We start from the raw sequence: 123,923 nt of genomic DNA, 5'->3' as shown, positions 1-123,923 counted from the left end.
ACACTCAAAATTATCAACATGACTGTTGTGCGATTTAGGTTAACTGTGGGATGAGTATGAAATATAGGGAGTGATTCTCCCAGCCCGCTGCATTGCCTTTGCCAGAAATTGGCGTAGACTATAAAATTTATTCAAATGGAATTTACATATACTTTATGTCTGATTAGTAGGACCAGGACTGAAATGTCTGAGAGTGAGAGGGAGTGACCCCTGGGCATTGCCAGCTTGGCAGTGGCAGCTTGGCCCCCAGCAATTGCCCAAGGGGCAAAGTGGCAATATCCGGAGGCATCTTTGCACTGCCCACTGGGCATCAGGCAGTGCCAGGATGATGGGGCCAGAATGAGGTTAAGCTTAATGGGGGGACAGGGCCTCTGGGGGTTGGGGGAGGGATCCTGTTGTGGTTGGTTGAGGGAGAGAAGCCAGTGATTGGGGCTGGCCATCAGGGTGGAGGGGGGGGGGGGGGTGGGGGGGTGCCGGCCTGCTGGGTGAGGTAACAAGGAATAGAGGGGTGGGGAGATCGGGACTGTGGGGGCTGGGTGTGAAGATCAGGTCTGCAGAGGGGCTGGCGGTGGGGAGGGAGATCAACACGGGCCTGGACATGTACAAGGGGCCAGTAAGTGGGCCTTGTGGGGAGCAGTAAGCCTGCGACGTGGGAGACACAAGGCTGACCATCGGGGTGGGAAGATGGGTTGGCCTGCCGGGAGATCATGCTTATGGGTGGTGGTAGGGGAGGGAATGGAGATCAGGATTGCATGGGGGGTGGGGGGAGATAGATCTGGGTGGGCCAGCGATCAGGCCTTGGGGGGAATGGGGGGGGGGAGCAGTAAGTCAGTGATGTGGGGGTCACAGGGCTAGCCAGCGATCAAGATAGCCAGCGATTGGGAGGTCAGCAGCATGGGGCTATTGGGCATGCACCCATCTTGGCACTGATAGATTAGCATATGCAAAGTGGTCCACTCAGCACTATGCTGCTGGCCTCTCCAATGTGAATGGACCCCACCCACTGATTTTCTGTGTGATTCACGCTAGGGCACTCTGTGATGCACAGAGTGTGGGAGAGTCATTTTCAAAATCCCACTGAAAAAACACTGAATTTTTTGGGGAGAATCACCCCCATATGCATTGGCCTAAGTTTCACCAATTTTTTTTCCCCAGGCAGCTTCTAATCTAGTATCTCTGCTTATCCATTTTAAAATGCTCTTATAAAGATCTGACAGTTATTGTAATAGAGAATTTCACTGCCAATGACTGGGAGCTAAGCATCCCTCTATTAGTGAATTGGGGCTGGACGAGGGCGATGGTACTGAAATCTTGCAGGAGTTCTCTCGCTTGTCCCCATAGTTTAATTTTATTTATTAGTGTCATAAGTAGGCGTTCATTAACACCGCAATGAAGTTACTGTGGAAATCCCCTCGTTGCCACACTCTTTCGGGGTACACTGAGGGAGAATTGAGCATGGCCAATCCATCTAACCAGCATATCTTTCAAATTGTGGGAGGAAACTGTGCGTGCAGGTTCCACACAGATAGTAAACCAAGCCAGGAATTGAACCCGGGTCCCTGGTGCTGTGAGACAGCAGTGCTAACCACTGTGCCATCGTGTTGCGGAAAGAAGGTGTAGAAATTCAGCCAAACACCCGTTTCCCGTCACCAACACCTTTTATTGTGCACCAATGGCAAAGGCCACACCCGAAGCTTCCAGTCAGGTAGTCTTCACGTTGGGACCTGCAAGTCCAGTTTGGGACTTAAAAACCTCCGCTGGCTGCTTCCCATTGGGTAAGCCTCTGTTCACTCTATCAGGCTGCTCTTACTCCATGAAGCTCATGGGTAGATACATTAATGATCCCCTGTAACAGAAAGTGTACAGAGAGAAAACAGCGATCAGTAAAAAAGGGGAACCATTGCAACCACCTACACTACATTCTGAAAAATCCTTCCAGCCATTTCTTAGTGAACTCATTGCACAATATTGGACATAAATGCCTAGAATCTTCTTCTAGCTGATTATCTGTTGTAATGTCGAAAGAAGTTTTACATAAAACATGCATATTCAAGAGTTTCCCCAAATCAGCTACTCATCAACTGCTGCCAATCAGGGAGAGAGGTTTGTGGTGTAGTGAGCTGACCCCTGTATGTAATGGAGTATGATGGTCTTCTCAGCCAATCAGCTGTTCACCCTGTACAACCAATCCAGAAGGTAAATTATATGGAATTGACTCACAGAAATGGGCTACTCAACCCAATTCTTGTTTGCTGGTGTTTATGCTCCACACATGCTTGCTGCTAACTTTGCTTATGGTGGCAGATCCTTTTATTCCTTTCACCGTCATGTATTTAATTAAATGAAATTTGCAACAATTACTTCATGTGGCAATACATTCCATAATCTTTGGATAAAGAGGTTTGTCCTGAATTTCCAATTGGATTTATTAGTGACCATTTTGTATTTATGTCTTCTAGTTTAGACTCCCACACAAATGCAAACATCTTCTCCAAGTCTATCCTATCAAACCCCTGTATAAATTTAAAAATGGCTAATGGATCATCCTGATACTTACCCCCGTGTCTGCATAGGTTTCCTCCAGGTGCTCTGGTTTCCTCCCACAGTCTGAAAGACGTGCTGGTTAGGTGCATTTGCCGTGCTAAATTCTCCCTCCGTGTACCCAAACAGGCACCGGAGTGTGGCAACTGTGGGATTGTCAAGATAACTTCATTGCAGTGTTAATGTAAGCCTACTTGTAGCTAATAAATAAACTTTACCTGTCCTGTCTTCTGCAATTTCACTCTGATTATCTTTAAGGTGGGAGGAATTTTTTAAAAACGTGTCAAAAGAATAGTGAGCTCAGCAAAAAAAATATTTTTGCATCCAAACTAGACAGTCGAGTGTGTCTTTCTGGCCCAGTCTCCTCCCTGCCCTGCCTCAAGCCGGGGAGAGAAATAAAGGAAGGAAATTGTGAATGTAGTGCAATCTCGAATAAAGAAAGCCTATTATACAGAAAATACTCAGCAAGCCAGGCAGCATCTCTGAGGAATGGAAAACATCAATGCGTGAGACTGACCCTGCAAGAAGGAATGTAACAAGACTTGAGGGAAAAATGATGGGGGAGTAGAGGGGACGGGAGCCATATTCACAAGAAAAAAATGATTGGGTGGAGGAGAGATATGCTGACTATCAGAACTAATAACACAATAAGCCCATTAGTGGGCATGGAGCAGTAATAAAGGAATATGTGGGAGTTTGCATAGTTGGCTAGAATGTGCTGCAAATTGGTAACAGTGTGGGTTCAAACCCAGTATTGGTTAATGGAGACACGCCTCTTCTCTCTGCCCCAAGCTTGCAGATTATTGGCCCTCACACCAAAATCAATAGTCTCTCCCCAAGAGATACTTATTGACCTTTGTTGACTGGCTAATGACTTATGGGATACAGAAAACACATGGATTGTTAACACAGATTAGCTAAATTACAAAGGAGGAACGTGGAAATCCAGCAACCATCTCCCGCTACATGCTCAACAAATGCCTTTCTTCTGCATCTGGTCCTGGAACCACTGCTTTGCTTAAGAACAAGCTGATGAAGGAAGAAATAGTGAGCAAAACCAGTGAATCATTGTAAAGAAGGGTTCGAGTTTATTGATTAGTGTCACAAGTAGGCTTACATTAACAATGCAATGAAGTTACTGTGAAAGTTGCCTAGTCACTACACTCTAGTGCCCTGAGGGGGAACATAGTATGGCCAATGCACTTAACTCCTTCCAATAACATTTGCAACCTGCAACAATTGGGTGTCACACGACTGGGTGTCATGAGATCTCCAGGATTAGGTCCAATCACAGTTCCCAAAACTAACCTAACAACCATTTTAGGTATTTGACATGGAATCCTTAATATGGTTCAGTCCATGAAAAATTATCAGTGATTCCAAGGTGAGAGTAAAAATGGTGCTTTATTTTCACAGTTCACATCATTTCTGGAAAATGTTCAAAGTTTACAATTATTGAAAGTTTATTTATTATTGTCACAAGTAGGCTTACGTTAACACTGCAATGAAGTTACTGTGAAGATCCCATAGTCACCACACTCTCGCACCTGTTTGGGTACATTGAGGGAGAATTTAGTACCTAACCAGCTCGTCTTTCAGACTGTTCCAAATGTCCCAAATCATTAATGAAAAAATTCATCAAATCTGATTGCTAAAAATGCGAGTTGCTAGTTTTTCATTACATTTATAGTATTCTTTTAGTACAGCACATTTTTATTAGATATTTATTTCATAGACCTTACTTTACATTTCCGTAACTTTTTAAAAAAAATCCTGAACTTAAATTTGGTATCAAATTGCAATTATTGCACCAGATGTTTGGATCAAATTTATACAAGGGTGGGGCAGTTGGGAGAGCTGTAGGGGAGCATGGTCTTTGGTAATGATGATAATGTGGACAGAGTCAGCAGCCCATTTTACACCCGGCACTGCTGCTTTTCAATACAAGAATAATTTTCCGCTTGACTATTTGTGAACAGATCTGCTGATAACATTCCCTCTTCAACATGAGCTCTGCCTCTTTTCAACAATTTATCTATTTAAAAAAATAATGTTGTCACCACTTTGAAGACTCTAGCTAACATTGACTGTCCATTTCTGTCACGATGCTCAGCAAGTTTACTTTGCTGTTGAAACTCGCTCAGGCAAACAGGATGATAAAAGGATGGTTTTGGCCTTTTTCCATCAGAAGAGTCATTGACCTAGAAGTGTTCTCTTTTTACAGATAGCCTTTTATCTGGTCTGGGGTTCTGTTGTGAACTCTCTCATAATTTGTCTATCACTACTTCCCAAGTTCTGGCAAGCCATTAACACTTCTGAGTAAGCAATCACAAGGTTCTTATCTTTGCTAACATGACAGCTATTTTACTGACTGAGGGATGGTTTACCTCAAACTGATCTTTAAGCAATGTCAGTGCTAAAGTCCTGACACGGCTTGCCACCACAATGTTCCTTCAATCTGCCCCCGTTGGCTAATCCATTTACAATGCATGTTGGTAACAGTGTGGGTTCAAACCCAGTACTGGTTAATGATGACATGCCTCTTCCCCCTGCCCCATGCTGACAGGAGTTTTCCTGGTCATGTGGTGTTGGCTTGAGGGGGAATTGGTAAAATATAGGCCGATGCTGGCCACACGATACATTCTCGCTGGCAGAGAACATTCCAGGAGCTCAGAAGTAGGCAGGCATTTAATATTGTTGGTGGTCTAATAAAGGCTCAATGGAGGAGGCCTTCCTGTGGTAGACTGAGAAGGGGGTGGGATAGTGACATTGGAATCAGAGGCTGTATGCCCCTACAAAATGGCCGCAAGCAGTGAAGGCTGTACATTCAGCCCAAACAAAATTACCAGGGAAATTCCCCCTCTGCTCTGAGGGGCTTTGCCATGATAATGTTTTATTTCCATCCACACTTCCGAGGATACCTCCATATTGAGGCAGCCTTGTGGTCCCCGCTGTGTTAACACCAACCACCCTCCTTGAAACCCACCCACCCTTCTCTGAGACTGATTTACCTTCAAGTGGCAGTTTCCAGCCCATTTTTTTTCCAAATCACATCTCAGTTTGTTAAAATTGCTCTTTAAATTTTCACTTGTGCTTTCTCAATGTCCTTTTCTACAACTACGCAAAATTCAATTAAATTACCATAAAGTAATAGAATGCTTGCAGCACAGTATGCAGCCATTTGGCCTGTGATGTCCGTGCCTGATCTCTGCAAGAGAATCTCACGCAGTCGCTGCCTGTTCCCGTGGCCCTGAAAATATTTTCTCTTCAGACAATTATCCAGTTCACTTCTGAAAGCCCCGATTGTGATCACTTCCACCAGAACATTCTTCTACAATACCCATTTTGCCTCCCTAAAATTAAGGCCAGAATTGTCCCATGTCTTGGTGGGATTCCTGACTGGCTTTTCTCCCCAATGCATTTTAGAAACTCTGCAGTCTCTGTGCCTTTTTAAAAGTAAAGTTTATTTATTAGTCACAAGTAGGCTTACGTTCACATTGAAATGAAGTTACTGTGAAAATCCGCTAAAGTTTTAACGACATTATTGCAATTGGAGTAGTTCAGATTTCCTATTACAACTGCCCTGTTGCTTCTGCATTTTTCTCTCAGCAGTTTGCCTACATATTTGTTCTTCCATCTGCATCAGGGTGTTTTATAGGAATGCAGTGCAGTCCAGCAGCGTGATTTCCCCACTTTTGTCCTTCAGTTTAGCCCACGTGGCCTCATTTGGTGATCCTTAAAGCAAGGCATCCCTACTCATATCTCTTATTGTTTCAGAACCACCTATTTTATTCCCCGCTCCAGCTCATCTTAAAAGCCTGTGAACCAGGAATGCTGAACTGCCATTCCTGCCATGTTTTAGGCCATGGCTATGGAATTCTGGTGGAATTTGAATTCAATAAAAATGATCTGGAATTAAGAATCCATTGATGACCATGAAACTGTTGCTAATGGTCAGAGAAACCCACCTGGTTCACAAATACCTTTTAGGGAAGGAAATCTTCTGTCTTTATCTGATCTGACCCACGTGTGACTCCAGAGCCACAGTAATGTGGTTGATTCTCAACTTAACTGCCCTTGGGCAACTAGGGATGGACAATAAATGCTGGCCAGTCACTGACGCCCATGTTCCATGAATGAGTAAAAAAATCATGCTTTCAAATGTCTTTTGCCATGAGGGATTTCTTATGTAAATACTGTGATTGTATTTCTTTGCTTCCTACCCCTTTTTTTGTCTCCTTGCCCCTGTCTGCTCGTATTTTATTAGGCCAGCATTGTCCAGTAGAAACTACTGACTAGCCACACATTTGGCAATGTTTTAGACATAGACATTGATCTTAATAGACAAACAGATTTTAGCGGAAGCCTTGCATAAAATACAAGGCTATTTGGTTAAATATACATGTAGTGTAGAACTTGTTATCACCAAATGTTGGAATCCGGGCACATTGGAGTGGAATTTGTTGTTTTTTTGCCTGGCAGTTGGAAAAATAATTTGTTCTGAATGTGAATGTTCATTTTATTTTAATCATCCATGGGCCATGGGCATTGCTGGCTGGCCAGAATTTATTGCCCATCCCTAAGTGCCTGAGGGCAGCTACGAGTCAACTGCATTGCTTGGCTCTGGAGTCACATGTAGGCCAGATGGCAAGCATGTAAGGATGGCAGATTTCCTTCCCTAAAGGGCATTAGTGAACCAGATGGTTTTTCTGACAATTTACAATGATTTAATGGTCTTCAGCAGATTCTTAATTCCAGATATTTTTTATTGAATTCAAATTCTACCACCTGCCATGGTGGGATTCGACCCCAGGTCTTCAAAACACCCAGCTCTAACAAAGCATCATCCAGGCTCAAAACACACCTCTATTCTCTCCCCACAGGTGCTGTCAGACCTGCCGAGATTTTCTAGCATTTTCTGTTTTTTGTTTCAGATTTCAGCATCCGCAGCCTTTTGCTTTGATCCCCAGAATATTAGTAGAGTTTCTTGTGTTGTCTGCCGCACAGTCTGTTTTAACCTTTATACGGTGGACTAATAAGATGGCTACATGTAGCCATCTTATTAGTACAGCAAATATTTATTTAAACCCACACAATCAATAATCACCCACCTAACCAACAGTAAGTTATCTTACAGAAAATACTAGAATTCAAATCCAAAACAAGACCTTGACTTAACTTTGCATGGCTGGCAAGTACGCAAGCAGACATTGGCCTTTATATGTGCATCAGTCTCGGTCATCCTCTGCATAGTCTGGTCTGGTCTGGTACTCTGACTCCGGTCTTCCTTCCTTCCTTCTTGGGTGTGGTGGCTGTCCTCACGCTGGTCGTTGCTGGCGACGGTCACCGTTATTGTAGCTCGTTCGTGGGGTCAGAGAGAGAGAGAAAGATTCCTGGTTGCGCAGCACCCTTTATACCCCGTTTGGTTTCACGCCCCTTTTGGCCATTGTCAATTAATCAATCAGGACTTGATCCCCCGATCAATAACAGTCCAATCAGGCGCTGCCATGCTGATCTCTGTGTGTGTCCCCAACGGCCATGCCTGTAGGTGCTGGAGGCACATAGGTCACATACCTCCCTCCCAAATAAGGGGTCACGGTGCCCTTATGTCTCGTACACAAACCAGTGTGACCGGAAAGTCTCTTTCATCCTGGAGATGACCCATATACTGTTTATTCACTCATCAGTGTTGCAGCCTGTTTGTCTCTATCTTTAAACTGCAGCGTGTCGCTTTAGTTCTTGCCCAATTGTCCCAGAGTGCTTTACAAATTGCCATTTTGGATGGCCCATTTGGCCACACTTGATTAGTTGCCTAGTGATAATACCACTAGGCCTTTTTGCCTGCCACACAAGACGAGCCTTCTTACTATTTTGAAACAGGATTGGATGTCATTTTGCTGTTGCCATGAGATTCCCTGTTAAATCTACTCGTTATTGATTGGGTTTGTCCAGAAGTGGTTATTCTGATTGGTAAGTTTACCGGTGGTGACATCTCACCTCTCTATGCAATGTTCCTGGTATTTCCATTAGGCTGGTTCTCCTGTGTTAGAGACCAATTTAACAACAAAACCAATAAACAACAATGAAGGAAGCAAAGCACACAAAACAATCAAAAACACCTGCACTCTTCTTTTGATCTTACCACTTTACAAAGAAATTTATAAGGAGGTTAAGGTACATATGCATGTGCCACTTGAATGAATAATTGGGCCACATTCTGAGTTTGCTAATCAAAAATGCAATTATCCACACCGGGATTCTTAATTAGCCATATGTGGCTAATACATTGGAGAACTCTGTTTGATCCAGAGGCAGACTATAACCGGTGCATCCTCAAGCAACACAATAAATGAGACAGAAAATCAAAATGCCCAACAACATGCTTTCCAACTAGAAATGCTTGGGAGAGAATCAGGACACAGGAGGATAGGGAGCTGAGACAGACTGAGGAAGCTGGGCTGACTTGACTTTACCTAGTGGCAATTTAAATATCCTTAGTCCACAAACAAGCTTCAAATTCTGAAGTATTTCCAATTTCATCCCTAAGTTTTAAGATATGGGAACTTTCTTCATGGGCTTTGAGAATTTGGCAGCTCAGTTAAAATGGTCAGCAGAGTTCCTGGTATAAAGGCAGTTAGTAGGAAAGGCCATTAGCTAATCTGGAGCTCCTGTAAAAAAGCCCACTCAGACTTTCCTGAAATTCAAGAGAGCCAGACAACGAGCATTTGATCCGAGCCCTTAGGAAGTTGATAGCACTCGCTGCTAGAGGAATTCAAAAGCTGCCTCCTATGCATTCTTAAAACTCACCTAGACTCAGCGACACAGCCATCATGCCTCATGACTATGAATTCACCCATAAATCTCTTAAACCAAAACAAATTTGAATCTACTGACCCTTACCAGCCGGAGAGATATAAAGAGGTAGTAGATGGAATAGTGATAGATTCAAGGGTGGCACAGTGGTAGCCCACTGCTGCCTCACAGTGCCAAGGACCTGGGTTCGATTCCCAGCTTGGGTCACTGTCTGTGTGGAGTTTGCACATTCTCCCTGTGTCTGCATGGGTTTTCTCCGGGTGCTCTAGTTTCCTCCCACAATCCAAAAGACGTGCCAGTTAGGTGCATTGGCCATGCTAAATTCTCCCTCAGTGTACCGAACAGGTGCAGGAGTGTGAAGACTAAGAGATTTTCACAGTAACTTCATTGCAGTGATAATGTAAGCCTATTTGTGACAATAGTAAATAAACTCAAAAGGAAAGGAGAGAAGACAGTTCCGATCAATCCCTAACTTGCAAGAAAAAGAACATGGAAGTCTGTTTCTTCCAATACAGAAAGCATGGACATCTCCAAGAAAACTATCAGTTCACCGAAAAGCCAGCAGAGTGATTTGTGGCAGAGCCATCCTCATTGCCTAGAAGGTACTGAGCTCAGGCTCAGATGGAGACAGTGTACCTGGCAAGGCCTCTTACACAAAGAGTATGTTGTAGTTTTGTATTAGAAGCTTCAAAAAAAGAGAAATAACCATTTGTTTTCAAACACTGTTCGTAGGAAAGGCAGCTGAGATGTTTCCCAAAAGCAGGACAAATACCACAGTGCTGGTAAAAGGGCTCACTGACTCATGTTTAAAGGTTCGCCAAGTAAACACTCACCTGCAGAGTAAGTAGATCACTGGTGTAGTGACAGCTAGTTTAGTTCTGGGCTTAACTACATTGGAAATGGACCTTTTGTTGGGAAATGACTTGGTGGGTACCAGGTACCATGCTCAGAGAGTCAAAGATCAAAGACAGTCCATGGAATATGGGGAAACAGAAAAGAACCGGAAGAATTCTGCTCAGTTTCCAAAAGAGCTGACCAAGGTTAAAAAGCATCAGAATGGATCCCCTAAAAGGTGTTAACATGGCTAATATACCTCAATAAACACCTTTGGATTGTGGGAGGAAACTGGAGCACCCGGAGGGAACCCACGCAGACACAGGGAGCACATACAAACTACACAGTGTAAGAGATCCAAGCCGGAAGTTGAAGTCAAGTCCTTGACGCTGTGAGCAGCAGTGCTCACCACTGTGCCACGTGCTGCCCTTGGCAAGCACAATGAGAAGTTGGTGGACATTAACACTGAGAACTAGGAGACAATCGCCGATGGCCATGAGCTCTGGGGGCTAAGATTTTAGAAGAGCATTGGAAGAGGTGATGAGAAGCATCAAGCTCAGCTGGCCAAGAGGAGCGGCCAGAGTAAACCTAGGCCAATGAATTCTGTGCCTTCTTGGTTCACAGTCTCCTGCCTCTGGTAAATGCTGCAGAATCTGCCTTGTCAGATTGTTTTGAAGTTTATTTATTCGTGTCACAAGTAGGCTTACATTAACACTGCAGTGAAATTACTGTGAAAATCCCCTAGTCGCCACACTCCAATGTCTGTTTGAGTATACTGAGTGAGAATTTAGCATTTACCAATTCACCTAACCAGCATGTCTTTTAGACTCTGGTTCCTGGGCCACACCACACGATGATTTACACAGCATTGACCATCTCGCTGCAAATCATTGTGTCACAGGATGGAAGGAGGTTACCAGTGATGAGGGATTTGAAGGGTGATCCAGAGATAAAACAGGCAAAAGGGAGCCATTTCATAATTCTTTCAAAGAGCCAGTATAGGGTTGAATAAATGGGAGGGGAACAAACTGAAAGAAGAGTGAGGTGAGAGGCAGAAAGAGTGAGAGAGAATAAAAATTCAGTGGAAGACACAGGATTTATTGGCCATGTTCAATTGACCCTATGTCAGGTGATCAGCAGAGTACAGGAATAGGGCCTGGATGGGATTGTGGTCAGTGCAGACTTGATGGGCCGAATGACCTCCTTCTACACTGTAGAGATTCTATGATTTTAGGTAGCAACCAGTTCACTGCAGAGAAAATCTTTTACATGCATCTTAAATGCATATAAAATGCAAAATATCATAACACTAGCATGCAACTGTCCTAAAACAATTAACATGCACATTTCAATGCTGCATTTGTCGTGTTGAAGACAGTACTTTCAGCCCACAAGTATTACACATATCATTCTTAATTACATAAATCTTAAAGGCGAAGGGTATATTTGGCAAATTAGCAAAGATGCCACAGATAAGCCTGAGACAGTGTAGATGGAAACTGTTTGACCTTTTCTCCTGTCTCGCATTATTGTCCGGGTCTCACCGCCATACAGGAGTGCACTGGGGATCCAGGCGTGATTAATTCACTGTTTGGTGTTCTCATTCAGGTTGCTGTTGTTCCACACACTCATACCAAGCTTGGACATATAACAACTGCAGCTTTTGCAATGTGCATGTTGATTTCAGGGAAGTGACAGATTGTGAAGGCAAGACATATGAAGTCATCAACAACTTTTAGCATCACATTGCATTGCGGCTGGGGAGAGATGTGGGATACTTTCCCTCCTTTGCTCACCTGACCCCAACAGGTGTTTTTGAGGTATATTTTAACTCCTTGAGTGCTGTAAGAGCAGACACAAAACAGACTCTCTTGTAAGTTTAAAACAAAAGAAAGAATGAACGTTTATTTCACACTAACCACAATGTAATCACAACAACATTCACTCCTCAGAATTATCAGATATACTCATTCCTCACTCACACACAAGAACAGGTGATTTCTAAATATGTAACATGCAATAATTTACTTAGTGTTAAAAAAGTTACTTCAAGGCTCACTTCTGAAGCATCCTCAGGTGGTAGCTGAAATGTCGCAGATTTGAAGGATTCTCTCTTGATGTACTGAAAAGAAATGAAAGTCAGAGGTTTCTGCTGATGAATTCACACTGGTTTACAACAGCAAACTTCTGGCTTTCTAGTTAAAAGTAACCGGTCTCATGTAATAAAGAACTATACTCTGGCAGGCAAAACAAGTAAGTCCTAATTCTCTGCCTAAAATGATTAAAGTTTGGCATCCCTTTAGTTTTCATATACCAGACTGACTTACTGGGCTACCTTTGTGGATGAATAAGGTACTGGCTCTCTTTCTAGTTAGTTTAAGTCATGTGATAACAGTATCAATGTATTCAATCATCCACACAATGGGTTGAAAGCCAATTAATTGACACTCCAATCCCCATTGTATGATGTCCCAACAACATCCTAGCCATGATTATCCTTGTAATGTCTTTATTTTAAATCCCATGGGGCAAGACACTAAAGCAGCTGTTGTTATTTTCATTCCCTTCCATTGAAATGGTGTGGGCTAGTCAATCAGTATCTGGGAAGGCTATTTGTAATTTTAGAAACTTCCCAGAAATATATTCAGACATGAAATAAGTCATCTGACATTCCTGAGTCCATTTCACGATGGTCTATATTCCATGTGGCTTTTTAAAAGTGGTGGCCAACTCAAGGTAAGCTTTAGGGGCATATGACGTGACTCCGACAATTGTCAGTGTTGGATAATGGCTGTATGGCAATATCCTGCACTATGACATTTGTCTTCCTGATGTTGAAGGTCAAACCTAATTCTTTATGGTAAGAGAGAGAGAGTCAGTCCATTCGCAGCTGAACGTGCTCCTGTGTATGAAATGCCAATGCAGCATCATCACCACAGAGCAACTCTCCGATGAGAACTTGGCACAAGGTTGAACAGTTTGTCCTCAACTCAGGTACATAAGTAGACAGCTCTGTAGATAAACTGAAGGCGTATGACAACAGGGGAAAGAACATGCCAAAGAGTGTTGGTGCTGGAACACAACCTTGTTTGATCCCACTGCAGTCTCAAAGGGTTAGGAACATAGGAATTAGGAGCAAAAGTAGGCAATTCACCTCATCGTGTCTGCTCCGCCATTCAATCAGATCATGGCTGATCTCTCATTGGTCTCAAATCCCCCTCCCTCTTGTTCTCCATATCCCTTTAAACCATTTTTTAATCAAAAATAAATCTATCTCCTTCTTGAAACCATTTAATGATTCAGACTCCACCGCACTATGGGGCAGCGAGTTCCACAAAGTCACCAGAGAAGTAGTTCCTCCTCATCTTAGTTTTAAATCTGCCACCTCTCCATCTATACTTGTGAACTCTGGTTCAAGATTGCCCCATAAGAGCAAACATTTGGCCTACGTTTATCAATCCCTTTTAGTACTTTATATCCCTCGGATCAGATTCCATCTCATCCTTCTAAACACCAGCAAGTGTAAGCCCAAACTGTATGGATCTCTCTTTAAACTCTAACATAGATTCCCAATGTTACTCCATCATAGTTGATCTTATCCATCAAGTAGTTATGGAAAGAGATTACATGAAGCAGCTTCAGGGGGTAGCCAATTTTCTTCAGCTTAAATAGACGGGTTTACATGGTCATTTTTTTTATTATCCATTTGTGGAACCTAGTGCATCACTGGCTGGCCAGCACTTATTGCCCATCCCTAGTTGCTCGAGACAGTTGAGAGTCAACCACTGTGGCTCTGGAGTCACATGTAGGCCAGACCAGGTAAGAACAGCAGATTTCCTTCCCCGAAGGATATTAGTGAGCCAGATGGGTTTTTCCGACAATTGACAATGGTTTCATGGTCGTCAGTAGATTCTTAATTCCAGATTTTTTTTATTATTATTGAATTTAAATTCCACCATCTGCTGTGGCGGGATTTGACTCCAGGTCGCCAGAATATCAGCTGAGTTTCTGGATTAATAGTCTAGCGTTAATACCACTAAGCCATCACCTCCTCTGAGAGGTCTCTATATATCACTTTCACTGATCTCTGAGATTAGTGAAGGCAATATATAGAGGGCTTCTCTATTCATGTCATTTCTCTTGTACAGCTGCTGGACTGAGAAAGAAGATCATGTCAGCTGTAAATCTTACTGTTCTGAAAACACACTGGGATTTGGGGTAGATGGGTTCAGCTAAGGTTTGTAATCTGACAAGAGAAACCCTGGCTAATATGTTTCCTACAACGCTCATCGGGTGATTTCTCAATTGTCACATGCATTCTGCATAACCTGGGACACCATCCCCTCCCACCAGCACACACTGCAGGAGTGCCAGTTTCTTGTGCTGATGGGTTCAACGCCTGGAGCTTTGCCAGTCTAGAAAGCCTCTGCAACCTCTCCAAATGCCTTAACATCCTCCTGGAGTTTGGTGTCCAGAATTGAACACAATTCTTACCAATGTTTTACAAAGATTCTGCATAACCTGCTGGCGTCCGGACTCTATTGACAAATCCAAGGACCCCATTTGTTTTTGTAGCAGTGTTCTCAACTTGTCTTGTGACTTTCAAAGAGGCACAAAATCCTCATATTTCACTGCTCCTACATCACCTTTCTCAGAAAGTACCACAGACTCCATATTGCCTTTCTTCCTGCTTCCTACCACCATCCATCACTTACATGCATTAAATTTCATCTTTTCTGAAGACTGTGACTTCCCTCCTCATTGTGAACTATATCTCAAAGTTAAAACTATGCCCAAGTTTAAAGCCCAGATATTATTATATATTGAAGAGCAGTGATCCTGACACCAGTCCATGGCTGGCACCATTGCAAACTTCTCCTGATTTGCACATTGACCATTCAGTCCTTCTCCCTGCTCCTTAACCATTCATAGGATGGGTACAGCAGTGAACGAGGCCATTCAGCCTTGTGCGTCCATGCTGACTCTCTGTATGAACAACTCACCTAACTCCAGTCCCCAGCCTGTTCCCCACAGCCCTGCATTTATTTTCAGTGGATTAGCCAATTCTCTTTTCAAGGCCTCGATTGAACCTTCCACTACCTCACTCTCTCAGGCAGTGCAGTCCAAGTCCTAACCACCCACTGTATAAAAATGTCTTCCTCATTTTGTTGTTGCTCCCTGTCCCAATCACCTTAAATCTGGATCTCAGTCATTCAGTCGATGGGTATGGTTTCTCCCTAGCTATGCTGGCCTGGCCCCTCAGAATTTTAAACCTCTATCAACCACTCTCTTAACCTTCTCCAATTTTTACCCACTCCTCCTCCCTTTCACCATCCTCGTGAATCTGTTCCATTGAATCCATAGAATCTCTAGAGTGCAGAAAGCCCATCTGCTCCGATCCCCAAGAAAGCATCTTACCCAGACCCAACCGCATCCCACCTTCCCACCCATCCCTGTAACCACATGTATTTACCATCTACTGTAGATTATACCAATTCCGGAGAATAGCATGCAGTGCTAAAAATCCATTTCGCACGCAGTGCCACACGGTTTGTGATTCTCTCGATCCCTTTCTAATGGCACAGTTAGCAAGTGTAAAGTAGCGTTGACATATTCATGGCCCATTCAAATCCCAGCACACAGAACTCACTGCCCTTTGGGTGCGGTACAACAACAGCAAGAAACCTGGCATGATGGCCACACTGGAGGAGGGGGGTCAGAGGTCACTGAAGCCCCCAGGTGATTGCAGACATGGCCAGTCACTGCACATCAGGCAGTGCCCACCTGATGTGGTTCTCCTGGCACCCCATCAGCTTGGTGGAGCCGGCTGTATACTGCCCATGTGTAAGGGGCAGTGTTGAAAGGGTGGTGCCTGAGAGAGGCCCATAATGGGAGGTTGGGGGTGGGGGGGGAAGTGTTCTGGCGAGGGTGAGGGTAGGAAAGTCATGCAGGGGTGGATCAATAAGCGGGTTTGATGGGGGCATGTCAGGGTCCTAATTAGCGGGGGAGGGGAGCATGTCGCAGGTTGGGCTGGGGGACACTTTAGGAGGGCCCCAAAGCCAGCAACCTGTGTCAAGGAGTGGGTGGAGGAACATGCCGCCAGTGAGGATGGGGTTGCGGATGTCCGTGGGGTGGGGGAGGGAGTCGCCCAGTACAATCTGAGATTGAGGTGTCCTTGCGCAACGATGCCCGAACACTCAGTTGCTGGGCTCACCAATGTGTTTAGGACACCCTCCCTTCCCCTCGCATCCTCTCAGTACCAGCATAAAGCTCCCGACTCTCTAAACAAGCAAGAGTGTAGGAGGATTGCGGTGCGGAGTGTGCCTGAGAGACTGGCACGGATCATTCCATTATTCTTGCTGTTATGACACTTTTTTGGGAGAATTCCACCCGTTGGAGCAAGCAGCACTAGTAAATTTCCTTTAATTAATGTTCAGTGTTATGCTGCCATCTTGTGGCATTCTTGTGTTTTACACTTTCAATTAAAGGTAGTCCAATTGTCACAGACTTTCCTGCCACAAAGACAGAAAATGCTGAAAAGTCTCAGCAGGTCCGACAGCGTCTGTGGAGAGAGAATAGATCGAACGTTTCGAGTCTGGATGACCCTTCAGACAGATGCAGACTGACATTTGGCAAAGAAAAGGAGCCATGATGTGGAGATACCGGCATTGGACTGGGGTAAGCACAGTGAGAAGTCTCACACCAGGTTAAAATCCAGCAGGTTTATTTGGTGGTAGAAGCCACTAGCTTTTGGAGCGCTGCTCCTTCATCAGGTAAGTGGGAGTTCTGTTCACAAACAGGGCATATAAAGACACAAACTCAATTTACAAAATAATGGTTGGAATGTGAGTCTTTACAGATAACCAAGTCTTAGTACAGACAATGTGAGTGGAGAGAGGGTTAAGCACAGGTTAAAGAGATGTGTATTGTCTCCAACCAGGACAGTTAGTGAGCATTTGCAAGCCCAGGCAAGTCATGGGGGTTACAGATAGTGTGACATGAACCAAGGTCCTGGTTGAGGCCATCCTCATGTGTGCGGAACTTGGCTATCAGTCTCTGCTCAGCGACTCTGTATTGTCATGTGTCATGAAGGCCGCCTTGGAGAATGCTTACTCAAAGATTAGAGGCCGAATGCCCATGATCGCTGAAGTGTTCCCAAATAGGAACAGAACAGTTTTGCCTGGCGATTGTCGAGCAGTGTTCATTCATCCATTGTCATAGCGTCTGCATGGTCTCCCCAATGTACCATGCCTCGGGACATCATTTCCTGCAGCAAATCAGGTAGACACTGTTGGTCGAGTTGCAAGTGTAAATACCGTGTATCTGATGGATGGTGTTCTCATGTGAGATGATGGCAACCATGTCGATGATCCGGCATGTCTTGCAGAGGTTGCTGTGGCAAGGTTGTGTGGTGTCATGATCACTCTTCTCCTGAAGGCTGGGTAGTTTGCTGCAGACAATGATCTGTTTGAGGTTGTGCGGTTGTTTGAAGACAAGAAGTGAGGGTGTGGGGATGGCTATTCTCATAAAAACTATGTTGAAAACCATGAAAAAGTTACAGCTCAGAACGAGACCATTCTGCCCACCTTGTCCACGTCAGCCTGAGGACATCCTGATGCCTTTACTAATCCCACCTTCCTGCATCCAATAATGTACCGGTATTGTTTCTTGAGCAGTCTACAGTGGTCCTTCTAGGACTCTTGGTAACTGTCTGTCTGCTGAGCAGTGTGCTTGCACACATGGATATCTTAAAATTGCATCGGGGTCAATGTGTATCATCAGATCTGGTTTGCCTGCCTAAATAAGGTGCCTGTCCATTTCCAGAATTAGTCAGAAATGATGATAAGTATATCAATGATTTTCATAGATATTCATAGAATCCCTACAGTGCAGAAGGAAGCCATTGGCTAATCAAGTCTGCATTGACCACAATCCCACCCAGACCCTATCCTCAAAACCCCACTTATTTACCCTACAAGCCCTGTATACTAAGAGGCAATTTAGCATGGTCAATCTACCTAACCTGCACACCTTTGGCATGTAGAAGGAAACTAGAGCACCCAGAGGAAACCCACGCAGACACAGGGAGAATGTGCGAACTCCACACACTCAGTGATCCAAGCCGGGAATTGAACCGGGTCCCTGGCGCTGTGAGGCAGCAATGCTAACCACCGTATCACCGTGCTGCCCATAATGCACTTCCCCCTCTATTCCTTCTGAAAGAAATCTTGAAAGTCAGACACCACATAATGTTTGATCAGACACCATTCAGCAGATGCCAGTTTCTTCAGGTGGCAAAAATATTTCATCAGGTATTTAACTGCTCAGCAAAGGTCAAACATCCCTCAGTAGGCTTTATCCTTCCTGACCTCCCTGCTGTCGTGCTGCATCTTCAGAGCTTGGTGACCAGGCCCCAATCCTGAAATTAAAAACTGCTTCGACTCAAAGGACAGTGAACAATTCCTTCAGATTACACTCTACATACAATGTTTCATATATATATTAAAAATGTTCTTTTAAAAGAAATGGCATTGCAGCGATATAACCAACCCTTCACTCACCTGATGAAGGAGCAACTCTCTGAAAGCTTGTGCTACCAAATAAATCTGTTGGACTTTAACCTGATGGTGTGAGACTTCTTACTGTGTCTACTCCAGTCCAAGGCCAGCAACTCCACATCACAGCAGTACATCAAGATTGAGTGAGATTCAGGTGAAGCAGTCACTAGATCAAGAGACAATTTTGCCAAAATGCGGGAGGGAACAAGTAAAGGAGACGGTGTGACGTTTGATGAAGAAGGATGAAAATGGAGGAGTGGGAGGTAGAGGAGAGGAAACACGAAAGGGAGGACATGGAAGGAAAGAGATTGAATGGATGGAGATGAAAAAAAGAAGGCAAAGAGGAAAGAGGTGAAGATGGGAAGAAGAGAAAGAAGAGACGGAAGAGGATGAGATGGGAAAGGAGGATGACAAAGGTGAGGGAGGACAGGACAGTAACAAGAATTAGGGAGGGTGAAAGCGGGTTGGGTGCAGGTGATGGGACCTAGTCAGCGGGGAGGCGAGGGTGGGAGCTGGCGGACAATGGGGAGACAGGCAGGGAGGTAGAGACTGGTTGAGGCCACCAAGACTGGAAGCACATCTTTGGGAAGTAAGGATGGTTGTAGGTTATGGGGTTCGGATACAGAGATGCACTAATTACTTAAATGGAGAATTCCACTACCCAATTTCCTCAAGTGCACAGCAGGTGCGGGGGTGAAAATTGACTGAGAAACTTGATCAATGGCCCAGGTAGTGCTTGTTGCAAGAAGTGGAGGTGCTAGGGATTGGGTAGAAAAATGCTGTCTTTGTGAGATGGTTGGTAAGCTTATGGAATGGGAAACATACAAAAAAAGTTTCATACTGGGGAGGATGGAAAGAACAAAACGGAATGGCTGAATGGAAATTTTGGCTTCTGTGTGGGAATTAGGCTGCAGGATTTTAAAATGCTTCAGAGAGAAGCATCCACTGGTATTGAGGAGCTGCTTTTCCACAGTGCTAAAATGGAACGGCAGAAAGGAGCACAGGAAGTTGCAAAGGGAAAGGCATACTGATCATAGAGAACTTTTTGGAGCTTGTCCAGAAAGGACACTGGACCCAGAATTGAGGCGTAACCCATCCACTTTTACAGGTCCCAGGTCCCTCTTATCCCATTACATGACAAAAAGCTATAGGAATCTGCAGGTTTCCTTTCTGTACCAGTTCTCCATCCATACATTAATTTATTTTGCTACTCCTTTATTCACTAGCATGTGGCGGTGGGAGTAATGCAGATATCAATACCTTCTCTTCTTAATTTTTCAGAGCTAGAGAAGACACAATGCAACACCGAGGATCTCAACAGGAATGTACTCTAAACAGGAAGCTCCAAGTGACTATTAAGGAGTAAAATGTTACTACAGTGGAATTAGTATGTTCAGTTAGAACTACCTCATCATCTTTTTATTTCCCCCTTTTCCATGAGTGTGTTGTGTGCTCAGATACATCAGCTATTCTACATCACCATCTAGTGGCCAGAGCCTAAAGTTATTAAAATTTATTTATTAGTGTCACAAGTAGGTTCACATTAACACTGCAGTGAAGTTACTGTGAAAATATCCTAGTCGCCACACAACAGCTTATAATTACATGTACAACAACAACCCAAAAGGATCATTTTGACATGGGCGATCATGTGAAAAAAGGGGGGTGACTAAATTGGTAGGCAATTTTACACTTCTCCCAATTTAGCTACAGTAATTTCAACAGTTGTTCCAGCATTAATAAAAATCCTTTATAGGTCATGTTGGAAGAAAGTGAATGCCTACCATTTGACAAATAAAAACAATGCAAAATGTATTTAATTTTTTTTCAAATCATAAGAAAATAAACACCCTTGGTCCCCAGTTTTATTTTATTTTACTTAGCGCCCATCTTAAATTGAAACATGAGGTGGCACAAATGGACGTAAATTAGTTGAAACAACAGGATATGGGGAATGTTGGGTGGAATTTCGGCATTTATTGATAATAAATTGATTTTGGTTAATTCATATCAAACAAAGCTTCCAACTTGAGGCTAGTTCACTGGGACAATGAGGCTGGACTTAGTCATCATGCACTGCCAGCCACACTGTCCACGTGAGTTCTCCTCACTCGGTGTGTGTTCCTGGGTTGAGCACCTATGGGCTTCTCAGCTGAAGGTGGTGATGGGATAAGAATGCGGCCATCCTGTTTCGCCACTGATGGTAACACCCCAACGGGGCTTCTTAAATTTGATGATAAAGTCCTCTTGCTTTCTGTGACGCAATGAGCATCTGTCCGGATGGAAGAAGAGACTGACTGCTGCCCAACAGGCACGTTATCAGCAGGTTCGGAATGCACCAGTGATTTCTGCGCTTCCTCTTGTAAAGAGAGTGATTCTTCGACACAAGTTCTATCACGTCTAGACTCAATTTCTCGTACACTGAATGTTCTTGGCACATCCTCCGCTAGATGTAGTTGAACTTTACTCTGGCCTTTCACCTTGGAGCATGGGCTAGGAGTACATGTGCTTTCTGGTGGGGGACCTCTTGCTGCGGCTCCTTCGTCATGGTGAGCAGGTCCCAATAAGCGCACAGCTCTTATAGAGGTCCTGGGTGCTGATCCAGCAAGTGCTCCAGAGTATCCTAGTTGACTTGAACAGTCCCTAGTTACATTTGCACTGGATCTGCCCACAGGTGATATATTGTGTTTGATCACTTTCTGTTCTAGATCTGCTTCAGACAGATCAACTGGTAGTTTTGAGTAGTGAATCTCTTCTGATGGGTTTGCAGCTGTGGTGTTCCATCTTGACACATTCCTATAGCAAATTAAAAAAATGTTTTAGGTAGAGTAATTGTACAGTAAAACTTTTCTATAATCAACATTTGGGAATGTCTTTCTTCAAAGCAAGTGATGCAAAATGTCAGGAGTGTGATGGAATTATCCCCACGTGCCTGGACGGTGCAGCTCCAACAACACTCAAGAAGCTTGACACTATCCAGGACAAAGCAGCCCACTTGTTTGGCACCACATCTACAAACATCTACTCCCTCCACCACTGATATTCAGTAGTGTGTACTATCTACAAGATGCACTTCAGCAATTCACCAAAGATCCTTAGACAGCACCTTCCAATCCTAAAACCACTCCCACCTAGAAGGACAAGGGCAACAGATAAATGGGAACACCACCACCTGCAAGTTCCCCTCCAACCCACTCATCATCCTGACCTGGAAATATCTCATCTATCCTTCGCAGTCACTGGGTCAAACTGCTGGAATCCACCCACCTAACAGTATTGTGGGTCAACCCACAGCACATGGACTGCAGCTCACTACTACCTCCTCAAAGGCAACTAGGGATGGGCAATAAATGCTGTCCAGCCAGCGATGCCCATATCCCACGAATGAATAAAAAGAAATAGATTTTTATGTGAATTGCCAGCTTTGTGAGAGACAATGCTGTGGTATAGTACACTCAACTCTAACACACAGCTCTGCAGCCTAGAACTTCAGTTACACATCTGCATTTACCAAGCTGCCATCATGAAAGCCAGTCCAGATCACCATCCCTTCAAGGGAAAGAAAATGGTCTCTCATTCTGGGGAGCTGTCCTCATGCACCTCTGAGCAATCACTTACAACATCGCCTTTTCCTGGGGTCTCCACTGTCACAGTTGTCAGTCTTTAATGGAATTTGTGTATCTGTATAATAAGGATAGGAGGAGGGCATTCAGCTGTGAGCCTGTTCCAACATTATATCTGACTGGCTGATCCACACCTCATCTCCATTTCCCCATCCTTGCGCCATATCGCTTTGATTCCTTTTCCTCACAAGGATCTACCCACATTGGACTTGAAATTTTCAATGGTTGCAGCATCCACAGACTTTACAGGAAGAGTGCTTCAGATTTCCACTATCCTTAGTGTGAATAAAGGGTTCCTGATTTCACTCCAAAATGGCCCAGACCTCATTTAGATCTTGCGGTCTTGTTCTGGATCCCCGGACCAGAGGAAACAGTTTCTCTGCAATCATCCTATTAAATCCTTCATTGTTTTCCATGCCTTGACTAGATCACTGGAAGAAAATCCAGACTAAGTTCATAGGTTCTGCTCTCAGAATTTTTCTCTTTATGGCCAAAGATTTGCAGGTTAGGTGGGTTGGCCATGGTAAATGTGTGGGGTTGTAGGGACAGGGTGAGGTATTGGGTAAAATGCTCTTTTGGACAGTCGGTGCAGAGGCTAGAGGCTTCTGCGCTGTAGGGATTCAATGGATATTATTCTGGTGAACCTGGTGCATTCAACCGTCTCCAAAATGAATACATTTTTCCTGATTTTCAGTAAACAATACTGAACTTTGAGCTACATGGAGTCTTGCCAAGTATCCACAACTGAATTATAACTTTGTAACTTCTGAATCCTATTCCTATGATACAGTCCAGTAGCGTCTTAATTACATTTTGTTCCTTTCCAGTGACCTTCAGTGATCTGTATTTCCCATGAACAAGAAAAGATCTTGATTTGTCTTTCTTAGGTCTAAAATGGAAGTTCTCACATGCTCCACATTGAATTCCGGTGTCGTAGCTTTTGCCTGCTCAATTAGTCTGTCTATGCCTCTTTGTAAATTCTTGGATTTTATCTAGAGAAATTACTGTGCCGCTCCAAACTTAGCACCTTTTACAAGCATAGAGTTACAGCTCTGTATTCCTTCATCTATTTTTAATATATTAGTGATAGGCCGAGGCCCAGGAGATCATCATTCAGCACATTCTGACAATCAGAGGATGAACTGTTTAGTCCTTACTCTTTATCTCCTGCCTCCCAGTCGCAATGTTACCTCCTATTCCATGTGATTTAGGACTCACTCATCACCTATTATGCAATACTTCATCAAATGCTTTCTGGCAGTCCATACAGGCAACACACCCTGACTTCCTCCTACCCTGCCAGCCAGTGACTTGCTCAAACTGAGAAGCATAACCCCACCCAAGGTAAGCAGTCCATTTAGTTAGCAGCTCATCCACTCCCTTCACCACCAGGGTATCATGGTTCAGGGTATATTCTCTACAGGGTGCATTGCACAAAGATATCAATGTTGCTTTAGCTGATCTTCATCAGTTGCATGGGGATTCTATCACCACCTTGAAGTTTACCTCCAAGTTACACACCAGCTTGACTTGGGCATCTAATATCATCTTTCTCTGTTCTGATGATGCAACGTTCCAGAACAGTACTTTTGATATCTCCTGTTTTTTTCCACAACCATGGATAATGACTCTCACGTGCCCCTCAATAGAATCAGTAGGAGCATCATGCATAGCTGACCCATTTCCTGCAATTCTGCTCTAACTCCTTTCCCTCCATCCCAGAACCATAATAAGGCTTGCTTGTCTTCACCTACCCACATCCAATGCATTATCCACCACCATTTCCATCACCTCCAGCTTGATACCACTACCAAACACATAGAATCATAGAATCCCTACAGAGCAGAAGGAGGTCATTGAGCCTGCACTGACAACAATCCCATCCACACCCTATCCCTGTAACCCCAAGCTTTTCCGTGCTAATTCCCCTGACACTAAGGAGCAATTTAGAATGGCCAATTACCTAATCCGCACATCTTTGGAGTGTGGGAGGAAACCGGAGCACCCAGAGGAAACCCACGCAGGCACAGGGAGAACATGCAAATTCTACACAGACGGTCACCCGAGGCCAGAATTGAACCCACGTCCCCGGCACTGTGAGGCAGCAGTGCTACCCATTGTACCACCCATCTTCCTCTCCCCTTCCTTGTCAGCATACCAAGAGGACAATTCCTTTTGTGATATCTTTCAGATTCCAGCATCAGCAGTGTTTTGCTCTTATCTGAACAAATCATTTGTTTCTTTATTACAATCATCACCGGTCCCTTTTCCTTTCGTATGGAGAAATCTTGTCAGTTAACCTCTTGTGCCCTCTAGCTTGTCTTTTGTTCTTCACCCCCATTACACCCCCTCACTTGCACAAAACCGATTACATTTCTACCCTCAGTTCTGATGAGAGGTCCGTGAAAAGTTAATTCTCTTTCTCTCTCCACTGCATGCTAGACCTGCTGTGTATTTACAGCTTTTTTTGTTTTTATTTATCTTTTCCATTGTTGCTAGATTGAAATCCTGAATTTGCCCTTCCAAAAGCTGTCAGAATATCTTCACCACTCATGCTGCAGCAACTGGAGAAAAAGGTACACCAGCACCTTCTCAGGGTACCTTGTCATGGGTAAGAAATGCCAGTGATGTCCAAATCCCAAGAATCAGTAGCTAAAAATTCAAGAAATCCAGAGCTCAATTTATTTATAAAATATTTAAGTATTCACATATAACTAGAAAGTCCTACATATGGTTTGGCATGGGGACAGCACAGTGGCACAGTGGTTAGCACTGCTGCCTCACAGCACCACAGACCTGGGTTCTATTCACGGCTTAGGTCACTGTTCCAAATCAGCACGTTCTCCCTGTGTCTGCTTGGGTTTATTCCTGGTGCTCCAGTTTCCTCCCACAGTCCAAAAGGCATGCTGGCTAGGTGCATTGCCTATGCTAAATTCTCCCTCAGTGTACCTGAATAGGTGCCAGAGTGTTGCAACTAGGGGATTTCCACAGCAACTTCATTGCAATGTGACAATAATAAAGAAAACTTTAAAAAGAATGTGGTAGAAAGCATCACCACAGAATTCCATAAACTGAACATGTACAGTGGCACAGTGGCACAGTGGTTAGCACTGTTGCCTCACAGAGCCAGGGACCTGGATTCAATTCCTGGCTTGGGTTACTGTCTGAGTGATGTCTGCACATACTCCCCGTGTCTGCATGGGTTTCCTCCAGGTGCTTCGATTTCCTCCCACAGTTTGAAAGACATGCTGGTTAGGTGCAATGGCTATGCTGAATTCTCCCTCAGTGTAACCCAAACAGGGGTCTGAGTGTGGCGACTAGAGGATTTTCACAGCAACTTGACTGCAGTGATGAAGTAAGTCTACTAACGAATAATAAAAGACAGCAAAAGTGTGAGTGCAAATCTTAGCTTTGTTTCTGTGAAGTGGGGAGCAAGATAAAGTTGGGACAATGCCTAATTGTGAGACATTTTATTCCATTCATTACTGCCTGGCTGAACATCAATGCTGAAGAACACCCAAGATCAGTTCATCTGTATCCCCTTAACCTCGCGATTCAGGCAGTGTAATGAGAGCAATGCAGGGACTAAAAGAAAAACAAAACAAAAAGGCTTCATACTTTCATGTGAACTCACCAAGTTATTTCTCATGCACGTGCTCACTTTATGATTATAATATACAAGACATCAGATTTTGTTCAATGTTGGCGTTCCCACTGACTCAGAACATTGTGATAAGCACATAATCTGTACTTCAGTGTAACGCGGACGGAATACTATACAATCAGAGCTGCTCGAACACAGTCTGCAAACCTAAGCAAATGTTTTTTCTTAAATTGATCAATTCCAACTTCTTCTGCAGCCACAGCACTTTCTCATATCCACAATGTCATTATCATCCACAACCACAACACCAACATTATCTACAACAACTTTACCATCCACATCTCCCATATTCTCAAACAGACTGTTAAGCTTTTCATTAATATTACCTAATTCAGTTTTGACTAATTTATCTTTCAATTTATGAAATTCCACCATTCACCTTTTATCTGATATTTGCTTATTAGTTTTAGATGTTAAAACTTGAGCACTTTGAATAATGATATCTTCCAGATGTGTTTTGGATAGTTTACCAAATGGGATGAATCTAACACAGCTAATTACCACCCTATCACCTTCATCCAAATCATCAGCAATGTAATGAAATAAATAATTAATAGCACTAATAAACATCTCACTGAAGCAGTTTGGTGTACATCAGGACCACCTGGCTCCATATTTTATAAAAGGGCTGAATGCCAGAGGGAAGGTGTGAAAAGCTACCCTCAACATCAAGGCAATACTCAACTTTCTTTTGCCAGCAGCTCTCAAATCCGTGATCTCAACCACCTGGAAAGACAAGGGCAGTTCTTCTTCAAGGCATATACCATCCTGACTTGGAACTATATCACCGTTCCTTCACTGTGACTGGGTCAAAATCCTGGAACTCCACCCTTCACAGCACTGTGGGTGTACCTGCACCACATCGACTGCAGTGGTTCAAAAAGGGAGCCTTCTTGACAGCAATCAGAAATGGTCAATAAATGCTGGCCTAGCCTAAATTTAAGTTTATTTATTAGTGTCACAAGTGGGCTTACATTAACACTGCAATGACGTGACTGTGAAAATTCCCTAGTCATCACACTCCAGCACCTGTTCGGGTACACTGAGGGAGAATTTAGCATGGCCAATGCACCCAACCATGTCTTTCAGGCTGTGGCAGGAAACCAGCGCATCTGGAGGAAATCCACACAGACACAGGAACAACATGCAGACTTTGCAGATAGTGACCCAAACCGGGAATCGAACCCAGGTTCCTGGCACTGTGAGACAGCACTGTTAACCACTATGCCACCCTGAACCTCCCATGAACCAATTTAAAAAAGTGTATGGAACCAAGTAGCCCGATAAAGAATAAGGAGGCCACAAGGAGTAAATGGGAACATTCTTCAATAGCTGGAGTTATATTGACATTAAGTAAGATAGTCATGATCGCCAGAGGGTGATCATTGCAGGACACTGTTGCAGGAGATCTACACTGAAGTAATCACAATACTTCATCAATAACATTGCCTCAATTATGAGGAGTGGGATTGTTCAGTTCACATTTCATCTAATAGCGATGCATTCCAGGCCAACTCACAAGCTTGGTTTGACAAATAGCAGGTATGATCCACTCACCTCCCATGTGTGTACGCATGCTTACGTAGAAAACCTATCACTCATCTGGATGACTGCAGCCACAGCAGCACTCATGAAGCTCATACTATTTACTTACTCTTGAATTATAACATTTATCAATGTTTTACTTTTATAGACATAAGGGTGCAAGTGGTTTAAGTGTTAGAAAGATTTTAGTCTAAAACAGGCATTTAAACAGAATATACAAATGTAAAATCCATTTAAACAATTGGAAAAGGTTGTTTTTCCAGATACCCTGAAATAGCTCACATTTCTTTCGATGAATACAAGCAATTTTCCAGTATTGGGGTGTCTGACATTTTACTCTGCTACTAGAACAATACTGAAAGAATTCTTCATGAACGCTAATATTACTCAGATTGTTTGGGAACCCTCAAATTGAGGATATCGCCAGCTGAACACAGCATTCAAACAAGCAAAGTAACATGGCTGACGAATATCAGAGCCTCCCTGCTCACTTATGATTTGAAGAGGAGGAGGAAATGGTGCTTTGAATATATGTTACCTGCAGGATCTCTTTGAAGACCTTCCCTCAGGTGGTTTGGGAATCTGTAGCAAACTTTGTATTGGCGGTGCCAGCTGCAGATCCCGTTCCAGAATCTTTCGTTCATCTTTCAGTTCTGGAGATAAGAACAAAAGCTTTAAGAACATTCAGAAAAATCCACCGCTCCCTGTCAAATGGTGCAGGTGTGAAACACACGACAGGATAGGTAAAAACTTAGAGGAAGAAAAAGAAAACAACCTTTTATTCCAAACTCCAGTTTAGACATAGCAGATATGGTGGTGAATAATGTTTGATACATATCAAGTACTGATAAAATGGTTTTTACATTTAATTGAGGCAAAGTAATCTATTATTGTGATAATTATTGAGTTAAAAATTGAAGTAATTGAAGCCATCATAACTCTTTTAGAAATTATTATAAAGGTTAATACAGCAGGGTAAGAAAAGCTGCAGTAAGCAATTTCACAACACCAGGTTAAAGTCCCACAGGTTTATTTGGTAGCACGAGCTTTCTGGGAGCTGGTCCTTCATCAGGTAAGTGCAAGAAAAGCTAGGTCCAGATAGGTATGACTAAAAATAATCAAACTGGGCAACCGCCAGTTTGGTTACTTTTGCTAATTCCTTATTGCTTCTGCATTGAATCTTCTTCACATTTTCTTATTGGGTTTGAGTGTGTGAAATTGAAAATGAGACTCATGAGCCATTGGCATTATCACTGGATTAGCAATCCAGAGACCCAGGGAAAGATCTGGGGACCCAGGTTCAAATCTCACCACAGCAGACAGTGGAATTTGAATTCAGCAGAATTAAAAGTCTAATGATGATCATGAAACTATTGTCAATTGTTGTAAAGATCTATCTAGTTCATTAATGTTCTACAGGGAAGGAAATCTGTCGTCCTTACTGGTCTGGCCTCCATGTGACTCTAGGCACTCAGCAATGTGGTTGACTCTCAAATGCCCTCTGAAATGGATGGCAGTTAGGGATGGGCAATAAATGCTGGCCCAGACAGTGACATCCACAATCTGTAAATGAATTTTTTAAAAATCTATCTGTATTTTGATTCTGGTCTCCTTTCTAATACTGCAACATTCTGACACCGCTAGGGATGGGAATACATAAAGGGGATAACCATATTAAAACCCAGGAATTTTCAACAATTGTTCATGGTTCATAAATTTATCCAAGTTACAGTGTAAAAATCATGGAGGGACTCTTGTCCCTCGTTAAACATACACTGGAACTCTGTCACCTCGCCCATCCAACAATGGAAATCTCCATTGATCTCGGGTGGAAATTTTTGCTTTCACTTGAGCAAGACCATAAAATCCCACCCATACAGTTTGCAAAGAGCCCTCACCATTTCATCGTACGCTAATCTTTGCACCTATACTATCATTTCCAATATACTATACTGTGGAAGATCTTTCTAACATAAACTGCTTATAAGTACAACATAAAAATTGGAAAAGAAAATACCTGCAATTGATGGAACTGCACTTGGTGTTGTAAGGTTTAAGCTGTAATTATGCTCCTCTTCTATGCACTCCTGCAGGTGGCATAAGACGGATTAGAATCCCATTATTATCGTTCCCTGACAAAGAATATCTGGTTCTCCAATTCTAGAATAAAAATAAGCTTTTAATGCCAAAATTGATTTTATTTCAATCTGTGTTTTAAAATTACTTGTGTTTTATGTATTTCTCAATTGTGTTGTTTACATTTCATTTCACTATAGACATTGATCTTTCTTCTACATTTGTTCAATATTCATCATTGAGAGTTCCTGAAGTTGGACAGATCAATTTTCTTGCTGACAGCACATAACATTTCACCTTTTTTTTTCCTGCACCAATTTTAACATTATATTGTGGGGTGTTTTAATTGAACTCAGCAATTATTGTACCAGGATTAGTGTTCAGCTGTTAGTAGATCTTCTATTACCTGTTTTGTGCTAACACCCAAGACAAACTTATATCCAATTAACTTGCTACGGTCTGCTACCGGCTGAAGAAGGATTGTTCTCATGTGCATAAAAATCAGAGACTGAGAGTGCATGAGCAGAATAAACAAGGACAGTAAAAAGTACAGCTCTATATATTTTCATATCAATTGGATCTATAATTCAAGAACTGAAGTGTGATTTATGGTATTTACTGATACAAGGTAAAATAATATCATTAACAAATCATACAGGTTCAAGATATAACTAATTATCTTATCATTTGACAAAACTCACTTAAGATACATTTTTTTGTTTTTCTATTTACGACATATTTTCTTTGCTTTATCCTAACAACATTTGCCTCAAACGCAAAGACATTTGGGGAGATTCTCCAACCTAACCACACCTGGCACAGATTGTGCCATTTCCCGGAGAATAGCATGAGTGCTTAAAAATGGGTTTTGCACCAGCGCCAAACAGTTAGAGATCCTCCCAGCCCCTTTCTAACTGTATAAACCGGATCGCACCCCAAAAGGGCATGAGGCTGATTAGTACATTCAAATATGCATAACCCTTCGACCCTCAGTGCATGAAATCCTCCAGCTTTCAGTCGTGGGGTGAGAATGGTAAGGATCGTTATTGGTCAACACTAGCGGAAAGCTGGTGCGATGGTCGTAATGGGAGGCTCAGAGGCCAATGAAGTCTCAGGTGGTCGGGGACGTGGCCAGGCAGTGCCCATCAGGCAGTGTCCACCTGGTGATGCCAACCAGACACCCTGGCAGTGCCCACCTTGCACCCCAGCAGTGACTACCCTGCACTCCAGCAGTGATCTGTGCATGAGCACACACAGCCAGAAAATCACCACCTAGCACCAATCCCCACCCCCACGTGTCATCCTTCACTTATCCCAACTCTCATCTAGTTCCCCTCTCCTTCATTTTTCTCTTTACCCCACTTGCATAACCACAGCACAGTAGCAGTTTGAAATGCTTTCCTTAACCTGTTAATCAAAATGTTTCCGGGGTAATATTTGGTAGACTGGGCACTTTTTAGGGACAGTTAAAGTAAAAAGTTTATTTATTAGTCACAAGTAAGTCTTACATTAACACTGCAATGAGGTTACTGTGAAATTCCTCTAGTTGCCACACTCTGGCACCTGTTCAGGTCAATGCATCTAACCAGCACGTTTTTCAGACTGTGGGAGGAAACTGGAGCACCCGGAGGAAACCCCACAGACACGGGGAGAACATGCAGACTCCACGTACACAGTGACCCAAGCCGAGAGTCAAACTCAGGTCCCTGGCGCTGTGAGGCAGCAGTGCTAACCACTGTGCCGTCCAAAATGGCAGCCTTTGGCCCATTTTGGAGTCTGTGTGATGGACAGCAAACAAGGATCTGATCAGAATATTCATTGTTCTGCAGGGTAGTTTTCTTCCACTCACTGGATGCTATTGTCAGTCCAAAAAAATCTTCTGACGACACAAAATTGAGTAAGATCATGTTAGAATTTCAGTGCCTGTGTTAAGCTAGGGATGTAGGCTGTACATCCCAATGATTGGCTGATCGGATGAAGCATGTTGAATGTTCCTTTGGTTTCTCATAATAGACAGAAAACAAACCAAACCAGACCAGCTTATAACCTGCTCAATGTTGCTTAGATTCGGTTCTGTTAAGATCACCAAACTTGTAAGATCATTACATCTCTAGTTCAAGCATGGACAAAAGAGCTGAATTCAAGAGATGAGATGAGAGTGACTGCCCTTAACATCAAGGCTGCATTGACCAAAAGCATCAAGAAGCCCTAGCAAAACTGGAGTCGATAGATATTAAGGAGAAAATTTTGCACGTTGGAGAAATACTCAGCACAAAGCATGATGGTTGTGATTGTTGGAGGTTAGCCAGGTCCATGACATTACTACAGAAGTTCCTTATCCTAGGCCCAACCATCTTCAGCTGCTTCATCAATAATCATCCTTCCAGCTAAGGTTCAGAAGCAGTGATATTTGCTGATTATTGCACAATATTCAGCACCGTTGGCAATTCCTCAAACAGTGAAGCAGTCCATGTTCAAATGCAGCAAGACTTGGATAATAACTAGACTTAAGCTGACCAGTGACAAGCTTGCGCTACATAAGTGCCAGGCAATGACCCACCTCCAACAAGACAGAACCTAACCATTGCCCCTTGATATTCAATGGTCTTATCATCACCCGAATCCCCCAATATTAATATCTTGAGAAGTTATCATTGACCAGAAACTGAACTTGACTAGCCATACGTGGCCTTACGTGGCCTTGACTAGCCTTACGTGGCGAAAAACTGCAGCAGGCGACGGTGCAGAGGGACCTCGGGGTCCTTGTGCATGAGTCGCAAAAACCCAGCTTGCAGGTGCAGCAGGTGGTCAGGAAGGCAAATGGGATGCTGGCCTTCATAGCGAGGGGGATTGAATATAAAAGTAGGGAGGTCTTGCTGCGGCTGTATAGGGCATTGGTGAGGCCGCAGCTGGAGTACTGTGTGCAGTTTTGGGCGCCGCACCTGCGCAAGGATATTTTGGCCTTGGAGGGAGTGCAGAGGAGGTTTACTAGGCTGATACCGGAGTTGAGGGGGTTGAGCTATGAGGAGAGGCTGAATAAACTAGGCTTGTACTCGTTAGAGTTTAGAAGAATGAGGGGAGATCTCATTGAGACGTATAAGATGATGAATGGGATGGATAGGATAGAGGTGGAGAGACTCTTCCCGCTCAGAAAGGATAGTAGGACTAGGGGGCACAGCCTCAAGATAAAGGGGGGGTGGTTTAGAACGGAGTTGAGGAGGAACTTCTTCACTCAAAGGGTGGTGAATATCTGGAATTCTCTGCCCGTTGAAGTGGTGGAGGCTGCCTCGCTAAATATTTTTAAGAAGCGGGTTGATGGGTTCTTGATAAGAGAGGGGATTAAGGGTTATGGGGAGAGGGCGGGAAAGTGGAACTGAGCCACGACAGATCAGCCATGATCTTATTGAATGGCGGGGGCAGGCTCGAAGGGCCAGATGGCCTACTCCTGCTCCTATTTCTTATGTTCTTATGTTCTTATATAAATATTGTGGTTACCAGAGCAGCTTAGAGGCTAGGAATCCTGTGGCGAATCACTCACTTCCTGACTTCTCAAGACAGAAGTGTGATGGAATACTCTCCACTTGCCTGCATGAGTGCAGGTCCAAAAACACTCAAGAAGCCTGATGTCATCCAGGTTGAAGCAACCCACTTGATTAGCAGCCTTTCCACATTCACTCCCTCCACTACCAACACTCAGTGACAGCAGTGTATATATACCAGCTACCAGATGAACTATAGGAACTCACCAAGGATTCTTAGACAACATCTTTCAAAGCCACAACCACTATCATCTAGAAGGACAAGGGCAGCAGATGCATGGGAACATCACCACTTGTAAGTTTCCCTCCAAGTCACACACCATCTTGACTTGGAAATATATTGTTGTTCCTTCACTGTCACTGGGTCAAAATCCTGGAACTCCCTCTCTCTGAGCACTGAGGGTGTACCTGCACAACATGGACTGCAGCGGTTCAAGAGTGCAGTTCACCATCACCTTCTCAAGGGCAATTATGGATGGCAACAAATGTTGGCTGCCCACAACCCACGAATGAATAAAAAGAAAATAGCTTGCACTTGCAAAACACAAAACTAAAGGCCCTATTTTACCATTTTGATTCTAAATGCTGGGTGGACTTGAAACTGGGAGTGTTGCAGATCCGACTTTTAGATCCGTTCTGAGGTGCCCCCTTACGCACTCTGCTTGCAAAAATATCAGCGAGTCCGAATTGCGCTGCACAAGGCAGACTTTCAAGTTTGCTGACGACACCACCGTATGATGAGAGAGAGTGCAGGAATGAGATAGAGAATCTGGTGAACTGTGCGGCAATAATAATATCTCTCTTAGTGTCAACAAAATGAAGGAGATTGTCATTGACTTCAGGAAGTGTAAAGAAGAACATGTCCCTGTCTAAATCAACAAAGTAGAAAGGGTCGAGACAAACAGCCTGTCCTGGCCACCCCATGCCAACACTGCAGTTAAAAAGCCCACCAATGCCTCTACTTTCTCAGAAGACTAAGGAAATTTGGCATGTCAGCTACGATTCTCACCAACTTTTACAGATGCGACATAAAAAGCATTCTTTCTGGTCGTAACACAGCTTGGCATGGCTCCCATTCTGTCCAAGACTGCAAGGAACTACAGAAGGTCATGAATGTAGCCTAATCTATCATGCAAACCAGCCTCCCATCCATTGACTCTCTACATTACCCACTACCTCGGTAAAGCAGCCAGCATAATTAAGGACGCCACACACCCTGCACATTCTCTCTTTCACCTTCTTCCATTGGGAAAAAAATACAAAAGTCTGAGGTCACATACCAAACGATTCAAGAACAGCTTCTTCCCTGCTGCCATCAGATTTTTGAATGGATCTGCCTTGCATTAACTTGATCTTTCTCAATATCCTAACTATGACTATAAAACGACATTCTGCACTCTCGTTTCCTTTTCTATGAACAGTATGCTTTGTCTGTATAGCATGTAAGAAACAATATTTTTTACTGTTTGCTAATACATGTGTTAATAATAAATCAAATCAAATCAAAGTGGCAGCGGATGCCCCCTTCCCCCTACTGATCTCAGGCAAGGGGGCAGCGGAGCCCTCCCCATGATCTCAAGCAGAGTGGTGTGGACCCAACTTCCTCCTCCCCCCACCGATCTCAAGCAGAGAGCATCATACGCTAGGCACTTACCTCCTCACTAATCCTCACTGATGAAGCACCCGAATCTGTCCATTTTGTGCCAATTCCAGACGGGCAAACATGATGGTATGGGGGAAGTGCCGGTAAAGTTAGGCGTGCAGCCCATTAAGCCAATTTAAACGCTTGCAAATGCATTTAAATGGCCATCATGCCTGTTTCGGGCACGGTAAAGGAGGAACCGGCGCGGAAGCGGGCATGGATCGCACTATTCACCTCATGCCCGACTTTACCAAGTTTCCGCGCCCAAAAATGGGCACAACGCAATAGTAAAATCAGGCCCCAAGTGTCTGTTAGCTGTGATACTGTGAATGGCCAGCGCTTGTGTGCCAATGGCTACATTATCAGCCACTTTAAGATAATCAGTTGACCTCCTATGGTTTCTAGAAGTGACATATATTCATACACAGGGGCTTGTTCTCTTCAAATAAAGGTTAAGGGGAGGTGATGGCCTAATGGTATTATCACTGGACTACTAATCCAGAAACTCAGTAATGTCGTGAGTATCTGGATTCAAATCTCGCCACAGCAGGTAGTGCAATTTGAATTCAATAAAAATATCTGGAATTAGGAATCTTCTGATGATTGTCAATTGTTAAAGAAAATGTCTGGTTCGGTTCACCTTGAGGGAAGAAAATCTGCTGTTCTTATCTGGTCTGGCCTACATGTGACTCCAGAGCCACAACAATGTGGTTGACTCTCAACAGCCTTCTGAAATGGCCTAACAAGCCATTCAGTTCAAGGGCAACTAGGGAGGGGCAATAAATGCTGGCCAGCCAGCAACGCACATACCCTACGAATGAATTAAAAAAAATGTTCAAGCATTGTGCCTCTTTTGAATTATCAGGGAGCCTCCATGTCCCTGCTGCTATCTCTGTGGCAATGCCAATCAGAGCCAATTTGAGCAGCCAATCAGCACCATTTTCTCCTGTCGTATAAAGTATAAAGTGGCCATTTGAAATTTGGCATTCTTGTATTGGTCCTGATGTGTGCAGGGAGAAAAACTTCAATGGCATGTGCCCCTTCAATAAAGCTAATTGTGACGACCTGAGATTGTGAAAGCTCGAATATAAATGGAAGTTGAAGAGCAAAACATTGCATTTGCAGGGTTGTTGACCTGAAACATTAACTTTGAACAAAGAATAAAGAAACTTACAGCACAGGGACAGGCCCTTTGGCCCTCCAAGTCCGTACCAACCATGCTGCCCGACTTAACTAAAACCCCCTACACTTCTGGGGTCCATATCCCTCTATTCCCATCTCATTCACGTTCTTGTCAAGATGCCCCTTAAAAGTCACTACTGTATCTGCTTCCACTATCTCTCCCGGCAATGTATTCCAGGCACCCATATCTGCTTCGTACATCTCTTTTAAACCTTGCCCTTCGCACCTTGAACTATGTCCCCTAGTAATTGACTATTCCACCCTGGGAAAAAGCTTCTGACTATTCACTCTGTCCATACCTCTCATAATCTTGTAGACTTCTATCAGGTCTCCCCTCAACCTCCATCACTCCAGTGAGAACAAACCAAGTTTCTCCAACCTCTCCTCATAGATAATGCCCTCCATACCAGGCAACATCCTGGTGAATCTTTTCTGTACTCTCTCCAAAGTCTCCACATCCTTCTGGTAGTGTGATGACCAGAATTGGATACTATTTGGTTCTTTCCTGTAGATGCTGCCATCAATGCAAGTTTCTTTAACGTTTATAAATGTAACAGTACCAGTTTGTGATTTGGTGGCTGTTGATACCATTCATTTTAAAAGATTAAAGTGGGCTTCCAATGAGATTAATTTAACACAAGAAAAAGTATTATGTTAATATATTTGTAGATGCATTATGAAATGGGAAGACTGCACAGTTAATTCTAGCCTCACTATTCCACAGATCATAACGTTTAATTTGTTCACCAAAATAGCCAATGGTTTACCTTCATGACTGCTATACCCAGCTTAAAATATACTTTCATCAGGCTACTTTCATCAAATACAGAATAATTAATTAATTGTGAAATAAAGCTTCTTTTAAAACAAGTTGCAAAACAGGTTTACATACAATAAAGGGAGAGAAAGGTAATCCTCATTAGCTTTTGCAAAATTTCAGTTTTTAGTTTACTCCCAATTTGTGTTTTATTTACTCTATTTTTCATCTTCTGTTTGTTGTATTTCTCAGTTAATCTACCCAAATTTTCTTGTTTCCAGTTTGTCACAGTTTCTTCTAAGATTCCACTGAAAGTTACCTTTGACTTTAGGTTCTCTCTATTATTTCATCTTTCCTCTTTGATTAATAGTTCAACAATAAGTTTTTCACTTATTGACTTCTAGTCTTCAATCCATTTTCTTTCTAATCTGTTTTTTTGTAAAAACCAGACCCAAGCTCTAATTGTCCCTTTTCCATTTCTGAACTTCAACTTGTCAGAGGGTTTTAACTCTTCTAGAATCTTGAGTTGCTAATATCTTTACTTGTTTCTATCCTATTATACTTCCCATACCCATATCTCCAGATGGAATTTGATACTGGAATCTGGAAAAAAGTAGTGCTCAGATCTGGTCTCTATTAGGTTACTCAACCCTTCCTTCGGCTTTGGATTAAAAAATCATTGGTCAAAAAATGCACATTATTTTAGCAATATGGCAATAATGTTATGTTAATAAAAGACTGCTTAAATCCTCTGCTGAAAAGGGTTTTGCAATATGTCAAAGTCATTCTATCAAAATATTTTTCATCAGTTGTTCTGAGGAGCTGAAATGAATTGGCATCAATAGAATGTAGTAGGTTCCAAGAGTGTTCAGAGTATTACCACAGTCATGTTTAATTGACATCACAGAGTCATTCAGATTATTCCCATGACAAACTGCTGATAGAAGCTGATGAGAGCAAACTGTTGTCTCAAACAGTTTAAGAGACATAACAGCTGTTGCTGGAGACATTAAATTTAATCTGCAGATGCAACTTTGAACAGTAATGTATCATTTCACTGCTAAACAAATTGGAATATTACCTACAAACTCATCTGGGGGGATTGAAAGGCTCTCAGAATCCATAGTTGAAAAAAATTTTTATTTGTGAATAGCAAGAGATGGGCTTGGCATCTGTTGAAGAATTTTTCCAGTTGTGAAAGGTTTCCTGTGTAATGATGGAAGAACATTGGAGAACCTTGCCAACAACTTCAATTATCCAAGCAAAATACTCACAAGATGTACGAACAAACTGCAGTCACTAGATTTGATAGTTTAAATAATAAGATCAACATGCAAGGTTGGTCTTATAGTCAAATTGCGACACAACTTTGTGACTGCCATCCAAGTCAGAAATACAAAACTAATCGATCCAAAATATCCTCTATTACCTGACTTGGGTGTATTGGGCACAATTTAAAAATTTGCAGATGACACGATACTTGGAAGTTTTGTGAAACATGAGGAGGATCATTGATGGACTTCAAGAAGACATTGACAGGCTGGTGGAATGGGGTATGCCCATGACAGATGAGATTTAGTGCAGAAGGGTAGGATGTATAGTGATACATAAGAACATAAGAACATAAGAAATAGGAGCAGGAGTAGGCCATCTAGCCCTTCGAGCCTGCCCCGCCATTCAATAAGATCATGGCTGATCTGTCGTGGCTCAGTTCCACTTTCCCGCCCTCTCCCCATAACCCTTAATCCCCTCTCTTATCAAAAACCCATCAACCCGCTTCTTAAAAATATTTAGCGAGGCAGCCTCCACCACTTCAACGGGCAGAGAATTCCAGGGATTCACCACCCTTTGAGTGAAGAAGTTCCTCCTCAACTCCGTTCTAAACCGCCTCCCCTTTATCTTGAGGCTGTGCCCCCTAGTCCTACTGTCTTTTTTGAGCGGGAAGAGTCTCTCCACCTCTATTCTATCCATCCCATTCATCATCTTATACGTCTCAATGAGATCTCCCCTCATTCTTCTAAACTCTAACGAGTACAAGCCTAGTTTATTCAGCCTCTCCTCATAGCTCAATCCCCTCAACTCCGGTATCAGCCTAGTAAACCTCCTCTGCACTCCCTCCAGGGCCAAAATATCCTTGCGCAGGTGTGGCGCCCAAAACTGCACACAGTACTCCAGCTGCGGCCTCACCAATGCCCTATACAGCTGCAGCAAGACCTCCCTACTTTTATATTCAATCCCCCTCGCTATGAAGGCCAGCATCCCATTCGCCTTCCTGACCACCTGCTGCACCTGCAGGCTGGGTTTTTGCGATTCATGCACAAGGACCCCGAGGTCCCTCTGCACCGTCGCCTGCTGCAGTTTTTCGCCACGTAAGTAATAGTCCTTCCTACCATTCTTCCTACCTACGTTTTAGTAGGAAGCGTGAGGAGACAAAGGATACAATTCGAAAGCAGGTGCAGGAACAACTGGGGTATGAGTGCACATATCATTGAAGGTGGCAGAGCAGGTTGGGAAAACAGCTAAAATGAGATGCAGGCATAGCATACAAAAGCAAGGACGTTATGGTGGACATTCGTAGAACACTGATTTGGACTCAACTGGAGCAATATGTGAAATTCTGAGCACTGCACTTCAGGAAGGATGAAAAGGCATTCAGGGGGTGCAGAAATGATTTACAGGGCTGGTTCCAGAAATGGGTGACTTCAAGTACATGGGTAGATTGGAGAAAGTTCAACTGTTCCCTTTAGGGTAGGAGAAAAGAAAATTTGATAGAAGTGTTGAAAATCATGAGGGTTCTGGACAAAGACAGGGAGAAATTGTTCCACTGGCAGAAGGGTCATGAACAGAACACATCAATTTATAGGTGAACAGCAGAGGAACCAAAGATGGCATGAAAAAAGGTGCTTTTAAAAACAGTGAGTGGTTAAGATCTGGAATACACTACTTGAGTGGGTGGATGCAGATGGAATCATGAATTTCAAATGGAATTTGGTTAATTATCTGAATTTCAGACAGCCACCGTGGAAAGTTTGTTTTTGTTTAAGACTGTGACATCCTATGATGTAATTATTTTAATTAATTGTGGGGTGTTTGTATTTTTACTTTAAATGTCAACAGTCCAAAACAGGATAATAACATTGTTCTCAGGCTCAGGGTGATACAGACAAGGCCATTTTTGTTGCCACCCTGACGATGTTTTAGTGTTCTTACTCCTTGAACCACTGCAGTAGCAATGGAAATATATGTCTATCCAAGTCACTTTGGTGTGTTATGTGGAGGGAAACATTGGAAAATGATGTTATTCCTCAACTCCTTAGATGGCAGAGGTTGCAAGTGAGGAAGGTGCTGCTGAAGTGAGCAAATTCATCTTGTAGATCAGATACACCACAGCCACACCATGCTAATGATAAGAGAGGGGGCAAAAAACTGAATCTGGTGGCAGATGTCCTTATCCTGATGATATTGAGCTTCTTAATTGTTGCTGCAGCCACAACCACCCAAGTGAGTGGTCTATATACTATCATACTCTTGGCAAGCCTTGTAAATGGTAGTGAGGCTTTGGATGAGGCCTTCATTTCAGAATGTACAGCCTCTGTCCTGATTGGCAGTCAATGGCGGGTCTGATTAAATTCTGATCAGTAATGGCCGACAAGTTGTTAATTTCGAGAGAATGATAATGGAACACTATTGAAGGTCAAGGAATTTTATCGTGATTGCAAGGATAATTACCTGACACTTGGTTTTACGAATGTTAAGTCTTTGTGAAACCCGAATCTGGATATTATGGATCTCAACTCTGGATTCATCCATTACCAATACGACAAAGAGCAGGTTATTAATAAAAGTAAATGTTTGGGCCAAGAGTATTTTCCTGATAAACTCCTGAAGCAATGTCCTAAAGCTGTATCAAACATTAATAAATCATGATTTATTAATAAAACATTAAACATCAACCTGATAAACATTAGCATTATCTTGTGCGTCCAGAAAATAACACTGAAATACAGGTCTCTGGTATAGGGATATATATTGGACTTGGATAGGGAAATAAAGGCCATGTGAAAATCAATATCAAAAACAACGTAGTGAAGGTAAATGAATTAACTTCTGTCTTGCACCATACCTCTCAGTGTCAGCTTTTATTCTGGCACAGTTGGCACTATATAGAAACTGTTTCAGTTACATAAATGTTGTAAACGTCCACATTGTACAAAAATATATAGCTTCCTTATGTTAATGCACTTTCGCAGAGACCAGAGGGATTATGTCTGGATGACCGGTTATGAAGAAAATATTCGGCTGCTGACAACAGTTGGAAAACTCTGCTACCTTCTCCTGCATACACAGTTCCTATGTCAAAATTTCTCTGCATACACAGTTCCTATGTCAAAATTTCTAAGGCTTTTTGTCCGAGTTTCACAGCTGACTTTTCACTTAAGTACAGACCAACAAACACAAACGTAATTCAAGAACTCAATGAAGACATTGTAAAGCATCAAGAAAACATATTTCTCTTTTCATTCCATTCATTTCATTTATATATAAAATATCCTATAGTACAAAAAATAACCACAATGCTGACTTAAGGAATAGGTTATTGACTTACACTACCTAGGAATTGTTCAGAAAATACTCATCCATCAATCTTACTGGATTATCACCTAATTCCAGAGGTAAAAGGGTTCACTGTGCTTCTCATCTGTCTTGATTATTGAACTAGATTCAAGTCCATTACTAACATCAATGTATCAGTATTCAATCCAAAAATTGCATTGAAAAGTTGTTCCTCGGACTTCAACCTATGACCCAAAGAGAAAAAGAACAACCTTCCAACAAGCTACAAATACTGGATTGCTTAAAGGAAGAGTGGTCCTAGTTTCTTAGGGAATCATGTGATATAGGTGCAGGCAGGAAAAGTGATGAGGCAGAACATCAGCCATAATTGCTTTGAATGGAGAAGCAGCCTTGAAAGATGACGTGTTATATTCCTGCTCCTGTTATGGTGTCACGGTGGCACAGTGGTCAGCATTGCTGTCTCGCAGTGCCAGAGGCTCGGGTGTGATTCTGACCTTGGGTCACTGTGTGTAGAACATAGAACATAGAACACTACAGCACAAACAGGCCCTTCGGCCCACGAGTTGCGCCGAACACATCAACACCTACCAATCTATAGACCTATCTATAACCCCCAATCCTATTAAATCCCATATACTCATCCAGAAGTCTTTTAAAAGACCCCAGCGAGTTCACCTCCACCACCACTGACGGCAGCCGATTCCATTCACTCACCACCCTCTGAGTGAAAAACTTAACCCTAACATCACTTCTGTACTTTCCTCCCCGCACCTTCAATCTGTGTCCTCTCGTAGCGACCATTTCAACCCGGGGAAATAGCCTCTGAGAATCCACCCTATCTATTCCTCTCAACATTTTATAAACTTCCATCAGGTCGCCTCTCAACCTTCATCTCTCCAGGGAAAAGAGTCCCAGCTCCCTCAACCTAACTTCATAAGGCATGCCTCCCAGTCCAGGCAACATCCTTGTAAATCTCCTCTGTACCCTTTCAATAGCTTCTACGTCTTTCCTATAGTGAGGCGACCAGAACTGCGCACAGTACTCCAAATGAGGCCTGACAAGGGTCTTATAAAGTTTCAGCATTACCTCCCGACTCCTAAACTCAATCCCTTGATTTATGAAGGCCAGTACACCATACGCCTTCTTGACCACCTCCTCCACCTGCGAGGCCGATTTAAGAGTCCTGTGGACCCGGACCCCAAGATCCTTCTGCTCTTCAACACTACTAAGACTCCTGCCCTTGATAGTGTACTCGTTCATCCCGTTGGTTCTGCCAAAATGGACGACTACGCATTTATCCGCGTTGAAGTCCATCTGCCACTTCTCCGCCCAGTCCTGCATCCTATTTATGTCCTGCTGCAACTTTTGACATCCTTCCAGACCATCCACAACACCACCGACCTTCGTGTCATCAGCGAACTTACTTACCCATCCCTCCACTTCCTCATCCAGGTCATTTATGAAAATGACAAACAGCAAGGGTCCTAGAACAGATCCCTGGGGCACTCCACTGGTGACTGACCTCCATTCAGAAAAAGACTCATCCACAACCACTCTCTGCCTTCTGCAGGCAAGCCAGTTCTGGATCCACAAGGCCAAAGGCCCTTGGATCCCATGCCCTCTCACCTTCTCAAGAAGTCTTGCATGGGGGACCTTATCAAACGCCTTGCTGAAGTCCATGTACACCACGTCCACGGCACTTCCTTCGTCAATGTCCAGTCACATTATCGAAGAACTCAACTAGGCTCGTAAGGCATGACCTGCCCTTGACAAATCCATGCTGACTATTCCTGATCATGTCAAACCTCTCCAAATGCTCGTAAATCTTGTCCCTCAGAAGCCTCTCCATCAGCTTACCAACCACTGAGGTCAGACTCACCGGTCGGTAATTTCCCGGGCTATCTCTGTTCCCTTTCTTGAAAATAGGAACTACATCTGCAATCCTCCAATCTTCCGGAACCTCTCCCGTCTCCATTGACGACGCAAAGATCATCGCCAGGGGCTCTGCAATCACTTCCCTCGCCTCCCACAGTATCCTGGGGTACATCCCATCTGGTCCCGGCGACTTATCTATCTTGATAGAATTCAAAAGTTCTAACACATCCTCCTCCTTAATATCCACATACTCAATCTTTTCCATCTGCTGCAAATCCGTAGCAAAGTGTAGTTTGCACATTCTTCCTGTGTCTGTGTGGATTTCCTCCGGGTGCTTCGGTTTCCTCCCACAGTCAAAAGATGTATAGCCTAGGTCGACTGGCCATGGTAAACTGCCCCTCAGTATCCCAAGGTGCGTAGGTTAGATGGATTAGCCATGGAAACATGTGGGGTTACAGCAATAGGGGAGGGGAAAGGGCCTGAGTATGGTACTCTGTCAGAGAGAGTCAGTGCAGGTTTGATGGGTCGAATGACCTCCTGCACTGGAGGGATGCTATGATTATAGTTACTAATTCTGAAAGTTATTAATGGCATCCCTCAGAATCCATTGTTAGTATGCTTTAAAATTATAAAGTTGTAAAATGCAACTAAACAGCAAATATCCTCTGTACAATATTTCTGATGTAGATTCACAACTTCTTCCCATTCCCATCTCCTCTGGCTCTTCAATCCCTCAGAGGTATTTATATTCCTCCCATTCTGGTCTCTTGCATATCACTGATTTTAATTGCTCCAACATTTCAGCTATCAAGGCTCCAAGCTCTAGAATTACCTACCTAAAATCGATTCGTTTTTCTCCTTTCGGCAGCCCTTAAATCCTACCTCTTTTGTCAGGTTTCTGGTCATTGGCCTTAAAATCTTCTGTGGCTTGGTGTCATGTTTTGCTTGAGAGGATTCCTGTGAACTGCCTTGGGACATTTTATTCTGATAATGATGCACTATAAATGCAAGTTATTATTGGAAGTGATGGAGTTTCACTTCAGCAAAACCAGATGTAGAAGCTGCTGCCTGTAGTCCATGTCCACCTTAGGATTTCTACACTAAAGGTTGGATTTTCCTCTATTACTGCCTGATTTCAGGTACTATAGTCCTGTAAACTAATGAAGTGTTGGCTGGATAGGCTGACTGGCACTTCATTCCTCCTACAAGAAGCACCACAAGCACACCACAAGGGCGGCACAGTGGTTGACTCTACTGCCTCACAGCGCCGGGGACCCAGGTTCGATTCCCAGTTTGGGTCACTGTCTGTGTAGAGTTTGTACATTCGCCCTGTGTCTATGTAGGTTTCCTCCGGGTGCTCTGGTTTCCTCCCACAGTCCAAAGATGTGCAGGTTAGGTTGACTGGCCACACTAAATTGTCCCTTAGTGTCAGGGGGACTAGCAGGATAAATACATAGGGCTACGGGGATAGGGACTGGATAGGGTTGTGGTCGGTGCAGAGTCGATGGACCAAATGGCCCCCTTCTGCACTGTAGTCATTCTGTGATTCTATGAAGCTAGGTGGATATTGATAGGCTGGTTGATTGGGCAGATACATGGCAAATGGAGTTTAATCCGGATAAATGTGAGGTGATGCATTTTGGCCGGAATAATGTAGGAGGGAGTTATATGATAAAGGGTAAGCCCATAAGGAGTATAGAATCGCAGCGAGACCTGGGGGTGAAAGTGCACAAGTCTTTGAAGGTGGCAGTGCAAGTGGAGAGTGTGGTGAAGAAAGCCTATGGTATGTTAGCCTTTATAGGAAGGGGTATAGAATATAAGAGCTGGAGTCTAATGTTGCAGTTGTACAGAACGTTGGTTAGGCCGCATTTAGAGTACTGCGTCCAGTTCTGGTCGCCTTACTACCGGAAGGACGTGGAGACTCTGGAGAGAGTGCAGAGGAGGTTTACCAGGATGTTGCCTGGTATGGAAGGACTGGAGTATGAGGAAAGATTGAAGAAATTGGGGCTCTTTTCCCTTGAAAGACAGCGACTGAGGGGGGATCTAATAGAGGTATATAAGATTATGAAGGGCATAGATAGAGTAAACAGAAGTAAGCTATTTCCTATGATAGAGACACATAGGACAAGGGGCCATGGACTTAAGGTGAGGGGGGAGGGGTATAACACAGATATTAGAGGGAGGTTTTTCACACAGAGGGTAGAGGGGGTATGGAATGCTCTGCCAAGTAAGGTGGTGGAGGCAAACACGCTAGAGTCATTTAAGAGTAACTTAGACAGGCACATGAGTGGGTTGGAGATGGGTGGATATAGGAGATTGTTTTAAATAAGGGTCATTAGCATTGGGCCGTCCCTGGTAAGGTAAATGGATATGGTACAATAATAATGTCTTTTTTCCTTTTCATTCACAGGTTCTAAGTCGGTCCGCCTTGTGTCCAACAAGGGGCATACACGCGATGGGTCGTACTTGGGCTGCTGTTGGTTATTCGAGATTGGCCTAGTGCTTCATGTCGTTAGTGTGTGCCTAAACTGGACCAGATACTGGGCAAGACGACAGCTCAGTGACTATCACTGATTGCTGTGCAGACACATGGATTTGGGCCGGTGTCTGTGGGAGTTTGCGCATTCTCCCCGTGCTTGTGTGGGTTTTCTCCGGGTGCTCCGGTTTCCTCCCACACCCCAAAGATGTGCTGTTAGGCTGATTGGTAGTAATAAATTGTCCCTAAATCAGTTTCCCTCAATCTGGATGGCCATAAAACATTAGACAAGGGTCGTGGGTGGAGAGGGGGACTGGTGGTGTTGAGATGGCGACGCGGGCTCGTTGGGCCGAAGGGCCTGTTTCCCGGGCTGTTTTTGTTCTTTGTTCTTTGTTTATAAATAAATGAAATCGGGGAAGCAGGGTCTAGCAAATTTTTGCTACTTCCTGCAAACCAAAAGATTGTTTCAAAAGGAGTGGCTTTAGGCCAAAGGGCATCTGTGGACATGTCAGCTATGACATTCCTTCATCACAATATCAAACATTGAAGGATAGGATAATCAGATACTTTCCTTCTATATAGTGAATATTGTGCCCAGAATCATGGTGGGCTTGAGTTTGGGAGGTGTTGCTTAAATCTTGGGCTAGCTTGATGACAGCTTTCCAAAGTTCAACAATTGTCCTCGGATGTTAATAAGGAAAACTTTGTGAGGTTGAGGGGACAGAGTTTGCCTTTGTCAATCCTGATTTAATGCATTTCTGCAGCCAAATGGTCTGTCCAGTTTTCTTTGCCGTTTTCTGACTAACAGTCTGATAGAGTGAGTCATTGCTAGACAACGTCAAAGAGAAGTTAAGAGTCAACCATGGTGACATTGGTTTGGAGTCACTTATAGGCTGAGCCAGGTAAGAATAGTAGGCTACCAGCCTTACAGGAAAGCAATGAACCAATTGGATTTTTATGACAACCCAGTAGGTTCGAGATCACTTCTACGCATTCCAGATATTTTTGTTTCTTTGTATCTCCAATAACTACTTTTAAGCACCATGCTTGAGCCATGCAACATTATATTACTGCATTTGAGGACACTTACCAACACACCCACCAGTTGACCCATTAGTTAAGACAATTTTACTCTCCCGCCCGCCATGGGCAAAGGGCGGACCATGGAAAGGTCCATTGACCTCAAGCGGGATTTTACAGTTTCAGGACAAGCAAGGCTATAAAATCCTGCCCAATGTGTAGACTGGACCAGATTACCAAATGATCTTGTCAGCGGCTCGATATGATCCACTAAATGAACCATAGAATTATACAGCACAGAAAGGAAGCAGTGCTAGCACTCAAGGAGCTCAATACCACCCAGGACAAAGCAGTCCACATGATTGGCATCCCATCCACCACCTTAAACATTTACAGCACCACTTGCATACAGTGGCTGCAGTGTCTCTAAAAGATGCACGTAGTGCCTCACCAAGGGTTATTCTCCAGCATCTTCCAAATCCGTGACCTTTATCACCTAAAAGGAGAAGAGCAGCAGATACCTGGGATCACCACTGCCTGCAGGCTCCCCCCAAAGTCACCTGCCATCCCGACTTGGAAATATATCGCCATTCCTTCACTACCACTGGGTTGAAATCCTGGAACTCTATCCCGAACAGCACTGAGTGTATCTACACCACATGACCTTCAGTGATTCAAAAAGGCAGCTCACCACCATCTTCTCAAGGGCAATTAGGGATGAACAATAAATGCTGGCCTAGCCAGCGACACCCACATCCCCATGGACAAAAAAAACTTCATCCTACTCCCCTGCACTTTCCAGAACACCCTATAAATGTTTATTTTTCTTGTGTTCCCAATTCTCTTTTGAAAATTTTTACTGAATCTGATTTCACTTTTTTTCAGACTACATTCCAGCTCAAAACTACTTTTGTCAATGACCTTAAATCTGTGTCCTCTGGCTGCCCACTCTCCAGGCAAGACTGGTCCCTTCCTGTTGGCGAACACTTCAGTGGTCATGGGCATTCAGCCTCTGACCTTCGGGTAAGCATTCTCCAAGGCGGCCTTCACGACACATGACAGCGCAGAGTCGCTGAGCAGTGACTGATAGCCACGTTCCGCACACATGAGGACGATCTCAACAGGGATCTTAGGTTCATGTCGCACTATCTGTAACCCCCGTGACTTGCCTGGGTTTGCAAAACCCCACTCACTGTACTGTCTGGAGACAATACACATCTCTTTAACCTGTGATCAGTGCTCCTTCCACTCACATTGTTAGCCACTTTAAGACTTGAACAGCAGGTTAGGTGTAAAGATTTGCATTCTAATCAGTAATCTGTAAACTGTCTGTGCTTTAGATGCTCTGTCTGAGGCCAGAACTCTCCATTCACCTGACGAAGTGGCTAACCCGAAAGCTAGTGAATTTACTATCAAATAAATTGGTTGGACTGAAACCTGGTGTTGTCAGACTTTTTACTGTGTTTACCACAGTCCAACGCCGGCATATCCACATCATGCCCACTCTCCTGCCAGTGCATACAGTATCTCCCTACTTACTCTATCAAGCCACCCCTTAGTTTTGAACACATGGATTAAATCTCCCTTTGACTATCTCTGCTCTAAGGAGAACAATCCCAGTTTCTCCTGTCTCTCAACATAGCCCCAGTACCATCTAGAAAAATCTGCACAAATCTCCAAGTCTTTGTCAACTGTCCTAAAGTATGGTGCCCAGATTTGGATACTACTCCATCTTAGGCCTAACCATCACTTCCTTTTTCTTTATGTGCTATGTATCTATTTATAAAACCAAGGATCTCTTATGCTTTGAACAACTTGATCAATATGTCCTGCCACCTTCACTGATTTCACTATAAAAACCCCCAGGATCCTGCAGCCTCATTAAAACAGTACTATTTAATTAGAATTGGGTCTCCTTATTCTGCATTCCAAAATGCATTATTTCATTCTTTCCTGCACAACATTACATTTCATCTATAACATGTGCACCCATTTCCCAAGTCTTCATCCTCCTGAAATCTGCTGCTATACTACCCTCACTGATGACAATCCGAGTTTCACAACATCTGCAAACTTTGAAACTATGTCCACGTCCAGGTCATGAATATGGATCAAAAACCCAATTCAGAAACCTAAATGACCATGGGGTTGAACTGAAGCCAAATCTCGGAGACAGACAGGCATTTTCCAAGTATTATTGGTATAAAGACACCAACAGGATCAGAGTAGATTTTTTCATTGATTCAAGGAATGTAGGCCTTGCTGGTTGTGCTAGCATTTATTGCCCTTCCCTAACTTCCCTTGAACCGAATGGCTTGCTATTTCGGAAGGTAATTAGAGTCAACCACATTGCTGTGGATCTGGAGTCACATATAAGCCAGACCACGTAGGGGCAGCAGATTTCCTTCCCTAAGGAGCACAGTGAACCCAAATGGGTTTTTGACTTTTAATTCCAGATTTTTATTGAATTCAAATTTCACCAGTTTCCATGGGTGATTTGAATCTGCCTCACGTGAAGGCAGTGCATTTCAGATCCAAATCATTTGTGTGAAAAAAAAATTCCCACATCACATTTGCTACTGTTCCAAATCACTTTGAATCTGTCCCCTCTTGATCCTGATCCTTTTACGAGCAGGAAGTTTCTCCCTATTCACCCTTTCATGATTTTGAACATCTCTATCAAATCTCCTCAAACATCTCCTCTCCAAGGAGAATAGTCCCAAACTCTCCAATCTATCATAACTGAAGTTTCTCTTTCCTAGAACCATTCTTGCAAACTTCTTCTGCACACTCTCCAATCCGTTCACATCCTTCCTATAGTATGGCATTCAGAACTGTACACAATATTGCAGCTGAGGCCTAACTAGTGTCTTGTATAAGTTCAGCAGAACCTCCTTGCGATTGTACTCTATGTCCCTATTAATGAAACCCAGAATACTACATGTTTTATTAACTGCTCTCTCCACCTGTCCTCCCACCTTCAATGTTCTATGCACATATACAACCAGGTCTCTCTGCTTCTGCAACCCTTTAAGAATATTACTTCTTATTTATAATTGTCTCTCCATGTTCTTCCAACCAAAATGCATCACCTCACACACACTGAACTTCATCTGCCACCCAGCATGAGTACACAAAGAACAGATGTGGAAAACCTGCTAGTTAGATAGGATATGGAAGTTTTTTTTTAAAAGAAACATTTTTCTCTTGTGTTGAAAGGAACACATTAATGCTGGAGACTCAGACATTTTTAGCTTCTAAGATATTTTGTATTTAGTAGCTAGATATTTCACAGGATAATTGTTTGGTTCAAGGTCTGTAGGAAAAATACCATTACAATAATGCAACTAAAATGCAACCATTAGAGAACTGGGGAAACAGATGTGGAAAGCAATCCTGCACATACACAGGTTGGAGCTGTTTTGTCCAGATGCTAAATATTCCCCAGCGATTATGTCAGAAAAAAAAGCTCAAGATAGGCTAAAAGCAAATACTTTGGGACGCTGAATGAATGGGCACTTGTTTCATATTTGATAAATCACAGGCCCCTGCATTTTCCTTCAAGCCGAGTAGAGTTTCAATGAAATGAAACAGAAAGTAGTAGAAATACACATCAGGTCAGTCAGTATTTGTAAAGAGATAAAACAGCCTAATAGTTTTGGGTCCTGCATTTTATGTTTTTGTTTCAGATTCCAGCAACAGCAGTATTTTGCCTTTACCCCGTGTTTTAGATTCCCCCATCCTTGCATTCAGTCAATCCAGCCCTGTCAGAATTTTATACATTTCAATGCAATCCCATTATTCTTCTAAATTCCAGTGAATACAGATGCAGTCAACCCAATCCCTCACACAACATCCTGCCATACCAGGTTCACTACACTGATTCCCTCACTGCGCTCCCTCTATGGCAAGTATATACTTTCTTAAATAAGAAGGCCAGAACTGCACATAATACTCCAAGTGTGGTCTCTATAAAACCCTGTATAGCTACAGTAAGACATCCTTGTTCCTGTGCTCAAATCCTCTTGCAACGAAGGACAGCATACCATTTGCCTTCCTAACTGCTTGCTGTACCTGCATTCTGTTTTTTTGTGACTGGTATACTCAGACACCCAGGTCCCTTTTCACATCAACATTTCCCAATCTATTGTTATTTAAATAAAAATATGCCATTCTCTTTCTCCTTCTGAAGTGGATGACTTCATATTTATCCATGTTATACTGCATTTACCACGTATCTACCCTCCCATTTAACTTGTCTGAATCACCATGTTGCCTCTTAACATCTTCCATTGTTTCCTGGAGCAGAGGAGTGAAGGAGCAGAGAGAGAGAGAGATAAAAATTTACCTGTTAAAAACCTGTTTAAATTTAAGTTTAAAGCCCTTTGTTCCTTGTAGAACTGTTTAAATCATTTAAAAGCATTTTTGTTGGCTTTTTGTATTTACCTCTTTAAGAATTCTGAGGGAGTGGTTAAAAAGCAGTTGTGGGGGAGCAAGCTTCAAATCAGCGCCAGGTTTAAAAAGAGGCCTGGTGTAGACAGCAGGCAGCGGAGTGAGGGGGCAGCGGAGTGAGGGGGCAGCAGAGTGAGGGGGAAGCAGAGTGAGCTATTAGGGCTTAGGAGCAAAGGGCTGGGGAGAAAGAGGGCCAGGTAAGTTAGTGTTGAAATTTTCAATACTACTACAGTGAATAATGGAGGGGCATGTGATGTGTTGTTTCTGTATGATGTGGGAGCTGGTGGACCCCAGGGTCCTTCCCAGTGACCATGTCTGCAGTAAGTGCAGGTTGCTGGAGGAGCTCCAGCTCAAGGTAGATGAGCTGGCCTCTGAGCTTCGGACGCTGAGGCTCATCAAGGGGAGAGAGGGTGCCATTGTCAATGGGGTGCAAGTGACATCCACCCCCCCTAGACTGGCTAACTCTAAGGGTCAGGAACAAGAGGGGGCTGCTGAGAGGAGGAAGGAGGGTGGGGAGAGGAGGAAGGAGGGTGGGGAGAGGAGGAAGGAGGGTGGGGAGAGGAGGAAGGAGGGTGGGGAGAGGAGGAAGGAGGGTGGGGAGAGGAGGCCTCAGCCTCTCAATCTGCATAACAGGTTTGAGGCTCTTGCTTCCAGTCTGGACGAGGACGAGGGAGGTGAGGTCGGTGAGCAAACTGCACACGATACAGTGATGCAGCAGGGCATAGGCAAAGAGAAGGTGAAAAGGAACGTAGTAGTAATTGGGGATAGTGGGGTGAAGGGTATTGACACTGTCCTTTGTCACAATGACAAAGTGCACAGAAGGGTGTGTCGTCTGCCTGGTGCTCGGGTCCGGGATGTCACATCTGGGCGGCAGAGGAACCTGGAGTGGGAGGGTGAGAATCCGGTCGTTGTGGTACATGTGGGTGCCGGCGACGTAGGCAAAATGCGAACTGAGGATCTGGGGAGGGAGTATGAGAAGCTGGGAATGGAATTAAAGAGTAGAACCGACAAGGTAGTTTTCTCTGGGCTACTGCCTGAACCGAGTGCAGACGGGTGTAGGGTTGATAGGATTAAGGAAGTGAATGGGTGGCTCAGGGATTGGTGTGGGAGGAATGGGTTTGAATTTATGGGGCATTGGCACCAGTATTGGGGTAGGTGGGACCTGTTTGGGCGGGATGGGGTGGGTCTGAACCGTGCTGGGACCAGAGTGCTGGCGAATAGAGTAAAGAGGACTGTAGACAGGGCTTTAAACTAATTGGGGGGGGAGGGTGAGAGGATAGGTGACGTTACGGGGTCTGAAGTTGAGGAGAGGGTACAGGTAAGGGAAGAGGCCGAGGATGTCCCAATAATAGAGGGAGTAGGGGGCGTGAGTATGGTTGGTGGCGCTACGGCAAATAGGGTCCAGGTGAAGGCTGGGATGAAGGCACTTTACCTGAATGCACGAAGCATTCGGAATAAAGTGGATGAGCTGGTGGTGCAGATCAGCACAAATGGATATGATCTGGTGGCCATTACAGAGACGTGGCTGCAAGGTGACAGGGACTGGGAGCTGAATGTCCAGGGATATCAAGTGTTTAGGAAGGATAGGCGGGAGGGAAAAGGGGGGGGGCGTAGCTCTGCTGATTAAGGATAGCATCAGGGTGGTAGCGAGGGATGATACTGGAGCCAAGGAGCAGAAAGCGGAATCGTTGTGGGTAGAGATTAGGAACAGCAAAGGGAGGAAGACGCTGGTGGGTGTCGTCTATAGACCCCCAAATAATGATCTGGAGGTGGGGCGGGCTGTTAACGCGCAAATAAGTGCGGCGTGCAGGAATGGGACGGCCGTAGTTATGGGGGATTTCAATCTACATATAGATTGGTCGACCCATGCTGGACGCGGTGGGCTCGAGGAGGAGTTCTTGGAATGCTGCCGGCATAGTTTCCTGGAACAGTGTGTGTTGGAGCCGACAAGGGAGCGAGCTACCTTGGATCTGGTGCTATGTAATGAGGGGGGTAGAATTAGGGACCTTGCGGTGAAGGATCCTCTTGGGGAGAATGATCATTGTATGGTGGAGTTTCTGGTGCAGATGGAGGAGGACAAAGTGGGTTCCCGGACGCGCGTCCTTTGTTTGAACAGAGGGGAGTACGGTAGGATGAGAGAAGAATTGGCGAATGTGGACTGGGGGAGCGCGTTGGAAGGTAGGTCTGCTGAGGAGCAGTGGAGGATCTTTAAGGAGATCTTTCTTGGTGCTCAGCGGAAATTTATTCCGATGGTCAAAAAGGACAGTAGGAGGAGAGGTAATAAGCCATGGATAACGAAGGAGGTGAAGGAAAGTGTTAAATTAAAAGCGGAGGCGTTTAGAGTAGCTAAGAGTAGTGGGCGAGAAGAGGATTGGGAGAGGTTTAAATGTCAACAAAGATTGACAAAGAAGATGATAAAGAAGGGTAGGAGAAACTATGAAGCTGGGCTTGCGCTTAATATAAAAAAGGATAGCAAGAGTTTTTATAAATATATAAAAAGGAAGAGGCTGGCTAGGGTGAACGTTGGTCCCTTAGAGGATGAGAAGGGGGACTTAGTGGTAGGGGATGGGGATATGGCTGAGGTCCTGAATAACTTTTTTGTTTCTGTCTTCACGGAGGAGGACGTGAATAATTTGCCGGGTGTTAGAGATGGAAAGGTGGTAGGACTGGAGGGTCTTAATGACATTACTGTTACTAGAGAGGAGGTGCTCGACAGACTGGAGGGACTGATTGTGGACAAGTCGCCAGGACCGGATGGATTGCATCCGAGGGTTCTGAAAGAAATGGCGGAGGTGATAGTGGATGCCTTGGTGGTTATTTTCCAGACGTCGCTGGATTCCGGGGAAGTGCTGGAAGATTGGAAAGCGGCTAATGTTACGCCGTTGTTTAAGAAGGGTGCCAGGCAAAAGGCAGGGAATTATAGGCCGGTTAGTTTAACGTCTGTTGTAGGTAAAATGTTAGAATCCGTCATCAAGGAGGAAATAGCGAGGCATCTTGAGAGGAATTGCTTGATAGAGAAGACGCAGCACGGTTTCGTTAAAGGGAAGTCGTGTCTGACAAATTCACTGGAGTTCTATGAGGATGTGTCTAGGGCGGTGGATAGAGGAGAGCCGGTGGATGTGGTCTTTCTGGATTTTCAGAAGGCGTTTGACAAGGTACCTCACAGGAGGTTATTGCAGAAGGTCAGGGGACAGGGAGTTGGGGGTAGGGTGTTAGCGTGGATAGAGGATTGGTTGTCAAATAGGAGGCAGAGAGTAGGGGTCAATGGGTGCTATTCGGATTGGCAGATGGTGACTAGTGGAGTGCCCCAGGGGTCGGTGCTGGGGCCTCAGCTATTTACCATTTATATAGATGATCTGGAGGAGGGAACCGAGTGTAGGGTGTCGAAATTTGCTGATGACACCAAGATTGGAGGAAAGGCAAATTGTGCGGAGGGTGTGGAGAGTCTACAGAAGGATCTAGATAGGCTGGGCGAATGGGCCAGGAAATGGCAAATGGAATTTAATGTTGGCAAGTGCGAGGTGGTCCACTTTGGTAGGAATAATGGTAGGAAGGATTATCACTTATGTGGCGAAAGACTGCAGCAGGCGGCGGTGCAGAGGGACCTTGGGGTCCTTGTGCATGAGTCGCAAAAACCCAGCTTGCAGGTGCAGCAGGTGGTCAGGAAGGCGAATGGGATGCTGGCCTTCATAGCGAGGGGGATTGAATATAAAAGTAGGGAGGTCTTGCTGCGGCTGTATAGGGCATTGGTGAGGCCGCAGCTGGTGTACTGTGTGCAGTTTTGGGCGCCGTACTTACGCAAGGATATTTTGGCCTTGGAGGGAGTGCAGAGGAGGTTTACTAGGCTGATGCCGGAGTTGAGGGGGTTGAGCTATGAGGAGAGGCTGAATAAACTAGGCTTGTACTCGTTAGAGTTTAGAAGAACGAGGGGCGATCTCATTGAGGCGTATAAGGTGATGAATGGGATGGATAGGATAGAGGTGGAGAGATTCTTCCCGCTCAGAAAGGATAATAGGACTAGGGGGCACAGCCTCAAGATAAAGCGGGGGCGGTTTAGAACGGAGTTGAGGAGGAACTTCTTCACTCAAAGGGTGGTGAATCTCTGGAATTCTCTGCCCGTTGAAGTGGTGGAGGCTACCTCGCTAAATATTTTTAAGACGCGGGTTGATGGGTTTTTGATAAGAGAGGGGATTAAGGGTTATGGGGAGAGGGTGGGAATGTGGAACTGAGCCACGACAGATCAGCCATGATCTTATTGAATGGCGGGGCAGGCTCGAAGGGCTAGATGGCCTACTCCTGCTCCTATTTCTTATGTTCCTCACCACTCATCCCCATAAAGTTCTGTGGCAGCAGCGAGCTTGGAAATATTACTTTTGGTTCCCTCAACCAAACCATTGATATATATTGTGAATAGTTGGGGCACATGCACTAATCCCTGTGGGACCCCACTTGTCAAGGCCTGCCACTTTGAAAATGACCCTTTTTTCCCTACTCTCAATCCCTGTCTGCCAACAAATTCTAAATCCATTCCAGTATATTACCCCTGATCCCATTAACTTTAATGCTGCACACTGACTCCTATTTCTGCTCCTATTTCTTATGTTCTTATGTTCTTATGACTCCTTGCATACAACATTATCAAAACCTTTCTGAAAATCTTAATATACCAACTCCACTGTTTCCCTCTTATCTATTCTACAAGTTACATCCTCAAAAAACTCCAGTAAGTTTGTCAAACATGATTTCCTTTCATAAATTCATGCTGACTTTATCTAATCCAGTTGATATTTTCTAAGTGTTCTATTATCACATCCATATAGCATTTCCCCCATTTCTGAATAACTAGTCTGTAATTTCCTGTTTTCTCTCTCCCTCCTTTTTTAAATAGTTGGGTTATATTTGCCACCCTCCAGAATCTACCAAACTTTGCAAGGTGACAATCAACACATCCACTATTTCCATGGCCACTCCTTTCATATCCTGGGATGTAGATTATCAGGCCCTGGGGATTTATTGGCTTTCAGTCCCATTAATTTCTCCTGCTCTATTTTTCTACTAACAATAATTTCCTTCAATTCTTCCTTCTCACTAAACTCTTGATTCCTTCGCATTTCTGGGAAGCTATTTATGTTTTCCTCTGCAAAGACGGAACAAAAGTAGCTGCGTAATTGCTTTTCCATTTCTCTGTTCTCTATTATCAATTCTCCCATTTTGGACTGTAAGGGACTTTTATGTACTTGTACAAGCTTTTACAGTCCATTTTTATTTTACTTGCAAGTTTACTCTCATGCTCTATTTTTCCCTTCTTGATCAATCTCTTAGTCTTCCTTTGCTGAATTCTCGGCTGCTCCCAATGCTCAGTCTTGCTACTTTTTCAAACAACTTTATATAACTTCTCTTTGGATCTAATACCATCCTTATTTTGTCAGTCACAGTTGGACCAGCTCCAATGTGCTATTAAACATGCTTCCAAATTTATTTTCCTGGTTTGCAACTCCTAGGAAGGAGACAAAGTGGACAACTTTTACATAGGCAGTCTCAGTGTCTGCCTTGGGCAGAACCAACTGTTTATCCCCTGGCTTGCAGGTTGTTAGAAGGAAGGAAGGAATTAAGCACAATGGTCTGCATGGTGCTGATGTGTCTCATTAAGCCCCATGAATAAGATAACAGGGGGGATTTTCAGGGGGGTTGGGGAGGGAAATGGCACAGGGGGCAGAGAATCGAGAGGCTGTCACAAAATGGCTATCATGTCAATAGGATTTCTCCACTCAATTGTCTCCATCCCCCAACAATGATATTTGAAACTAACTTACAATGCACATTGGACTGTCCATTCACATCAGGGTGAGGGCATGCCAATATGAATCATGGTGGGTCCCCCATGACTTACACCTGGCAAATGCTGGAGATGCACAGGTGCGTATAGTCCTGGGGGGAAAAGAGGGTAGTAGCCAGGCACTGACCCCATCACTGAAGTTTCCATATCTGTGTTGTGGGTGGTGGTGGTGTATGTTTTCATGAGGTCTTCATTTTTTTCATTTTTATATTTTGCAAATCAGGATATCCTTTAAAAATTGCACCCTGAGCTCTGAAGAGCCTAAACTGCTGGCAGGGCAGGCTCAATCATGCCCATCCCACTAGCATGGTGCTGTGTACCCACGGCCTTACTATCTTTTGACTGAGTGTCCCAACTATGGAGGGTAAAGCTGGCAATAATGCTGGTGGGCCACACTCCATTTTTCCCTACTGAATTGACACTTGACTAAAAACACGGCTAAATTCCACCCAACGGTTTCACAAAATTGTTTCATCTTTTAAAAATGTGATTTTTGCATGTTTAAGAGTAACATGCACTTTAAAAACCAAATAGTGAAGCTTAACAAACTGTGGTTGCCTAGCCACCACACAATTCCTACTCAACGTCCTGCTCAACAAATCTTGTGTCAAATTTTCACTCTGTTGTTATACCAAATTTGAGGGATTCAAATGGAATGACATCAGAAAAATGTTTGGGAAGCACTGTATTATGACAAAGGATGATGAAATGTTAAATGCGTTATCGTTACACAATTCACTGTGACACAAATTACACTCTCAGACAGTCTCAGAATGTCTGTATCTAACACTTTGCAACAGGAATATTATACATTTGGCCTGCTGCACAAAACTGAAGCAAAATGAACTGGACATATAGGCATTGCTGCATTCTTCTATTTATTTTAACTCAATGGAATCTCTGTCATTGTCTCCATTCATATCCCCTCTATTTATCTAAATAGCCAATACTAGAAATGGTCTCAAGAGTCAAGACCCAGTGTCTGCGACAGCTTATTCATCCTTATTGCTGCTATGAGAAAGTCAGTGGAGATACAGAGAAACACCTCAAAAAATCTATTTACTCCCTAATACAAATCATTATCCTTAATTTGAAGCACAAACTTAAATAGCAACGCTGGCCAAATCCATGATGCAAGCCATACAAGGAAACTATCAATGTTTAGCTCAGCTACTGATTTGCTCTTTCAACTATCTTAGTTTAAGACGGTGGTTGAAGCAAACACATGAAGAAAACATTTATGTTAGAGCTGTATTTTCTGGCATGACATGCAGGGTGTCATTTTCAAGTCATACCCTGTCAAGTGAGGGAGCAGGGTTGCTAGGTGATTGCAAAGTTGGGTGTGAAATATTGACTCCTCATTTGCAGGAATGTGTGTTTTACAAGTAGCAGGAATCTTCAAACATAGTACTTCACTAAAAACAAACTTTTTGCAAATTTGTAAAACTGTTACAGAGAATTCTATTTCTGCAGAGAAAATAGGACTAATTTTTTTCCAATCTCCAAAAGATTTGTAAATAAGGCCTTGCTAAACAGCAGCATAAGGTATACAATTGATAAATTGCTTCAGTTCTTTTAAAGACTATTTACCTGCAAGAATTGGATATGTTTCTCCAACATATTGGATTCCTCTTGTAAAATGAATCTGTAGAAGATATACACATCTTTAGAACTTAAAAGAATTCCTAAGCATGGGAGCTGAAGTAATCAGATTTTTACTGAAAGGTACAGTATGAAGTGACCAAAACTATTTTGGATAACGTAAATCTTCTAACTGAATGCATCTCAAATTTCCATAGTTAGGTCAAGTCCAATAATAAATACTGCTGATTAATTTGAGCTATGATAAACTTGGGTAATTAGATGCCATTTGACACTCTGAACTTCAGCAACATAAATATCACAGCACACATGTTTTACCCAATTCATGCTCTCACTAATGTATGTTATAGAAACTGGCAGACCCTGCCTATATAGACTCTTCCATCTTTGATACCTAGATGTTGACTAAAAACTGAGATTACCAAATAATAGGAAAATTAAACTCATGCATTCTTAGATGTGGAAGGCTGAAAATTTTATTATTGGGCATAACATCGCTGCAGATTAAAGTAAACACATTCAAATTATCTGAATTATCTTCAGATTTGATTTGATTTATTGTCACATACATTGGTGTGCGGTGAAAATACTGTTTCTTGCACTATACAAAGCATACCATTCACAGCGTACACAGCAGAGAAGGAAAGGAAAGGGTGCATTGCTGATGACACCAAAATTGGTGGAAAGGCAAGTTGTGCGGAGGGTGGGGAGAGTCTACAGAAGGATCTAGATAGGCTGGGCAAATGGGCCAGGAAATGGCAAATGGAATTTATTGTTGGCAAGTGCGAGGTGGTCCACTTTGGTAGGAATAATGGTAGGAAGGATTATTACTTACGTGGAGAAAAACTGCAGCAGGTGCAGAGGGACCTCGGGGTCCTTGTGCATGAGTCGCAAAAACCCAGCTTGCAGGTGCAGCAGGTGGTCAGGAAGGCGAATGGGATGCTGGCCTTCATCGCGAGGGGGATTGAATATAAAAGTAGGGAGGTCTTGCTGCGGCTGTATAGGGCATTGGTGAGGCCGCAGCTGGAGTACTGTGTGCAGTTTTGGGCGCCGTACTTACGCAAGGATATTTTGGCCTTGGAGGGAGTGCAGAGGAGGTTTACTAGGCTGATGCCGGAGTTGAGGGGGTTGAGCTATGAGGAGAGACTGAATAGATTAGGCTTGTACTCGTTAGAGTTTAGAAGAATGAGGGGAGATCTCATTGAGACATATAAGATGATGAATAGGATGGATAGGATAGAGGTGGAGAGACTCTTCCCGCTCAGAAAGGATAGTAGGACTAGGGGGCATAGCCTCAAGATAAAGGGGGGGCAGTTTAGAACAGAGTTGAGGAGGAACTTCTTCACTCAAAGGGTGGTGAATCTCTGGAATTCTCTGCCCGTTGAGGTGGTGGAGGCTGCCTCGCTAAATATTTTTAAGACGTGGGTTGATGGGTTTTTGATGAGAGAGGGGATTAAGGGTTATGGGGAGAGGGCGGGAATGTGGAACTGAGCCACGACAGAGCAGCCATGATCTTACTGAATGGCGGGGCAGGCTCGAAGGGCTAAATGGCCTATTCCTGCTCCAATTCTTATGTTCTTATGGTCCCAAAGGGATCAGATACAAAGTAGCACAAAGTAAGGACCTACTTCTTATGTTCTTATAATGTATAAACAGTCACAGCTAGGGTGTGGAGAAAGATCAACTTGATAAAAGGTAGATCCATTCAAAAATCTGATGTCAGCAGGGAAGAAGCTGTTCTTGAGTCGGTTGGTACATGACCTCAGACTTTTATATCTTTTCTCTGATGGAAAAAGGTGGGAGAGAGAATGTGTGCAGCCCTTGATTATGCTGGCTGTTTTTCCGAGGCAGCAAGAAGTGGATGGGAAGCTGGTTTACATGATGAACTGAGCTATGTTAGAAGATCCTGCTCAGACGGTATGTATCAGACTCAAATGCTATTATTTTTTTCCCTGAAGGGCCTATTTTGTAACATTGTCATGGCTGTAGGGATGTACCAATAGGAACGCCTCCCCACAGAGGTGTAAAGTATTTTAAACTGAATGTAACCAGAAATACAGCAAGTGATAGCATCAAGAAGGAATTCTGCATTGCGACTGATTTAGCATAAAACACCGAAGGTTTGTGGCTGGGATAGGCCAGACAAAATCAAAAGCAGCTTTTGATCTGAACATTCTATACTGACCGACACACAGCACTCTACTGCAAGGTTTATGTTACTGCATCTTTTACTGTGCTATTTTTCTGATACACTCTGTTGACCTGGAGAAATACTCCAACCAGTGGTCTTTGATGCAACTTGTAATTCTAATTTCAGAGCTTTGCAGTCATTGGTTAGCATCAGTGGTCAACAGCAGTGTCAGAGATTGGTATGGCTCCTGCTTTGACCAAGACTGCAAGAAACTACAAAGGGTTGTGACCATAGCCCAATCCATCACACAAACTGGCCTTCCATCCATTGACTCCATCTACACTTCCCTTTGCCTTGGAAAGGCAGCCAGCATAATCAAAGACCCCATGCACCCTAGGCATACTCTCTCCCACCCTCTTCTGTCAGAAAAAAAATGTACAAAAGTGTGAGATAACGTGCTAACTGATTCAAGAACAGTTTCTCTCCTGTTGCCATCAGACTTTTAAAAGGGACCTACTATATATTAAGTTAACCTTTCTCTACACCCTAGTTATGAATGTAATACTATATTCTGCATCCTCTCCTTTCCTTCTCCTGTATGTACTCTCTGAATGGTATGCTTTGTCTGTATAGCATAGAAGAAACAATGCTTTTCACTGTATCCCGATACATATGATAATAAATCAAATCAAATCAGTGCTCTACCTCCAAATTAGAAGGCCATGGCTTCAAGGCCCAATCCAGACATTTGTCTATGTAACTAAAGCTAGCACATCAGAACAGTACTGATCATATACTGGACTGCTGAAGCTTTGAGATGAGATGTTATGAGGAATCTTCTTCCATCCATCTCCTTCCGTCCTTTCAAATTGACATAAATATTACATGGGACCACTCGAAGCAGAGGAGGGTAGTTCTCCTATTGTCTTGACTAGTATTTATCCCTCAATCAATGTTGCCACAAGCAAATTAAATAAACATTTATCTAATTCCTTTTTGTGAGACTTTGCGAGGTATAAATTGGCTGCTTTGTTAACATACATTACAATATTGATAACAACTCTAACTGAAAAGCGCTTTGGAATCTGAAAGTTTCTATAGAATTTGTATTTATTTCTTTCTTGCATTACATTATATTTTTAATATACAATTCTAACAGAAGTAGACGATCTCAGAATGATGCATGGATTTTGTAGGAGTTGCTGCTAGCATCCTGAGAGATACTCATGCTTCAAGTTTTGCATCACAGCTGTGGCCTTCAACCCTGCACCATGACACTGGTGCAAGCCCCTCCACCTCTGAGGAAAACCAACACCAGAGGTTCTGCTGAAAACACTTTAAAGGACTAATTCAGGAGACGTGAGCTTTGTTGGCTAGGCCAGCATTTATTGCCCATTCCTCATTGGCCTCAAGAAGGTGGTGGTGAGCTGCCTTCTTGAATGGCTGCAGCCCGTGTGAGCTGTCAGTGGCTTTCTCAGGAATAAGCCATGACTGTAATACTACATTCTGCACTTTCTTGTTTCCTTCTCTTTGAACGGTATGCCTTGTCAGTATAGCGTGCAAGAAACAATACTTTCTGCTGTATACTAATACATGTGACAACAACAGATCAAGTGGGAATTGTTCAATAACATAGGTGAGATAAAGAGGGAGTCTGGTTAATGTGGATATAAAAGGATCTAGGGGAAATGGAGTTAGCCAGTCAGCTCTGGTGCAGGGACTAAGAATTGAACAACTGTTGCTGGTACAAGCAAAGGTATTCAATTATTTGGAAGACAATCTTTACACAGAAAATACCAATAATATTTTCAAACAGTAATTCATTCAATGTTATCTGAGCAGAATATCATACGCTGAAACCTCCAGAAACATTTCATTCCAACTAGAGTTGGCAACTCAAATTATTTTGTTACTTTAATTAAGCTGCCTCCATTTCATAGTAATACTTTAACAGATAATGTGCAAGTCCATTCAGTATTTAGTTGCTATTTAAACCAATCAATACCTGTTAGGGAGAAAAATACAGCTTTTTGGCTATAGTGTACTTCACTTTTTTCACTCTTGAGAAAACAGACAAGGACTCTGGGAGTCTTTAATACAGACTATAGTATGGGCCAGTTCCGGTGCTCCAGCTAGTGGCTCATCAGGAAAAAGCCTGAATCCAGGAATTAAACTGTCATTTAGAGTTAAGATCCAGTTGCAAGAAATTAGCATATACCAATCAAAGATTTACACTTGTACAGAAGTTATATCTATACCCACTCATACCTATAGATTCGGCTTACATCATGCATACATAAGGTATAGTTGCCTTCAGCTCTAACATACCTTTCCTACATTGCTCTACCTCTGTTCTCTATTAAGTCTCTTTAAAATATACCTCTTTGATCAAGGTTTTGGTCATATATCATAGATGTTGTTTTATAATGCTCCTGCAAAGTTCCTTAGAACTTTATTCAACTTAAAATAACGAGATAAACGCAAGTTGTTGCTGAAGCCTTTAAGGGCAGCACGGTGGTAATGGTTAGCACTGCTGCCTCACAGCTCCAGGAACCCAGTTTCGATTCCTGAATTGGGTCACTGTCTGTGCATCTATACTTTCTCCATGTGCCTGCAAGGGTTTCCTCCAGTGCTCTGGCTTTCTTCACAGTCCGAAAGACGTGCTGGTTAGGTGCACTGGCCATGCTAAATTCTCCCTCAGTGTACCTAAATAAGCCTCGCAGTGCCAGGGATCCGAGTTTGATTTCCTGGCTTGGGTAACTTTGCAGAGTCTGCATATTCTCCCCATTTCTGTCAGGGTTTCCTCCGGGTGGTCCACTTTCCTCCCACAGTCCAAAAGACGTGCTGGGTTAGGTGTATTGGCCATGCTAAATTTTCCCTTGGTGCACCTGAACAGGTGCTGGAGTGTGGTGACCAGGGGATTTTCACAGTAACATCATTGCAATGTTGATGTAAGCTACTGTGATAATAAAATAAATAAGCCTTAGTGGAATATCTGAAGAGTGCTGGGATCATTCAATGGGCTGAAAATGGTAAAGGCAATTGTAATAGCCAAACCAAATGAGTGATATTCGCTTACAATGATATTGATGTTACACAATCTACATTTTAGGCTGCAGGGTGCATTTTGCATGTACAGTGCATTAAAACAGTACTGGAACATTAATGCCAAGAGACCTCTTGCAGATGTCACGATGCCAGCAGCCAGGTATGCCCTCCAAAATATGTAGCACAATACTGATATTGTAACAGACTTAAAGAGAGAGATAAAGGACTGGGGCGAAAAGGGAGAACAAAATGAATACAAAATAATTTAGCAACACAAGAATGAAGGGTAGCTGTATTTTTTGAAACATTTCCATTGTTATACGTACAGAAAAATAAACAGAAAAACTGGGCAAAGATAGTAAACTAAATGTTGCATAAAACGCGAAAAGTCAGATTCCAATCTGGAACGTTGAAACAGGAGTAGGCTTTGACACTCTGCCCACTTAGCATACTTCTTAAGAAGCTGATCCAGAGTGCTTGGTAGGAGAATGCGACAGGCACTCCTATATGCCCTCAAACACAAAGGGGGCATCTGGTGCACATCAACAACATTAAATGATCGGACTACTTTATTAAAAATCATAGGGACCATGACAATGCTTCTCACTATTTTAATCCTTCCCACAGTTGTTTAATGTGCACCCAGCTTACCCTGGAAAGGTTAGGCTGTGAATAGATGTGCTGCAATATTCTCTGATACTTGCATTTGTGCCACTGAATTGTCAATGAGTAGGTGTGGAATCAGAGGAAGGAGAACTGTCAATGATAAGCAACTTGGACAGTCATGTCTGGTTTGAAATGGACAACAAGTTTGATCATAAATAAAAACAGGGAATGATGGAAATATTCAGCATTTCAGGCAGCATTTGTGGAGTGAGAACTAGTTAATATTTCTGGCCAATAGAACTGGAAAAAGTTAGGAATCTGTTTATGCAAGAATAGGACAGGAATAAAAGGGAAGATGTATAACAGTGTGGGTGGCAGGGCTGATTTAATGTCAAAAGGCAAAAGGAGACAGCAATGGAACAAATAAAAGAAACAAAAAATGGGTCTAGAATAGGTGTAGATGGGAACAGCAGAATCATTGTCAACAGTTACTGTATGGAAAAATAGGGACTGTGATTATGATATGAAGTTGCTGAACTCAGCATTGAGTCCAAGAAAGCTGCAAAGTGCCGCATCAAAAGATGAGGCATGTTCCTCAATTTTATCTTCACTCTCACTAGAAGAGTGAAAGAGGCCTGTTATTTTAACTATCTGCTCCACTCTGACCTCAACCTCCCACCCTCAGCACAGAATGTGTACCTTATTTTACAGTATAACAGCAGTTTCTTTGTTGTGAAAGCAGGGTTTTCTGCCCCAAATTCCCTTTAAAGTCTGGCACTTCACTATTTGCATTCCTTTGGCAAGGCTGGGAAGCTCCGTGCAATCCAGATGGCAACTATTACACTTGGCAAGAGCCAATATGATGAATTTAAAGACAGCAATTGGGTTTCTCCTACATCACATTTCAAATCAAACTCTCAGTTTTTATTTGTGTGTTTTACTGAATCAAAGGATTGTTCTCATATGTATGAATCATGCTTAAAGAGTGGAGAGAAGATGTCTCGCATTCTTTCTGTTTCAGGTTTAGGATTTTCTCATTACCTTCTGCTCTGACTAGAAACTTTGCAGTGTTGTGTTTATTTGAGCAATCAGACACCAGATTCTCTGGCCTCCCAGCCGCATGTTTTCTGCCGAGCACTACCAGCGGGACTGGAGAATCCTTCTGACAATGGGAACACTTTATCTACTCTGCCTAGACCACTCATAATTTTGAATGAATTCTGCTTACAACCTTATTTTTTTTCTGAAGGAGAACAATTACAGTTTCTGTAATTTATCCAAGAGTAGAAATCCCGCATTTCTGGAACCATTCTCATACATCTTTCCTGCACCTTCTCTAGAGCCTTCACATCCTTCTTAAAGTATGATGCCTAGAATTGAATAGCATGCTCCAGTTGAGGACATCTAGTGTTTTATAAAGGTTCATCATAACTATTGATTTTGCACTCAATTCCTCTATTACAGTGATGGGCAACCTAGGCTAGTGAGTGGTCTGAATGAGTCTCCTTCAACTCAATCGGTATTTATCGGTGAAGTATTTATATAGGGCGGCATGGTGGTACAGTGGTTAGCACTGCTGCCTCATGACGCCAGGGACCCAGGTTCAATTCCAGCCTTGGTTACTATCTGTGGGGAGTGTGCACATTCTCTCTGTGTCTTTGTGAGTTTCCTTCAGGTGCTCCAGGTTTTTCACACAATCCAAAGATGTGCGGGTTAAGTGGTCTGGTCATGCTAACCTGACCCTTAGTGGAAGGGAAACTAGCAGAGGCTATGGGGGGATAAGGCCTGGGTGGAACTGTTGTCAATGCAGGCTTGATGGCCATCCAGGTCATTAATACCGATCAAGGAAAGTGGTGGTCCTAACTTTAACCCTTATATACAATTCCTCTAATCTATAAAACAACCATTCACCATTACTCTGTTTCCTGTCACTCAGTCAATATATATTGTGATGTTAGTGTACCTTTAAGAGTTTTTTTTATTCATGCTCTCTGCAACTCACAGCCTTAGCTAATGTCATTGTTGCTAGGCTGACCATGATGAGTCCTTTCATTGCTCCTTCACTGGTTTAAATGGGGGTTGTTTATGTTTATTCTGGGATTGGTTTTATGGCCCTGCATTGTTAGGAGGAAGATCATGGGTTCTGGACAGGTTTTTTTCTTCCTGGGGAATTCAATGATTCACTTTCTGTTTCTGGCTGGCAGCAGTGTTTACTTGAGAAGGGAGTGGACATTAAACTGAAAACAGTCTCTCTCTCTCGTTCCTCGGATTTTGGAAGCTCTGCTGGTTATCAGAAAATAAGGTCTTGTCTTTCCGAAGAGGAGAATCTGCTGGTGGTGGCTTGCGCAGAGTCTTTCCCTGGGGTTCTAGGAAGCTGATCTGACTTCAAACTGTTCTGGGTGCGTCAAGAGAACTACAGAATTCATCCAAAGGACTCAATTCCAGTAAAACATGAGCATTAGACTTTGCTGTGTTAATTGTTTAAAGAGTTTTGTCTATGGAAGGTTTTAGTTTGATTGGAACATTTCAGATATATTTGTTAAGGGTTATACATTATCGTGATTGCTTTATTTTGTAATTGATAAAAGTTATTGCTATTTTTCTTTCCATACGTGTTAACTGTATTCTTAAATACACCTTGTTTGACAAAAGCTCCCTAGTGGATTATTTGAATCATACCAGAGGTAACCATATCACGCTTATCCAAGCCAAACTCAAGGTGTAAAATTTATGCAGGTGAGATTCATAAAACACTGGAGTTTCTAACCTGAATCATAAGAGTATCCATGCTGCAATTGTCCCTTTTATTCCTTGGGCTTCAACTTTTCTGGCAAGCTGATTGTGAAATACTTTATCAAACATAAGACCAAGGAGCAGGACTGGACCATGCCGTCCATCAGACCCACTCCATCATTCAATATGATCATAACTGATCTTGGACTTCAAGTCCATTTTCATGCCTACTCCCCATATTCCTTGGTTACCTGCGACACCAAAAGTCTATCTATGTTAGCCATAAATGTATTCAACAATAGAAAATCCACAACCCTCTGTGATAGATAATTCCAAAGATTTGCAACGCTTTGAGTGAAGTAATTTCTCCTCATCTCAGCCCTAACAATTGGCTCCTTATTCTGAGACTTCCCACCGTGTTTTAGAGTCCCTGATTAGCAGAAACAATCTCTCAGCAGCAACCTAATAAGCCATTTTGAAGCACCTGTATTACCCTCATCAATTCTCTGATTCTTTTCATGAGATGGCAATCATGTTTGTGAAAAAAATCCATGCTGACTTTCCTTAATTAACCCACATAGTCCAAGAGTCAGTGTTATTTTGATCTGTATTATCATTTCTGAAAGCTTTCCCATCATCAGCAATAAACTGACCAGCCTATAGTTGCTGAGCTTATTCTTTGACACCCATTGACACCCAAACCCACCCTAGCACAATTTCCAGGCCCTGAAAGTCATTTTTTGTAGACCAATGGGCAAGACAGAGCAACCGGATCAATGGGCATTAAATTTATTTCAATTTTGCAGTATCAGGAGGAGCAGAAATTCTCCCCACCTTCCCCACCACCAATAAAATGCACTAACCTGCTCCAGTTCCCTATACATTTTCCTACAGGATCACCCAGCGACCCCATCCACAGGGCTAAACTGTTGGCTGGCTCAGTTTAGAAGACTGGTGATTTCCTGCACCTAGTCTGTTCTGTGAACAGATTTTAAAAATATATAATTTCTACACCGTTAGTTTTAAATTCTGGATCATTTTCTCTATAGAATCATTTTTAAATTCCTCGAATATTAGAAAAAGAAATCTTTTCCTTCCCTTAAATGAGGCCCACCCTAAAAATGGATGCCATGCTAGCAGAGAGCACTGGCAAGTTACCCTATTGCAAGCACCTCCTGATGCTGACTCTGGGAAATCTACATGGATGGCCTGGATATAAGATCTCGTTTTAACAGCCTCAAGTTATGAGTTTGGGATAAGCTCAAAGAAAAAGGAAATGGGGAGCACTTTTTAAAAGAAAGGCAGGTTCTCTTCCTTCTCTGGTGAAGGCAATACTAAGCCTCTGCTTGGGAACCTTTTAAACTTCCACATACACATACACAACATCACCTGAAATAGTGCCATTTCAACATCTTTATCATAATTGGGATTTCCCCTTTATCATTTCGCAAATACGAAGAAATGACAAAGAACAACATTATCTCCACTTGCATTGATAATGTTATAGTAAACATTGAAGACTTGAAAAAGGGAAGTGATACTTACCGTAAATGTGCCACAACCTCATCGATATTTCTAACATTAATCTTGTCTTTTATGGCTTCTATATTATCCTTGCAGATGGAAAGAGCTGAAAAGCTAGAAAAGGGGTCAAAGTTAAGGACAAGATTTTTCTGAAAATCTACATATATTTATTCTCATAATTGTTCACAAAATCCTGGATTTATACAATTAAAATGATCTTAACTGGTGCCTGAATCCAGTATCTATAAAGCATTATTTCACTAATGTTGGCTTTCTGATGTCACTCCAAAGAGTGTGGATATAGCTGAACTTTGTGTCCCTTTTGGACTTAATTATACAAAGCCACATAATGGTAACTGATCTACCATATCTGCTACTCAGTTTTCCCTTGAGTACAGCTAAATGCAGGAATTATGAAATGTAGCCTTTAACCACAATCTCTGATAATAAAGCAGCATTAAATGATCCCAAGTAAAAGCATTTCGTGTATATGACTCCAATCCCTGGGCGAGAAATTTTGCTGAGGCATAAAGCTTGTAGAATATCACAAACCCATGGGTACATGCAGTCAATAACACACTGTCTCGGCCTCATTGTTCCTGTGGAGCTGAGTCGAGAGGCAGCGATTTTTGGGCGTGCGAGGAGGCAAAAATAAGGTATAATTTTCTGTTTATTCCGTTTAACTTTTTATTTTTAGTGTTAAGTCGCGAGTTTCGGCGGTTTTTTTTAAATTAGTTAGAAACCGGAAGTCGTCACTAGGACGCTTACCGGTAGTTGTAGTTTTTTTTTTCTCGTGCCCCTAACACTATAAATTAGTGCAGAGAGGATTCCCGATTCTCTACACTGGTAGAGAATCCCACCCTTCCACCTCCTCTAACCTAATTATAAGTGTGAGGGAAGTTTTTTTTTATATTTTTACTTTTCTGCTGGTAATTGATTCAGGGATGGCAGTTCAGGCTGTAAGCTGCATCTCCTGTGGGATGTATGTAGTGAGGGACTCCCACAGTGTTTCAGGTGATTTTACTTGTGGGAAGTGTGTTAGATTGCAGTTTCTGGAGGAGCGTGTAAAGGAGCTGGAAGGGGAATTAGAGGAGCTCCGTATAATTCGGGAAGTGGAGCAGGACATAGAAAGGAGTTATAAGGAGATAGTCACTCCTAGGAATAAGTCTTGGGTCACTGCCAGGAAGAGGGGCAAAAAGCAGTTGGGGGGACAATCCCCTGGGGCTGTTCCCCTCCAAAATAGGTTCTCGGTCCTGGAGGCTACAGTTGAGGAGAAATCAACTGGGGATAGCCAAAGGGAGCAGGTCTCTGGGGGTGAGCCTATTGGCAAGCCTCAGGTGGTTAGGGGTAAGAGATTGGGCCTCGTGATTGGGGACTCCACGGTTATGGGGACGGATAGGAGAGTTGGAGGTAAGGGTAGGGACTCTGGGCTGGTGTGTTGCCTACCAGGGGCTGGGGTCCAGGATGTATCGGACAGAGTATTCAGGACTCTTAGGGGAGAGGGAGATCAACCCCAAGTTATAGTTCATGTGGGGACACATGACATAGGGAGATTAAGGGAAGGGGATATTAAGCAAAGATTTATGGAGTTGGGATGGAAACTCAAGGCGAAGTCAGAAAGAGTAGTTATATCTGGACTCTTGCCTGTGCCACGGGATAGATTAGAGAGGAATAGGGAGAGGGAAAGTTTGAACTCGTGGCTGAGGGGATGGTGCAGGAGGGAGGGGTTCAGGTACTTGAGCAATTGGGGCTCATTCTGGGGAAGGTGGGACCTCTATAAGAGGGATGGTCTACACCTGAACCAGAGGGGAATCAATATCCTGGGGGGTAAATTTGCAAAAGCGATGCAGGAAGGTTTAAACTGATTCGGAGGGGGGGAGGGATAGTGAGGAAAGGGGGTGAAAGTGAGGGGGGCATAGTTGGGGAATACAAGGCACGGCATAGTGGGGGTGGGGCGGAGCAGGGTTTGAAATGCGTGTACTTTAATGCGAGGAGTATTCGCAATAAAGTGGATGAACTTGCAGCGTGGATCAGTACCTGGGACTTTGATGTTGTGGCCATTTCTGAGACTTGGATAGAGCAGGGTCAGGAATGGATGTTGCAGGTTCCGGGGTACAAATGCTTTAGTCGGAGTAGAGAAGAAGGTAGAAGGGGGGGTGGGGTAGCATTGCTAGTCAAGGACTGTATCACAGTGTCGGAGAGAAAGTTTGATGAGGACTTGTCAGTTGAGGTAGTATGGGCGGAGATTAGAAATAGGAGAGGAGAGGTCACCCTGTTGGGAGTCTTTTATAGACCTCCTAAAAGTTCTAGAGAGGTTGAGGAAAGGATTGCGGAGACAATCCTGGTTAGGAGTGAAAGTAATAGGGTAATTGTTATGGGGGACTTTAACTTTACGAATATTGATTGGAGTTGCTATAGTTCTAGCTCGCTAGAGGGGTCAGTGTTTGTACAAAGCGTGCAGGAAGGTTTTTTGTCTCAGTATGTAGACAGGCCAACTAGAGGTGAGGCTATATTGGATTTGGTGCTGGGAAATGAGCCAGACCAGGTGCTAGACTTGGAAGTTGGTGTGCATTTTGGTGATAGTGACCACAATTCGGTTACGTTCACCTTAGTGATGGGAAGAGATAGGCGTGAACCTCGGGTCAGCAATTTTAGCTGGGGTAAGGGCGATTATGAGGCTATCAGGAGTGAATTAGGAAGCATGGATTGGATTAGGGGATTGCAGGGACTGGGAACATCTGAAATGTGGAATTTTTTCAAGGAGCAGCTACTGCGAGTCCTTGATAGGTATGTCCCTGTCAGGCATGGTGGATTTGGTAGATCTTGGGAACCGTGGTGCACTAAAAGAGTTGAGTCGATGGTTAAAAAGAAAAAGGAGGCTTATGTTCGGATGAGATTGGAGGGCTCAGATAGTGCACTAGAAAGCTTTAGATTGGCTAGGAGGGAGTTGAAGAGTGAGTTGAGAAGGGCTAAAAGAGGACATGAGAAGACTTTGGCTGATAGGATTAAGGAGAATCCTAAGGCGTTCTATAAGTATGTCAAGAACAGAAGGTTGGTCAGGGCAAGATTAGGGCCAGTTACAGACAGCAGGGGGAAGTTGTGTGTGGAACCGGAGGAGATTGGAGAAGTATTGAACCAATATTTCTCTTCGGTGTTCACGCAGGGGGACATGAATATAGCTGAGGAGGACATTGGGTCGCAGGGGTGTAAAATAGAAAGTATTACGGTTGATAAAGAGGATGTGCTGGAAATTCTTGAGGGGCTGAAAATAGATAAGTCCCCTGGTCCGGATGGGATCTACCCTAGGATTCTCTGGGAGGCTAGAGAGGTGATTGCAGAGCCTCTGGCTCAGATCTTCAGGTCGTCATTGGTCTCTGGTGTAGTCCCGGAGGATTGGAGGATAGCGAATGTTGTCCCATTGTTTAAGAAGGGGAACAGAGACTTTGCCGGGAATTATAGACCGGTGAGTCTTACTTCTGTTGTGGGCAAGGTTTTAGAAAAAATTATTAGGGATAGGATTTATAGTTATTTGGAGTGTAATGAATTGATTAGAAATAGTCAGCATGGTTTTGTAGCAGGTAGGTCGTGCCTTACTAACCTTATTGAGTTTTTTGAGAAGGTGACCAAAGAGGTGGATGGGGGTAAGGCAGTTGACGTGGTATACATGGATTTTAGTAAGGCGTTCGATAAGGTTCACCATGGTAGGCTTCTGCAGAAAATGCAGATGTATGGGATTGTGGGTAATCTAGGAAGTTGGATCAGGAATTGGCTATCAGATAGGAGACAGAGGGTGGTGGTGGATGGTAAATATTCATCATGGAGTGCAGTTACGAGTGGTGTGCCTCAGGGATCTGTTTTGGGGCCACTGTTGTTTGTAATTTTTATTAATGATCTGGATGAGGGTATAGTTGGGTGGATTAGTAAATTTGCTGATGACACCAAAGTTGGAGGTGTGGTAGATTGTGAGGAAGGGTGTCATAGTCTGCAGGGAGACTTAGATAGGTTGCAGAGCTGGGCCGAGAGGTGGCGGATGGAATTTAATGCGGAGAAGTGTGAGGTAATTCACTTTGGTAGGAGCAACAGATGTGTCGAGTATAGGGCTAACGGGAGGACTTTGAATAGTGTGGATGAACAGAGGGATCTAGGTGTGTGTGTACATAGATCCCTGAAAGTTGGGAATCAAGTAGATAAGGTTGTCAAGAAGGCGTACGGTGTCTTGGCGTTTATTGGTAGGGGGATTGAATTTAGGAGTCGCAGTGTAATGTTGCAACTGTACACTACTCTAGTGCGGCCGCACTTGGAGTACTGTGTGCAGTTCTGGTCCCCGCATTACAAGAAGGATGTGGAGGCGTTGGAGAGGGTGCAGAGGAGGTTTACTAGGATGTTGCCTGGTATGGTGGGGAGGTCCTATGAGGAGAGACTGAGGGATCTAGGGTTGTTTTCGTTGGGAAGAAGGCGGCTAAGAGGGGATCTTATTGAAACATATAAGATGATTAGGGGTTTAGATAGGGTGGATAGTGATAGCCTTTTTCCTCGGATGGAGAAAGCTAGCACGAGGGGGCATGACTTTAAATTAAGGGGGGGTAGCTACAGGACGGATGTCAGGGGTAGGTTCTTTACCCAGCGGGTGGTGAGGGATTGGAATGCCCTGCCTGCTGCAGTTGTAGATGCGTCTAGTTTGGGGGCGTTTAAGAGATCTCTGGATAGGTTTATGGACGAAAAGGGATTGGTATAGGCTAGTGGGTCATTGTTTTTGTAACTGGTCGGCGCAACATCGTGGGCCGAAGGGCCTGTTCTGCGCTGTAATGTTCTATGTTCTATGTTCTAATAGTTTTTCAGAGAAATGAAAGTGAATTTCACTGGAGGTTTCTGCTAAATTCCTACTTTCCTGCCTGAATATGAAAGGAAGAAGGAAAATCAGATGAAACTGCTTTCACAATTCTGCGCTCACATTATGTCTCATAACATATGTTCTTATATAACATGCCAAGGAAAAAAAAATAACAGCCACTTCAATCAATGTAATTAATTAGAATATCATAAGTTCACAAAACAGATTCAGATGAAGAATATCCTTCTCCAAGGGCAATAAATACTGGCTGAATTCTGTCTCTCACCAGGTGGGAAAGCTTGGTGGCTTCCTTACTCAAGGTAACATTAAAATTGCAGTTCATTCCTAAGTACATAATTGGAAGCAGGCATGCATGTGCAGATCTCTGTGCCACCTTTCCTGGAAAGTAAGTTGAAATTGTGCAAGGCAAAATCCTACCTACCCACCTAGTCTCCACCAAACAGTACTGTAGAATCACTGAATCCCTACAGTAGAGAAGAAGGCCATTTGGCCCATCAAGTCTGTACCAACCACAATCCCACCCAGGCCCAATTCCCTTAACCCCACACATTTACCCTGCTAATACCCCCGACGCTAGAGTTAATTTAGCACGACCAATCAAGCTAATCTGCACATCCTTGGACTGAGAGAGGAAACTGGAGCATCCAGAGGAAACCCACGCAGACACGGGGAGAAAGTACCCCCAAATCCCCCAAGTGAACTTCCTGCTAAGTGTAAGGTAGCACAGAAGGTGTGCTGTACACTCTGCATTCCATTACTGTTTCACTAAAATGTGATGTTTCTGAGCAGCTTTCTGCAACAAATGCTGGAACATAAAAAACAAAATGATGTTTTTAAATGGGAATGCAAAGATAAAGCACTGCATAATTTTCCACTTGGACCAATTCAGGTCCTTGGCAATTAAACCTTCTACACATGAAGCATTTTCTTACAAAGGGAAATATGTTTGCAGCACTGATATGAAGACATCTCTTTCATAAATTAATTCATGTAATGCTGAATTAATTTATGAAAGCTATTTTTTCGCATCGGTGCCACACTTGGAATACTGTACAGTTCTGGTCACCCTATTATAGAAAGGATATTGTTAAACTAGAAAAAGTGCAGAAAAGATTTGCTAGGATGCTACCAGGACTTGGTGGTTTGAGTTACCAGGAGAGGCTGGATAAGGCGAGGAACCTTTTCTCTGAAGCATAGAAGGCTTAGGGGTGATCTTATAGAGGTCTATAATAATAATTTTTTCCACACAGATGGTGAGTGTCTGGAACAAGCTGCCAGAGGTAGTAATAGAGCAGGTACAATTTTCTCTTTTAAAAAGCATTAAGACAGTTAAATGAGTAAGATGGCTATCGAGGAATATGAGCCAAGCACAGGGCTGGCTCAGTCGTTAAAAAAAAGGACAGCATGGACAAGTTGGGCCAAAGGGTCTGTTTCTATGCTGTAAACCTCTATGACTCTATGGCACTTATAATGTGAAATACTGACAATTGAGTGCTTTTAAGAATCTTACAACATGAAGATTAAGGTGTTTTTTGTCTATTAGGTTCACGCCATAATTAAGGGGGTATAGCTCAATTATAGAGCATTTGACTGCAGATCACGAGGTCCCCAGTTCAAATCCAAGTGCCCCCTTCGGTGTTTGATTGGCTTTTTGGGGCAGCATGGTGGCACAGTGGTTAGCAGTCCTGCCTCACAGTGCCAGGACCTGGGTTTGATTCTTAGCTTGGGTCACTGTCTGTTGGAGTCTGCATGTTCTCCCAGTGTCTGTGTGGGTTTCTTCCAGTGCTCCGGTTTCCTCCCACAGTCCGAAAGGTGTGCTGGTTAGGTGCGTTGGCCATGTTAAATTCTGCCTCAGTGTACCCGAACAGGCACTGGAGTATGGAGACTATGGGATTACACAGTAACTTAACTGCAGTGTTAATGTAAACCTACTTGTGACACTAATAAATTAACTTAAATCAGACCTGCTGTCACAACTTCCTTTATACTAAAATGCAGATGAAACAAGGGATATGCATCTTTGTAAGTACGGGTGAGAATATCTCCCACGCCCTAGTGACACCTAACTGGGGAGACTTGGATTAGGGCAAAATGATCAGAAGTTAATCACTACCACAAAAAATTACCAACACCAATTATTAAAGTGGACCTTTGGATTTAACAATCTGAATCATGAATTATAGACAAAAACTCACACTGCTGGCATACATCTTGAATATGGTAGCTTAGTGGTTTATAGCACTAGGTTAGCAAAACACTTTCAGATTCAATTTCCACCATGGAAAGTTGTGAAATTAAGCACTTTGCGGACTAAGACAAGAACATTTATATAAAAACTCACTAATGTTGTGCAGCCCACACTATAGAATTGCTCTGTATGTTCTAAATGCTCTTGCATTACCAGATCATAAGAACATGACAAAATAAAATGTAACCTTATTCAACAGTCATATTAGTCAAACATATAACTTATTGCAACAACCTGTAATATAATACAATTGTACCAACCTTTCATTCTTCCTGTTGTTGTTTCCTAGTCCCATCCATTTGTCTATCAAACTCTCTGTGCATGAAGGTCTGTTCAAGGTGCTTCCAGCTTTACTTGGTCCCATGGCAAAATTGACAACATCAGGATTGTAAGATGAAAGAACATCATTCTCATCCCTGAAGTAATGAAAACGCATACATCACGACTCAGACACAGAGAGCAGCTAGCCTGTGAGATTTATGAGTAGCTGTGGTAACAATTAAGGAACATGGTTTATTCTAATCTCTGCTTTTCCATACTTATTCTCCAGCTGTAGGCAATTCAAGTGTTTTGGAGCCTCAAACTCTTTAAACATTACAACAGATGTCCATTTGGAAATAATTTCACAGTATCTTATCTCAGAATGGCTGAAACACATACTGATAACATAAGAACATAAGAAATAGGAGCAGGAATAGGCCATCTAGCCCTTCGAGCCTGCCCCGCCATTCAATAAGATCATGGCTGATCTGAAGTGGCTCAGTTCCACTTTCCCGCTTTCTCCCTATAACCCTTAATTCCCTTGTCTATCAAAAACCTATCTAATATTTATATATTTAGCGAGGTAGCCTCCACCACTTCAATGGGCAGAGAATTCCAGAGATTCACCACCTTTTGAGTGAAGAAGTTCCTCCTCAACTCCATTCTAAACTGCCCCCCCCTCTTATCTTGAGGCTGTGCCCTCTAGTTCTGCTATCCTTTCTAAGCGGGAAGAATCTCTCTACCTCTACCCTATCCATCCCTTTCATTATCTTATACGTCTCTATAAGATCCCCTCTCATCCTTCTAAACTCCAACGAGTACAGACCCAGTCTATTTAATCTCTCTTCATAGTCCAACCCCCTCATCTCCGGTATCAGCCTAGTGAACCTCCTGTGCACTCCCTCCAAGGCCAATATATCCTTGCACAAGTGCGGCGACCAAAACTGCACACAGTACTCCAGCTGCAGCCTCACCAGGACCCTGTACAGTTGCAGCAAGACCACCCTGCTTTTATATTCAATCCCCCTCGCTATAAAGGCCAGCATCCCATTCGCCTTCTTGATCACCTGCTGCACCTGCAGACTGGGTTTTTGCGACTCATGCACAAGGACCCCCAGGTCCCTCTGCACCAGAGCATGCTGCAGCTTTTCGCCCTTTAAATAGTAATCCCTCCTACTATTATTTCTGCCAAAGTGGATAACCTCACACTTGCTAACATTGTACTCCATCTGCCAGGTCCTCGCCCACTCGCTCAGCCTATCCAGATCTCTCTGCAGACTTTCCACACCCTCCACGCAATTTGCTTTACCACTCATCTTCATGTCATCAGCAAATTTCGTCACCCTACACTCAGCCCCCTCCTCCAGATCATCTATATAAATGGTAAATAGCTGAGGCCCCAGCACCGATCCCTGCGGCACTCCTCTAGTCACCAACCGTCAATCAGAATAGCACCCATTGATACCAACACTCTGCTTCCTATTAGACAGCCAATCCTCTATCCACGCTAACACCTTACCCCCAACTCCGCGCACCCTAACCTTCTGTAGCAACCTTTTATGAGGCACCTTATCAAACGCCTTTTGAAAATCTAGAAACACCACATCCACCGGTTCCCGATAACACTGGCTATCGGATTAGTTACGTAAAGTTAATTACTTAGATAAAATCCAACATACTTGTAATAATGGCAAGGATTGGTGACCAATTAGTATAACAAACTATGATGGTTTATTTACAAGCAGATAAATACACAGAGTACTTTCATAATGTTAACTCTTCCACCTCGAAGATCTACTCTGGTTGCGAAAGCCCACGGTCTGCACCGAGATCCCCACACCTGTTCCCCATTGGGTGATCAGATCACATGACACTCCCGATGTACACCCCTTAAAGGTGCCAGCTACTACAACACTAATATCTCATCTTATAACTCATTCAATATCAAATTTTAAGTTCGTATTGAAATATGTTAATGCTATGGAATGGAACATCTTTCTACCTAATAACATCAAAGATTCTGGCCAGCTTTCTCTCGAGGTTAATGCAGAAAAGGATTCCCTTTGGTCAACAATCTTCTCTGAATAAAGAGATAAAGACATATTCCTCTACTCAGCCCTTATCTTTGAAGAGTACACCAGTTACAGAAGTATTTCCTACCGAATACATAGTGAAATCAACTTACAATCCCACATCAGAGGAAGGCTCCAGTTTTACAAATATAAGTTGCAAAAAGATCAAGTAATTGCCTTAGGTTCCTTTCGATACTATTCAATCAGAAGAACTGTGCAATAAATTCCCTTTTTGGGTTGGGTTTGCACCCAAGATAATATTACTTGTTGAAAAACTGGACAATGATGACAGTCCTTTTTCCTCCCCCCTTGAAGGACTCCGTTTTCCCTAACATGCTACATAAGTTCCCATCACATTCAATCATAAATTTCTTCCTTTTGAAATTTTGTTTCACCACAACAACTTACATCTATGTAGTGCCTTTAATCATCCCAAGGTACTTGTCAATTGTACAAATTAACCTCAGATAGAGCTACCATGATAATTGTCTGACCTCCCGTCCAAACAGGTGTCACAATGTTGCCTTGGTCGCATTGTTAACCCTTAATTGTTAACCCATAAGGGAATTAAGGGTTATGGGGATAAAGCAGGAAAGTGGAACTGATCCACTTCAGATCAGCCATGATCTTATTGAATGGCGGGGCAGGCTCGAAGGGCTAAATGGCCTATTCCTGCTCCAATTCTTACGTTCTTATTGTCCCAAAGGGATCAGATACAAAGTAGCACGAAGTAAGGACCTAAATCCAAACAACTCCATGAGTAATACCAAAGGAGATGTATCAATTTATACTAAAATAAAGCTGGAAAATGAGTACAATTCTTATGTGCTGGTACATAACCAGGCTAACCATTTTAACCCAAAATAAGTGACAAAACCATGAGGACTGAGGGGGAGTATTGAACAACAATGGTAAAGCAGTACCCGCTATCATGACCAGCCCATGTGGCAGAAGCCATATCAGACTGTGTGGACAATTGCAGAATTAGTGCAGCTGCGAGGTGAGCAATGCCTCAATTTCAAGAGACACCTCTGCACACATCTGCCTTGTGCCTCATACTCCTGCTCTGAGGCAGCACGTGAACAAAGCACAAGCACAGGTTAAGAATAGGTTTAAAAACATTAACTACAGGAACTCTTCAACTCTGAGATGGAGAAAGGAAAACTTACAGGGCAAGGAGTTAAATAATTATTGCTTCCCCTGAGTCCAGAATCAAAGTCAATGGGGTATTCTTTCACAGAGGACATCAGGCTGGAGACTGATGCTGAATAATTTACTTTCCCAGTAGGGTTGACTTACACAATGAATTAGTCTTATAGGCGATGATGTAGAAGTTCAGAATTTCCAGGAGCAAAGTGTAGATGGGGGCCAGGAATTTAAACCTGGACAGAGCTGTTTTTCGGGGCTGCTGCTTGGTAGATAGAAGATGGCAGACTGATTTACAATACAGCAAAACAGTATAACTGTTTCTCACAGCTGGGTGGGTCATGTCACATAGTATGTTTGAAACATAGAGCTCAGTCATTGTCCAGCTTTTTAAAATTGTTGAAGTTAGTTCCCTGATAATTAATAAACTAAACTATAGAAAATTAATCTCTTCTCGAAACCCCGAACTAAGATACCACAGGTAAGTCATTGGGCCCTCATGGCGTGTATCTGTTGAATTTGTTGAATTAAGACAAGAGAAGAAAACAGAGGCTTTGGTTACTAGTTTTCACAGATGCAAATTGAATACACTAGTTTGGAGAATAGCAGATTTACACTCTTGTTTAAAGCAAGAGACAATAAACTGAATAACCAGATAGTCTAATATTAGTTTTGATAAAATAGTATTAGGAAGCATTCCTGAATGATGGTGCCCAGAACTGTCCGTAATACTCAAGCTAAGGCCTCACCTGTGACTTATAAAGTTCTCACTTGATCGTTCTGCTTTTATATTCTATCCCCTATTTATAAATCCTAGCAGCCCATTTGATTTCATAACTCCCTGGTCACCTTGTCCTCAAGCCTTTTGTGTAGATGAACACCAAAATTTCTCTGCTCAATATTTGTCAAAATCATGCCATTGATTTGCCTTTTCATAATCTGTTCCCCAAAGTGCATTGCTTCACATTTCTCAAATGAATAGTATCTGCCATGCATCTGGACATTTCATATCCGATCTATGTTATTTATTGATCTACAATTATCCTCATCACCATCTATTATTTTGTCAAGTTTCTTATCTGCAAGCTTACAATGTTACTCCTAGCTCATTGTTAAAAATTGAAAAATATTATGTGTTAACATGGCAATCTTATTACAATGAAGGTGGTACAGTGGCATAGTGGTTAGCACTGCTGCCTCACAATGCCAGGGATCTGGGTTTAGTCACTGTTGTGTGGAGTTTGCATGTTCTCCCCGTGTCTGTGTGGGTTTCCTCCAGGTGCTCCAGTTTCCTCCCACAGTCCAAAAGATGTGTTGGTTAGGTGCATTGGCTATGCTAAATTTTGCCTCAGTGTACCTGAAGAGGTGCTGGAGTGTGGCATCTAAGGGATTTTCACAGTAACTTCATTGCAGTGTTAATGTAAGGCTACTCATGACACTAATAAATAAACTTTTAAAAAGTGCATACTGTAGTTGCAAGTGAGGGCAGCTGTTCCAAATTGAGGAAAATGAGGGCATTATTCCTAGGTATATACAAGAACCGGTTTCCAGCTGAGAAAGGAGAGGAAAAATGAATCTCTGCCTGTATTCTCTGGATTATGTGAATAAACCTATTTTAAGGAAAAACTTGCTCCTTAATTCTCCTTTACTCAGAGAACAATGGACCCAGAGCTGAAACCTGGAGAACAGCAGTGCAAACCACCTCCTAATCAGAAAAACGCCCATCCACCATATCCTTCTGCTTTCTCTCAGAACCATTTCTGTATCCATACTGCCATTTTCCTTCATTCCACCGGCTTCTAATATGTTTCTACTTGGGAAAGGCAACCTTTTCCAAGCCTTTCAACTTCAAAGGGATTTAGAGTTTAATTTTAATTCCCTACTTATTTGAGAGGAAGTTTTCCCAAGCACAGGATTTAGTTAGCTTGTCTGACCTGTCAGCCACTGGAAAAGTTCTGATTATGTTGGCCCACGGAGAAGCTAAGATAGTTTGAAACTTGGATGGTTTTCACAACATAAGAAATGAATTTCTGTGCAGAGAATCGTGAAACTTACGACTCCTTCTTTTATACTGTCTAAGTTGAGTATTTTAACATCAATTCCATGGGGTTAATTATAACTTTGTTTGATACTTCAGCTTCATCCATGCCTTAACTCCAGTCTCCAGCATGTCAGTCTGAAAAATTGGCAAAATCAGAAAATCAAATGTAATTTAGATTAAAGGACTTTATCAGCCCAGGGCAGAACTAGCTATTTATTTTTCTTTTAATTCAACCTGAATGCAAGATCACTCAGTTGGTTAAAAGCACAGAGCAGCCAAGAAGCATAAACAGTAGAGATGAGACTGCTTTCCAATGGTGGCACTGCTGCCTCACAGTACCAGGGACCTGGGTGCAATTCTGGCCTTGGGTGACTGTCTGTGTGGAGTTTGCACATTCTCCCTGTGTCTGTGTGGGTTTCCTTTAGGTGCTTTGGTTTCCCCCCACACTCCCAAGATGCACAGATTAGGTTGATTAACCATGCTAAATTTCCCCTTAGTGTCAGGGGAAGTAGCAGGGTAAATACACGGGGTTACAGGGATAGGGCCTAGGTGGGATTGTTGTCAGTGCAGGCTCGATGGGCCGAACAGCCTCTTTCTGCAGTATAGGCGTTCTTTCAGTTTTACTTTATTCTAACTCCAGCTGAATATTAGGCTGCAATGCAAAAAGTTTCCAACTACAAAAATAAATTGATTTGCATGTTTTTATGTCATCCATCATTGGGCTAATTATTAGGATTTCACCAAAGGAAACTTAGTTACTGTGCCCAAATTAGATTGCAGTCATAGGTTCTAGGGCGGTCTTTTGTTACAATCCAAGCTTCCTTTTGCAACACTTCAGTGAGTACACAGCAAAAAGCCAATTTCCATTAGCAAAGAGTTTCCCATGGACTGGAACCTGTGTCGTTAGACCTGGCACAGATACTGTAACTTTGTGTGGCTGCATTTACCAATTAACCCCCTAATTACAGAATATTTTTCATTGGCAGTCATACCTCTCAAAAGATGGAAAAGTCCATAACAATAGTGAGGTAGTGTAACCCCTTTAAAGGATGGATGTTCACAGGTCACTGACCCTCCAAGGGGCTATCAGGAGGAAGCCTGCGAATCTTTACCTATCAGGTGTTAGGGTGCAGGTCCTGGCATGAGGGAACCCAGTGTGACCCCGGGTGTCGGTGAGAACAGATGATCTGTACTTTTTTCTATATAGTTGTAACTTTCCTGCAATAAGTCACCGTCATGATAACTCATGTCACAATACTGGCAACGACAATAAATCGGCCTACAGTCGCTCATACATCAACATCTGGAGAGTGAATCATCCAAAAAAAGCCTGCAAAAAAAGTCATCTTGCCAACCTTAGTCGAGTAGCCATGCCACTGTTTGGGAAAAGCGATTTGTTTGATCGGGAGGGTAAAAGTTGAAGCCAATAAATTGAAAGACTTTGATAGCTTTTCATGGCCAACAAAATAGCTTCCATAAACAGAACTGCTCAAATAGGTAGATATCCTATCCCTAGGGTAGAAGACCTTCATGCTAAACAGGTAGGAGACCTCAGGTACATGAAAATGGACTTAAGTCATGCATAACAATAGCCTGAGCTGAAAGAAGACTTGAGGAAATGCTTAATATGTACAAGGGCTTATTCCAATGTATGAAGTTACACTTTGGCATTTCATCTGCATGTGCTATCTCAGCACATCATGGCAATCCTTCTGCAGGGGATCCCCAGAATTGTTGTGTATTTGGATGACGTCTTAATAACGGGGACATCACCCAAACAGCATAGACCCAATTTAGAGAAAGTCTGCATAAGATTCAAAGAAGTTGGTGTCCACTTGAAAGTACCTTTCAGGCTGAGGAGGTCATGGATTCAAAAGGATTGCACCCACTAGAAGAAGAGGTAAAGGTGACAAAAGGTGCCTGCATCAAAGAATGTAACAGAGTTGAAGTCCTTCTTAGGGATGATCAACTATTGTCGTTGCTTCTTATCAAACTTGTCTACCATTTTGGCACCCTTATACCAACTTTCAAAAATACGTCAATGTTAGCAATGGAAAGATTCTCAGAGGAAAGCCTTTGATCAAGTAAAACAAGCCCTGCAATTATCTACCTTACTTGGCCATTTTGACCCAGGTAATCAAATCATAGTGGATCACCTTATGGCGTAGAGGCCGTGTTTTTCCATAAAATGTAAGATAGCAAAGAGTGGCCTGTCACTCTTGCTTCCAGGACCTCGTCTGACACCAAAAGGAAACATTGGCAGGTTGATAAAGAAACTCTAGCAGTTACATCCACCATCAAGTTTCACCAGTGTATGTACGACCATTGGCATAGATAAACCTGTCCCACTGATCGCATCAGCCTAAGTTTAAAAACAGGCCTTACTGTTGGCTTCTTACAGTTACACATTTCAGCACAGGCCAGAGATACAAATCTCTAATGCAAGGAGTCTAAGTCAGCTCCCGCTTCCACAGACAGTATCTTTGTCTTCCGTTCCACAGAAGATAGTCCTTGCTTTGAATTTTCTGCACAGTCAGTCCATCTTTTCAGCCCGCATCAAGACACGGACCCAGGGGAACTCGGTCCTTTCAAAAGTTAAGACAATGGTTTTGACCAATTGGCATGTTGACAAATCCGAACAAGTCTGGCCCTACTTGCAGCTTTGTGATGAAATCAACTGCAAAGATTTGGTACTTTTATGAGGGAGCCAAGTGATAGTGCCACCCCCGGGGTGATAGCCACTCCTCCAGGAATTGTACAGCACACATCCTGGGCAGACCAAGTTGAAGGTGCAGGCCATGCGCGCATTCAACCAAATTTCTTATTGCAGGATCTTTCTGCTTGTGGCTCTGGGTGAAAGGAAAGTTGCCCGTACTTGAGGTACAATTGTTAGCTTAAAATCCAGCTTTTAGCTGAAAATGTTTACTGCTAGAACTGGTGTGCTAATGAAAATGAAAAGGCTTTTAAAAGGAGATTGCTCTTTAACCCTTGTGCATTACACAGTAAAGGTAGAGTGGAGGATAGGATTCTGGCTGGGATTTTATGGCAAACGAAGTCTTGGTTCAGGCTTTTTTAAGAAAATGAGGCAGAAACATCCTTGAAAGCAATGATTCATCTCAGGCTACCTTCAATAACCAGGTTCCTTAACAGGATTACCAACTCTGGATAGACATTCTCGATGGACATATTCATCACATGACTGCCTATTTCCAACTGCCCCTCTCCTAGACTCCTGCCATTGGTCACACAACATGACAATCATCACGGAGCACCAAGGCTTCTAAATGTGTCCTAGTTTTCACTTCTGACTATCTGATCATCCTAGCCACTGAGTCTCTTGAGTAGCTGATGTTCTTTAATCTATCAATCATTCTCCAAGCTTTCCACTGGACCTTTTCCAGGGTCGCAAATCATTCACTGTTCTCAGTCAAAGCCATCTTGTGCTAAAGAAAGCCAGAGGTTAATTAGCATTGATTCCAACACACCTTTCACATTACAGCAGAGAATATTATTATGCACAGCAATCTTCATCCTCTTGGAATAGATAACTTCATGATTTTAACCTTACTTTTTGAAAACAATTTTGCTTATACAAGCAACAGATCAACCAGATAACTTGCCTGTTCAGGAATAGGGCTATGCATTTAAATACAAGCCCTGAAATGTTAACACTGGCCACTGTGGGATTATTCCTACACGTAGTGTGGCTATACCCACCCCTATAGCAGAGGAGCTGCACGTGCTCCTGCTAATTGAATTGGATGCCCTGTGACTGGCAAGTAAATGCTGAGGGCAAATGCAACGATCACGAATAGTCCATGGCAGATAAGTAATGAAGCACGGTCAATGCACACAAATGGAGATTCCAGATCACAATAATCCAATAAAGGGACAGACAAGATTAAATACCTATACTTTCAACCAAAATAAACAATCTTTCAAGGTACAGACTCTTAGATACATTCCTAGAAACCACTACTCAAATAAAAACTACATTATATTGAAGTACGTTTTCCCATTTAAACATATGCAATGTCAGGGGATGTATTTCCAACCCAAGGTTTTGTTAAGGATCAGATCAGAAACTCCAAGGTATTTTATAAAATTAACTTAGACCCTAACTTTTACATTTGATATTATCATTAGCGTGAGCATAAGATTTTTCACTCCAGATATGATTCAGGTGACCCACTAGGAAGCTTTTATCAAAATAAACTTTATTTAAGAACACAGTTAGAATATAACAAAGAATTAGAATAACTTCTACCGATAAAAATACTTAAACATGACAAAGTATAATTCTTAACAGCTAGCTATCTCTATTGTTCCAATTTAGCAATAATCTTAATCAGTTAAGATCAGCTATGTTGCTGTAGTAACGATACAATGCTGCTGGAACCAGACAAGATGGCTCAGAGGCAATCAAACTGCACAAGAAACATGACTCAAATACATTTCTGAAACACAGAGTATCATCACAGTTTTCAGATCTAATATGTAACATTGACATGAAATAAACAAATCATAATGTAAATTACTCTTCTATATTCCCCGTGAAGTGTCAAAGAACAAAGAGAACAGGGTTTTGTTTTTCCTGATTGCTTTCAAAGTGACAAAAAAATCTCCAAGATACGTTGACATATTTTTATGAGATCAATTTTCACAATTCTCAAGCATGTTAATTTATTTCATCTCTTAAAACAAGCAGGTTGCCTGGGGTGAATGAGAGTGTGAGAGGCCATGCGCCACTCCTGCACCAGCACTGCTGCTGCTGAGGAATATGCAGAGCGTGGATCCAGAAGAATGTGTTCTTGGCAGTCAAAAGGAGGAGCATATTCCAAGTTGGGAGGGGAGGTCTAAAACTTAAGCCAATGTCAAGGATAAAGGTGGCCAAAATCTAAGTCGAAAGTTCTAGTGAACGGGGAAAACAGCTGATTCATTGATTCACCCAGCTGGTAACTATGCAGACCATTACAAAAGTACTTTTGCACCCAGTTCTCAACTACTTTATAATGGAATACTTAAAAATAGTAAATGTAGAGTATTTTAAACCACTTAATAATAAAACTACTCTATTTGGGACTACTTAAAATTTCAGAGTGGAAAAATCCAAGTACAGCAAGTTGGCCCTGTGGCTTATTAACTCATTTTAGGTGGGGGCAGCATAAATTATATAAATTTCTCTGTGATATTAGCACAACTCCTCCTTTACAAAAGCATGCTTTATCAATATCTCCTTTACATGGTACAGTGTAGCCTCCATTATCCCACTCTATTTTTCTGACATAAATTGAAGCCTTTGCGCAAACAAAAATCTCTGTTTTCCATCCTCTGCTTTCACGAAAATGCCTGACGATATCTGGGCTAAACAGTACTTCTTTGGATGAAATGTTTTCCATGTCTCTGGAGTCAGGGATAAAGACGCAGTGCTCTGGGACTGAAATGCAGCCATGATGCAATCAATAAACATTCGTAGTTTTGCTTGATTATCTTTGGGGATCAGGGAATTTTGTACAGAACATTGGCTAAGATCAAGTGTAGTATCTGTGCTTATCAGCTTAATATCTGATAGAGTAAATTGCACATTATCAATGCAAGGAGCAGGATGAATAAATTCAATGGGCTTTTCTCCATAGCATAATTTGTAACAAAAGACTGCACATCAAAAGCCCACACACAGAGGAGAGCAGAATTTACAAAATAAATGAAAATAATTGCCACGATTCTCACTCCTGATTCCTACCCTGTGAACTGTATGGTGGCACAGTGGTTAGCACTGCTGCCTCACAGTGCCAGTGACCATTCCTGGCCTTGGGTCATTGTCTTTGTGGAGTTTGCACATTCTCCCTGTGTATATGTAGGTTTCCTCTGGGTGCAATGGTTTCCTCCCACAGTCCAAAGATGTGCAGGTTAGGTGGATTGGCTATGCTAAATTGCTCCTTAGATGTGTAGGTTAGATGGGATCAGCCAATGATAACTGTGTGGGGTCACAGGATGGGGCAGGGTAGAGGGCCTAGGTAAGATACTCAATCAGAGAGTCAGTGCAGACTCAATGGGCCAAATGGCTTCTTCTGCATTGTAGGAATTCTATGATTCTATGAAATGTCCTAAGAACGGATTGAAATGTCTCCTCAAAATGGAACTACTAATTAGACTAAATGTTAAGAAAGATCAGGCTAATTCAACCGTGGAGGTTTACATGAATAAAATATTTTTAAACCAGGGATAGATGACAATTTGAAGTGAGAAATAGTGATGTGCTGCTTTATCAATACAAAGCAAAAACCTGAAAAGTTACAGAATAAATGTATGAACTGACATGGGTATGTGCCAATGTTTTGTTGATTTTGATGTTATCAGAATGGACACTACTCACATTGATTAAGAGGGGAATTGAGGACATGTAAGATAATGTAAGCATTAAATTCCACAGTCTTCTACTTAATTCTCACTCTTTTAGCAGTTCTTGGCATTTTTCTTGCAGAAGATGTTAGAGTTCTTTGACAAGGAAATGTAGAAACTAGTCTCTCTAAAATTGAAGTGGGCAGTGCCAACAGAAAATGTTCTGTAGTTTTGCAGGTTAGGTTGATTGGCCATGCCAACTTGCTCCTTGATGTTCCAGGATGTGTGGGTTAGGGGGATCAGTGGGATAAATAAGTGGGGTTGCAGGGACAGGACCAGGGTAAGATGGTCTGTCAGAGTTGGTGTGGACTTGATGGGCCGAATGACCTCCTTCTGCACTGTAGGGATTCTATGAAAGTCACCACCTGTCTGACAACTCGATGACTAATGCTGAAAACCTCCATTCTCATTTGTGGCTGGAATTCTCCCACGCCGCTGGAAGTTTTGACTGGAACACCAAATTCTCCCTTCTCACTTGCAGCAGGACTAGTGCGGATGGGATTGGAGAATCCCACTCTGTGTTTAGATAAAATAGGCAATTTCAGGCGGAGGCAGGGCACCAATGGAATGAACTTCCCACCTCCAATTTTAACCACTTTAAAAAGCATTATCAACAAAAGCAAAATGAAAAGCCGGTTCATATCCCACTAACACATAATTCATTTCAATTCAACTTTATGGTCATTGTATAATGTACAAATACAAATGCAACGAAAAGCGAGCTTGCAAGTCCCATGGTACAAAAAAAAAGTTTTATCTGTAAATATTTTCCTTGCTGAAGTCTTATAAAAACTACAAGCACAATGTCAAATCTGTCCTGATTAAAACTTTTAACTGGTTTACCCTTTAGTCAACTGACATTGTTCTGTCCAGACATACACAGAATTCCAATCAACACCCTTGTATATTCCACAATGCTAATGCTGAACATGAATTGCAAATTAGCTGTGGGAGTCGGAATCAATATTTACCCATCAGCAGTTTGCGAGAAAAATTCAGGTCATGGTTGCTAAATGTCTGAGCTGCTTCTCCCAGTTGGCTCACCATTTCTTTTTAATTAGAAGGAGACTGACTGGTGAAGGGAGGAGGTGGGGGTGGGGGTGGAGGGAGGTGGAGGGGGTAGTGGGGTACAGGTCTGGGGAAGGGAAGAAGCTGCTTCCGCTCACTTTGCACAAGCAAAATCATTGTTTATGAATAACTAGTACGTAATTAAATTCAAGTGGCCAAAGAGAGGATCTTCCCCCACGTTGGCTAATCACTGCACCCTAATAGGACTAGCCAAAAGGATTTAAAAATGCAAAAGCAATTTTGTTGCAGGACATATTAAAACTTAAGGCTTTCAGCAATTATCATGACTGATTCTCCGCATCTCAGGCTACTAACCTTCATGTAGTTGGAGGTTTACGGGTCATGGTGGAGGAATGAGTTATCCCCTTTCTTGTTCGTTTACATGTCATTTGGTTAATGGCATGTGTCAAGATGCAGATGGGTTTACCTCTCAGCCACACTCCTCTTTGGTAGTCAAAATAAAATCACAATAATACAACACAGAAAGAGGAAACTTGGCCCATCGTGTCTGTGCTAAATTTAAGTTTATTCTGTTAGTGTCACAGTGTTACCTTAACACTGCAATGAAGTTACTGTGAAAATCCCCTGGTTGCCACACTTCAGCGCCTATTCAGTACACAGAGGGACGTACAGCATCTGCACAGACAGTGACCCAAGCCAGGAATTGAAGCCGGGTCGCTGGCACTGTAAGGCAACAGCGCCAACCACCGTGCCGCCCAGAGAAAAGCAACCCGGCTGGTCCGACTCCCCTACACTTTCCCAATACTTGGTAATGTTTATAAATACAAGTATTTATCCAGTTCCCAAAGGTACAAGATACCCTTGAATAATTGTGGATTATAAACAAACTTCACTAATCTTGAAATTCCTCAGTGATAGATTAGAAAGGGTCAACTAAAGTTACTTTTTAATCTAACTTAAATGTTTTGTTTTTCTCATCAGAATTTTGCATCAGAAAAGGCCAAAGCGTACAGACCAAAATGTGATTCCCCTCCCAAATTACAGAGACACAGACATAAAAAACAAAGAATCCTTTAAACTCTGGGACAGCCATCAAAGCAATTTCATACTTATTCATCTTCTAGCCTACAGGAATGCTTCAGTGTTAGTTTTTTGCTGATAATCAAAGCTAAAGGATTCTGACTGCATTAGCACTCACAAGAAAATTATTTTCTTGCTGCCAATGAACAACAACAACTGCTGTGGAGCAATGTGAACCAATAGTCTAGATACCTACTCTTTTCAAAATTATAGGACACAGCTAAGAGACATCAAAGTAAGAAGGTCTTTTTTAAAATATTGTTTTCATGTATTTATATTCTGTTCTAGCTTTCATCATACAGACACTGACTGTTCACAGGTTTTTTGAGACAGATCTTCTAACAGGCCCCCCAACATCTCTTGAAGTGGAAGGTACTTCAGGATATTATAGGGCATTTTGCATTCCTGGAGTAGCAATCTGCACTTTGAGGTATACAAGATTATGAGGGGCATGGACAGAGTTCTTAGGGAGCAGCTGTTGCCCTTAGTTGAAGGAGAGGGATAGGAGGTTTAGGGGGGATGTGAGTAAAGAATTTTTTTTACCCAGAGGGTGGTGATGGTCTGGAATGCGCTGCCTGGGAGGGTTGTAGAGGCGGGTTGCCTCACATCCTTTAGAAAGTACCTAGATGAGTACTTAACACAATATAACATTCCAGGCTATGGGCTAAGTACTGGTAATTGGGATTAGGTGGGAGCTCAGGTGTTTCTTGCATGTTGGTGCAGACTTGATGGGCCCTTCTGCACAGTAGGAGTCAATGATTCCAGGAATCAATGAACAAAACATCAATGTCCTTTGGTCGTCCAATTTATCCATTGATCTTGGGTTTGATTACAAGATCTCCTTCTATAAGACATATTCACTTTCTACCCTGCACAACACATCTTTAAAAAGTCCCACTCGTTCTTTGATAGTTTCTGCCATAATTTAAACAGCTCACAAAAAAACGTTACTTAGAAAATATTCATTTATTAACACTTATGGCCACTCGTGCCTCAATACCAAATATTCAAACCAGTTCAGCATAGAAACATGGAAAATATTTGCAGAGAAGTTGGCGATTTCATTCATGGGCTGGAATTTTACACTCCACCCCACCCAGGGAATCTTTCATCTCTACAACCCAAGATATAAACCAACGTGAATCAATAGTGGACAGAACACTTCTCTCAGCTGGATAAATGGGTCTTGAGTGTTTAATGCAGTCCAGAGACAGGTCCTTCTTAGGCATTCTCCAGAATTAACTGCATATGTCTGTGCCTGTGTGAAGAGGAGTTACATGAGGGTGGAGGGTGAGGGGCTGGCAAGGGTGGGGACTGGCAAGAGTGAAGAACCTCATTGGAGTTTTGATTAGAAAATATGAGCGTTACAGACAGAGGAAGTATCAGGATCAGTGATTTCTTAGTGACAAAAGGTTAAAATGTAGAATCGCCATCATTACACAGTCTCCTCACATGCAAAAGACAGTTTTAATTTAGCACTAAAACCAGACCTAGCAAATGTGAATTGGCCTAACAGCTTCACTTCCTGTCATCAACCTCCATAAAGGTGACATACGACCATGGATAGCACCTCTGAAATGATTAAGATACATAAACCTCATCACTGCACCTCAAATATTAAGCAAGGCTTCAGGATAGTATTATTCACCATCGGTCAACTGCACTCTGCTGATGCACATCCGTAGACCCAACAGATCAGAAATGATTCTACTCTATGTGCCATTTGATCACCTCCATCTTTGTTAAAAATATGATTTGAAGGATAGAAAGCAAAGGAATGTTTTCTTATTATTTGTTGCCTCCTCTACTACACATTGTGACACAAATGCCAGGATTGGCCGCACCTTTTCAGAATTTTACAATTCTCTTCCAGTTTTCATCACAAGTTTTAAAAAGGTAGTTCTTTTTTATCAGCAGTCAACTTATATTTTGTTTTATTTATTTATTAGCATCACAAGTAGGCTTGCATTAATGCTGCAATGAAGTTACTGGGAAAATCCCCTAGTCACCACACTCTGGCGCCTGTTCGGGTACACTGAGGGAGAATTTAGCATAGTCAATGCACCCAACCAGCGTGTCTTTCAGACTTCGGGAGGAAACCAGAGCACCCAGAAGAAACAGAACGGAGAGAACGTGCAGACTCCACACAGATAGTGACCCATGCCAGGAATCGGACCCGAGTCCCTGGCTCTGTGAGGCAGCAGTGCTAACCACTGTGCCACCCTGACACCCGCTATACTTATCCAAAACAAAAAAAATTGTATAATTCCCATACATCTCAACATTGAGAATCTGCAAAAAACTTTCAGCTAATCTGGTCATGCTTCCATATTAAGAAGTCTCACAACACCAGATTAAAATCCAACAGGTTTATTTGGCAGCAAATGCCCTGACGAAGGGACAAAGCCCCGAAAGCTAGTGGCGTTTGCTACCAAATAAATTTGCTGGACTTTAACCTGATGTAGTGAGACTTCTTACTGTGTTTACCCCAGTCCAATGCCGGTATCTCCACAGCATGTTTCCATATTAACAGAGAGTGGTAATTTGTGTCTCTTCTTGCATATCACACAGCATTGTTTGTGCAAGTTACCAAATCAGTATCTTTCATCATTCTTACAGGATTTTGCCAAACCCACAAGATTATACAAGCTTGTGAATACTCTACCTGCCTTCCTTTTGAGCTCTCTTTTGAATGTTTAGAAGTAAAAGCTGAATCTCTTGCCGAAGCATGTTCTTGATGGCAGGAGCCTCTGGCAGGACTGCATGTGAGACTTCTGGTGGAGAGGTCATCAGTCTGGTTTCCCTCGTCAATCGCCAGATTTCCAACAAAGAAGCCACCTAAAATTAAGACCGATGTTAAAAGCTACAAGCAAATCAAGGAGTTCATAGTGGCAATGAATGACAAAATAGAAAATAATGATGAGCCAAAATGATGGCAAATCAACACACAATCTGAGGCATGCCACTAGTTAGTGAGATATCAAAAAGCCACACAATACCATAAGCCAGAGGAGTTTAGCTCCAGCAATTTCTTTATTAAAATCATTTTCTGATTTGTATACTGTGAGACACAGATCAAAGAACAATATTTCTATGCAGCATATCATTCTATTGATTAATTATTTTTTATTCATTCATGGGATATGGGTGTCACTGGCTGACCAGCATTTATTGCCCATCCCTTGTTGCCTGAGGGCAGCTAAGAGCCATTTCTGTGGCTCTGGACTCACATGTAGGCCAGGCCAGGTAAGGGCGCAGATTTCCTTCCCTAAATGATATTAGTGAACCAGGCAGGTTTTTCCATGGTTTCATGGTAATGCTTCTTACTCTGAGAGTCTTACTTCGAGATATTTTTGATTGAATTCAAATTCCACCATCTGCTGTGGTGGGATTCGAACCCGATTCCCCAAAACATTAGCTGAGTTTCTGGATTAATAATCTAGCAATAGTACCACTAGGCCATTACCTCCCCTTATTGTATTTTGGAATTTGATGTTGGGGCCATGACACATTCAGTAGAATTTTGAGATCACATGGTTGAAATGAAATGGTATTGCATTTTGTTGTAAATTGTAATCTCTTCCACGGACTTGCAAAGTAACATAAAACTAAACATTAACAATGATCAAAAAAGATTCATGTCATGGAAGTGTTTATACGGAGCCAGCTTTTACATATGCTGGCACATCTCTCACCAATTTGCTCATGACGAATTTTGCTGTTTTATAAGCAAAGGGACATGATTTCATGCAACAAATTATTTTGCTGCAAAAGCAAAACTATATTCCTTTCAGAAAACTCTGCCAAGCGAAGTTTAATTACTGGATCAGAGAATCAAGTAAATTAAATAATGTTTGTAAGTTTCTGATTGCCAATTACAAGTACATAGCATTAAATAATTGGCTTCCTTCTTCTTTCTTAAAGCACATTGTATAATTATTCTGGCTACGAGCTCAGAGAATGTAGGCATTGGAGATTCAATTGTATAAAGGCAACACATGGTGCAGCATACACCTTCACAAAACATTAACAATGACAATACAAGTTCAAATGGCCATTAAAAACCAAATGAAACACTCAAGGTTAATTTCCAGAAGAACAACATTTAAAAGCTGGGAATTTATGTTAAACTTGCATGGAATCTTGGTTGGATCACACACAAAGAGTGCTGCGAACAACTCTGGTCACTGTGAGAAAGCACAGATGTTACTTATAACGATGATACCAGAGCTAAGCAATTATCACAAGATTATTGTGGCGCAAAAGGAGACCATTTGGTCCACTGTATCTGTACCATCTCTGCAAATGAGCATCACGTCTTCATGCCATTCTCTGTACCCCTGCACATTGTTTCTAGTCAAGTAATCATCTAATGCCCTTTTAAATGCCTTGATTGAACCTACCTTTGCCACACTTCCAGGCAGCACATTCCAGATCTCAAACACTCGATGTGTGAAACCAGTCAGGAAATGGGGTTCTTTTCTTTAGAAAGGAGAAGATTGATGGGTGACAGAGTACAGGGCTTTGAAATTATGAAATGATTTGACAGGATAGTTGCTGCTATTAGTGGTGTTCCAACTGAAGACTGATTGGTCATTTCCACCTAAATTCAGCATTTAAAAAATCTTTTCAGAATGGCACTTCGCCTCTCTGCTAGATGTCCATCCATCAATGGTGAGCAGAAAGGTGCAGACATGCTTCACCCAGGTACACAAGCTGCTTATTGTCTCCGTGGGCTTCTCTCACTGTACTCTGAACCAGGGCAACAGCTCTTCCACTTTTTTGTTAGTGACTGTGACATCTTCTGAGTTCATGGAGTTCAAAATTGCACTCAGGTGGCAGAATTGCAGATTTTAAGTATGCAAAGACACAAATCCAAAATCTACAATTAAGGTTATTAGCATTTTTGATGTAAATAGCCCTTGTCTGAAAGGGTTAAGGTATATTTGATGGAACTCCAGAAATTTGGAGTGAACAAGACACAATCAAAGGACCCAGTTTCGACCTCATCTTCCAGTCCGCCTTGGACAGTTGCACTGGAAGTTTGACCAGGTGGAGGACAGATTTTGGGCTCAAATCTACCATAAACTTTCATTAGCTTTTAATTTAAAGTACTGTTATAACTGCAATTTTGAGTTTGATGCCATGTCTGACATTTTAAAATGAATAGTCTTTTGTACCTAACTTCCTCCAGGTATGGACAGATAGATAATTCATTAGCCGATGCAGGTAAATTTCTAGAAATAAAGGGAAAGATAGGATCATCTTGTGAGAAAAAGAATGCAATGATATATTTTTCTTCTGGGAAAAAAAATCAAAAACAATTCACTGCCTAAAGAAAAATGTGTAATATGGATCAAAGATTAAATTGCAATCCTAGAGCACTTCAGGAAAAACCTGGACAAATTATGACTCTGTAAATTAAAATATAAAGAATGTAACTTAAGTGTCTTAAACTTGTCTTAACGTGGAGAAGGTGCAAAGGCAGGAGGTCTCCCAGTTCACTAGGAGATAGGGGCACCTGCACAATGGTGCCCCAAGCAATCTTCAGCCGGCTTCATCACCCCATGGTCACTGGTGAGAATCATACTTCTGTCCAAAAAAGCGACTGTGTTATATAAGATTGCATTTTCAAACTCGCCCAAACAACAACTCAGAAACTCTCCCGGTTTTCTCGCTCGTTTGGTACTTCGAATTTTTCTGGGTAGATCCAGCCCTTTCAACTCTCTCACTTCCCTCCTTTACCTATCTCCAGCCCAGTGACTCAGCCAACATACATGCTCCTCTTCAGCCCTTCCTTGCAAAACTAATGTGTGTGAAAAAGTACACTGATGTATAAACACCTTCATTCAATCACCCCTATTAGTTGTAAATATGTAAATATGTCCCCATTAATCCATCATTTACTGATATGTTCAGAGCATGTTTGTTGATACTTTCCCGATCCTTCCAAATTAAATACAAGACAGCAATTTAAAAAAAGTACTTAGTTGAGAGTTTAAACCAATAAAATAAATCTGGAGGGAATTGGACTTTGACTCAAGTTCAGTCCAGACAAGAATAGCTAAGTTAAAAAAGATCCAAATGGTAAAAAGCTGGACTAACTTCAAGTAAAATTCCAGAAAGAGAAATCTAATAAAGTGTCCAACAGGATCAGAAAGACAGTTGGAATAAACCTTACATCCATCCCAGAGAAGGATACTTACTCAAACTTTTAAAGATCATCAGTGCATTCCTGGTACATCAAGAGAACAGCTCCCAGTTTCAAATTACACTTCTACTGCTCAAATAGACTATGAAACTTTCACTGACAAGCAGATTGTACTCTCCTTACTTGAGAACTATCTTTAACTTAGAACATTTGGCAAAAATGCACTGTTAAAACATCATACGCTTGACAGTTTATGGTCAGTTTAAGTTCACCTTAGACATTTCAAACTTTCTGTTTAAAATAAGAACAGGAGTAGACCATTCAGTGACTCAAACTTATTCCCTTATTCAATTACATTACTGTTTGTCTGTCATTGTTTCATATCTCTTGATATCCTTATCAAACTAAAAACCATCTTTCTCTGTCTTTTTGCTTAGTACTTCCTTTTTGTTTACTGGTGCATATTTTTTTCCTATTAGCATGGAAAAAGTTGCATTTATGTAGTGTCTTTAACACAGATAGCATCCCATGTGGCTTCGCAGCTGCACATCGTGGGATTTTCAAATTCACCGCCCCGCCTCCCTGAAGTCTTCAGACCTTTTGCTGGTACATCAAATGTTCTGTCCCACCTGTGACAATTCCTGTAGTGAGCGGGACTGGAAAATCTTGCCCATAATCAAAGAAGCAAAAATCAAAGAGATAGTAGGAGGTGTGACCAACTGCTTGGTCAAAGGGTGGGTTTTAAGATAATGAGAGGGAAGGGAAGAAATGGAGAAGCTCAAAGAGGACACTCAAAAGAACTGAAATTAAACAATTTCATGCATGATCACTGATAGTAGGGTAAAGGCTGAAAGGACATCAAGGAGACCAACGTTAGAGAAATAGAGTTCTGGAGATGTTCTACTGTTGAAGATAGTTATAAAGATAAGGAGAGCCAAGTTCTTAAAGAGATTTAAACACAAGGATGAGAACAGTAAATTGGTGAGGTTGGAAGTATGTTGACAAGGGGAGGACAGGAGTGACTGGTGAATGGGGCTTAGTGTGAGATGGGATGGGGTGGCAGTGTTTTAGGTCAGCTGAATGAAGGCTGCCCAAGATTTAACTGGGCAAATTAACATCTCATCCCAAACTGAATATCAGGCAGGTACCAAGGCAAAGGAAGAGCCAACAAGTAAAGCTGCGTTATTAACATGTTGCTCTCGTCAGGCTGCAATCCTGACTGAATCCATTTCCCCTTCAAGTCCCAGTGAGGTTTCAGAGCTGAGAGATTTACAAGCGGCATGATCTTTTTATCATTCTTTAATGAGGGTGAGGGCATTGCTGACAAGGCCAGCATATGTTGCCATTTCTAACTGCCCTTGAGAAGGTGGTGGTGATGGTGAGCTGCCTTCTTGAACCATTGTTGGCCATCTGGTGTTGGTACAACCACAGTGCTGTTGGGAAGGGAGTTCCAAAATTTTAACCCAGTGACAATGAAAGAGTCAATGATATAGTTCTAAGCCAGGTTTTCCTACTGGTGTCCAGGTCAGTTTTGTTCTTCAGCTTTTCTATAATTATTTTCAGCCAGTTCAAAGGGCATTTAAGAGTCAACCACATTGCTGCAGTCTGGCTAGACAAGGTAAGGGCAGAGATTTCCACCCCTAAACAATATTGGTGAACCAGATGAGTTTTTAATGACAATTGTCTCAGAGTCACTATTGCTTAGGAAAGCTTTTAATTCCAGATTTATGAATTGAATTCAAATTCCAACAACTGCCATAGTAGGATTTGAACCTGTGTCCCCAGAATATTCGCTGGAGCCTCTGGTTACCTAGTCCAGTTACCACTATTTCACTTCCTCCTGTTCACCAGCTACAAGAGAAATATTGTGAATAAAACAGACCACTATATATATTATCATCTTGGATCTTAAACCATGTGAGCAGAGGTGGTATATTTAAGCTGTTGGAGCAAAACCAGTCACCTGCCAAAGCTGCTCAATGTGATCTCTTTCTGTGACAACATGAGGGGTAAAGTCAGCTATGATGAAGCAACATCAGAAGTATTACATATTTTATAAAGGGTTTCAGGTCACTTTAAGAGCTGATGATTTGAAGGTGATGTCATAAGGGTGCATGCTCAGACTGCTGTTCTACTTTCAGTTTTGTATTCTGTGCAGAGCAAAGCACAGTTCCTCAATAAAACTGTTGCGTGTTTATTTGAATCGATGCGTGCAAACCAAGTTTTTCCCTTCTTCTGTTACAACTTGCAACCCCTAACAGAGTTAGGACTTCACAAGAACCCTCTGAGAGACACAATGGAATTAAATAGGGTTCTTGCATCCACACACTTTGGCATATTCTTCTTTGGTATTTTCTTTACTTTGCTGCAGGTCTTCTTTAGAGGGTGTCTTCTTACTTACCAGAACTGAAGGAAAGCTGTCCAATCTTGCTCACCCAAGAACCAAGACAAAGCAATGCCAAGTCCTCATCAGAGAGTTGTTCCAAGCTGATTATGCCACTCTGATGTCCCATACTGAGGAACAGTTATAGTGGCGAATGGATGGACTCTCTCATTACTGTGAAGTATTTAGTTTGACCATCGTCATCGGGAAGACAAATTTTAACATATAAGTAAAAGCTGGCAGCATGTCTTGAGATATTATCAGCAAGGGACAAAGGATAGAATATTACAGTAAAAAGTGCAATGCTGGGTAATTTTGAGGTTAAGGTGTGCAGGCAGGATGAGATGCTACTACATTTTTGATGATCGGCACTGACATGGTTGGCCAAAAGGCCTTTTCTGTGCTGTATGAGTCTATGCAATGGCTGTGATAGGCAAGAATTAATCGTAAGTTTAGGCTTTGACTGTGTGATGGTATAAAACAAGTGATACTGAATCAACAGCCTGATTAACATTACTCTCAATATTTTGTTTCCATTTTTTGGAAGAGATGTCAAACAGGCCACCTAGTCACCTATTCCACAAAGTCAAAGTCTACTCAAGGAATATATCATGTGCATCTACAAAGTAGCAAAGAAAAACAGACGGGAAGTTCATGTGTTCTATTAACATCTTACTCCAAAGTTACTCCCTGTATGCATTAATATACAGATGCATATATGCAGAATTACTTACAGTGCATGTAGTAAATTGATGCTCAATTATAGGAAAGTAAACATTTGAGAAGTCAATGCCTAATGGCCCAATTATTTTGCAATTGGGATTAATTGTACTGTTAATACAACAGATTGAAAAATAATCATGCGTGTCAGCCTTCCAAACCACAATCTCTCAACTCACTGGGCACTGCTAGCTCAGTGTGAGCTTTGTGTTACTGCTTTAACTTGTGTCAAATGGAAAATCTCCAGTTGTATCAAATAGAGATAGGGATGAGGGGTGGTGTGGTGGAATAGGCAGGTGGGGGAAATGACAGGTGTAGGGGAGGGTTGTGTGAAAGGCATTTGATCAGCCTGGTTAGCATTCTGTTTACTGAACGTAGGAACAAAACTTTGGTCTCATTTTTCACAGTGGCCTTTCTCTCTATTCCAGCCAACATAGTAACATGGGACACTGATAAAAAGAAGTACATTTCATGAATACCGTGCTCTTACAAATTCCTCTTCCTCGCTGGCAACTGTGGATCCTGTTCCCAAACCTCTCCCAATGCTGGTCTAATCCACCTATGAAAAGTTATAAATCTCTAACACAGAGTTAATGCCCCCTCCTTCTAGACAGCACCTGACTCATAATTACTGCCCCCACGCAGTGACATGCTACTTAACAGTTATTGCAAACCCTTGAATTTTGTTACAATTTGGATGTGAGAGGAAGGTTCTTTACGCAGAGAGTTGTGGGGGTATGGAACGCGCTACCGAGGAGGGTGGTGGAGGCAGGAACGTTGGACTTGTTTAAGGTTCAGTTAGACAGACACATGAGTGAAACGAGGATGGAGGGTTATAGTAGGGGCTATTAAATAAGGTCAGAACCTCGGGAGGCACCGGAAATGCAGACTTGTAAGTTAACGTTTTTGTCTTTTTATTCCGCAGGTGGAGGTCCACCTCGTTGTCAAATGAGGGGCATGCACAAGGTGGGTCGTGCATGGGCTGCTCTTGGAGGTTCCGGGAGTGGCCTAGTACTTCGTGTCGGTGTGTGTGCTTGATCGTGGACCGATAGACAGGCGCCGCAACAGCTCGGTGACTAGCACTGCTGGCTATGCAGATTCATGGATTTGGGCCTGTGTCTGTGGGAGTTTGTGCATTCTCCCTGTGGTTGCGTGGGTTTCCTCCGGGCGCTCCGGTTTCCTCCCACACCCCAAAGATGTGCTCTTAGGCTGACTGGTTTACTAAATTGACACTATTCTCCCCTGAATCTGGCTAAGTTAGGGGAGACACGCAGGGTAGAATAGGTGTAGGGTGATGCGGCGGCGCGGGCTCGTTGGGCCGAAGGGCCTGTTTCCCGTGCTGGGTTGTTCTTTGTTCTTTGTAACTCTTTTACTTATTTTTCAGGCTACTTACTGCGTTTAAAAAAAAACATGCATCCTCCAAGGCAAAGAACTTCAATGTTAAAAACAGAACATTCTCAGCACCAAGCATCAAGCTCTCCCTTGTCACAAATAGGGAAGATAGGTGCAAAGTGAATCTCCTACACTGCCCCAATGATCAGTCTCACTGGCAACACCAAAGGTGTTTCCGTGATGTAAGTAAAATCTATCAGCAATTATCACTGGCTTTTCTATTTCTAAACTGAATGTCTCAAGAGCCATTACCATCTTTTTCCAATTCATTGTTTTCTCATAGAATCATAGAATGTACAGAGACATGCCCTTTGGCCCAAATTGGTCCATACCGACCATAAAGTCCATCTAAGCTAACCCCAATTGCTTGCATTTGGCCCATATCCCTCTAAACCTTTCCTATCCACGTATCTGTCCAAATGCTTTTTAAATGTTGTCAATGTCCCTGCCTCAACCACTCCTCTGGCAGCTTGTTCCACATATGTACCATCCTCTGTGTAAAAGCTTTGCTCCTCAGGTTCCCATTAATTTTTTTCCCCCCTGTCTTTCAGCTCCCTCCACACAACTTACAAGGGCTGGAAGTGAAGCTGACTCTGCTGCCTACAGGGATTCGATAAGCAGCTCCTGGATTTGGGAGAGACATAAGCTATCAGCTTTCATTTAAAAAACTCACTTCATGATTGACATCAGAATCATTATGTAGGAAAAGGTGAGGCTGAGAACTTAAGTCTTACACTAATAAACTCCTGTATTACAGGGTGTTTCTTTTTAATGATTTCTTCATTTTTTTTTAAGACAATTCACCTCTTTACGCATGCTCACTAAACATTTCCTCAGGGTGATCTCCCAATGTAATGTTTTTAAGTTGCTGTGACTCCAGGATTAAACCTGGGGGTGGGGTTGCTGTGGATACTGTAACCAGGATGGGAAGGGGAGAGTGGGAGTTGTGAGAGTTGGGCAAGGGGAGAGTTGATCCAATAGGGGTGGAATGGAGGGAGAATTGAGAGAACAGGGTGGGAGGGATGAGAGTTTTGTGAACTGGAGGGAGGGGTACATGTTGAGAATAGGAAGAGGGGGTAGTGGAAGGAGGAGTGACAGTTGAGAGTGGGGGGGGGAAGGGGAGACAGTTGAGGAAATGCTGGTGGGTTGGGGATGTGAGTTGAGAATACAGGGGGCTGGGGACAGAGTTGTATGAACAGAGAGGGTGGGGAAGAGAAAGTGGGGCAAAGGAGTTGCAAAATAATTTTGAAGGTTCTGTGGGAAATGATGAGTGATGATAAATTTGAGGACCTTGATTTAAGATGCAATAATTAATACAATAGACATTTGTAAGGTGCAACTGTCCCACTCTGATCAAAGTTTAATTTCACCAAATTATCAGTATGATATAACTTCGGCAACAAAATACTTGAAGGCAAGTGAGGGGGACAATGGCCTAGTGGTATTATTGCTAGACTATTAATCCAGAAACTCAGCTAATGTTCTGGAGACCCGGGTTTGAATCCCACCACAGCAGATGGTGGAATTTGAATTCAATAAAAAATATCTGGAATTAAGAATCTACTGATGACCTTGAAACCAATGTCAGAAAAATCCATCTGGTTCACTGATGTCCTTTAGGGAAGGAAATCTGCCATTCTTACCTGGTCTGCCCTACATATGACTCCAGAGCCACAGCAATGCAGTTGACACTCAACTGCCCTCTGAACAAAGACAGCTCGGGTTGGGCAATAAATGCTGGCCAGCCAGCGATGCCCATGTCCCACGAGTGAATTAAAAAATAAATCTCAGCAGGTGCGAAATGTGTATTTGATATGTCCTGCTCCGAGGAGAGAGCAAACACAGTTGCAGGGATTTTGGAAGGGAATTCCCTGTTCCTTCCTGCCTGTGAGTTGTGCCAACTCCACAGTGCCTGAGGACCTGTCACCACCACTCAGCTCCTTGAACTAAACTTTGCCCCAATTGATGCCTGAGACCAGGCAACTGGGAGAGAATTCGTCCACCCTCTCTGTGACACCAAAACCCCTCAATTATTTGGTAACAATCTGATAGCGCAATGTTATAACAATCTACACCAAGCTGCCCCTCCTCCTTATAAAGTCATGAACAATATCACTAACCCCCATACCCACAGATCAGGTAAATTCACCAGCAGTAAATGGAGCCTGGCTCCAGCAAGTTTCGCAATAACCAGAGTTTCACTATGGGGCACGGCAGGAGTTGTAGTTTTATCAAGACGGCCCATCAGAAGAGCTCCACGAAGGCCTGATTGCATCTCCATAGTTGTAATGATGTGGCATAGCCCCTTTAAGGCAATGGGTCATGTGACCTATGGGTGTGGGGTAAACTGATGGGATCTGTCCAGAGTGGGCAGTCTACATTTGGAGTGTGGAGTGAGTAGACCTCATAAAGAACTGTGTTCCCTGATGCCTGATCGTGCAGTAATCAAATAAAATAACTGACACATATTTCATATGGTTTTCATTACAAACTTTATGCCATTATGTGCTCCATTATGACCACGGTGGTCATTGCTGCCATGGAGGAGAAGGAACTTAAAACTCCGATTACTTATCTTGTGACCCTACCAGAAGTTACAATCCATGGTTTGGGAACACCCTGTTCTTTACTGTGCTGGGCAACAGTCATGCTCATCTGTATGCAATCTCACCAATTAGCCAAAATTTCCCCCTTTGAATGAGTTTCTTGATCCTGCCAACATCTCCAGAAGCACAGCTAAGTTTCAGCAACTTGTCAAGCTGGAGGCCATGTCCGTAAAACCATATCCAGTCATATCACAGCAATCTGACATTCCAAAACACTTCACAATTGAACTGCAATCAATCAGGCTAATTGTGTTTCTATAAATTCAGCAAACTTCCATGAATATTGATTTACATAGAACATAGAACACTACAGCACAAACAGGCCCTTCGGCCCACGAGTTGCGCCGATCACATCAACACCTACCAATCTATAGACCTATCTATAACCCCCAATCCCATTAAATTCCATATACTCATCCAGAAGTCCTTTAAAAGACCCCAGCGAGTTCGCCTCCACCACCACTGACGGCAGCCGATTCCATTCACTCACCACCCTCTGAGTGAAAAACTTACCCCTAACATCACTTCTGTACTTGCCTCCCTGCATCTTCAATTTGATTTACTTCATTTTTTTTTACACAGAGTTTGGTGAATGTCTGGAACATGCTGCCTGGGAGATGGTGGGAACAGGTATAATAGTGACATTTAAGGGACAACTAGATGAATACATGATGAGTAAGGATGGGAATGGAAGGATGCGGACTCCGTAAGCATGTACAATTTTGGTTTAGGCAGACATCATGATTGGCGCAGGCTTAGAGGGCCAAAGGGCCTGTACCTGTGCTATACTTTCCTTTGCTCTTTGTTCTTTATTCTATTATTGTCACATTTATTGGGATACAGTGAAAAACGTCATTTCTTGCGCACTGTAGACAAAGCATATCGTTCATACAGTACTTCGGGAAGAGGGAAAGGAGAGTGTGTAGAATTTGTGATGTAATTGTTGAGACTACAGTGTTACAGTCATAGCCAGGGTGTAGAGAAAGATCAACTTAATACAAGGTAGGTCCATTCAAAAGTCTGATGGCAACAGGAAAGAAGCTGTCTTAAGTCGGTTGGTACGTGATCTCAGACTTTTGTATCTTTTTCCCGATGGAAGGAGGTGGAAGAGAGTATGTCAGGGTGCATGGGATTCTTGATAATGCTGGTTACCTTTCCAAGGCAGTGGGAAGTCAATGGATGGGAGGCTGGTCTGATAGACTGGGCTACACTCACCACCCTTTGTAGTTTCTTGCGGTCTTGGTTAGAGCTGGAACCATACTAAGCTGTGATACATCCGGAAAGGATGCTCTCTGTGCAGCATCTGTAAATACTGGTGAAAGTCATAATGGACATGCTGAATTTCCTCAGCCTCCAGAGAAAGCAGAGGCAGGAGGAGAGCAGAATGTCTACTTTCACTCTTCAGTTCACAATTATGTGCTCTGTGATTGAAAAATACAAGAATCTCTACATTTCCTCAATGATGTTAACCAACTTACTGTACAAAAATTATACAATGGACGGGAGCAGACCAGACATATTTCAAACAGCTCAAAATCCAAGCTACACTAAGAGTTCATTCAGAGAGCTCAACAGGACTCTTGAAAGGTTTTATTGTGCTTTTAAAAAAGAAAATGGAACTTTGGCTCGGTTCACTTCTTTAAGATTTCATTACTGTACAATTAAGTCACAAATTCCAACTTATCAACTTGCAGACCATACAGTTGCCTTCTCTTCACCCCAAAATAATTTCCCCTCATAAATAACTAACACATATTTCATATGGTTTTCATTACAATTCTATTCCATTGTGTGCACCACATTTTTCATTTATTGCTTTCTTACCAGATCTTTACTAAAACTATTGTTTCAGTCTGGATTATTGTCAAATGTTTAGAGGAAAAGATCAGCTGGTAAAGTCACTGGAAGAGCCATTGAGCCCAATCAGTATCTTTTTCATAGATCTATGACTCTGTCTACCCACCATTTCCTTAACCCATTATAGAAACATAGAAACATAGAACATTACAGCACAGTACAGGCCCTTCAGCCCTCAATGTTGTGCCGAGCTATGTCCAATCCCAAGATCAAACTATCCCCTTCCTGTAATTCTGGAGTGCTCCATGTGCCTATCCAATAGCCGTTTGAAAGTTCCTAAAGTGTCCTACTCCACTATCACAGCAGGCAGTCTATTCCACACCCCAATCACTCTCTGAGTGAAGAATCTACCTTGGACATCCCCCCTATATCTCCCACCATGAACCTTATAGTTACGCCCCCTAGTAACAGCTACATCCACCTGAGGAAATAGTTTCTGCACGTCCACTCTATCAATCCCTCTCGTTATGTTATAAACTTCTATTAAGTCGCCTCTCATCCTTCTCTGCTCCAAAGAGAAAAGCCCCAGCTCCCTCAACCTTTCCTCATAAGACCTACCCTCCAAACCAGGCAGCATCCTGGTAAATCTCCTCTGCACTCGCTCCAATGCTTCCACATCCTTCTTATAATGAGGTGACCAGAACCAAACACAATATTCCAAATGTGGTCTCACCAACGTCCAGTACAGTTGCAGCATAACCCCACGGCTCTTAAACTCAAACCCCCTGTTAATAAACGCTAACACACTATAAGCCTTCTTCATGGCTCTATCCACTTGAGTGGCAACCTTCGGAGATCTGTGGATATGAACCCCAAGATCTCTCTGTTCCTCCACATTCCTTAGAACGCTGCTGTTGACCCTGTAATCTGCATTCAAGTTTGTCCTACCAAAATGAATCACCTCACACTTATCAGGGTTAAACTCCATCTGCCACTTTTCTGCCCAGCTCTGCATCCTATCAATGTCTCTTTGCAGCCTGCAAGAGCCCTCCACCTCATCCACTACTCCACCAACCTTGGTATTGTCAGCATTATTCCTTTTAGAACATAAGAACATAAGAAATAGGAGCAGGAGTAGGCCATCTAGCCCTTCGAGTCTGCCCCGCCATTCAATAAGATCATGGCTGATCTGTCGTGGCTCAGTTCTACATTCCCGCCCTCTCCCCATAACCCTTAATCCCCTCGCTTATCAAAAACCCATCAACCCACGTCTTAAAAATATTTAGTGAGGCAGCCTCCACCACCTCAACGGGCAGAGAATTCCAGAGATTCACCACCCTTTGAGTGAAGAAGTTCCTCCTCAACTCCATTCTAAACCACCCCCCCTTTAGCTTGAGGCTGTGCCCCCTAGTCCTACTGTCCTTTCTGAGCAGGAAGAGTCTCTCCACCTCTATCCTATCCATCCCATTCATCATCTTATATGTCTCAATGAGATCTCCCCTCATTCTTCTAAACTCTAACGAGTACAAGCCTAGTTTATTCAACCTCTCCTCATAGCTCAACCCCCTCAACTCCGGCATCAGCCTAGTAAACCTCATCTGCACTCCCTCCAAGGCCAAAATATCCTTGCGTAAGTACAGTGACCAAAACTGCACACAGTACTCCAGCTGCGGCCTCACCAATGCCCTATACAGCCGCAGCAAGACCTCCCTACTTTTATATTCAATCCCCCTCGCTATGAAGGCCAGCATCCCATTCGCCTTCCTGACCACCCGCTGCACCTGCAGGCTGGGTTACAAGAGATTAATAAACAAAATTAAAACTCATGGTATTGAAGGGTAATGTACTGGTGTGGGTAGAGAACTGGTTGGCATACAGGAAGCACTGAGTAGGAAGAAAATAGGTCCTTTTCAGAGTGGCAGGCTATGACTAGTGGGGTACCACAGGATTCCGTGCTGGGACCCCAGCTATTCACAATATACATTAATGATTTGGAAGAAGGAATTGAATACAATATCTCCAAAATTGCAGAAGACACTAAGCTGGGTGGCAGTGTGTGCTGTGAGGAAGATGCTAAGGGCTGCAGGGTGACTTGGACAGGTTCTAACCAGAAATGCATCAGGTCGTTTCTTGAGTCCATTTAAATGGCAGTCAACTTTTCCTGATTTTTTTCAATATCTGGGTAAACAAGCTTGAGACACAATTTAGTGTGGGAAAAAATATCAAAGAACGAGAATAAATCCTTAATGATAAAGTACTGAAGGCTGTGGAACAACATGGATATCAAGGGATTAAATCTGTGAGCACAGGTAGTTGTAATAACAACAATAAAGTGATTTGTTGGTTTTATAAATAAGGGCATAGTGTGAAAGCCTAAGAGGTACTAATTAACTTATGTGAAACATTCCTTAGTGCACAGTCAGAATACAGTGTGTAGTTTTTGATGCCCCATTACTGAATGAGTTCATTCTCTTCAAACTTTTCCCCTTTCACCCTTAACTCATGTCCTCTAGTTTTTTTTCTCCCCTAGCCTCAGTGGAAAAACCCTGCTTGCATTCACTCTATCTATACCCATCATAATTTTATACACCTCGATCAAATCTCCCCTCTTTCTTCTATGCTCCAGGGAATAAAGTCCAAACCTATTCAGCCTTTCTCTGTAACTCAGTTTCTCAAGTCCCGGCAACATCCTTGTAAACTTTCTCTGCACTCTTCCAATCTTATTAATATCCTTCCTGTAATTAGGTGATCAAAACTGCACACAATAATTTAAACTAATTTTTTTCTTCTAAAAGCAGCCTATTCTAATAATTTCCTCGATTTCTAGAATTTTTTTTTCTTTTTGTTGCAAGTTCTGGTTTACTTCCACTGGTTTGCAGTCGATTCACTGGTTTATATATTTTTCCTGGTTTCCTGCCTCCCACTCTCCAGGGTCACAGAGAAAAAAAAAGTGAGGAATGATCTGGAGTATTTTCTTTCAATTTTAACAAGTAATCGCTATTCCTAGCCTTTGCTAATACCCGATCTCCACTGTCGGTTCCACCGTAATGCAATTGACAGTAGTAATCTTCTGCAAAAACGTTCCTTGATGCTAAGTCCAGGTCTTAGTCGATTTTTCTTTCACTATTTTGGTGAAAAGCACTTCTCATTCCCCGTTTTATCTAAAATTGGTCTTTGTCGGTGATCTTTCTGGAAAACGCACCTTATCGCCAGTTCTTATCGATTACTGTTACACATTAATGTGGTCAGCTCACTTGTGCAGCAAGATAAAAGGATGGAAAGTTTGCCTTACAGTGGGTTACTTACCCAGTTAGTCGAGCTTTAGTAGATAAGGTGTTGCTTGCCTACAGTCCAGGATGGACAAGAGGGGAAAAATCTGCAAATGTCTCTGATTATGTCACGACACACCACGTGACTAATCAAACAGAGATGGATTGGTTTACAATATATAAGAGTGCCCCTATCATTTAGTTATAGAGGCAGGTTTTAAGAAGAATAGGAAAAGAAAGGGGGAAGATTTGTGGAGCAAAGGCCAGAGCTCAGGACTGGGTGGCTGAAAGGACAGCCATCCAGGGTGGAGCACAGCATGGGCAATCCACAAGAGATGAATAATATCAACAAAAAATTACATTGAGCATTTAGTGCAATGAAACAAGGTACTGCACAAGAGCATTATAAAACATAGTTTGACCCCAAGCCACAAAATGAGATATTGATCTGAATTTTCACTGAGTTGCGTTGGCTCAGAAGCTCTTTAAAAATGGTAAGCAGGTAGGTCCCAATATTTGGATTCCTAGCCCTGTTTCAGGGCTGTTTAACTTTCAGGGGGACCTTTAAAAGGGTGCAGGCTGGTTCCCATCAGAAACGCACAACTAGTACTCCTGACCTGACTAGCTCCATTGCAGGGATAGGAACATCCTACTCATCCACAGTTTTCAGAATGTTTTTAAAGAGTCACAGTGTCAGACAGCTCAAGGAGGTCAGAAACCAAAGTCTGCATGAGGGAACCTTTTAAAATGCCCCTCTGCCATGCCCTGTCCTTCTACCCAAACTCTCAGGCCCCTCACGCTGCCATGTCAAACTCTGCCCTTCCACCCACCTCCATGTCCTGTCCTTCCCCCAATGCCATGCTCTGGCCATCCACCTCCCCTCCATGTCCTTACATGCCCCCTTGACAAGTTGCAGCATTCTATGCCACTGACTCATTGTACACTTTCTGGAACCAATGAACACCATGGTATTTAGTGTATGTGCAAAAGAGGCTTTGAAAAACTATAATCCATTGATAACTTTTGCAGTTATTGCGAATTACAAAAATACATCTGGATCAAGCTAATAGAAGTGTCAATAATCCTTTGTAGTTTCAAAAATTATAAACCACAAACCCTTGAGACCACAACTTTTATCAACAAACATTGACGACAGGGAGCAGGAAGCCTGAACTGTCACTCTCAAGAACATCGGCATAGGGCTTCATAGGGTAGGTGCTGGGAATCTAGTCCAATGGCCTAGAACTAGGACATTCATAACATAAGGAATCAGCCATTTCAGATTGAGATGAAGGGAAATTTCTTCACTCAGATATTGTGGACCTTTGAAATTTGCTACCCCAAAGAGGTTACTCAATCATTGAGTATTTTCAACGCAGATCAACAGATTGGCTGACATCAAGGGAAAGAAGGGATATGAGAATAGGGTGCAAAAGTGGAATGAGGGAGGTGATTAGCCACAATTAAATAAATAGCTGAGCTAGCTGGAGTTCGGTGGCCATGTGGACTACTCCTGCTCCCATTTTCTATGTTCCTATGATAATATGAATATATAAATAAACATGCAATCAAATCAGGAGTGATTTGCCTCAATCAAGTCCTAATTTACACAAGTCTAAAGAGAAAATGCGCAATCATTTGCCAGCTTTTTCACATAAAAAGCAAGCAATCTTCAGCATGTCAATCATCAGTCTGCTTACATCCTGTGCAATTACAACATTTAACTTCAATCTTACAAAATGGAGAACTGCATCAGGAGCAAGTTACTTAAATTACATGAAGGCAAATCATTTCAGGAAAGAAGTCATTAAGCTACTGTAAACCACAAAGCCCTAAATAAATGAACTATTCCAAACTCTTTCAATTTACTAGGGTATGTTCCAGGAGTGGCTCAATTAGAATAAAGCTCTAAAAATTAAGAGATTGTGGTAGTTTGTACTTTTAGCCTGTCAGCAGAAGTGGGAGAGAAATAGTCGTGTGTTAAACTGAACACAACCTTATTCCTGTTGGAGGAAACACTTCTTCCTGAACATAGACAGGAAAGGTTCCACAGAGCCTACTGAAATCAATCGACTCCAGACATGCTCACCAATTTTAATAGGGGAAATAAAGAGGAGCAAGGTATATGTCAAAAGCTATAAAACCCTTTGTCAAAAATGTATTTCCTCCTGCGATAGAGATTTTGAATCTATGAGAAAAATTTAATTCTATCCTTTCTTACAATGCCATGAATATCATATCATCATGGGATGGCATGGTGGCACAATGGTTAGCACTGTTGCCTCACAGCGCCAGGCACCCATGTTCAATTCTGGTCTCAGGTGACAGCGTGTGTTGAGTTTGCACATTCTCCCCTTGTCTGTGTAGGTTTCCTCCGGGTGTTCCAGTTTCCTCTCATACTCTAAAGATGTGTGGGATAGGTTGATTGGCCATGCTAAACTTCCCCTTAGTGTTAGGGGAACAATTAAAGGTAGATCTATGGGTTACAGGGACAGGGGCTGGGTGGGATTGTGGTTGGTGCAGGCTCCAAGGGCCAAATGGCCTCCTTCTACACTGTAGGGATTCTATGTAAAGGTTGTGGTACTGCACTAACACCTCAAGAAATCAAATACCTCAAATGCCACCTTGGCGATTCAATAAATCTGATCATATATGGCTTGGTATGGCTATGTACCACCTATGATATAGGCATGCCAGCATTGGACTGGGGTGAACATCATAAGAAGTCTCACAACACCAGGTTAAAGTCCAACAGGTTTATTTGGTAGTAAACTCTGGGGGGAAAATATGACTGACTCGTGAGATATTTCACAGAACCAGAAGGAGGCCATTATGCCTGAATGCTTATGCCAGCTTTTTTTTTCCAATTTTTTATTCAATCCAAATCCAAATTCCAATTTAATCCAATTCATAGTCTCCACAAGAGAGACAAACAAGATCTAAGATGGTAAGATGAGGCATTGCCTCCCATCTTGGGCTTGATCTGACGCTTCATCTTAGACAAAGGCTGAAATGGCTTTGAAAAATTGCATCAGGCGATGGATGCATCAGTTAAACCTCATTAACTACCCTGATCATTATCTCTATCCTAGCCTGGAATATCAGCCTGCCTGATCGTTAACTCTCCCCTGTTTTGAAAGAGCAGTTATACTTCAGCAGATCTGCTTTTTGTCAGTAATCCTGCTTCAAGCACCTGTGCAAATCCCATTTAAAATTGTGTTTGGAATATGCTCCCACCACCTTTCCAAGTAGGGCATTCTGGATTTCGGCAATCCCGATTGGAAAGAATCCTCCTAGATCTTTGCCAACGAATTTAAATCTACGATTTATCAAACCGCACACCAGAGAGGACATGCAAATTAATGTTGTCAGAAGCTAGGATCCATCCATTCCGATGGTTGGCAAGTGAGTTTCTTTTCCCTCAGAGTAAAAGAAAGTATAAAATCACGGTAATTGTGTTTGGCATAACTCAGTAATCCAAAATCTTACATCTGAAAATTGGTTTTTATGGCCTCGCTCATCCCGAAACCATAAAATCCCGTCTGAGATCAATGGATCTTTCCATTGTCCACCCTTCACACACTCCGATTCCAAGGCGGGCGGGGCAGTAAAATTCCGGCCATGGTCTCGCAGGCTTCTTTGGCAAGAAAAAAATTGTCATCATTCGCTGAAATAACTACTTGACTTGTAGTCTACTGAATAATTGTCCAGTTAATTAAATTCAGAATCAGAATGAATAAGTCATCAGGAAAAAATGAACAGTCAAACCTCTTTTCTCAGTTTACAACATTTCCATACACAAATACTTACAAAATAGGGAAAAATGATCTTACTCAAAATTGGTTGCTCAATATTAGGATTGCCTGCAATACATTTCATCCCATAAGAATGATAGAATCCCTGCAGTGCAGAAGGAGTCTGCATCAACCACAATCTCACTCAGGCCCTATCCCTAGCCCTGTCCCCTATAAAGTTAACCTTCAATCTGGGCCTAGCTTTGAGTTGGAAGTTTTGTCTCATTGGGGCATTGGCGATGAACAGCTGTAAGCAGTGTCTGAAAGAAATGCACCATAGAAGTTGTATAATTTCTCAATTACTTCTGTATGCATTGTGCACTGCAATAGTCAGATGGAAAAGGAGATTGAAGTCCCAACTTTTGTAAATAAATTCTGTGCGGCAGAATTGTAAGTTCCTGCTGTGCAATTGTAGTAGCTAAAAAGTTTGCAAATAACTGGGCTCTGGGGAGGGTGGGGGGTGGTGGAGAGAAGCCAAATGTTTTATTCCTTTTCAAATTAAATTTCAAGATGTTATGTCGTTAACTAAAAATGGTTAAGGTGAACGGTTCAGGGACTGATGTTTCTGGGGTACTTTTTAAGCTGGTCAGCACCATGTCAAATGACCACATCCTCTTTGATGTTGGTCACTGCAGACTTGACAATGGTGTAGGTGGGAATTTTCTTGGGAAGTAGTCAGTAACAACAGTTTTCGGGAGAACCACAACTGACTGTGAGAAGCAAGCTTAAAAAGAAGTATTTTTTATGACTGTATGCCAACTGATATTTGTGGAGGGGAGAAGAAAGGATAGACAAGAACCTATTAGGGCCATAGTTTCACTTCCTGCAAGCAATGGCATGGTAAATTTGCTAATATTGTGGAAAATTAACAATTAAACCAGCAGCCCCATACAATGTGGAATACTTTCATTTTAATTTGTTCCCAGTTCCAGCCGTTTCTAGCCCCCCCCAACTTGTTAAGCTTCTTTTTTCAAAATTTGATTTGATTTATTATTGTCACATGTATTAACATACAGTGAAAAGTATTGTTTCTTGCGCACTGTACAGCCAAAACATACCGTTCATAGAGAAGGAAACAAGAGAGTGCAGAATGTAGTATTACAGTCATAGCTAGGGTGTAGAGAAAGATGAACTTAATGCGAGATAGGTCCATTCAAAAGTCTGACAGCAGCAGAGAAGAAGCTGTTCTTGAGTCGCTTGGTATGTGACCTCAAACTTTTTCCTCTTAGCTCAGCATTGTAGAGCTGGTAGAATATTGTGTTAATGCCCATTCAGCCTCTGATCTTTGGGTAAGCATTCTCCAAGGCGGCGTTCACAGCACACGACAGTGCAGGATCGCTGAGCAGAGACTGACAGCCAAGTTCTGCAAACGAGGATGGCCTCAACCGGGATCTTGAGTTCATGTCACACTTTCTGTAACCCCCACGACTTGCCTGGGCTTGCAAAATCTCACAGGCTGTCCTGTCTGGAGACAATACACATCTCTTTAACCTGTGCTAATGCTCTCTCCACTCACGTTGTCTGTGCCTTTAAGACTTGATTAGCTGTGGGAACTCGCATTCCAACCATTAATCCGTAAATTGAGTTTGTGTCTTTATATGCCCTGTTTGTGAGCAGAACTCCCATTCACCTGATGAAGGAGCAGCGCTCCGAAAGCTAGTGGGTTTGCTACCAAATAAGCCTGTTGGATTTTAACCTGGTATTGTGAGACTTCTTACTACATGTACCACTTAGTCATTCCTTTGTGATACCAACCCCAAGACGAGGTGCCTTACCTCATCTTGAGCCCTCACTCCATTTTCTACCACTCCCATTCATTCAAGATTATGCACTGAAGCCAAAGTCCCCCTCACGCTCCACAACTTCCATGTTGCTCTCCCTATGTTACAGATGAAGCTGTGTCTGCTCCTGAAAACATTGCTGCTCATGGGACTTTACTGTGCATAAGTCAGTGGTCGCAATGGTAACACAACATTCTGCACTCTCTCGTTTCCTTCTCTATGAACGGTATGTTTTGGCTGTACAGTGCGCAAGAAACTATACTTTTCACTGTATGTTAGTACACGTGACAATAATAAATCAAATCAAATTTTGAAAAAAGAAGCTTAACAAGGGGGGGCTAGAAATGGCTGGAACTGGGAACAAATTAAAATGAAAGTATTCCACATTGTATGGGGCTGCTGGTTTAATTGTTAATTTTCCATAATATTAGCAAATTTACCATGCCATTGCTTGCAGCAAGTGAAACTATGGCCCTAATAGGTTCTTGTCTATCCTTTCTTCTCCCTTCTACAAACATCATCAGTTGGCATACAGTCGTAAAAAATACTTCTTTTCAAGCTTGCTTCCCACAGTCAGTTGTGGTTCTCCCGAAAACTCTTGTTACTGACTACCTCCTAAGAAAATTCCCACCTGCACCATTGTCAAGTCTGCAATGACCAACATCAAAGAGGATGCGGTCATTTGACATGGTGCTGACCAGCTTAAAAAGTACCCCAGAAACATCAGTCCCTGAACCGTTCACCTTAACCATTTTTAGTTAACGACATAACATCTTGAATGTTAATTTAAAAAGGAATAAAACATTTGACTTCACTCCTGCCACCCCCCACCCTCCCCAGAGCCCAGTTATTTGCAAACTTTTTAGCTACTACAATTGCACAGCAGGAACTTACAATTCTGCCACACAGAATTTATTTACAAAAGTTGGGACTTCAATCTCCTTTTCCATCTGACTATTGAAGTGCACAATGCATACAGGAGTAATTGAGAAATTATACAACTTCTATGGTGCATTTCTTTCAGACACTGCTTACAGCTGTTCATCGCCAATGCCCCAATGAGACAAAACTTCCAACTCAAAGCTAGGCCCAGATTGAAGGTTAACTTTATAGGGGACAGGGCTAGGGATAGGGCCTGAGTGAGATTGTGGTTGATGCAGACTCCTTCTGCACTGTAGGGATTCTATCATTCTTATGGGATGAAATGTATTGCAGGCAATCCTAATATTGAGCAACCAATTTTGAGTAAGATCATTTTTCTCTATTTTGTAAGTATTTGTGTATGGAAATGTTGTAAACTGAGAAAAGAGGTTTGACTGTTCATATTTTTTTCCTGATGACTTATTCATTCTGATTCTGAATTTAATTAACTGGACAATTGTTAAGTAAACTACAAGTCAAGTAGTTATTTCAGCAAATGATGACAATTTTATTCTTGACAAATAAGCCTCTGAGACCATGGCCGGAATTTTACCGCCCCGCCTGCCATGAAATCGGAGTGTGTGAAGGGTGGACAATGGAAAGATCCATTGATTTTACGGTTTCGGGATGAGCGAGGCCATAAAATCCCATTTTCGGATGTAAGATTTTGGATTACTGAGTTATGCCAAACACAATTACCGTGATTTTATACTTTTACTCTGAGGGAAAAGAACCTCACTTGCCAACCATATGAATGGATGGATCCTAGCTTCTGACAACATTAATTTGCATGTCCTCTCTGGTGTGCGGTTCAATAAATCGTAGATTTAAATTCATTGGGAAAGATCTAGGAGGAAGCTGAGGAGAATTCTTTCCACACCTGATTGTCGGGATCCAGAATGTCCTATCTGAAAGCTGGTGGAAGCAGATTCCAAACACAATTTTAAATGGGATTTGCACAGGTGCTTGAAGCAGGATTACTGACAAAAAGCAGATCTGCTGAAGTATAACTGCTCTTTCAAAACAGGGGAGAGTTAACCATCAGGCAGGCTGATATTCCAGGCTAGGATAGATATAATGATCAGGGTAGTTAATGAGGTTTAACTTATGCATCCATCACCTGATGCAATTTTTCAAAGCCATTTCAGCCTTTGGCTAAGATGAAGCGTTAGATCAAGCCCAGGATGGGAGGCAATGCCTCATCTTACCATCTTAGATCTTGTTTGTCTCTCTTGTGGGGACTCTGAATTGGATTAAATTGGAATTTGGATTTGGATTGAATAAAAAAATTGAAAAAACGTCAGTATAAGCATTCAGGCATAATGGCCTCCTTCTGGTTCTGTGAAATATCTCACCAGTAATATCTCACCAGTCAGTAACATTTTCCCCTCCAGAGTTAATGCACTGATAGATAGAACTGATGTATCTCACCTCTGAATGCAAGTCCAGAGTGAGGTCCACTGCTGCTGCTCCCAAAATCTCCCTGATTTCATTTCTCTCACTTGGAGCGACACATTCCTCTATTAGTTTCCATAGTGACGAAGGTTGTTCATAGTTGTCAGGAAATCTATTATCTCCTTCCTCATGGTTCAGATTCATAGCTCTGTGCCAAATCCAGAGGTGTTAGAATTCGGGGAGGATCGCTCCCTTTGAAAATTCAGTACAACTCTCCAATTGTTTTTCGTTGTAGATTCTACATGAGAAATAATCAGAGGGATACACATGTCAATACTAGCCAATGTACTGCTGGACATCCAGGTGGCTTCAGTTCAAAAGGTTGTTCAGAAGTAGTGGAGGAAGGAAGCAGCGGGGGAAGAGTGGGGTCTCAGGGATAAATATATGATTATGTCAGGAAGTGCATTAACTTGAGAGAGAGAAGATTTATTAAACTGAGAAAAATGTTTTCCTCATTAGAATTACATTCATGTTGTTTCTAAATTTGAATTATGAGGCAGCCTCCAATCATCTCAACTGATTATCACTTGTTGTGTTGATGGAAATCAGGACCATTCAATTTATATTTTAACACTTGTCAGAATCACACAATCCACACAGAGAGCCATACTTCAGATTCAACCCCCCACCATGCTAAAATCCTCAGATGTAAAGTTCACAATTCTGCTAAATATTAAACAAATATCTGAAAGCTACTTATTGACAATTTTCACAAAATAATAGAAAACGTTGAGTAATTCAATTCCCAAAACACCAACAAAAATTAAAAGTTATATTTATTAGGATACTACCAGGACTTGATGGTTTGAATTCCAAGGAGAGGCTGGATAGACTGGGACATTTTCCCTGGAATGGAAAAGGCTGAGGGATGACCTTATAGAGGCCTATAAAATAATGAGGGGCATAGATCAGCTAGATAGTCAATATCTTTTCTCAAAAGTAGATGAGTCTAAAACTATAGGGCATAGGTTTAAGATGAGAGGGAAGAGATACAAAAAGGTCCAGAGGGGCAAGTTTTTCACATAGAGGGTGCTGAGTGTCTGGAACAAGCTGCCAGAGGTAGTAGTAGAAGTGGGTACAATTTTGTCTTTTAAAATGCCTTTAGACACTTACATGAGAAAGACTCGTTTCGAGGGATATGGGCCAAATGTGGGCAATTGGGACTAGCTTAATGGTAAAAACTGGGTGGCATGGCCAAGTTGGGCCAAAGGGCCTGTTTCCATGCTGTAAATCTCTATTTGCAATTGAAGCTCATGGAATAGTAAGGTCAGTGTCCAATTGGATAAAAATTTGAGTGAAGTACAGAAAACAGTGAATTGTGGTGATTGGTTACTTTCCAGATTGAAGGACAGACATTGGTACACCCCAAGGTCAGTGCTTTTTTGATATATGTAAATGACTTGGATCTTGGAACATAAGAGTAACTTTACAAAATTTGCCAATTTGCCGAACTTGGAAGAGTGGCAAACAGTGAGGATTATATGAATCACCTGCAACATGACACAAGATAAGTGAGCAGAATGGATGACAAACGGTCAAAGCAACTTAATATGGAAACGTCTATGGTAATGTAATTCGGCAGAAGAGATAGGAAGAGGCAATATAGATTTAATGGCACAGTTCTAAAGAGTGCGCAGGAACAAAGGAACCAGGAGGGGTGCAATGTGAATCATTTTGCCACATGTTGGATTACTGACTACCATCAGAAAGTGATGTCGGGCAAGACAGCCAATTCCTCAATGGAGAAAGTACCCAGCGAGAAGCTGTGGCTGTTCCTCTGCTTCCTGGAAGTCTTTATTATTTTTACTACAGCATGCAATTAGGAAAAACTATACCATAAGTTTGTGCCTTCTCACAGCCTCATTTCCTTTCTGCATAACTATATAACATATATGTTGACTTTTTTAATGTTCTGTACTGCCTGGTGCAAGTTATCTCACATATAAGGTTCATTTTAGGTGTTGGGCATTTCATTTCAAATATCTGGCGAAAACGGCAGTCTTCAATTTACCTTCATGGAGCAACAGAGAATCTAATTTACAAATAAGATCATGTGTGATATAATGTTGACAGATAATGTTGCATTTAGGCATAAGTTGACAGAAACATTTCAATCTAGTAGTGACAGTAAAACTTTATGTTGATGCTATCACCCACTCAAGTGCCCTAAACAATTTTTGTAAAATATGCAGTCATTATCTAATATTAATTAGTTTGCTATCGTTTGGCACACAGCTGGGATATATAATAGAGTTACAGAGTGTAACACAAAATAATGTCAATACTAAGCATGTGTCACTAAATGAGAGCAAATAAATGATACATATCTTGTTAAGGACTATGAAATTAAATTCATGTCTCACAATTACAAGGATGTACAATGTGATACAATAAACTAACTTCAGTGCTTAGATATGATATTTAACTTGATAAATGTTAGACAGAGTTATTTTCATATAAATGAATCATAGAACCCGCACAATGCAGAAGGAGGCCATTTGGCCCATCAAGTCCCTTACTCATAACCCATGGATTTACTCTCCTTTCTTTATCAATGAATGGTATGTTTTGTCTGTATAGCGTGCAAGAAACAATATTTTCCACTATATACTAATACATGTGACTATAATAAATCAAATCAAACAATTGCAAATACATGGGCAAACCTCACTTCATTGTTTAGTAAGAAGTCTCACAACACCATGTTAAAGTCCAACAGGTTTATTTTGTAACACAAGCTTTCAGAGTGCTGCTCCTTCATCAGGTGACTCTAACCTGTTGTTGTGAGACTTCTTACTGTGCTTACCCCAGTCCAATGCTGGCATCGCCACATCATTTTATTGTTTACAATCATGATAACACATCATGATTTTTGACTAAGTCAATTGTCTACAATATCTTTGGATGTATGGGTTTACTGAAAAGAATGGCAAAATCAATAAAATACAGGCACCATCTCCTTAGTAGGGGCCTTCAAAAAAGTAACAAGAAGGTTCTAGTTTATTTAAATGAAACTACAGAGAGAATAATGAACAGATTTGAAATAAACTGTGATCATCTCAGGATCAAAGAATCCCTACAGTGCAAGAGGAGGCTATTCAGCCCAATGAGCCTGCACCATCAACCATCCCACCCAGGCCCTAACCCCACAATCCCATATATTTACCTTGATAATTCCCATGACATAAGGGTCAATTTAGCATGGTCAATCCATCTAACCTGTACTTATTTGGCATGTGGGAGGAAACTGGAGCACCTGGAGGAAACCCATGTAGACACAGGGAGAATGTGCAAACTCCACACAGTCACCCAAGGCTAGAATTGAACCCAGGTCCTTAGTACGCTTGTTATTCCTCAAGTAGAAAGTTCACACCAGTTACTTTGATATTTTTATTTAGTCACTGTTACCACTTTCTAGGGTCCCAGCAGGGGTTGTTGAGATAGCCCCGAACCCACCTCAGCAAATGGACATGGTGGATGGAACATACATAGAAAATAGAACAGGAGTACACCATTCGGCTCTTTGAGACTGCTCTGCCATTCATTATGATCACGGTTAAATGTCAGATTCAATATCCTGATCCCATCTCCAACCACCCCCACCCTTTAGCCCCAAGAATTGCATCTTATTCCTTCTTAAATCACAGAACATTTTGGCCTCAATTACTTTCTGTGGTAGTGAATTCCACAAATCCACATCGCAAAAACCCAGTCTGCAGGTGCAGCAGGTGATCAAGAAGGCGAATGGAATGTTGGCCTTTATAGTGAGGGGGATAGAATATAAAAGCAGGGAGGTCTTGCTGCAACTGTACAGGTACTGGTGAGGCCACAGCTGGAGTACTGCATGCAGTTTTGGTCGCCGCACTTGCGCAAGGATATATTGGCCTTGGAGGGAGTGCAGAGAAGGTTCACTAGGGTGATACCGGAGATGAGAGGGTTAGACTATGAAGAGAGACTAAATAGACTGGGTCTGTACTCGTTGGAGGCTGAAGGGGGATCTTATAGAGATGTGTAAGATAATGAAGGGGATAGATAGGGTGGAGGTAGAGAGATTCTTCCCGCTTAGAAAGGATAGCAGGACTAGAGGGCACAGCCTCAAAATAAGGGGGGGCAGTTTAGATCAGAGTTGGGGGGGAACATCTTCACTCAAAGGGTGGTGAATCTCTGGAATTCTCTGTCCGTTGAAGTGGTGGAGGCTACCTTGCTAAATATATTTAAGTCACAGGTGGATAGGCTTCTGATAGACAAGGGAATTAAGGGTTATGGGGAGAAAGCGGGAAAGTGGAACTAATCCACTTCAGATCAGCCATGATCTTACTGAATGGCTGGGCAGGCTCGAAGGGCTAGATGGCCTACTCCTGCTCCTATTTCTTATGTTCTTATTATGTTCTTATGTTCACAGATTCACCACTCTCTGGGTGAAAAAAATTCTCCTCACCTCAATCCTAAAAGGTTTATCCCTTATCCTCAAACTGTTTAAGTTTATTTATTAGAGTCACAAGTAGGCTTACATTAGCAGTGCAATGAAGTTATTTTAAAAATCCCCTAGTCGCCACACCGCGGCACCTGTTCGCCTACACTGAGGGAGAACTTAGCATGGCCAGTGCACCTAACTAGCACATCTTTCAGACTGTGGGAAGAAACCAGAGTACCCGGAGGAAACCCACGCACACAGCGTGTAGACTTCACACAGACAGCGACCAAACCGGGAACTGAACGCAGATCCCTGTGGCCCCCCTAGGTCTGGACTCCTCACTATTGGGATCATTCTTTCTGAAACTATCCTAACTTTGTAAGTTTCTCTGAGATCCCCTCTCACTCTTTTAAAATCCAATGAATATAATCCTAACCGATTTAGTCTCTCTCTCTCTCTCTTTCTCTCTCCATACGACAAACACGTGTAGATTGCTCTCCAGTCATTCCCCCTCCTCTTTTAAACAGAAGCCGCTGCCTTTACAGTGGGGCTGGCAGCCTCTGCTGACAGAGAGAGCTAGCTGGCTGCTGAGGTGGACTCTAATGAAGCTGAGCACTTGACAAAGCCTGGCCCGGCACTAGCCAGGGAGCAGCTGAAACCCAGAGAGTGAACCACACTGACTGAGACGAGAGGTTAAAGCAAGACTGCACTCACCTCCCTCCCGCCCGGCCGGTCCGGAGCTCTCTCCGGACACTAACCCCCACTGCCCACCGCCCCCAGCCCTCTCCCTCCCGTCTCCATCACAAACTCTCATCTCCAAGGCCCAGATATCGCGAGAACAGAGCCTCTGAAAGCTGGATTTACAGTTTGACAACTGAAAATGAAAACCTTCTTAAAGCCACACTCACCAGCCATCAAATAGTGTCAACTCACCCAAGATGCTGTTACAATCCTCTTCAACTATTGTTTTGAAAAATAAAACAAAGTTACCTCTCCGACCAGCAGGATAAACAACTGGATCAATTTCAAAGTAATATTTCGCTTTGAAGAAAGAAATCCTTATTTCCAATTCCTAATGTACACACTTATTAGTTTACAAAATCTGTTTACCCAGCTCTGTTCCAGCATCAAGTGTGATGTTTTCAGTTTATAAACTGTCACTTTTAAATCAGTTCTTTCCAAAACTTGGAATATGTTTGTACTTAAACATTACAACATTGATGCTTTCCGAACTCGGTACGAGGAAATACTTGTGACAATAGACAGCAGTCAAATTTCAAGCTTTTCTCCAACTAGTTATGTGTGCGAAGCGATAGCTTCTTTCAACAGATACATATAAAATCTGAAATTCAGGTGTGCTGAGAACGACAGAGTTATTAATCTGGGTTAATAATTATTATTTTATTTAGGTATTTTACATTACAAGTCGCACAATGTGGACTTAATGCACTCCCGTGCTCTCCAGTGAGTTGAAAAATAACATGCATAGGCAGCTTGTTTTGTTCTAGGCTCAAACTAGAAATGACCTTTCTAGAAAGATAATGCAAGGCATTAACTATTTGGAAAAGAATAGATATGGAATTCAGGCAGTAGGGAAAAAAATGCCTTATTTGAACATTATTCTCTCATATCCCAATAATGATGTTTATTTTTGAGTGGGTTGATGTCCGATGGTAATTGGGTTATCGTTGGTATTTGCTTAAAAGTCAGTTACAGATGTACTGGCCTAACATCAGAGAACACAGATGTTACCTTAATCAGGGGACAAAATGCTGCTCAAGGGGTCTTTGAATTCTCCTTATAAAAGCGAGTGCCAATGCACAGCACTTTTAAACCATATAAGGAGTAGCATGTGCATGATCTCCCAGTTTTCCGTTTGGACAGGTCAACCTCGGGTCAACCACGGGAACTGCTGTCGAGAAAATAGCCAACAGCTTGCGAAATGTGTTTGAGCCTGTGAATGCTTAGAGCACGGAGCTGTCGATTAAGTCAGATTACTAAAGACCATTCAGTCTGGCCAGTTCCTTTGAATAATCTTTTGATTTTTTAATGGCTAACAACTGTAATATTAACCACTGTTGCCATTTGAATGGATGGTAGCAGCTCCATAATTGCAGAGCTATTTCCTCGGTGAAACATCAGGGGATTTTAATTCAGTCGGGCAGCATGGTCGGTGCAGGCTGGGAGGGCCGAAGGATCTCTTCCTGTGCTGTAAACTTTCTTGTAAATCTCAAAACAGCCAACAACTGACAGCCAATTGTAACATTATAAACTCACATATACTACCCATTTGAACAACCGGAGGTAGCAACAAAACAAGCTTGATCTGATTAAGTTTTGTTTACAGGAAATCACATCAACAGAGGCAGGCTGCTTTCCTCTTATGGACAACAGACAACAACATTGCATATTTATTAAACTCGGTCCAAAAACATTGCTTCGAAAATGAAGCAACAGAGTTCCACTTAAAATTTCACAATGTTTGCCTGGCTGTATTAATTAAAAAACACACACAGGAACATAGCTGGAAATGAGGGAGAGGTTTTGTTTTGTTCATACTATGCTTTTTGCAGTGAGTGAGAAACAAGTTCATTTATTTGTCTGATACTTTTGATTAAATTTGGAAGTTGGCAAAACTATAGTGGATTATAGGAATTAGGAGCAGAAGTAGCAAGTTTAGCCTTTCAAGCCTGCTCTACCATTCAATCAAATCATGGCTGATCTCTCCCTGGTCTTAAATCCACTTCCCCACCTGTTCCCCATATCTCTCTTTCCCTTTTTTAAAACTAGAAATATGGTTATCTCCCTCTTGAAACCATTCAACAATTCAGATTCCATTGCGCTATGGTATAGCGAGTTACATAAATTCATCTCCCTCTTTGTTGCTTTACTGAGTGGGGGAATGTCACAGCCATACAGAGGGAGGACACCTTGGTGGGATCATGCAATGAGGCCATATAGGTAGAACTCAGGAACAGGAGTGGTGCAATCACACTGTTGGGGTTGTGCTACAGACCTCCTAACAGCCAGTATGAAGTGAAGGAACTGATCTGCCAGCAGATTATGGGAAGATGTAAGAAGAGCAGGGTTATTGTGATGGGTGATTTTAACTTCGCCAACACAGACTGGGATTTCTTTACTGCCAGGAGCTTGGACAGGGCAGAGTTTGTACAGTGTATCCAAGAGTGCTTCTTGAGGCGATATGTAGATAGTCCAACTTGGGAAGGGGCTGTCTTAGACCTGGTTCTGGGAAACGAGATCAGACAGGTGATTGATGTCTCACTGGAGGACCATTTTGGGAATAGTGATCACAATTATATATGTTTCAAGATACTTGTAGAAAAGGATAGAAGTAGTCCCCAGAGTGAAAGTACTAAACAGGGGGAAAGCTAACTACAACAGTATTAGGCAGGAACTAGGGAATGTAGACTGGTGTGGCTGTTTGAGTGTAAATCCA

The 123,923-nt window shown here is 42.5% G+C and overlaps 1 protein-coding gene across 1 annotated transcript; it reads right to left on the bottom strand.

Moving 5' to 3' along the window:
- Nucleotides 1–20,691: 20,691 nt before the first annotated feature.
- Nucleotides 20,692–121,228, bottom strand: ccdc24 (coiled-coil domain containing 24). Its single transcript, XM_080196544.1, has 9 exons — nucleotides 121,181–121,228; nucleotides 116,029–116,290; nucleotides 92,449–92,621; nucleotides 76,013–76,168; nucleotides 68,674–68,766; nucleotides 58,599–58,653; nucleotides 29,596–29,665; nucleotides 28,117–28,231; nucleotides 20,692–21,542 (listed from the first exon to the last, which is right to left on the bottom strand). The coding sequence occupies exons 2-9, from the start codon at nucleotides 116,194–116,196 to the stop codon at nucleotides 20,816–20,818; spliced, it is 1,557 nt and encodes a 518-aa protein (XP_080052670.1). The 5' UTR covers nucleotides 116,197–116,290; nucleotides 121,181–121,228; the 3' UTR covers nucleotides 20,692–20,815.
- Nucleotides 121,229–123,923: the final 2,695 nt, after the last annotated feature.

This window comes from Carcharhinus amblyrhynchos, chromosome 9 (genome assembly GCF_965287045.1).
Source record: "Carcharhinus amblyrhynchos chromosome 9, sCarAmb.v2.hapA, whole genome shotgun sequence".
Taxonomy (NCBI): Eukaryota; Metazoa; Chordata; class Chondrichthyes; order Carcharhiniformes; family Carcharhinidae; genus Carcharhinus; species Carcharhinus amblyrhynchos.
This window is presented reverse-complemented; position numbering and strand designations above follow the sequence as displayed.

Bases quoted from the DNA above. Each gene is read 5' to 3' on its own strand.
- ccdc24 (XM_080196544.1), bottom strand. From the start codon at position 116,196: ATGAATCTGAACCATGAGGAAGGAGATAATAGATTTCCTGACAACTAT. The intron at 76,169-92,448 runs GTAGAGTATTCA...TCATTACTTCAG, and splicing joins AGAGCTCAAAAGGAAGGCAG to GGATGAGAATGATGTTCTTT. The intron at 21,543-28,116 runs GTAACATATATT...AATTTGCTATAG, and splicing joins TCTTCAAAGAGATCCTGCAG to GAATGTGTCAAGATGGAACA.